General features: G+C 42.7%; 1 protein-coding gene across 1 annotated transcript; it reads left to right on the top strand.

Moving 5' to 3' along the window:
- Positions 1 to 44,237: 44,237 nt before the first annotated feature.
- On the top strand, positions 44,238 to 98,114 carry LOC124613509. Its single transcript, XM_047142218.1, has 3 exons — positions 44,238 to 44,321; positions 73,708 to 73,833; positions 97,896 to 98,114. The coding sequence occupies exons 1-3, from the start codon at positions 44,238 to 44,240 to the stop codon at positions 98,112 to 98,114; spliced, it is 429 nt and encodes a 142-aa protein (XP_046998174.1).
- Positions 98,115 to 144,179: the final 46,065 nt, after the last annotated feature.

The raw sequence follows: 144,179 nt of genomic DNA, 5'->3' as shown, positions 1-144,179 counted from the left end.
ACAGTTCTAAAAGAAAGCCAAATACAAGCAGAAACTTTAATGGTCACTTTCCGCAAAACAGAAATTTCTGTACTTCGGTACATGTAACATCCAAAATAAACATCCTATTACTTTCAAACTTGGTATGCTTATTAAGCACAAATTCATCAACGCCAAGCGCTACAATGTTACATATCTATTAAAATCGAGATAAAAATTGAGATAATTATCTATAAAATTTGAGTTTCTTCTAAACATGAAGTTTAGAATGTAACAGCTCCTTCATTTTTTCATAAAATAAATAAATTCTAGACTTCCATGCACCTCTAAGTATTGTTTGAATTTTCTGCAAAATTCATCGAAGAATCTCTCTTACTTATGAAGAAAAGTGCACCTATAGCAACAAATGCAGCCAGTAATAAGTGAAAAAATGATGAAATTTCACGTGTAAAAGAAAAATTATTTTTTTATATATTTTTGAACCTCCACTGCTATAAGTGTGAATCCTGAATCCTTCCATGTCATGCTGACAAAGTTTTATGAATTTATTTGTAAAAGTATAAACAGTGGAATTAAAAATGTCCTGTGGTGCCTCTCCTGCTCCAAGTCGGCCCGTTTGACGTCCCCCCCCCCCCCCTCCCCATCCTCCCTTAAGCTGCCATGGGATCCCAGCTTCCCTACTTCAAATTGTTCAGTGGAGCACTGTCTACGTCCTGTTACATTTTTGCACGCTCTTACGGAAACATCCTGTATAAACGCTATAAATGTGAGTTTGCCTTTCGTCAGCCTGTCCTCTGAGGTAAGTCACAGGGTCAGTATTTCCTCACGTGGATCGTATTCTTAGAACTGAAGATAACACATCAACAAGAGACCCTTCTGTGTCCTTGGTGTAATAATGTGTACCCTTCCGTATTCAGTGACGTGGATATCTGCAGAACGCTTCACTTCATGGAGGAATTCCCTCGGTGTCGCCTGGGAGCGTGACGACGTGCTACAATGGGCACGCACCCTCTCTCTCGGAGCGCTGCGAGGCCTAAAATAATTCACTGCCTGCCAGAGCTCGTCAGCGGTGCGGATTACGCGGTGTGCGCCAACACTGCGCCTCGGCGATAAGATACGCGCCGCTCCCGACGCCACTGTGCGCACGCGCTCTGCTCGGTAATGATGCCGTCGACGCGTCTGCCGCCGTGAGGCATCCACTTAGCGCCGCCGCCTTTGAGTGCGCGCAATAAACCGCTTACACGCGGGAGACGCGGCCGAGCGCGAGCGAGCTCCTCTGTAATTAAAGCCAAAGCCCACCTGGGCCGTGGGCTGCGCTGTCACAGTGTATGGGGACAGGCGCCCCGGGACACAGCGCGGACACAGGTAGCCAAACAACGGCCTCAGCAAAAGAGCCCTTAAAGCAGCTCTCGCACTAAATCTCTCTTTCGCAGCGCTGGACCCCGCACAACTGAAGATCTAACAAAGTCGGAATAATCCAGTGACACTTTGCGGGGTCGTGTTTCACCTAGGCATTGAGCGACAGGTTCAATAAAACGAGCTTCAGCCAGTTGACTGTAGTGAGAGGGAGACTTTGATGTAAATTAATGGAAAATCCCTGGAGTGATCCTAGCAGGAACAGAAGATGAAAAGGAAATTTAATTCATCTGAAGATAGCGTAGGTGTTGCTGTTCACAGAGAGGACAGGGTGCGGGGGCGATGCCTGAAGAATGGTTCAAATGGATCTGAGCACTATGGGACTTAACACCTGAGGTCATCATTCCCCTAGTACTCAGAACTACTTAAACCTAACTAACCTAAGGACATCACACACATCCATGCCCGAGGTAGAATTCGAACCTGCGACCGTAGCAGCAGCGCGGTTCCAGACTGAAGCGCCTATAACCGCTCGGTCACAGCGGCCGGCGCGTTTTCCGTAATGCGCATTACCGACAGAGGGGTACTTCATGCCTACCCTAAAAAATTGAAAAGTAAAACCAACAAAAATCGACAACTGTTGTTGAACAACGTAGTTTTTAAAGAGGCACTAACGTGTTGCTGGGGTCCAGAACCTGAAAATATCTTTTAGCACACTTACCAATATCAGTACAATGTCAATAACGCGTTTATAACAACTACAAAAAAATTAAAAGTGCAGATTCCATTCACTGTTATTGACTTTTACTCTCAACATATTTTTGAAATAGATAATGATGAGTAAGGCCTTGAATCTGGAAATATTGAATACGACGTCCACTGAGGAAACTGGCATCTACTACTCAAACTTACATTGTTGTTGTTGTTCTGGTCTTCAGTCCTGAGACTGGATTGATGCAGCTCTCCATGCTACTCTATCCTGTGGAAGCTCCTTCATCTCCCAGTACCTACTGCAACCTACATCCTTTTGAATCTGCTTAGTGCATTCATCTCTTGGACTCCCTCTACGATTTTTACCCTCCACGCTGCCCTCCAATGCTAAATTGGCGATCCCTTGATGCCTCAGAACATGTCCTACCAACCGATCCCTTCTTCCAGTCAAGTTGTGCCACAGACTTCTCTTCTCCCCAATCCTATTCAATACCTCCTCATTAGTTACGTGATCTACCCACCTAATCTTCAACATTCTTCTTTCTTTCGAAAGCTTCTATTCTCTTCTTGTCCAAACTATTTATTGTCCATGTTTCACTTCCATACATGGCCACACTCCATACAAATACTTTCAAAAACGACTTCCTGACACTTAAATCTGTACTCGATGTTAACAAATTTCTCTTCTTCAGAAACGCTTTCCTTGCCATTGCCAGTCTACATTTTATATCCTCTCTACTTCGACCATCATCAGTTACTTCGCTCCCCAAATAGCAAAATTCCTTTACTACTTTAAGTGCCTCATTTCCTAATCTAATTCCCTCAGCATCACCCGACTTAATTCGACTACATTCCATCATCCTCGTTTTGCTTTCGCTGATGTTCATCTTATATCCTCCTTTCAAGACACTCTCCATTCCGTTCAACTGCTCTTCCAAGTGCTTTGCTGTCTCTGACAGAATTACAATGTCATCGGCGAACCTCAAAGTTTTTATTTCTTCTCCCTGGACTTTAATTCCTATTCCAAATTTTTCTTTTGTTTCCTTTACTGCTTGTTCAATATACAGATTGAATAACATCGGGGAGAGGCTACAACCCTGTCTCACTCCATTCCCAACCACTGCTTCCCTTCCATGTCCCTCGACTCTTATAACTGCCATCTGGTTTCTGTACAAATTGTAAATAGCCATTCGCTCCCTGTATTTGACAACGGCCACCTTCAGAATTTGAAAGAGAGTATTCCAGTCAACACTGTCAAAAGCTTTCTCTAAGTCTACAAATGCTAGAAATGTAGGTTTGTCTTTCCTTAATCTTTCTTCTAAGATAAGTCGTAAGGTCAGTATTGCCTCACGTGTTCCAACATTTCTACGGAATCCAAACTGATCTTCCCAGAGGTCGGCTTCTACCAGTTTTTCCATTCGTCTGTAAATAATTCGCGTTAGTATTTTGCAGCTGTGACTTATTAAACTGATAGTTCGGTAATTTTCACATCTGTCAACACCTGCTTTCTTTGGGATTGGAATTATTATATTCTTCTTGAAGTCTGGGGGTATTTCGCCTGTCTCGTACATCTTGCTCACCAGATGGTAGAGTTTTGTCAGGACTGGCTCTCCCAAGGCCGTCAGTAGTTCTAATGGAATGTTGTCTACTCCCGGGGCCTTGTTTCGACTCAGGTCTTTCAGTGTTCTGTCAAACTCTTCACGCAATATCGTATCTCCCATTTCACCTTCATCTACATCCTCTTCCATTTCCATAATATTGTCCTCAAGTACATCGCCCTTGTATAGACCCTCTATATACTCCTTTCACCTTTCTGCTTTCCCCTCTTTGCTTAGAACTTGTTTTCCATCTGAGCTCTTGATATTCATACAAGTGGCTCTCTTTTCTCCAAAGGTCTAATTTTCCTGTAGACTTTATCTATCTTACCCCTAGTGAGATGAGCCTCTACATCCTTACATTTGTCCTCTAGCCATTTCTGCTTCGCCATTTTGCACTTCCTGTCAATCTCATTTTATGACGTTTGTATTCCTTTTTCCCTGTTTCATTTACTGCATTTTCATATTTTTTCCGTTCATCAATTAAATTCAATATTTCTTCTGTTACCCAGGGATTTCTACTAGCCCTCGTCTTTTTACCTACTTGATCCTCTGCTGCCTTCACTACTTCATCCCTCAGAGCTACCCATTCTTCTTCTACTGTATTTCTTTCCCCCATTCCTGTCAACTGTTCCCTTATGCTGTCCCTGAAACTCTGTACAACCTCTGGTTTAGTCAGTTTATCCAGGTCCCATTTCCTTAAATTCCCAGCTTTTTGCAATTTCTTCAGTTTTAATCTACAGTTCACAACCAATAGATCGTGGTCAGAGTCCACATCTGCCCTTGGAAATGTCCTACAATTTAAAACCTGGTTCCTAAATCTATGTCTTACCATTATATAATCTATCTGATACCTTTTAGTAACTCCAGGATTCTTCCATGTATACAGCCTTCTTTTATGATTCTTGAACCAAGTGTTAGCTATGATTAAGTTATGCTCTGTGCAAAACTCTACCAGACGGCTTCCTCTTTCATTTCTTAGCCCCAATCCATATTCACCTACTACGTTTCCTTCTCTCCATTCTCCTACTGTCGAATTCCAGTCACCCATGACTATAAAATGTTCGTCTCCCTTCACTACCTGAATAATTTCTGTTATCTCATCATACATTTCTTCAATTTCTTCGTCATCTGCAGAGCTAGTTGGCATATAAACGTGTACTATTGTAGTAGGCATGGGCTTCGTGTCTATCTTGGCCACTATAATACGTTCACTATGCTGTTTGTAGTAGCTTACCCGCACTCCTATTTTTTTATTCATTATTAAACCTACTCCTGCATTACCCCTATTTGATTTTGTATTTATAACCCTGTATTCACCTGACCAGAAGTCTTGTTCCTCCTGCCACCGAACTTCACTAATTCCCACTATATCTAACATTTCCCTTTTTAAATTTTCTAACCTACCTGCCGATTAATGGATCTGACATTCCGCCCTCCGATCCGTAGAATGCCAGTTTTCTTTCTCCTGATAACGACGTCCTCTTGAGTAGTCCCCGTCCGGAGATCCAAATGGGGGACTATTTTACCTCCGGAATATTTTACCCAAGAGGACGCCATCATCATTTAACCATACAGTAAAGCTGCATGCCCTCGGGAAAAATTACGGCTGTAGTTTCCCCTTGCTTTCAGCCATTCGCAGTACCAGCACAGCAATGCCGTTTTGGTTAGTGTTGCAAGGCCAGATCACTCAATCATCCAGACTGTTGCCCCTGCAACTACTGAAAAGGCTGCTGCCCCTCTTCAGGAACCACACGTTTGTCTGGCCTCCCAACAGATAACCCTCCGTTGTGGTTGCACCTACGGTACGGCTATCTGTATTGTTGAGGCACTCAAGCCTCCCCACCAACGGCAAGGTCCATGGTTCATGAGGGGGGAAACTGACATATTTGAGTTAAATTTAAATGAAAAATTTGAAACATATACGGAGTCTGGTAGTACAATATATTAAAAACAATAATATTTTTCGAATCTTTAAAGCCTAAAGTACCTGACTAGAGTACAATATTTTCAGGAAGTCGGGTAAAGTACTCCTCCCCCCACCGCCCCACTCCCCCTACTTTGGTACTGCGATTGTTAACATGTTATTTATTGTTTTAAAAAATGTTTTACAACAATGATAACGCTACAACACAGTAGTCTTAAGCACAACAGAGAGAAGTACCTATCCAGCAATGCGACAGCAGTACACTAGTGGACCTAAAACCATGAAACGCCCAGTCAAAATTGCTGCTATTGAAGAAATGCCTTAAAAACACTAATACCCTTTAGTCGTCGTATTGTGTAACTAAGTGACGTAATGCTTTTATGTTGCGATAGGAAAGCTTATTTATTTAATGGAATATTAAAATTAATTCACTATTTAAAGACAGTTAGGGAATACTAGGCGATTTGCGCGTATTTGAAAAATTTGGTCCATAAGTTCGTAGCGTTTTTTCATAAGAGGCGTTAGTCATCAATAATATAGTCTCCTTAATTTTTGCAACAGTCTGCAACGCTGGGGTAACTTTTCCATTCCTTGGTTGAAGAAATCATGTGTGTTTGAGGCGAATAGCTCTTAGAGCCATGTTCGGAGCGCATTTTCATCTGGAAAGGAAGTTCCTCGAAGATTATTCGATAGAGAGCGAAAAAGGTGCAAATCTGAGGCGCAAGATCACGTAAATAATGTAGATGCGCAATAATTTCCCAAACCAACTCCTGTATAATGTTTTTTGATAGTCTAGCAGAATGTGGGCAGGCGTCATAGCGGAGTGACGTGACTTCATGCAGTCTTCCTGGTCGTTGTCCTTGGACTGCGTCTACAATACGTCTCATTTGTTGACAATAAATGTGAGCAGTGATGGTTACACCTCAGGGAAGCAATTCGTAGTACACCAAACCGTCGCTGTTCCACCAGATGCTAACATTATCTTTTGTGGATGCGTTACCTTTCTAAGGAGAGGTGCTGCTATATTTGGGCTCAACCATTCTTTCCTTTTCCCTATGTTACCATAGAGACACCACTTCTCCTCACGAATAACGATACAGGTTTGGAATGGTCAGTGTTGCTCACGAGCCAATTGATGACGAGCCAGCAGAGATGCACACATGGCCACCAGCTGTACCCATATACCCGATTTTTCAAACTTCCCCAATCCATGTTGCACGATGGTGGAATGATCACAGTTCATCACATTTGCCAGTTCACGAGTACAGCGACGTGGATCATTGTGGATTAATGGGTTTAAATCACTTTCATCAAAGGTCTTCCTAAACGTGGAGAGTCACTAGTGTCAAAACAATCCGCCTCATTAACGAGAAAACCATTTTTTTGCCGTGCTCTGTCAAACTGTTTTATCCCCATACACGGCGCAAATGTTTCTGTCTGCCTCCAAAAAATTATCCTAAGGACAAACACACACACCCATGCCCGAGGGAGGACTCGAACCTCCGCCGGGACCAGCCGCACAGTCCATGACTGTAGCGCCTCAGACCGCTCGGCTAATCCCGCGCGGCTGTCTGCCTACGCTGCTGTCACACTTCTACTGAACTCAAACAGAAGAATGTGTCGGAAATGTTCCGATTCCTCCAGTTGGAACTCCTTTTTATAGCGTCCATAGCTCCATTCACTTTCTCCAAATGACAAAATGACAATATGTAATCTCAAATACAAACAGTGAACTACAGATAAAAAATGAGAATCGATAAATAAACCCATAGCAACCGGGATGCTATAATGCAAAACAAAAATTCTACGAACTTATGCACCAGACTAATAGTTCCGAGCATATTGTGTTTCTCATTGGTAGATTGGCAGTATTGAAGTGCTAAAAATCGGGAATGGTAATTGCTTTGATGATTAATACGCAGTGTCACTCTTATTTGATGTGAAGAAAAATTACGAGAACTGAGCGGAAACTCTATTCGTTGCAACTTACAGAAACTCGTGGGACTCTCAACTTTAGATTTTTACGCAGGGCAGATTTTATTCAACATAAAGTGGGATGTAATTTTCGGCTATTGATAGACAGTTGTGCATACTCATCTATTTGAATATTAGGCCCCTGTTGATGGACGTTTCACCTGGGTCGGAACTCAATTACTCTTTTCGTATTCAGGAGCCAGAGTGTGGAGAATAGTTCAAGGTGGATACGAACCTTTACTGAACAATTTCGAAATAGCGACCTCAATATTTTCTCTGTAACTTCCTCATAACGCCCTCATCGAGCCGTGAGAAGGGATAGATCCAACACTCTGACGTACTGATTCCCACATTCCCAGCAGAACTTCAACGTGGCAGTCTTCCTCGAAAGCGTCGTCGGTACACAATACGCTCAAGCAAAAAAAAATATAAGGCATGAAAATAGAGCAAGAAATCCTGTTAGGTGATCACATGTGAAGTTCTGTAGGCGAGCAGCTGAACATGGCACTAAAGTTGATTAAGTATTTTTTTGAAGTTTGTTCTCCATTTCTTCTGTTAGTTTTCTTTTTCTATGTCTAGCCGTATTTTCTCAGTCGGTCTCGTACTTTAATGTTAATTTCCAGCTAACGTTACGGGAATATGAATAAACAGTTTTTGTTATTATTTTCTAGCTTTATTTCGTTATTAAGTCATATGAGGATGTTGTATCAGATTGTTGAATCATAAAAGTGACATACATACTGATATTAACAACGTAAACAGATGTACTTTGTGTATAGCGTTGAAGTATAGTTATTGTTTATGTGTCAAAGCAATTTGCCTTACAAGTTCCGAATTATCATCAATCATCTGAGACAAAGTAAAACGTTATCCGCTTCAGCTATAGGGGCGTCCCCGCAGCCGGAGGCAAAACGTTGAGGATACGTTTTACGTTTCGACTAGGGCCTGCCAGCTCCGAAGACGTAAGTGAATTGAGATGTAGTAAGTTTTGTGCACTTCTTCGTAAAACATCTGAATACATCGCCCTAAAACTACACAGTGCGTTTTTGCCCAAGTTTTTATAGCAAAACCAAATGGGGTATCGAACTGAGCAGCGTTTATTTTCTCGAAATAATCGGCGTAATTCAGAAAAACATAATTTGTGATTTGAGGGAGAATTTTTGTCAAATTTTCATAGTCAGGCTAAGAATGGCAAATGGATCAGTATAGTAACTAATTTTGGGAAGCCAGATTTAAATAATCAGAGTAATAAAAACACTAAATTAGGGACTTGCAGCAAATCGAAATATATCACGAGAAGCTTCCGCTAGCTATGTAAATTAACTGTCAAAAAGTTCCTCTGGTTCAGGTCTAGCTGTTTTGAGCATAAAATGTGCTATGATGTGACATTTAAGTGTCAAAACGGCTTTCTTCGTATCAAATACTCAAGTCAGGACATTTCTGGAACAAGACACTATCAAAGCAAATTAAACGTCAAAAGGACCATGCTTCCTGAACAAAACTCGAAAATTTTTAAAGAATTGAAAAAAGGCAGTCAAATATTTTGTGGAACGGTTTGTCTAAAAGTAAGAAATAATGTAGACTAGAGAAACATGTGACGGACTCCTCGAATGATGCTCTAAATAATGTACAGCAAACGAGGTGCTGACTGAGAATTTGAAGTTCAGTATTTAACTTAAAACTTGGAATTTTAGAGCGTACTAGAGCGTTGTCTTGTGAATAAAGTAGACCAATCAGTCTGGTCTTGTGTGGCTTTGACAGCTTTCTGTCATGGTAGGTGCAAAAATGTTCCAAACATTTTTTCGACTCAAAAAGTTTTCAGTATAGAATTCTTCAAAAGTGAAGAATGGGCATGTGCATTTTCAACCAGCCTCTCATTTTCTGTGCATGATTCGAGCATCATTCAAAGGAGCGTCAAATGTTTTGCACTTTATTTCTTACTTTTAGACAAACCATTTCACCAAGCTATCTCAAACTTGACAATTTTAGATTCTAGCACTCTCTTTCTACAAATACCCATAATTATAAGTTTATTCCACATGAAAGAGACACTACAATGCTAGACATTAGTTCGACACTACCTATCGTCCCACATTACGCCTCTTATTCCTAGCCGCTAGCCGGCCGAGGTGGCCGAGCGGTTCTAGGCGCTACAGTATGGAGCCGCGCGACCGCTGCGGTCGCAGGTTCGAATCCTGCCTCGGGCATGGATTTGTGTGATGTCCTTAGGTTAGATAGGTTTAAGTAGTTCTAGGTTCTAGGGGACTGATGACCTCAAAAGTTAAGTCCCATAGTGCTCAGAGCCATTTGAATTTTCCTAGCCGCTAACGTTGCTGATTAGAAGCCGGTGCTTTACCCGCCGTACAGCTACACAGGGCCAGGATGAGAGAGGTGAGGTTCATTCGTACTTGAATTAACCTCTTGAGTAAGTTGTACTTGCCCCGTATTTGTATTTCTTCTCGTGAAGTGCCTCGCAGTAGGCAGCGCTCTCGCACTACAAAATTATAATTTCTGCCTTCTGATAGGGTAGAGGGAGTCAGTTATCAATAAATGGGAAATTGGGACCTCATGGGGGGTAATTAAATTGTAAATTATTGTAAATATCCAGAAACACACCGACATTAACAAAAATACGTATCTTGAAAATGAAAATGAGAAGTATTAAGACGATAGCATACATGTACACTACTGTCCATTAAAATTGCTACACCACGAATATGACGTGCTACAGACGCGAAATTTAACCGACAGGAAGAAGATGCTGTGATATGCAAATGATTAGCTTTCCAGAGCATTCACACAAGGTTGGCGCCGGTGGCCACACCAACAACTAGCTGACACGAGGAAAGTTACCAACCGACTTCTCATACACAAACAGCAGTTGACGGGCGTTGCCTGGTGAAACGTTGTAGTTATGCCTTGTGTAAGGAGGAGAAATGCGTACTATCACGTTTCCGACTTTGATAAAGGTCGGATTGTACCCTATCGCGATTGCGGTTTATCGTACCGCGACATGGCTGCTCGCGTTGGTCTAGATCCAATGACTGTTAGCAGAATATGGAATCGGTGGGTTCAGGATGGTAATACGGAACGTCGTGTGGATCCCAACGACCTCGTATCACTAGCAGTCGACATTACAGGCATCTTATCCGCATGGCTGTAACGGATCGTGCAGCCACGTCTCGATCCCTGAGTCAACAGATGGGGACGTTTGCAAGACAACAACCATCTGTACGAACACTTCGACGACGTTTGCAGCAGCATGGACTATCAGCTCGGAGGCCATGGCTGCGGTTACCCTTGACGCTGCATCACAGACAGGAGCGCCTGCGATGGTGCACTCAACGACGAAACTGGGTGCATGAATGGAAAACATTTTTACGGATGAATCCAGGTTCTGTTTACAGTATCATGATGGTGGCATCCTTGTTTGGCGACATTGCTATGAACGCACACTGGAAGCGTGTATTCGTCGTCGCCATACTGGCGCATCACCCGGCGTGATGGTATGGGGTGCCATTGGTTACACTTCTCGGTTACCTCTTGTTCGCATTGACGGCACTTTGAACAGTGGACGTAACATTACAGATGTGTTACGACCCGTGGCTCTACCCTTCATTCGATCCCTGCGAAACCCTACATTTCAGCAGGATAATTCACGACCGCGTGTTGCAGGTCCTGTACGGGCCTTTCTTGATCCAGAAAATGTTCGACTGCTGCCCTGGCCAGCACATTCTCCAGATCTCTCACCAACTGAAAACGTCTGGTCAATGGTGGCCGAGCAACTGGCTCGTCACAATACGCCAGTCACTACTCCTGATGAACTGTGGTAACGCGTTAAAGCTGCATGGGCAGCTGTACCTGTACACGCCATCCAAGCTCTGTTTGACTCAATGTCCAGGCTTATCAAGGCCGTTATTACGGCCAGAGGTGGTTGTTGTGGGTACTGATTTCTCAGGATCTATGCACCCAAATTGCGTGAAAATGTAATCACATGTCAGTTGTAGTACATTTGTCCAGTGAATACCATTTCATCATCTGCATTTCTTCTTAATGTAGCAATTTTAATGGACAGTAGTGTAGATGTTGGATGGATTGTGTGTAAGTACCAAGTGAGTGAGCTGAAGCATAATAAAATCTAGGTTACAAAATTGTAGTGTTTCTTACTTCTTCGTGTATTCTTGGGTTACTCTGTCCTTGTTATCCATTTACCGAAACTCTACAACTGCCAAATTATGGTCACATGCGGACTTCCCCTGACATTTTGTGGTATCAAAAATTAATTACCAGTATTACTGTTTATCATTTAGTTATGAATTTTTATTCCATTTTAAGATGTATGTATCAGCGTACAAGATATCTTCAAACGCAGTGAGCCGTTCCTCATACCACGGACCTCTTACAGGCACCATGTGCCATGGCAAATACTCTGCCCATACTCTCTCAGGCCGGGGGAACAGCCTCCTGCTAGAGTTCTGTACCTCCGCATGCTACTACTCGAGAAAATATTTTAATGCCTGTGCTATATCTCTGTTGTCTGACAGCGAGATCGATACGCTGTGACGTCCGCTATCCGCGACTCCTCCGGCGGTCAGTATGAGTCACTGGCCGCTGGTGTCAAGCCGAGAGATATAACCCTGTTGCAGGGCGGATGTGAGACACTTCGAATCGTGCTGTCCTACAGCCTCTACCCTAGATACTTTTGTGATCGGGCTGCACTGGATTTCAACTGGACTACGTTTTGGATTGTTGATCTACGGATTAATGACGAATTTGCTTGAACCTGGACTTCATGCATTACTCTATCGTTGTGCTCTACTATTTACGAATTGTGGACCATTAAGTTACTGAATGTAAAGTATTTAGTGTTGTTAGGCATCGTCATATTCCTTCTACACGATCGACCGTTTCGACTCCTCAGTTGGGATCTTCTTCCGGGAAACGTTGAACATATAGAAGAAATATGAAGTAGCCTAACAACCCAGAAAGTTTTACTTTCTGTGACAATGGCCACGAAAGGCTGCAGACCTACGTATCAAGTGATGGTTGTGAAGCTGTATATTGTGTGTAATAAAGAATGTGTCGCACAGTAATGGGTGTAATAATCTGAGTTATGCTCGTAGTTAAAATGTCTAATTAAGTGAAAATATGAAGAGACGTCTACAGACGTTAAAGTAACCTCTGGCGTGCCACAGGGGAGTGTTATGGGACCATTGCTTTTCACAATATATATAAATGACTTAGTAGATAGTGTCGGAAGTTCCATGCGGCTTTTCGCGGATGATGCTGTAGTATACAGAGAAGTTGCTGCATTAGAAAATTGTAGCGAAATACAGGAAGATCTGCAGCGGATAGGCACTTGGTGCAGGGAGTGGCAACTGACCCTTAACATAGACAAATGTAATGTATTGCGAATACATAGAAAGAAGGATCCTTTATTGTATGATTATATGATAGCGGAACAAACACTGGTAGCAGTTACTTCTGTAAAATATCTGGGAGTATGCGTACGGAACGATTTGAAGTGGAATGATCATATAAAACTAATTGTTGGTAAGGCGGGTACCAGGTTGAGATTCATTGGGAGAGTGCTTAGAAAATGTAGTCCATCAACAAAGGAGGTGGCTTACAAAACACTCGTTCGACCTATACTTGAGTATTGCTCATCAGTGTGGGATCCGTACCAGGTCGGGTTGACGGAGGAGATAGAGAAGATCCAAAGAAGAGCGGCGCGTTTCGTCACTGGGTTATTTGGTAACCGTGATAGCGTTACGGAGATGTTTAATAAACTCAAGTGGCAGACTCTGCAAGAGAGGTGCTCTGAATCGCGGTGTAGCTTGCTCGCCAGGTTTCGAGAGGGTGCGTTTCTGGATGAGGTATCGAATATATTGCTTCCCCCTACTTATACTTCCCGAGGAGATCACGAATGTAAAATTAGAGAGATTAGAGCGCGCACGGAGGCTTTCAGACAGTCGTTCTTCCCGCGAACCATACGCGACTGGAACAGGAAAGGGAGGTAATAACAGTGGCACGTAAAGTGCCCTCCGCCACACACCGTTGGGTGGCTTGCGGAGTATCAATGTAGATGTAGATGTAGATGTAGACAAGGTACATCACAGTGAAATCCTGTTAAACTGACGACCTAGCGTGAAATCACAGCTTTTGTCTGCCTTACGCTACGATAATGATGCTGGTTAACACTACTACCACACCTGTCAGCTTTCTTGCAATTAATAATGTGATAACTGATGCAGCTGTGGGAATTTAGCAGTATTGTAATCAATAAACATTTAAATGGAGTTGAGACTCAATCACAAACCTTATATTGTTATACACTGGTGTCCAAAATTAAAATAACGAACCACTCATTCCCCGTCTTGTGTCTAATTTACCGTGCAATCATACAAACTGTCAACAGATGTCCGTACGATCGTCTTTTGCACGGAAAATGGGATTCCGGTCAACGGACACCACGTCAATGATGACTTCAGGGCACCTATTAAACGGGGTAATATTTGCTAGGTAGCCCCACATCCACAATCGCTGTGTACACAGTCACAGACGGTGCAGTGTAGCACAAGGAAGACGCCTACCAGAGTCTCTACGGTGGAGGGCCATAGGAAGAATGGAAGCAGGACAGTCACATACTAATGTCATCCGAAGAATTAATGTGAATAGTTCTGCTGTTACTCGGATGTGGCGACCGTTTATAGAGACCGAAACAGTACCCAAAAGACCAGGCAGGGCCGACCACGTTTGATATTAGAAAGAGAGGACCGTTAAGTAGATGTAAGGAGACGATGGTATCGCCTTACCGCTGCGCGGTAATTGGCATCTGACCTCGCAGCATTCATTGGACGCGTTGTATCGAGACAAATGTTGTCCAGAAGGCTTCGCCAGAGTGGCGTTTATTGTTGGAGATCTGCTGTGTGTGTACCTCTGATGCTTCAGAGGAGGGAACGTCGAGAGTGGAGTTGTCAATATTCTACATGGGCGGTCGAACAGTGGGCCAATGTTCTTGTCACGGATGAGTCTCGATGTGGTCTGGAGAGTGATTCTCGACGCATTTGCATCTCGAGGGAACGTGTAACACGATTTCTGGACCCAAAAATTATGGAAACCGGCCGATATCTAGGAGGATCACTTACTTTGTGGACGGGGATTATGTTGACCACAAGAACACTTCTTCATGAAATTTTACGGGTGAATCGACAAGGTTTAACTGCTGTCAGATATCGTGACGAGACCTTGGGATCTTATGCGAGGTGGTGCGGGCCCAGACTTCGAACTGATGGACGACAATGATCGACCTCATACAGCAAAAGCGGTTGATGTTATCTCGGAAACGAGGGTATTGCAAGCAAGCCGTGGCCTGCTCGCTCTCCCGATTTGAAACGCATGGAGCATGTCTTAGTCTGGGGCGCACTAGGAAGACGGGTTGCATCACTTCAGTATCCACCAACCACTCTCCAAGACGTGCGAGCAGCTGTCCAGGAAGAATGGGCACTATTGCCTCAACATGAAATCAACGGTATCATTCACTGCATGCCCCTTCGTTGTCAGGCCTGTATTGCTGCCAGAGGTGGTCACACCCCATACTGAGTACGTTCGCCAGTTGTTTGAATGAGTGTGCAAATCCGTTAACTTGGAAAAAACGAAGAATATTTTTGCCTGTTGTTATGCATACTGCAGTTGCTTACGTTCTGTATTCTTCACATTGTTTCTACTGTTCTATCACATGTTTATACTGTTTCGTGGCAAAATAAACACAACTCTACAAAATTTCCGTTTGTTGCTCTAATTTTGGACACCAGTGTGTATTATTGTAACAATGGTGGTTACAAACCAAAAACGTATCTGTAGAAAAAGGGCCACAAAGTCCGAAAATTATTTAAATTCGAACAACTGACAGAAAATATCCCTCACAAAATCATTGATAATAATATCGGGGACACACAAGCGCATAGGAATCCCTGCAAATCTGGGGAACTGCCATGAAGCCTCTCTGGCGGCATGTTCATTCTTTCAGCAGGGAAAACAGCTTCACAGCTCTGACGTCTACCTCTCATCTTAACAGGAGTATTACTATCAAAATTGTGAAGGATGTTGAAGAACATAATTTACACGGAGTGGGACCAGTACCGAACAATCTAAAGGGTTTCCGAATGAATCGTTAACTATACTGCATATTGTGTGTTGTTTAAAAGCTAACTGGGCACGAACCCGTAACCTTGACTTCAGTAGGAAATATTCTTACCGTCTGAGCTATCCAGTTTTAGGCCCACCAGTACCTTTCTTACTGAGTTCCAGACTTCACAAAAGTTCTCTTGCACAACTTGCGAGACTAGCGCTCCAAGAAGGAAAGAAATGGTGGAGAAATGGCTTAGCCACAAGCTAGAGGAATATTCCCAGAATTAACACTTCAACCTTAAGCGGAGTGTCCTTTATACAGTCATATGCGTCATGTCTGTTTCACCACACATATAACTGTATAGATAAACGTCGACGAGCGTACGACTATGTCAATGTGGATGCATACCATCGTTCGTCCCCTTGTGGGAATACAGTGAAGCTGCGAGCAAAGGGGAAAATGAACTGAGCCAAAAAGATCGGTGATGAGCAGCACTTCAGACTTTCAGAAGCGTGCCCAGATGGCCGAAGTGGTAATCCATAGAGGACGGTGGGCCAGCAGCCAAAAATCAAGTATTTAAATAATGATAACTGAAACCAAAAGCTGTATGTATTTCAACGTTGTTTATTCAAAACGTGCTACCAGTTTCGCCGCAAAACTGTCATCTTCGGAACCCCCTGTATATGGAAACATAAATAGCATGACAGTAAAGCATAACGAGAGTAGCCGGCCGGGGTCCTTGGGTTAGTTAGGTTTAAGTAGTTCTAAGTTCTAGGGGACTGATGACCTCAGAAGTTAAATCCCATAGTGCTCAGAGCCATTTGAACCATAACGAGAGCAGTAATAACAAAAATCACAATTTGTGACTAAAACTGGGATAATTCACATCACAAAATTACATAAGAAAAATATACTATCGGTACACATGCAAAACAAAATTTAACATCTAATTTATACACCCAGTAATTAAATACTCCAAAGGCGTAATGTTCCTATGAAGAGCCCACGCATACAACGCTCTTTTACCTCTGTTATCCAAACTGAATTTCAGCAGTATCTGAATCTCAGATCGACTGAGAATATTACACTAACTTTCCTTCCTCCCTCCCCCTCTCATTATTTCACTCTCTCTGTGACACCCACCCACCCACCCACCCACCCACGCACACACAGACACAGACACAGACACACACACACACACACACACACACACACACACACATACACTTGATTTTAAGAGCTTCTATATAAATAATAAAGGAATGCAGTTAGTAGTTGACCCTTTGAATATGCTAGACATAGTCCATATAATTTTAAGCAGGCGATGATTTGGAACAACAGCTGCATAACACTCTATTAAAACTACTGGTTTTGGCCAAACGATATATATATATATATATATATATATTTTTTTTTTTTTTTTTTTTTATAGGGGGAACTGGTTGCTTTAAGTGACGTGCAGTTTTCGAAAGGTGGCAATGTATTGAAAGCTAACCAACGCTCTCTACAGTTTACGTTAAGTTATCGATGTGTAGCGATGAAATCAGTTAGGATTCGTAGAGTTCTTTCTAGTTACTTCACTGGAAAATGGACTACAAAGGTACAATTAACTAAAACAGAGGGCTAAAAGTGAATAACATAATACGAGAAAACTTCAAAACGTAAATCACACGTGGCACTCCACGCTTAGACCACTGCGCAGCAAGAGCGGCGTGTTGTCAGAAGAGATTATACGATGTATGTTTTGGCTTTCTTGCAGACACAATCCTGATGCGGTATGGATAACAAGTACATCACAGTGTAGGAGTGAAATGGCGTGATACCTGGGAACGTGCTCGAAAGTTGAAGTACTCGGGAGAGCACGGTTCTTGCGGGCAAAACTTCCATATTGCACATAGGTTCACCGAGAATATCTGGTGATGTATGGACCAAATATAATGTCGCCTTCAGCCGTAGTGAAAACGTCCCACAATTTGATCAAGGCATCACAACCGTGGCTGCTGCTGACCGGGAGGAAGTCCATCGACGTAGACCGCAGACGTCAATGTCCAGACAATCGATGAACATTCCGGCAAGCTGAAATAACATCTGGGGAAACGAAATTTTCAAACAGCAACGACGTACACACAGCGATTCTCAAATGGGTCCGTGACTATTGAGCGGGTTTCAGTCATCGAGGAACTGAAGGACTGATAGAACGTTCCAGCCATTATTTACAGAGACTTGTTGCAAAATAATGTGATGATCTGTGTTCAGTCCTACACTGTGATGTTATCTATACAACATCAGGATTGTGTCTGCAAGAAAGCCAAATCCCACTTTCATTTCAGAAAATCATAACTTGTAAACTATTATAGATTGGGAATCGTGGATTCTTTTAAGTGTGTACACGGAGTTTTTGTTTTGCTACAGAATTTCAGTTATCTCACTCGTAGCCTGTAGAACATCAAGGGAGTTTTCGTGTTCTGTCCATGTAAGGGTGGCACTGCTGCATCAACAGTTCTGGCAGCTTCATTGATAGGTGTATCAAAAAAAAATAGCAATCTCACTGACGTGTTTACGCGTGATCCTTGACGTAAACTCACCCACAAAATTCTAGTGGCGTGACACTGGGTGATAGCGGAGGCCATACGATGGGACGAGCAGGACCCATTCACCCCTCAGGAAATATGTCAAATTGGTTCAAATGGCTCTGAGTACTATGCGACTTAACTTCTGAGATCATCAGTTGCCTAGAACTTAGAACTAATTAAACCTAACTAACCTAAGGACATCACACACATCCATGCCCGAGGCAGGATTCGAACCTGCGACCGTAGCGATCGCTCGGCTCCAGACTGTAGCGCTTAGGACCGCACGGCCACTCTGGCCGGCGAAATATGTCATTCAGCGCATACTGCACGTTCTAACTCCAATGTGTGGGGGTGCACCATCATGCTGACCGCGCTTCTGCTACTGTCGCAGGTTCGAATCCTGCCTCGGGCATGGATGTGTGTGATGTCCTTAGGTTAGTTAGGTTTAAGTAGTTCTCAGTCTAGGGGACTGATGACCTTAGATGTTAAGTCTCGTAGTATTTAGAGAAATTTGAACCATCATGCTGGGAGCTCATAGACGGCTGAAGCTCTCCGATTTGTGGGCGCAGAGTCTGTTCGCGTATGTCATGGTAAACAGTTCCCATTACGGTTTTCCCTGCGAAGAAAACTGGGCTTGACACCCTATCGTGCATTAGACTACACCAGATATTAAGATTCCGGCTATCATGGATGTATTCATGTATGTTTGGTGGGTTTTACGGAGCCCGAAATCCTAAGGTGGGGGGTGATTCACATGTCCAGAAAAGTGGATCGATGCTTCATCCAGGAACACGTCCTTTTTCAGGTTACTATTGTCGGCATCTGTGGATGCCAGAATAGAACATGCGATTGATTACCGCAGAGGACGATCGTTTGGCTGCAATGCTTGGACCACTTGCACCTTGTTCGCAAAAATCCGTAACTGATTTCATAGTACTTTATATACAGGTAGTACTTCTTCCTGTAATTTGCGTGATACACGACGACTTGTCTTATGGGAACTGCGTTGAAATGCAGATTGAACTCTGTCAACAGATGCTTGAGATGCTCATTGACGACCTCTTTGAGAATAGCCGTTGAAACTTCCCTCCTCTTTGAAGGTTCTGAACCATCTCATTACGTTGCTGTTTCTTTTTTCGGTGGCTCCTTCGCATATCAGATGAGACACTGCAATTTCTCGTGGTCTGACGCGTTTGTAGCACTCCAACTCAAATCTACAACAAACAGAAAACGAAAACAACTTTGAGAGCAGCTAAACGTTTTATAGCAAATTACGATGCTCTGTCTTTAATAGTTTCCAAGTAATGATTTTTTAAAATGACACAGGGACTTTACAGCCCAGCTCCACAGAGAGCGTCGTTAACGGTTACGAACAGACATGTTCATCTTCAGTTGTTAACGTTCATATTACATTTTTGTTGTTTAAAATAGCTGTTGGAACAAAAAGTCGCCAACGACTAAAGTAAACAACTACAAATGTAATATACAGGGTGTTACAAAAAGGTATGGCCAAACTTTCAGGAAACATTCCTCACACACAAAGAAAGAAAATATGTTATGTGGACATGTGTCCGGAAACGCTTACTTTCCATGTTAGAGCTAATTTTATTACTTCTCTTCAAATCATATTAATCATGGAATGGAAACACACAGTAACAGAACGTACCAGCGTGACTTCAAACACTTTGTTACAGGAAATGTTCAAAATGTCCTCCGTTAGCGAGGATACATGCATTCACGCTCCGTCATATGGAATCCCTGATGCGCTGATGCAGCCCTGGAGAATGGCATATTGTATCACAGCCGTCCACAATACGAGCACGAAGAGTCTCTACATTTGGTACCGGGGTTGCGTAGACAAGAGCTTTCAAATGCCCCATAAACGAAAGTCAAGAGGGTTGAGGTCAGGAGAGCGTGGAGGCCATGGAATTGGTCCGCCTCTACCAATCCATCGGTCACCGAATCTGTTGTTGAGAAGCGTACGAACACTTCGACTGAAATGTGCAGGAGCTCCATCGTGCATGAACCACATGTTGTGTCGTACTTGTAAAGACACATGTTCTGGCAGCACAGGTAGAGTATCCCGTATGAAATCACGATAACGTGCTCCATTGAGCGTAGGTGGACGAAACTAAAATGAGCTCTAACATGGAAATTAGGCGTTTCCGGACACATGTCCACATAACATCTTTTCTTTATCTGTGTGTGAGGAATGTTTCCTGAAAGTTTGGCCGTACCTTTTTGTAACACCCTGTATACGTGGGAATCTGAAAATGAACCTGTCGCTTCGAAATCGTGTTCTTTGAATGGAATAAATAGTATTATAACAAGCTGCTGTTTCCTTCTTTTCAAGAATCTGGTTGCAAAAACTTTCTTATTGTTACATAGAGCCAGTCAGTTTCCTCGTATGGTACTTATAATGTTAATAATGCATTTATTTCCTAATTTTTCTCGTTATTCTGTAGTATTAGTTCTGTGGTATCCGAATAATTTCTCAGTGTTTTGAACACAAATCAGTTATGTACAAAGAGAGATATGTATTTTTTTTTTCATTCTCCTGAGAAATGTGATGATTAGCACTTGGCACTTTACAAGTTCCACTCTTCAGCTGTTCGATGGACGCTCGCAGAACGCCATCGATTAACGGTTCAGCTAACGTAAACAGAACGCAAGGTTGTATAAGTTCACCTTCCCTGACGTCGACGTTCGCTTTTCTCGTTGCAGCAAAGCGTACGTGCTCCAGAGAACAGAGCACGCTCTGCCGAGCGCGAAACACTTTTGCGGGCAACTTTGATGTAGCCGGTGATCGATCCCCGTACCGCGGGTGCGCGCCCTTAGCCAGGACGATACCGCCGTGCTGCACGCTCCGCACAAATAACCCTCACGATCGGCTCGTCAGCGGCCCAGACACTTTTGTAATACATATAAGCTAACTTTGGGACAATGATGATGCTGCCTACCGTTAAAAATTGAAAAATAAAAACCTATTCACGCTACGCGTTAACGACCGTCAGATGACTACATACGTGGGCAGCAGAGGTCTTCTTCTTCCTTCACTTATAACTCTGTGCATCAAGTGACTACTTTTTCGTTTAACATCAGTTATTGGTATTTTCAGATTTTCATTGCCTGTCGCAAGGGAATTCGACACCTTAAATGACAGGAACGACGATATGATTTGCGCCTTTTCTTATTAGATTCCTGCAATTTCGTAAAGCAGAAGCAGTAGTGAAACATCCTGGAATGTGTAGTCTAAAGTTTTTGCTGTTCTTTTATTAGTTTGTAGTAACAAAAAGAAGACAGCAGTGAAGACATTAGTGGTGTAGGAAAGAGTTCCACAAAATGGATCGTAAACATCACACACAGAAAATACAATATTCTTATAATGGCTCTGAGCACTGTAGGACTCAACTTCTGGGGTCATTAGTCCCCTAGTTAAGCCTAACTATCCTAAGGACATCACACACATCTATGCCCGAGCCAGGATTCGAACCTGCGACCGTAGCGGTCTCGCGGTTCCAAACTGCAGCGCCTAGAACCGCACGGCCACTTCGGCCGGCACAATATTCTTATAAAAATGATATGTTGTCAACTCTAATTTATCAACCAATGACACTGTAAATTTAGGACGTAAGAACACATGAAGGATGTCAAATTAAACACCTTTCAGCTGTCTAGTTTCCAGACTTATTTTATTTTTCTACCAGTTTCAGCATTTCACTACGCCATCTTCAGGCCCCTGACCGATGTGTAGGAAGATTCTACCTCGGTTGTGACCAAAACAGTGGCCAGCAATACTGGTATTAGTAGACTTTTGCTATAGCGGTCACTTCAGCCATCATCTGCCGACTGTTAGATAAACGTTCAAACCAACCAGTCAAAGATGAGGTTTTCATCTTTTGCTGGAGAGTCCAATGATGAAGTTGAAGATGAAATTTCTGATGAAGAAATCATTTTTGACTATTTTCTGTTAGGAAATGTAGCACGGCTGCAGCCTGCATCTCATACTAAACTCAGATTGGCTTGTGATCAGATCTTGCAAGTGTCAACGAATTAAATTGCTTGTTAGAACACGCTAGTCCCCTTTCCTGGGCTATCCTCTCATTTGTTACATGCATTGTAAAATTTTACTCAGAAAAAATCATCTCACTCTTTCTTGGACCAATGAAGTGACCCTCATCAGCACAGCCAAACCTCTCTGTCTAACCTTTTGTTTATTCACGTGGGTCAATCCCTGTGGTTCTTATACAAAGTAAGCGCGTAGTTTCTGTTAAGTCAGCACTTCCAGCGGCGTCTGAAGCATCCCCAACTCTCTTGTGGTTCCCTTTTTTAGGTACTCCACGTCGACGTCTGCCCGTAGATACGTATCGTCGGCAGGTTTTCCGGCTTTGCTTCCCGACGTGACAGCGACGTCTCTCTGATGAGGTGCGGGTCTTGTGTTTTGCTATTACTGCGAGTCTTGTAAATATCGCTTTTATTTATTAATTTGCCCGGCTAACACTCTCCCCTTTTATGATTAAGACAGCCTGCGCCACCTTTCGGAGGGAGTGGGGACGTCAAAGAGTCACAAAAGTTCATATTGAGCAGTCCGTAAAACACGTAAACGTTCACTTCAGTTAGCGTGTTAGTTAATGCCTACGCTTTTCGCTAGATGGTGCTGACTTACTGCTGAATAGCTTTGGTCCCGTAAAACCTTCACTGATTAGTAATAGGTAAATGAAATAAGTACAATACTCTTGCATTTCACTTTCACTGTATATTCAAGGATGAAGATGGTGATGGATGAGGGTCTATTTAAAAGGTTCCTAGCCTGAAGGAATCTAAATAGTCCGCAAATCCCGATATACACGCGCTCTACGTCCAGATTCACAACTAAAGGCACTCGACACTTTCAAAAGTCCAGACGTTAATATCTGAATACCGGTACCTCTGAATTCACTCGTATCAGCAGATAATTTGAGTTTCTGTCGTTTATATGTCCGTAAAGTTCCAATCTAGCACTAAAGTCCTAAAATCCCCTTGATACTCCGTTGCTACCAACTGTCAGAGAGCGTACACTACATCACTTTTAATCTCCGTAGTATTCTAACAGTTTATCGTGAATCTTAACACGATAAAGTCCAATCTAATTGTTGTCTCGCTGACTAACACGGGTTCCCCGCCCTTTAACGAAACAATCAAGGAAAAAAGGCGGCAATAATGACTATCAGGCCTTTTTATAGGTTTTTTCATCACAAGAGTTTAACGTCACTGCCTTCTCCATGACGGAGCTTCCGTGGCTTTGCTGTACTTAGACGTTGCTGATATACTATAATTTTGATTTGAAATTACCGAACTCTGATTCTACACTGTTTTCCCCTCTAAAAATTCTACTCTTAATTTTAAATTATTCTTTCTATAGCTTTTATCACTGTAAACTGAACCGAGGTGTTACACGTCCCACACGTTCAGTGACCCAAAACTACGTATCCCCATTCCACTTTCGAGATGTCTACCTGCTGCGCCTAGCGCTTTACAGTGAAAAACTTAGCTTTCTATTTTTATGCACAATAGCATAAATAGCTTAAATGTTTCCCCTCCTCCCACTCTACAGGGCCGTAAACTTTCTGTGACAAGGGGCTCCTGAGCCACCAGAGATCTTACTTGTGTTCCACATCGCTTGGAGACCCTAGTGCGGCAAATACAAAGAGTTGTCCAGTTCGTGGATTGTTGACCAGCGTGTCCCTCGGGTGTCCTTCCACAAAATGGATCGGATCGAGGTGGCCTATTTTTACTTCTCTGGCAGCCTATGTGCTTCTGCCCTTCTTGAATGCTTCCAACGTCATTCCTGTTGTACGCATAAGACATGCAAATTTGCATTAACAGTAATTGAAGGGTAATGTTACATTAGGCAAATGTGGTTAATCACATTCCTCGATGTCGACGAAATGTTCTGCTCAATGAGTTGTTCATTATGAATTTACACACATTATGTGGCTGTTTTCAGAAAAATGGTCACATAACACCTGTATGAGTGGGATCAAGTTATGGCATGTAAAAACACATCGAAAACATCACAGAACCACCTCCGACCTCAACTACACCTTCCATACACTGCAGGTTAAACCAGCACCACTCAAATACCTCATTAAACTCGACGTCTTGCATCATTTGAAAGTGCCAAAATAGCGATTCGACGTCAGTCAGCTACTATCCATTTCTGTATTGCTTGGCCCGTTGTCAGACGTGCAATTGTGCAACTCTGCGTAATCACCTTTTGCGAGGAACTCCACTCGAAATTTCTACTGCGTGCCGTTCTCTTCACAATATTTGCAGGGAAACCGATTGAGATGGACGTGCATTCACTGATTTCTGATTTGAAACCGACTGTTAGTGACGAAGCGTGATGCTCGCCTCCGGTTAGTATCTTTTTACGATCCCGTGTTACATGGTTGCAAGTAGTGTTCCAGTACTTGTAGAAACGTAGGAATGTCAGCGTTGATATGACATTAAACCTGGTAACTTTATTCATGGCGTGTTCTTGGTCACATCCAGATATAAAAGTTCCTTTCTGCTATTCTTTCACGTCTCCGTGTGTATCCACCTTACTGCACAGATTCTACCCAACCGTCTAGCTCATACAGGGCACACGTCCTCACTTCCATGACTTAAGTCAGCGTTGTAGAGTCATTTGCCTCCCTGGTGTGCTGTTTTTAGGGAGAGAGAAACATTTTTGTAGTGACTTTTTATTTAGGAGACGGGGGTTTAAAATCTCCACCCAGATATGTAGATTTAAGGTTCTGTAGGTTTACTGCATATCTTGGAATGAACCTCTTTAGCATGGGTAAGTTCTGCGTCCCTAACCCTGGATGGTTTTTCCTCTTCCCTTCACGTTCTGGAGCTCTTACTTGACTCTCGATACTGCAAGTACTGTATGTAAAATAGGTCCGTTTAACAAAGTTCGAAAATGTTCTTCGTAAGCTCACATGCAACCTGTGGCACTAAACTGTCAAACACTGACTCACTTCATTGACAACATCGCTACCGAAACGCGCAGGAGAAGTAGTAACCCATAGCAGGATGGCCCACACGACCACAGTAATGAGTTACGTCTCAAAGATAAGCCTAATTAATTGATTTTCGTTTCTGAGTAAACCTGGGGAGAGATTTCAGTTCTGGAAACAACAATTTTATTTATGAGTTTTTAGAGTTGACAGGTTTCTTGTTAGAAGTAGCACATCAAGTGTCGCTCAGCAAAGAGTGGAAGTTCGTTGATAGGGTTCGCTTACCGCTTACATCGTGGGGAGAAACCAAGTATGCTGTGCGACTCCGCCAGTTTATTTTATTTTTTTCATCATTTCTTCCGCAATGACAACTTGTTCAGATGAATCTGTTACAAGTGTACTTCGTATTAAGCAGGGAAGAGTGTGTAGGCTATCAGAAAATTGTAGTGTGAATGAGATATCAGCCGTAAATCTTATCCTTTGAAATAGTATTTCCATTTTCTTGTTTTCTTCTTTTAGGAGCAAAGTTAAATTATGATTCCTCCCCTCCCCCCCCCCCCTCTCTCTCTCTCCCCTCTCCCTCTCTCTCTCTCTCTCTGTCTCTCTCCCCTCTCCCTCTGTCTCTATCTATCTCGTACCTTCAGTGTCTCAATGGATCGCTGCAGATATTTCAAAAAGGGCGAAGATTTTATACGCCGATATGGTTGGAATGCCGCCAGTATAAAGTAACGGGGGACCGTCCATACATCTTACGTGGAATATGCGCAGATATCGGCATATTATTCTCGCAACATGGCTAGTACTCACAGCTGTGATGTAAGGAAGGAAAGTGGAAAGCCATCTCAATAAAGGTCTACTGAAGGAAATGCTGTGTTAGTTCAAATAAAAGAGCAACTCTGGAGCAAGAGTTATATTCAAAGGTGCATTGTCTTGTTGCTGCAGGGTACACGGATCAAATTGTTCCTATGGACAAGTTCCTTTAGCGCTAAAATGCTGACCGAGAAGGATCAGACGCGTAAATGCGAATTTGGAAATATGCTTACCTTCTTTAATGCCTCATTATGTAGGCCTCAGATAACGTGCAAGACAAAAGAATCGATACAGTATTTCTCATCATTTGATCAACCGGGTGATGAAAACGAAACTGGTCCGAGAAGGGAGTTTGGTTTTTCATAACAACGAGTTAAACACCAAGCAGACAATGTTGTGTCTACAGCGGTGGCTACTTATGGAGTTTTCTATAAAGTTACAGATCCGTTATTTTAATAATTACACAAACCAGCCGCCACTTGGTTGTATATTTTAAGCTAACAAGCCTTTCTGTCTTTCATCCATATTCAGTTAGCATAATACATATTCGAGTGTTCAGTCTCTACATTACATAAATATACATAGACACATTAAAAATGTTTTGCATCACCTCGGTTCAGAGAGTTCCTGAACCTGTACAGAAAATTAGAATAGACATCAACATAAACATCATTTCCGCCCTTTTTATTGCTCACGAAAACTACATATTGCATGTTGTACCATCATACAGTGAGAACTTCAGAGGTGGTGGTCCAGATTGCTGTACACACCGGTACCTCGAATACTCAGTACACGTCCTCTTGCATTGATGCATGCCTGTATTTGTCGTGGTATACTATCCACAAGTTTATCAAGGCACTGTAGCTCCAGATTGTCCCACTCCTCAACGGCGATTCGGCGTAGATCCCTCAGAGTGGTTGGTGGGTCACGTCATCTATAAACAGCCCTTTTCAATCTGTCCCAGGCATGTTCGGTAGGGTTTATGTCTGGAGAAGATGCTGGCCACTCTAGTCGAGCGATGTAGTTATCCTGAAGGAAGTCATTTACAATATGTGCACGATGGGGGCGCGAATTGTCGTCCACGAAGACGAATGTCTCGCCAGTATGCTGCCGATATGGTTGCACTATCGGTCTGATGGCATTCACGTATCGTACAGCCGTTACGGCGCCTTCCATGACCACTAGCGGCGTACGTCGGCCCCACCTAATGCCACCCCAAAACAGCAGGGAACGTCCACCTTGAAGCACTCGCTGGACAGTGTGTCTAAGGCGTTCAGTCTTAACGGGTAGCCTCAAAACACGTCTCTGAAGATTGTCCGGTTGAAGGCATATGCGACACTCGTCGGTGAAGAGAACGTGATGCTAATCCTGAGCGGTCCATTCGGCATTTTTTTGGGCCCATCTCTTCCGCGCTGCATGGTGTCGTGGTTGCAAAGATGGACCTCGCCGTGGACGTAGGGAGTAAAGTTGCGCATCATGCAAGCTATTGTGAACACTTTGAGTCGTAACACGACGTCCTGTGGCTGCACGAAAGGCATTGTTCAACATGGTGGTGTTGCTGACAGGGTTCCTCTGAGCCATAATCCGTAGATAGAGGTCATCCACTGCAGTAGTAATAGCCTTTCGGCGACCTGAGCGAAGCATGTCATCGACAGTTCCTGACTCTCTGTATCTCCTCCATGTCCGACCAACATCGCTTTGGTTCACCCCGAGACGCCTTCACACTTCCTTTGTTGAGAGCCCTTCCTGGCACAAAGTAACAACGCGGACGCGATCGAACCGCGGTATTGACCGTCGAGGCATGGTTGAACTACAGACAACACGAGCCGTGTACGTCCCTCCTTGTGGAATGAGAGGAACTGATCGCCTGTCGGACCCCCTCCGTCTAATAGGCGCTGCTCATGCGTGGTTGTTTACGTCTTTGGGCGGGTTTAGTGACATCTCTGAACAGTCAAAGGGGCTGTGTCTGTGATATAATATCCACAGTCAACGTCTGTCTTCAGGAGTTCTGGGAACTGGGGTGATGCAAAACTTTTTTGATGTGTGTAAAAAAAATGGCTGGCTGCTGTATTTATTAACATAACATAATCTATGGCTACGGAGCTCAACAGCCACTGAAATAGATGAACTAAAGTTGTAGCTCCATTTTTTATATATCCATGTGTCGTACTTGAGACCAAGTGATGGATGCTATCAATACCGGATACTGAGTTGATTACAACTTTTTTAGGGTTTCTGGCGGTTTTTGACACTGCACCTTCTAATCAAATTGCGTTTTTATCTCAATTGTGAGATCGGATTTACGATTTCCTGTCAGAAAGGGCGCAGTTAGTAGTAATCGAAGGGAAGTCATCTAGTGAAACCTAAATTATATATGAGTTTCCTCATGGAAGCGTTATAGACTCTCTGCTTTTCTTAATCTATATAAAAGATTTAAGTGACCATCTTGAGCGCGCCTCTTAGATTATTTGCAAATGGTAGCGTCGTTTACCGTCTAGTAGAATCAACAGGAATGCAACAGGTGTACTAACAAGGGAACCTCCCCATCGCACCCCCCTCAGATTTAGTTATAAGTTGGCACAGTGGATAGGCCTTGAAAAACTGAACACAGATCAATTGAGAAAACAGGAAGAAGTTATGTGGAACTGAGAAAAAATAAGCAAAATATACAAACTGAGTAGTTCATGGGAAGATAAGTAACATCAAGGAGGCTAGAACAGCAGGAGCTCCGTGGTCTCGTGGTAACGTGAGCAGCTGCGGAACGAAAGGTCCTTGGCTCAAATCTTCAATCGAGTGAAAATTTTAATTTTTTATTTCCAGTTTATGTGACAAACTCTTATGTTTTCATCACTTTTTTGGGAGTAATTATCACATCCACAAGAAAACCTAAATCGGGCAAGGTAGAAGAGTCTTTTTACCCATTCGCCAAGTGTACAAGTTAGGTCGGTCGACAACATATTCCTGTCATGTGACGCACATGCCGTCACCAGTGTCGTATAGAATATATCAGATGTGCTTTCCTGTGGAGGAATCGGTGGACCTATGACCTTGCGATCAAATGTTTTCCGTTCACATTGGAGAGGCACGTCCTTTCGTCTACTAATCGCACGGTTTTGCGATGCGATCGCAAAACACAGACACTGAACTTAATACAGTGAACAGAGACGTCAATGAACGAACGGACAGATAATAACTATGCAAAAATAAAGAAAGTAAAATTTCCACTTGTGGGAAGACTTGAACCAAGGACCTCTGACCTCTTCATCTGCAGCTGCTCACGCTACCACGAGACCACGGCGCTCCTGAACCCACGAACTCCGTAATGTTGCATATGTGACCCATGGACTACACAGTTTGTATATTTTGCTTATTTTTTCACAGTTCCACACAACTTCTTCCTGTTTTCTCAATTGGTCTGTGTTCGGTTTATCAAGGCCTATCCACTGCGCCAAGTTATAACTAAATCTGAGGGGGGTGCGATGGGGAGGTTCCCTTGTGAGTACACTGCATCTCCTTTGCAAGATCAAGGCGTGCCAGAAACGACTCAATGGACAGATGTCGTAGGATGATGAGTCACGATCTCGAATGCCACACTGCATCACAGATACCATCGTCCAGCACATGGATGCTCGCATTACAGATACCGGCCAGATACGGTGGCAGCCATTGCACAACAGCTCGTACTGAGCATTGTAATTGCAATGGACAGGCATTCCTCTTCTTACACTTGTGCCGATGTTCCATAAACTTCGTTCCCTGCACTTATTCTGCAAATGCACTACATCCCTTTGCTGTTCTTATTCACCCTCCATAAATCTGTTTATAGCACGACTACATGCGCTGGGAAGTCTACGTGTGCGCTAGCATGCCCTGTCGTGACGTGAGTAACCGCTCTTGGCCCCCTATCTGCGAGTATGGGGCCTCAGCGCACTTGTAGAGACGGCACCTTTTTTCGTAGGTAATGGCATTACGATCCCTTCCAAAAATTAAAAATACTAAGTAACAAATAAATGCTGATGATTATGTTTGAAGCGGCAACCCGCAGCATGTCAGGTAGTGACACTAACCAGTACGCGATATCATAGCTTGCAGCTTCGCTCTCTCTCTCTCCTGGAGAAACAGCGGACCGCTGTTTTAGAAGTTCTCATCGGAACTGAATACAACACCATGGATACAGATGTGATTGATCCTGTGGATGTGGCACTGGCGGATCCTCATGTCAGTTCATATGGTTGCATTCTTATCATTATGAAGAGCGTCGAAGATAGCACCTCCCGTCGAAATTTAATAACCATCGAGAGGCTCTTTAGTTTCCCTGAACGAGGAGTCTCCAATGTCAATCTGTGACTCAGGACTCTAGTAGGGCTTCATACAGAGGACAAGGACGACGTCTTAGCGCTTTTGTCGTCTCGATGAATGGTCATCCTTTACTCCATATGTGATGTCTGACGAACGATGGATACGATGCGGCCGGAAGTACCACTTTATTGACTTTTCTGACTGTACCACTTTCTACACAGGGGCAAAAATCCATGTCAAGTGTCCTGGGCTGTACCTCATTAGTCGGTGCTTGCCGTTGTACTGCTCTCGGTCTTTCTCCAGATTTTCAAGGATTCGTATGTATATGTGCTTTGCTTCCGCATTTCTGCTGAACATATACACTCCTGGAAATTGAAATAAGAACACCGTGAATTCATTGTCCCAGGAAGGGGAAACTTTATTGACACATTCCTGGGGTCAGATACATCACATGATCACACTGACAGAACCACAGGCACATAGACACAGGCAACAGAGCATGCACAATGTCGGCACTAGTACAGTGTATATCCACCTTTCGCAGCAATGCAGGCTGCTATTCTCCCATGGAGACGATCGTAGAGATGCTGGATGTAGTCCTGTGGAACGGCTTGCCATGCCATTTCCACCTGGCGCCTCAGTTGGACCAGCGTTCGTGCTGGACGTGCAGACCGCGTGAGACGACGCTTCATCCAGTCCCAAACACGCTCAATGGCGGACAGATCCGGAGATCATGCTGGCCAGGGTAGTTGACTTACACCTTCTAGAGCACGTTGGGTGACACGGGATACATGCGGACGTGCATTGTCCTGTTGGAACAGCAAGTTCCCTTGCCGCTCTAGGAATGGTAGAACGATGGGTTCGATGACGGTTTGGATGTACCGTGCACTATTCAGTGTCCCCTCGACGATCACCAGTGGTGTACGGCCGGTGTAGGAGATCGCTCCCCACACCATGATGCCGGGTGTTGGCCCTGTGTGCCTCGGTCGTACGCAGTCCTGATTGTGGCGCTCACCTGCACGGCGCCAAACACGCATACGACTATCATTGGCACCAAGGCAGAAGCGACTCTCATCGCTGAAGACGACACGTCTCCATTCGTCCCTCCATTCACGCCTGTCGCGACACCACTGGAGGCGGGCTGCACGATGTTGGGGCGTGAGCGGAAGACGGCCTAACGGTGTGCGGGACCGTAGCCCAGCTTCATGGAGACGGTTGCGAATGGTCCTCGCCGATACCCCAGGAGCAACAGTGTCCCTAATTTGCTGGGAAGTGGCGGTGCGGTCCCCTACGGCACTGCGTAGGATCCTACGGTCTTGGCGTGCATCCGTGCGTCGCTGCGGTCCGGTCTCAGGTCGACGGGCACGTGCACCTTCCGCCGACCACTGGCGACAACATCGATGTACTGTGGAGACCTCACGCCCCACGTGTTGAGCAATTCGGCGGTACGTCCACCCGGCCTCCCGCATGCCCACTATACGCCCTCGCTCAAAGTCTGTCAACTGCACATACGGTTCACGTCCACACTGTCGCGGCATGCTACCAGTGTTAAAGACTGCGATGGAGCTCCGTATGCCACGGCAAACTGGCTGACACTGACGGCGGCGGTGCACAAATGCTGCGCAGCTAGCGCCATTCGACGGCCAACACCGCGGTTCCTGGTGTGTCCGCTGTGCCGTGCGTGTGATCATTGCTTGTACAGCCCTCTCGCAGTGTCCGGAGCAAGTATGGTGGGTCTGACACACCGGTGTCAATGTGTTCTTTTTTCCATTTCCAGGAGTGTATTTCACGTAGTCATCCTGAGTATCATGTGACTGAAATAGGAACAGTGTACCTATTGCTTTTTCGGCCTCATGCTCATGGAGCACAAACAATGTACAAAGGACGTACAGTCTTGCTTTGCTCGGTTGCATGCGAATGTCACGATGGTCGTTAATGTATCCCAGTTCTCAGTTCGACATCGACGTACATCAAACGCATATCTTCCAATACCTTATTACATCGTTCTGTGAAATCATGTTTCTGTGAATGGTAGGCAGTTGTCATCGTGTGGGTTATGTTGCAATGCGAAATTATATCTGACAATATTTCGTTATCAGGAGAAAGAAAACTTGCGTTCTACAGATCGGAGCCTGAAATGTCAGGTCCCTTAGTCGGGCAGATAAGTTAGGAGATTTAAAAAGGGAAATGGATAGGTTGAAGTAAGATATAGTGGTAATTAGTGTAGTTCGGTGGCAGGAGGAACAAGACTTCTGGTTAGGTGAATACAGGGTTATAAATACAAAAACAAATAGGGGTACTGCAGGAAGAAGTAGGTTTGATAATGGATATAAAAATAGGAGCGCGAATCAGCTACTACAAATAGCTTCGTGAACGCATTATTGTAGCCAGGGTAGACATGAAACCCACGCATACGACAGTAGTACAAGTTTCTTCTTCTTCTTCTTCACGCGATCAGGCCCAGAGGACCGCGCGCCACCACAGTTAGAGCTCTCCATCCGTCTCTGTCTTCTGCTATCTGTCTCCAGCTTTCCGTGACTCCCAGCTGCAACAGGTCTTCTCTCACTCCATCGATCCACCTCTTTCTAGGTCTTCCCACTGGTCTGCTGCCTGACGGAATCCAGTCCATTGTGATTTTGGGCCATCTTGTTGCCTCCATTCTAACAACATGTCCAGCCCATTGCAGTCATTTGCTTCTCATCACTCCCAAGATGTTAGGCTCCTTGTACAGCTCTTCTAATTCAGTGTTATGGCGTATTCTCCATTCTCCAGTAGTCTGATCTCTGACTGGTCCAAATATTTTCCTGAGGGCTTTCCTTTCAAATGTTAGCAGCCGCTTAAGGTCTTGTTTTCGAGTACTCCAGGTTTGAGAACCATAAAGTACTACTGGCATTATTAATGTCTTATACAACCGTAGCTTTAGTTGTTCCGAGACACTTCTACATTTTAATATAGGGTCTAGAAAGTGATAGTATCTGTTTCCCGCCTGCAGTCGTGCTTTTATCTCTGCTTCAGTTGATGTTACTTCTGTAAAAAATGATCCAAGGTATTTGAACTCTTTCAGATGTTTATACCTGGTGTTGTTCAAAATTAAATCTTGAGAGTTCTGGATCTTTCTTCCTATGGTCATATACTCTGTCTTTTCAGAGCTAATTTGTAGACCGATCCTAGCTGCCAATAACTCCAAGGTCTGGATACTTCTCTTCAGATCTTCTTGTGTGCATGCTAATAGTGCAATGTCGTCTGCATAGGCCAGATATGTAATGTGTTCATTACCAATTTGAATGCCCTTGATGTTTTCTTTGTTGAAATCCAGCATTACCTTCTCAAGTGCCAGGTTGAAGAGGACAGGTGATAACCCATCTCCTTGGCGTAATGCTGTTACAACTTGGAAGCTTTCTGTCATTTGATTGCCTACCTTAACTTTAAGTTTTGTGTCATTTAGGCATACCTCTACCAGTCTGACCATCTTCTTTGGTATACCAAACTCTGTCATAGTTCTAATCAGGCTAGGTGTGTGTATACTGTCGTAAGCCTTCTTGAAGTCTACAAACGGGAGATGTATCTCTCGTCTAAATTCGTACATTTTTTCACAGACCTGTTTTAGGACAAATATCTGGTCCGTGGTTGATCGCCCTGCCTGGAAACCTCCTTGGTATTCTCCAATTATGTCTGTTGCTATAGGTTTTATTCGTTCTAATAGGCTGTTGGAGAAGATCTTATAACAGGTGTTGAGTAGCACTATGCCCCTGTAGTTGTCACATACGGATTTGTCTTTCTTTTTATATATGGGGCATATCACAGCTACCTTCCATTCCTCTGGTATTTCATGTTTTACCCAAATTTGCTCGATTAGCTTGTGGATTTTGAAACAGAGGATTTCGTCTCCAGCCTTGAGAAGTTCAGTAGGAATACCGTCCTCACCTGGACTTTTACCATTCTTAAGGTTTTTAATCTGGTTCCTTATCTCTTCAATGTTGGGTGGAGGATATTCTGGGTCTACTGTTACTGGTTCATCAAACTCAAGTAGTTCGGTTGGTTCATCAGAGTTTAGTAATTCTCTGAAGTATTCCATCCATCTTCTTCCAATTTTTTGATCTTCTGTTAACATTCTTCCATTGGCATCTTTTATAAATCTGTGTTGATGGTATGTCCCTCCTTCAAAACTTTTCACTTTTCACTAGTACAAGTTTACATGCCGAATAGCTCCGCAGATGATGAAGAGACTGAAAAAATGTATGATGGGATGAAACAAATGATTCAGATAGTGAAGGGAGACGAAAATTTAATAGTCATGGGGGACTGGAATTCGATAGTAGGAAAAGGAAGAGAAGGAAAAAAGGAATACAAACGTCTCAAAAATGAGATCGACAGGAAGTGCAAATGGCTAAGCAGGGATGGCTACAGGATGTAAGGACGTCGAGGGATATGTCACTAGGGATAAGCTAGATACTACCCACAGGAAAACTGAAGAGACTTTTGGAGAAAAGAGAAACACTTGTATGAATATCAAGTGCTCAGTGGAAAACCAATTATAAGCAAAGAAGGAAACGCAGAAAGGTGGAAGGAGTATACAGAGGCTCTACACAAGGGCGATGTACTTGAAGGCAATATTATGGAAATAGGAGAGGACATAGATGAATATGAAATGGGACATATGATGCTGTGTGAAGAATTTGACAGGGCACTAGGTCGAAACAAGGCCCCAGGAGTAGACAACACTCCATTAGAACTACTGATAGTCTTGAGAGAGTCGGCCCTGACAAAACTATACCATCTGGTGAGCAAGATGTATGAGATAGGGGAAATACCCTCAGACTTCAAGAAGACTGTAATAATTCCAGTCACAAAGAAAGCAGGTGTTGACAGGTGCGAAAATGAACTTAATAAGTCACGGCTGCAAAATATTGACACGAATTCTTTACAGACGAACGGAATAACTGATATAAGCCGACCGTGGGGAACATCAGTTCGGATTCTGCAGAAATGTTAGAATACGTGAGGCAAGACTGACCCTACGACTTACCTTAGAAGACAGATTAAGGAAAGACAAACCCTACGTTTGTAACATTTGTACACTAAGACAAAGCTTTTGACAATGTTGACTGGAATACCCTCTTTCAAATTCTGAAGGTGGCAGGTGTCAAATACAATTTGTACAGAAACCAGATGGCAGTTATAAGTGACGAGGGGCATGAAAGGGAAGCAGTGGTTGGGAAGGTAGTGAGACAGGGTTGTATCCCATCCCTGATGTTATTCAATTTGTATAATGAGCAAGCAGTAAAGAAAACTAAATAAAAATTTGGAGTAGGAATTAAAATCCATGGAGAAGAAATAAAAACTTTGATGTTTGAGAATAAATTGCAATTCTGTCAGAGACAACAAAGGACCTGGAAGAGCATTTGAACGGAATGGACAGTGTCTCGAAAGGAGGAAATAATATGAACATCAACAAAAGCAAAACGAGGATAATGGAATGTAGTCGAATTAAATCAGTTGATGCTGAGGGAATTAGATTAGGATATGAGACACTTAAAGTAGTAGATGAGTTTTGCTATTTGGGGAGCAAAATCGCTGATGATTGTCGAAGTAGAGAGGATATGAAATGTAGACTGGCAATGGCAAGGAAAGCGTTTCTGAAGAAGAGAAATTTGTTAACATCGATTATAGATTTAAGTGTCAAGAAGTCTATTCTAAATGTATTTGTATGGAGTGTAGCAATGTATGGATGTGAAACATGCACAGTAAATAGTTTAGACAAGAAGAAAATAGAAGCTTTCGACATGTGGTGCTACAGAAGAATGCTGAAGATTAGATGGGTAGATCACGTAACTAATGAGGAAGTACTGAATAGAATTGGGGAGATGAAGAATTTGTGGCACAACTTGACTAGAAGAAGGGATCGGTTGGTAGGACATGTTCTGAGGGATTGAGGGATGACAAATTCATTATTGGAGGGTAGCGCGGAGGGTAAAAATTGTAGAGGGAGACCAAGAGATGAATACACTAAGCAGATTTAGAAGGATGTAGGGTGCATTAGTTACTTGGAAATGAAGAAGCTCGCACAGGAGAGAGTATCATGGAGAGCTGCATCAAACCAGTCTCTGAACTGAAGACCACAACAACAACAACTACTATATTTCTGAATAGAAAATTTTTTTGCGATCAGAGCTCGTCATATTTGGTGGTCAGTGCTTCAGAATGATGTCTCCTACAAGGGACTATACAATTTCTGGACCTTCTGCAATCAACGTAACTTTGGTCATAGTGTAACGGGTGAGGTAACGAGTGCAGACTATTATCCATCGATTCCCATTTGTGCATTGCGGGAAGCTTCCCAAAAACTTAATTTTTCGTCCAGTAGAGCGGTGCGATTTGTACCAGATACTCTGGAGGTAACAGTACCTGATACCCTGGAGGTAACAGCAGCACATGCTTCCATTGTTGTCATTCCTTACAGTGTCTCATATAGTGCGTAATGGATTGGCTGAAATATGCCCAATGATAGATGCATATGATTCTGTTTAAAGTCTTCACAAATCCCAGGCGACAAGATGTTGAAGTGTTGAAGAAAAACTTTAGGATAGCTGGGCACAGATAAGCACAGATAAGCTGTGATCATGAGCAACCATTTGCACACCATCTTATACAATGTTCTGTCCTTTAACTGGAATCCTCCTTTCGTCAGTTCCTCCCCCTACAATGCTTTATGGTTTTCAACCATGCTGTACCTGCCCACTATATAGCAGCAAATGTAATTAGCAGCGATACCATGAAAGGCAGTCAGTGTCTTTGTGTTCACTTTTGTATATCAGTGTGAAGCCTGGTGAAATACCTGGCTCGCCCGGTTCTAGGCGCTACAGTCTGGAACCGCGCGATCGCTACGGTCGCAGGTTCGAATCTTGCCTCGGGCATGGATGTGTGTGATGTCCTTAGGTTAGTTAGGTTTAAGTAGTTTTAAGTTCTAGGGTACTGATGACCTCAGAAGTTAAGTCCCATAGTGCTCAGAGCCATTTTTTTGAACCTGGCTCGCCTGTTGACCTAACGGATCCTGCCGTCTATTTAGCTATTAAGCCAGCTTAGGGAATGATGGTCCATCACGAAAGTGAATGGTTAGGCAAATAAGTACAACTGGAACTTGGGCCCAAGCAACTGCACTCTTTCTCTGTTGTAATGTAGCTCATCTTGGAGAGTACCTGGAAGCATAATATGTAGCCATTCCAGCCCATTTCTCAGTTTGTACTAGTATTGCCCCTTTCCCAAAACTGCTAGCATCGGTCTGAAGTTCTGTTTCAGCTTTGATAGAATTGGCACTGACACCATCACCATTGTCCATGTGGCCCACGGTTTTTATGTCTCGGGTGATAAAGTGACACTTTTCGGATTCAGGCAAATACGTGCGGTCTAAAAACACTTCTTTCTATTATCAGGTGTTTAAATCTTTTTCAAATGTCTACAAAATTACGACAATGTCATCTAGGCAGCAAAGACATGTTGTCCATGTAAGGTTTCGAAGCAAGTAGCCTATCATGTGTTCAAGGTGGATGGAATATCACACAGTCCAAATGGCATAACTTAGTGCTCATATAGGCTGTCGGGAGTTATGATGGCAGTCTTTTTCCAATTACCCTCGTCAGTCTCAATTCACCATGTCCTTATCTGAGAAATACTTGGCTCCTTTCAAGCAGTCTGTGGTGTTATCAATGCAGAGTAATGTATGGACATCGTCTGTTGTGACGTTGTTTAGCCATCGGTAGTCGGCATAGGAACGTCATGTGCCGTCCTTCTCTTCCACAAAGACCGCAGGAGAGGACCAAGCACTCTCTGAAGATCTAGTGATGTCTGGTAGCATCTCCTCCACTTCCTCCCTGATTCCTTGATAAGCTGGCAACACACTGTATGAGAGCTGGCAAAATGCTTGACGTTTCTCCGTGCTGATAAGGTGTTTTACCATGGGCCACTTGGTCTGTCTTTTCTCCAGTCCATATCTGATATGCAGATGCAGAATGGCTACCACTCCCCAATGTTGTTCTCCGGTCAGGCTAGGTCCTGTTGGCATTTCTATATCAGTTTCCTCCGCTTCAGTGGCTCTAGTTGTAGTGGAGCAAGACACTACATGCACTGCATATTTTTTCTGCTTCGTAGGCATGAGGCCATCCCTGTTTCAATTAAACGATACGCAAGATGACTACGTGAAATATGTGATCAGCCGAAATGAAGAAGCAAAGCACATCATTCGCATACGAATCCCCGATGCTCCAAAGAAAGACTGAGATCAGTATAATGCCAACCACCAACCAATGAGATACAGCCCAGGACATTTGATACGGATTTCCACTCCTGTGCTGAAAGTGTTACTGCCACAGATGTCAATAAAGTGGTACTTCGAGCCACATCGTGTCTACCATTTGACGGACTTTACATTTTACGTCGAGGATTATGACCATTCACCAGGAAGACAAAACCACTGAGAGGTCGTCCTTGTCCTCTGTATGAAGTCCTCCTAGTGTCCTGAGGCCCCGGGGTTCCTCGTTCAGGAAAACTGAAGAGTTGCTCGACAATCATTAAGTTTCAATGGGAGAGCTATCTTCGACGCTCTTCATTATGAGGATACAACAACATGAACAGAACTTGAGGATCCACCAGGATCAGGATACATAGGATCAATGACATCTGTACACATGGTGTTATAGTCAGCATCAACGAGAACTTCGATGACACTAGTCTGTCCTTTGTGGACTGGTTTAGCTGTTCTAAACCTTTTGGGTGTGAGTTGCAGCTACTCATGACTATTGTGATACAAAATGTTCTTCTTCTACATTTACAGTGCTTATGACCGTCGCAGGCATGTAGGTTTCTTTTGTGGGCCTGAGTAGCTTTTTGCGGTAGACAGAATCTTCACAGTTTATCTCACAATCTCGATTTACAAATGGCACTCATAGATGATGATGGGATAACCATGTCTTTTAATGGCAAACACCGTGTTTCTTGAAACAGCTTCGTCAATATTGAGCAATGATCTTCCACATTCTAGAACCGCCTGTGATACCTACAGGAAGAATAATGTTATGATTACATTGCGTTAAAGCAACCAGTTTGAAGGCCTATGTTCCATCATTATTAGTTATTGATCAATATCTGTTCCTGTTGGCTGTACATATTCCCCATGTGACATTAAGCATAAGCGCTTTCGTATTGCAAAAAAATGGCTCTGAGCACTATGGGACAACATCTGAAGTCATCAGTCCCCTTGAACTTAGAACTACTTAAACCTAACTAACCTACGGACATGACACACATCCATGCCCGAGGCAGGATTCGAACCTGCGACCGTAGTCGTTGCGCGGTTCCAGAATGAAGCGCCTAGAACCGCTCCGCCACCCCGGCCGGCCAGGGTAATGGGCTTCGACCAACAGGGCGACTAAAATCGTCTGCAGGTGACTGGTGGGAATAGGACTATTGGGATGGTTGACATCTTTCGGCGTAACAGTCATATAAACTGTTTTCTTTCCCCGCAATAACGCACTACACGTACAGGGCATCCAGTGAAAACTGACCATTGTGTTGTCCTCTGATCTTTGGTCAGACGTTGGGTTGTCGTGTGAAGGCCGTAGTGTAATTCCCAATTGGCCGAGTCCAGTCATCATCGCACATTCGAATGATGGTCGAGATTGGTGCAAAAAATTGATACACTTCTTCAACATTCTCCATTACCTCTACGGTCGACAGTACTGGCTGCCATAAAATGCGGTATCTCTTCTCTTACAATCTACCGTATGTGAGGATCAAGATCCTGGCGGTATTTCACACCTGCTGTAGGAACCAAATTCGGATGATGATCATACCTCTTTCACCCGACTCTTTTTCTTTTTTTGGGGGGGGGGGTTCTGTTGCTTTTCATCGATGTGCTGGCGCCACGTCTTCTGTTATTGAGACATCCTTTACCAGAAGAGCTCCGACTCCTTTCATAATATGAGATTTTGTCGGCTTCTGTCATATTAGTAGGGTTGCAAAGGCCCAAAACATTCTGTACATATGATTCTATCGTTTCGACATTATGCAGGGTCTTGTTCATGTTTCTCTGCTAAGTGGACTTATTGCTGATTATCACTAAATGTTTTCTTCAGCTTGGCGTGAAAATTTGCCCTTGATATTGAGCTTCCGTTCGTTGTTCTCGAACCATTCCTGGGCTGTGCCGTTGATGAGTGTTTGCCAAGCATATCACGTTACCCCGTCTGTTGTATCTGGCGCCCCAGACGAATCCTTCCAGCCATTTCTTCGGGTGCTGACAGGCGACTCCAGAAAACACTGATGGTTGGCTGATGTGCTGCTGACTTAATAATGTTTTGGAGTCCATCCGTCTTCTGTATGTTGAGATCCTAAGCACGATGTACTGCTTGCATTCCGGTTCCTGCCCGTGAAGGTGATGGCTTTTACGTTGCCTAATTGCCGAAATGTGGATGTAGATGTGTTGAAGTACATGACGTCTCCACCAAACAGTGTCACTTCGAAGCTACAATCAAATCCAAATCAGAAGGCAATGAAATACAACATTTAGCTACTGACATCAGTATACAACCAGAACAGAAGTGACTTCATAGATGGAGAGTACAGCTCTTTATACAAACGTTACAGAATGCTATTAATTATACATACTTCTAAATGCCAGAATATACAGACGTTACAAAAATGAGATGTTTCAAGAACCTTCCAGGAATGATGAGTTCTACGTACCAAATGACAGTTGAGGGTCAGGTTTGAACTGGCGACCCGCAGTACTCCTGGCAGCGACACTAAACACCAAGTTTCACTGCACGCACCACAGATTGTGGCAGTATTAATAACCAGTCAGTGAAGGCTTAATCCTGAATTCATTTTTATTTGCACAGAAGAGTGTGCTAACCGAAACTACAGAACAGCAAAAGTACTGATTAGAGGGGCAAGTAACTTTTATATGCCCTCCTCCTTTGTGCGTGCTCCCTCCACTGTCGCGTCTCGCTCCTCTTCACTCGGTCGAAATCGTCAGAAATCGGAACCCTTCTCCCAAATATCGTGTTTTTTTCAACTCCCACTCGTCGACATTTGAGTTCGTGCAATATCGTAGCGAATTCCACTACTGAAAAAGAGCGGGCTGCGTAGGAGGGAACTGTTTGAAGCAAGAGCACTGTTGCCACAAGTTAACGATAGACGTCTGTTCTTTAGCAGTCGCTTGTTTATGATGTTAGTTGAGCGAAATGACACCATAGAAATGAAAATGTGACAATAGCGTGCGACTGAGTTGGGGTCGGGTCAAGGCTTATTTTCGTGCGCGTTAGAGTACTGATGATGGTCGAAGTAGAGAGGATATAAAATGTAGGCTGGCAATGGCAAGGAAAGAGTTTCTGAAGAAGAGAAATTTGTTAACGTCGAGTATAGATTTAAATGTCAGGAAATCGTTTCTGAAAGTATTTGTATGGAGTGTAGCCATGTATGGAAGTGAAACGTGGACGATAAATGGTTTAGACAAGAAGAGAATAGAAGCTTTCGAAATGTGGTGCTACAGAAGAATGCTGGAGATTAGATGGGTAGATCACATAACTAATGAGGAGGTATTGAATTGGGGAGAAGAGGAGTTTGTGGCGCGTCTTGACTAGAAGAAGGGATCGGTTGGTAGGACTTGTTCTGAGACATCAAAGGATCACAAATTTAGCATTGGAGGGCAGCGTGGAGGGTAAAAATCGTAGAGGGAGACCAAGAGATGAATACACTAAGCAGATTCAGAAGGATGTAGGCTGCAGTAGGTACTGGGAGATGAAGAAGCTTGCACAGGATAGAGTAGCATGGAGAGCTGCATCGAACCAGTCTCAAGACTCAAGACCACAACAACAACAACAAGAGTACTCATGTGCCTCTTCCGGTTAATTCTTAAACCGTTTTTCCTCCTTAGCTTTTTTTTCTTGGTAGTTTTTTCGCCCCTTCCGTGCCTGTGCTCTACAGGGACCTATCTCGCTAGCCCCTCGGTACAACCTTGGTTGCGAGCCACACATGTTCATGAAAAATTTAAAACCACATCGACTGTGTTAAGCAGCCGTAACCGTTTCAGAAATCTGAAAAGATCCTTTAGCGACCGCTATTGTTCAAAGAAACAAGTTTCAAGATACAAACTTAATATTCAGGCTGGAAAACAAACATCTTGGAGCAAATGGAAATATTTATCCATGATGAAAATCGAAAAACGACATTCTAAATGAAATTACTGATTTCAGGCGCTCACATTTCCTTGTCAACTTAAATTCGGTAACGGTAAAACAGAAAATACGAAACGATTAGCAATATGTATGAATGTGTGTTCCGATAGCAAAATCATTATAAATCTTTAAAATAATTTTTATACTCCCGTTTCCAACAACAAATTGTCTCAGTCTCACGTACTGTAATATACTTCGTCGATCAACATCAATGGTGCAATAACAAGACACGGAGAAAACGTTTTTGGGTGCAGATAACACAAGAATAGGCACATCGATCGTCAAGTTGAAATACGCCTATTAATTTGACCGCCTTCTAGTTTTTACTGGACGGTGCACTTTTGATGTGCGCTTTTCATGTTTACGAACAGTGGTTAACAAGATCCAAGGACCCATAGTTTGTAACTGTGTATACCACAAGAAGACAACCATTTCACACGAACAAAAATATTTAAAAGTTTTTATGTAAGGGGCACACGAAGAAACGAAGTGAACGTTTCCTCACATTATGCTTCTCTTTCTCCGCAGGATAACCACAGCTGATGCCAAGACTGAAAAGAACAACTTCAATATTTGTGTGTACTTTTGTTAAATGTTTTTTTGTACTGCCATTGTAGTCTGAAGATGAAAGTCGTACCTTACTTAAGTAAGTCAACACCATTCACTGACTGGTTGTGGTTTCCAAAAATATTTTAATGTGGATGAAATATAGATGAGAATTGAAAATTTAATTTCTTTGCAAAACAAGACAAATAATTACTATCTACTACCTCAAACAATGGAAATTCCATGTTGAGATGTCAACAATATTATGAAAAGGATAGATGGGTATTCACCGTAACGATGTCACGTTGAGTTGCAGACAGGTGCAATGAAAAGACTGTTACACGCTGAGCTTTCGGCCAAAGTATTCTTCAGAAAAGAAGGGAAAAACATACACGCATTCACACAAGAACACAAACTTCACATGATAGCTACCTCCTGCCACTCAGACCCGATAGCTGTCATGAGTGCTTGAGGTCGTCTGCTGGTGTAAATGCGTGCACGTGTTTTCCTTTCTTTTCGGAAGAAGGCTTTGGGCAAAATCTCGGTATGTAACAATCTTTTAGTTGTGCCTGTCCGCAACTCAACGTATCATGTATACGGAGAGTAGCCGTCTACCCGTTTGGTGATATCTACAACATCAACAGCTTTGAACTGCGACCTGCAGAAGACCGACTGAAATTATTAAAAATGTAAGTGGTTACGTTGTTTGTGAAAAGCTAGGTGCTAGCATAAAAAAGTTCTCCGTTTACTTGCCGCGTCAAATTTGGATAAAATCCCAAGCTTCCGATGATTACCTCCGTCATCTTCGTCAGGAGTAAAACTGACTGTCAGTTTTACCCCAGACGAAGATGAGAAGCTTGGGATTTTATCCAAATTTGACGCGGCAAGTAAACGGAGAACTTTTTTATGCAAGGACTCCGTCGTGAAACACTTTGTAGTCAGCTAGGTGCTAGTCAGCTGCTCAGCTTCTGTGTAAAACGCAACGTTCCAGTAACGTCGATCGCTGAAGCGTATACAGCAGTGGCGTTGCTTTGTGTGCGCTTTCTCACGTGTGTGCTGCTGGGGGCACTTGTTGCAGCAGATGGCCCCGCGGGAGCGACGGATCAACTGCAGCGCGACGCGCTCCATGGCCGCCATGTCGCTCGGCTTCATTGTCCTCGTGACGCCCTGGACGCTGCAGGAGGTCGTCGCAGCGTGCACGGGTTCCAAGGTCAGTGGCCTCTCAAAGAGACACAGTACCCATTCACTCCCTCCTTTCTTAATTTTTATGTAAAACAACAGTCAGCGCCGTATATTTTCAATTATGAGCCAAACATTATGACCAACTACTCAACAGCATATTGGTCTACCTTTGCAGCGTAATACAGCATCGATCTTGCGTGGAATGGGTCTATGTACAGGTCACGCGGTTCCCAGACATTACGGACTGGTGGTACGGGAGCGCAGTTGGCTCCCAGCAGCATCCCACATATGTTCCATCACGTTCCAGGTCAAACGAATTTGGTGGCCAAGACATCAACTCGAGTTGACTACCAAGCTGCTCAAACCAGTGTAACAAGATTATAGCCTTGTGATACGGTCAGTTATCCGGCTGTAAGATGCCATCCCCGTCGGGGAAGATATCAAATTTGAGGGACACAGTGGGTCCACAATAATACTCATTAAGTCTACAGCTCTCACGGTGCTTTCAGTTACTAACACATTCCGCAGATGAGTCTCCCAAACAGCATAATAGGCCGTTACCGGCTTGCGTCTGTGGTGCGGCGAACGTATTGAGCAGCCTTTCGCCATGGTGGTGGTGTACATGAGCCTCGACGTATGTTTCTGTTCATCCACTCTCCAGTCTTTATGATCCTGAAACTGTATCTGATAATGTCACTGGGAACACATTGCGGTCGTCTGCTACGGAGCCCAATGTTTAACGATGTATGCTGCACGATGTACGGTCGCAGGTTCGAATCCTGCCTATGGCATGGATGTGTGTGATGGCCTTAGGTCAGTTTGGTTTAAGTAGTTCTAAGTTCTAGGGGACTGATGACCTCAGATGTTAAGTCCCATAGTGCTCAGAGCCATTTTTTTGCTGTAGGGTGTGCTCCGAAACACCAGCGCCTACACCATTACTACACTCTGTCGTTATATTTTCCGCATATAGCCGCTTATCCCACTTCACAAAGAGGGCAAACTTTCAACCGCCATGTTCTGTGGCAAATCGTGCACATACAACAGCTTGTCGCTTAATCGTGGCTGCATTGTCTTTCAACAACTTCCAGCTAAGCCCTTTCCGAGATGCCCGTTCCCAGGGGCCGGGCTATAGCAGCTAGTCCTTTGTCATAGACATTTATGCCGGTGAATCTCCCCACTTGCGTCTCATACCGTCTCTAGAATAATTTCCCATTCGTCAGTCTCGCTGTTGCCGGTGGTCATAATGCTTTGGTTCATATACACTGCCTGACAAAACCGTGAAGAACACAGAAGGGGAGGAGGAAAAGAAATAAAACCTCATGGAATCACAGGATATGCGCAGTTATTTCAGAAGTGTCAAGTTAACAAACTACTTGGTAGTATGAGCCCACTTATCGGTACCACGTTGTACACCGTAAGGTGTGGACACAAGTAACGATTTGGCTGGGAAGAGTGTCGTAAAGCCGTTGTATCCCCTCTCCAAGCTGGCCCACTTCTGTTGTGAGTGGTCCCTGATATTCCCGATGGTGGCGCTGTGACAGGCCTGACATCCGAGCTGGTCACAGTCATGTTTTATGAGGGAAAGATCTGAGAACCTTGCTGGCCACGTGAGTCCCTTAACATCAAGCAGGCAGTTCATAAAGACGTGTGCCATGCATGAACGAGTACTGACCTGTTGAAAAACAGTACCACAATACTGTAGTCTGAGAGACGAGGACAGAGGCTATCAGTGACGTATGAGTGTGGCATCAATTCCATCACAATCGCCTGTCACCTGAAGTCATATCCGATGGTTCCCCACGCCCGCTAAACGCTGCAGGGCAGAACAGGTGATTAAGATTGTCGAAAGGGCCAAATAAGGTGTCAGTCAGGTTCACTCAAAATTGTAATTTATTATAATTTAATAACACCTTTAAACCAAAACGGCACATAGCCGAACCTTTAGAACTACGAGTTTCGAAAAGGTATTTATTTCACGGCTGAGGGTCTCCAAACAAGAAATCTTAAAAGTTATCAAAATAAAATTGCAGTTAAAATAGCAAATAAATTAATTGAAATATATATGGTATCACAGCTAGGCTGGAAATCCTCAAGGTGCAATACAAGCGGCTGAGGGCCACAATTTAATTTGAAAATTTGAAAATATATTACCATAATCTTTTAAGGCAGAAGGCCGCAATGTTTTTGCTTAAGGGGTAATTTCAAGAATAGGGTTTTAGGCGACTTAACGCCCACAATTGATTTTCCAAAATTCAAAAATACATGAAGTCCAGTAAAAACAAGAATCTTTAAATCACTGGCTACGATAGATTAGAGACAGACAAACACCAGTGAGAAGGACAATAAAGAAAACGGCACTCAGAAGCCTCCAGGGAGGTCGGTCTGCCCTTGTTAACTTAGGGTGAGACCGGTGGTGAGCCCAACTACACTTGATCCGTCGGAACCCAACCAGGGGACAGCCACAGATCGACTGACAAAACGACTTGCTTTCCATCAATCGGTGCATGAGAACTCAACCACCAAAAGTTACGAACGTGATTATCCACAATGCAATATGTGTTAGTTGTTAAAACTGCACACCACGTTGGACAGCAACAACGGGTGAGGAAAGGACGCTGCCAGAAATTACGTTAGTGGCCAGGGCAGGTAACCGGCACACTAACGGTCATAAGGTAGAAAATTCCGCTGGTGCACTCGAATTGTATTCAACCAATATATTTAATTGCACCGCATGGCGGCTAAATTTCAGCAATAGAAACACTCGATGTAGCTCACAGGAAAACCTCCCCAATAGCGAACCACCGAAACGAACCACACAACATGAATGGACGTGGCTTGGATAGTTAAAACCCCTACTCAACATTGACGTCCTGGGTTGGTGGACCACGAAGCTCGTAGCGATCGGACAGCTCCACACACGCTCCAACACTGTGCAGGGACCGCCAGCGAACCCAGCCAACTACACCGCGTGGAGATAACTTCCCTGGTCCGCAGTAACCGACCGACTCCTCAGAATGCCGACAACATCTAAAACAGTCGTCAGTGGAAATCACGCCAGCTAGACACACAACCTGACAAACACTTGAACGAAGACCTGAACGATACCCAACAGTAACTAAACACGCATGAAGACAAATCGGGAATCGATGCACACACACGCAGCAGACTCATGAGCGATCGGCTAACCAAAACGCGTCGTCCGGTAGGACAACCGACCGACGAACCACCAAGACCGTGGCCCGGCTCAAGCGATGCGTGGCGGCAATGGTTGGGCGAGCCATGTCGACACTGACCTCACAGCTCCAATCCAACTGCACTAGTGCTGCATTGCAACTCCCGACTGATAGGTCCGGACTGCGCTCCAGACATGTTCCGACTGACTGGCAGCCCGAACTCGTGACCCGAACTCACTTACGACAGACAACCACTGAGAACTAATAGCAGTCCAGCAAAGATACTACGAGAGGGGATATATCAATACGCGCTGTTAACACCAGTCACGGTCAGGCAAAGCAGCAACTCAGTGACAGTAGTAATTTAAATTAACGTAGTGAGGTGGAAGTACGTTAAAAACAGGGTGTAAAATACATGATGGCGGGCACACGAGCCACGCACGGCTCAATGTCGCCAGGACTAACTTGGCTGTGCCTCTCCAAAACACTGGAAAAATCAATTTGTCCCCATCATGTCGTCCTACGCGCCGTCGATGGTCGTCAAGAGTACTGCAGAACTGTGGCTAGCTGAATACAATGGGACGACATTCATCAGCAGTCTGTGCTTTCCCATCACGGTACCACTTCAGACGCCGCCGTTTGTTTTATGGTGCTAACGGCAGCTCAAGCGTGAGCTGGTAATTCCCTAACCCGGGTGCTGCTAGTCTCTGACCAATGGTGCAGCATGACAAAGAAGTGGATCCACGACTTGTTCTCGGATGCCAGGCGCAGATTTGAAGATATTACGTTGTGCATTGCGTACTATTAGGGATCCTCCATTTTGATGGAGAGACGAGGTCGACTGGAAAATCTACGTCTTTACCTACCCTCAGATACCCATGCAGTTGAACATTACAGACTGTCACATCGGAATAGACCACAAATCGGTGTATTGTACGATTCAACCAGCCAGCCAAATAGAGACGCACAAAGAAGCCACTTTCAAACTATGCCACGTTCTGGTAATATTGTGTACAAGAATACGCCACTTAAATACTCTACTAGTCCGGGTGACAACATTAATCACGAACAACAGTAATGCACTCTTGTGGCCGATCACCTGCCACAGAGAATTGTTATTCTAACCGCTTACTACCCGATGACGGAGTGTTCTTGTATGTTACACTGACGTCTGACCATGCCCTCTGGCCGCTTCACTATTTCGTCAGGCAGTGTATATACACTCAACTTCCTCGATTATTTAACATACTTCAAAATTTCATAGGTTGAAGCTCAGCAGGCAGTTAAGTTGAAGAAGAATTTACATCTCTCAAGAGAGCAAAGAAAACCGTCGGTACAACGACGTAAATGCGAAGAAACCTTGGATAAGATAAGAAATACTTCAGTTGATTGACGAAAGAATGAAGTACAAAAGCGTTCAGCGAAATTCTAGAACACAGAAATACGAGAGCTGGAACTTAAATAGTGGCAACTATTTACTCACAACCGATACAAAAGAGTTACATGTTTGCACCTGGTACTGTCCGTCAGAGCAGTCACCAGCGTTGTGCAGAACCCATTACCAGCTATGTGGAAGGCGTAGTATAACGTTAGCAGAGCCTGTTCTGTTGATGGTGCGAATAGAGCGGTCTAAAGTTATGGTGATTCTTTTGTACGACAATGATGGTGTGATCCTAACGCATTACGTTCCTCCACGGCAGACCCTCAATGCCCAGTATTACTGTTCGTTTTTGAAGCATCACCTACAACCGACTTTGCGAAAGAAGTGGCGACACTTTCTGAGCAGCCCATCTATCATTTTGTACCATAAGGGGAGGGAGCATACAGCGCAAGCTGTGGCTGTTCTGTTCGGTCGATGGGACTGGGAAGTACCGTACCATCCACCATACTCCCCAAACTTAAGTCCTTGTGACTTTGATTCGATTCCGAAGATGAAGGAACCATTTCGTGGCATATGCTTCAGAACTGTTCCAGAGATTCGACAGGCAGTAGACCGCTCCATTCGCACCATCAACAGAACAGGCTCTGCTAACGGTATACTACGTCTTCCACATCGCTGGCAACTGGTTCTACACAGTCCTGGCGACTAAAGGACAGTGATAGATGCAAACATGTAACTCTTTTTGCATCGGTTGTGAGTCAATAGTTGCCAGTATTTACGTTCCAACCCTCGTACAAATCACTTACAAATGAAATAAACATGAAGTGCAGGGAAGCTAAGGCAAAATTGCTGTAGCAAAAATGTGAAGAAATAGGAAAAGAAATGTTCGTCGGAAGAACGGACTCAGCGTACATAAAATTCAAAATAACCTTCGGAGAAATTAAAAGCTAGGGTGGTAACGCTAAGAGTGCAAAGGGAATTCCACCGTTTGCTGCCTCTGGATCACGGGGTCCCGGTTCGATTCCCGGCCGGTTTGGGGATTTTCTCTGCCCGGGGACTGGGTGTTTCTGTTGTCTTCATCATCATCATCATCATTCATGACAGTGGCTCGGTTGGGCTATGTAAAAAATTGGACTGTGTAAAAATTGGGACTTTGTACGTGCGCTGATGACCGCGCAGTTAAGCGCCCCACAAACCCAACATAATCGTCATCATCACCGTTAAACTCAGAGGAGAGAGCTGGTAGGTGGAAAGAATACACTGAAGGCCTCTGGAAGAGGCAAGGCCTGTCGGATGACGGCATAGAAGAAGAAATAGGAATCGAAGGGCAACACATGGGGGATCCAGTATCAGAATCAGAACGTAGAAGAGCTTTGGAAGACTTAAAATAGAATAAATGAGAAGGGATGGATAACATGCTGTCGGAATTTCTAAAATCATTGGAGGAAATCGCAACAAAACGACTGTTCACGTTAGTGTGTACAATGTATAACGTTGGCAGTATACTGTCAGACTTTCGTAAAATCATCATCCACATAATTTCTAAGACAGCAAGAGCCGGCAAATGCGAGAATCATCACACATCAGTTTAACAGCACATTCATTCAAGTTGCTGACGAGATTAATAGACAGAATAACTGAAAAGCAAAATGAGAATCTGTCTATGACGATCAGCTTGGCTTTAGTAAAGGTAAAAGCTCTAGAGAGGCAGGTAAGACGCTGCGGTTGATAATGTTGACCAGGAAAAAGCGTTCGCAATATGTTCTAAATTCGTAGAAAAGTAGGGGTAAGATATAGGGAAAGACGAGTAATATTCAATAGGTATAAGAACCAAGAGGGAACAATAAGAGTGCGAGACCAAGAACGATATATTCGGATTAAAAAGGTTGTAAGGCAGGGATGTAGTCTTTCGCCCCAACTGTTATGTCTACACATCGAAGAAGCAATGGGGGAAATAAAAGAAGGGTTCAAGAGTGCGATTAAAATTCGGGGTGAATGGATATCAATGATAAGATTTGCTGATGAGGTTGCTATCCAGAGTGAAAGTGGAGAATAAGTACAGGATATGCTGAACGGAATGAACCGTCTAATGAGTACAGAATATTGATTGAGAGTGAATCGAAGAAAGACGAAAGTAATGATAAGTAGGAGAAATGAGAACAGCGGGAAACTTAACATCAGAATAGGAGGTCACGAAGTAGACGAAGTTAAGGAACCCAGCTACCAAGGCAGCGAAATAACCCATGGCGGACACAGCAAGGAGGACATAAAAAGCAGACCAGCACAAGCAATAAAGGCTTTCCTGGCCAATAGAAGTCTGCTAATGTCAAATATAGGCCTTAATTTGAGGAAGAAATTTCTGTGAGTGTACGTTTGGAGCACATCATTGCGTGATAGCGAGACATGGACTGTGGAAAAACCGGAACAGAAGAGAATCAAAGCCTTTGAGACGTGGTGCTACAGAATAATGTTGAAAACAAGGTGGACTGATGAGATAAGAAATAAGGAGATTCTCCACAGAATCTGCGAGGAAAAGAATATTACTGACAAGAACAAGGAACAGGATGATTGGATATGTGTTATGAGATCAGGGAATAACTTCCATAATACTAGATGAAGCAGTAGAGGGTAAAAACTGTAGATTAAGACAGAGATTGGAATATATCCAGCAAATAACTGACGTAGGCTGCAGTTGCTATTCTGCTCCGGTCGCAGTGGCTGAGCGGTTCTAGGCGCTTCAGTCTGGAACCGCGCTACTGCTACGGTCGCAGGTTCGAATCCTGCCTCGGGCATGGATGTGTGTGATGTCCTTAGGTTAGTTAGGTTTAAGTAGTTTTAAGTTCTAGGGGACTGATGACCTCAGACGTTAAGTCCCATAGTGCTCAGAGCTATTTGAACTATTCTGCGATGAAAAGGGTGATACAGGAGAAGAATTCGTGGCGGGACACATCATACCAGTCTGAAGAGTGATAACTCGAAAAAAAATGGGTGAATGCTTCCACAGCTAGGATCTCTTTTTGTTAACATAAAATAATTTATCAATGTTTCGTCTCCACCTGCGGGAGATACCCTTATAAATACAACTGACAACATCAGAAGCACAAGGGGCCCCCAACATACAAGAGCATTTTGAGCTCCGTAGAGCGCATCAAGATTTGTCACGTGATGCAGAATGCGTGGTTACCTTTGACTAATTACCTCATTCTCCATTAAAAGTTATCGACTTTTAGAATCACCTTCTTGTTTCCCTGTCTCTTAAAATTTTCACAGTGTGTATATTATGATCCTGATGATTCTCCTGAGAGCTTGATACTGTGTTATTTTTGTGTAATATCTCTCTCAAAATGCAAACTAAATGTTAGTAAAGAATGTTATACATCAGCCGCAGCCTCTCAGCCCCAAACTTTTAACGTATCTAATTTAATACTTGTTTCCCCCATGCAGGTGTTGCCTGAACTGCAGATTCTAGCGCCAGGCTGACTGTTCCTGTCCATTATTCTAGCGTTTCCATAAACTTCTTTTCTTGCCCTTTCTTTCTGGTACTTCGCTTTGTGTGCGATACGGCCGGCCGCTGGTGGCCGAGCGGTTCTGCCGCTACAGTCTGGAAACGCGCGACCGCTACGGTCGCAGGTTCGAATCCTGCCTCGGGCGTGTATTTGTGTGTTGTCCTTAGGTTAGTTTGGTTTAAGTAGTTCTAAGTTCTAGGGGACTTATGACCTCAGCAGTTGAGTCCCATAGTGCTCAGAGCCATTTGAACCATTTGTGCGATACGTTTATCGGGTGTATTCCTAACTTGCAGAATTGTCGGTTGTCCGCCTGGATCGCGTAGCATCCAGGCGGACTCTCGAGAACTGCAGAACTTCGTTTCGTAGTTTTCGTAGTTTACCAAGCAATTTCGTTCCTGACACCCTTTATACCATCACATTTCCAAAGTTTGTGTTATCCACGTGGTCAACCATTCAATCACATACAATGCCAATATCTGAATAAACCCATTTTGGGGATTAGGCCGCGTCATTATAAACTCCAAAACAAATAAAATGCCAACGAGCTGACCGCCTGCAGTAAGTCGCCCTGAAGAGGACTGCTGCAAAGTCGGTCGAAACGCGGCGTTTCAGTTGTTTTAGTGTTTCATAATGGCGCAGCCTAATACCCAAAATGATTTTATTCAGATTGTCACTGGCCGTTAAAACCTAAGAACATAAATTAATGCCAGTATTCAGCCCGCATCTCGTGGTCGTGCGGTAGCGTTCTCGCTTCCCACGCCCGGGTTCCCGGGTTCGATTCCCGGCGGGGTCAGGGATTTTCTCTGCCTCGTGATGGCTGGGTGTTGTGTGCTGTCCTTAGGTTAGTTAGGTTTAAGTAGTTCTAAGTTCTAGGGGACTGATGACCATAGATGTTAAGTCCCATAGTGCTTAGAGCCAATGCCAGTATTCCTCCATGGTGTACTCGTGTCTACGACACGGAGCGATAGTTATCTAGAACTTATTTTGCTACGCTGCAAGCATGCGACCGCACTGACTTATCCGGTAAGCTCGATGAATGATTCATAGGCGGTTTTCAAAATTTTGTCATTTGCTGCAATACTCTCGAGGTTTCTGCGGGTGTCATGGTCACTGTCGTCAGGAATACTTTAGTTTGTGTTCAAAGAACATTCTGGCAGTTCTCAAAATCTCAGAAATGGACGAAAGCTTTTAATCAGTCACTCGTGTACGTTCTGGTGCGGAAACGGAAAACTGCAAAAAGTAAAGCCGATGCCTTAAAACAGGCATTTAAAAAATTATTCACACAGAAATATCGAACAGAATTACCATTATTTGACCACTGCACAAAGTTCCACATGAATGACGTAAGAATAAGGATTCCTCCTGCTGAATAAATTGTAAATAATTTCAGAAAGAATAAGGGACTAATGGAATTACGATTCGATGTAAAACAGAGAGTACTCCGCAGCACTGGTTCTTCTCTTAGCCCGCATTTATCATGAATCTCTCGCAGCGAACAGTCGGAAGCGAGTGGAAAAAAAGCCCGACTACTCCCGTATATATGAATCGAAAAAAGAACAGGTGCGCTAAATTAGAGACCAATATCCTTAACTTTGATTTCCTGCAGGATCCTTGACCATATTCCAAGCTCGTTTCTGATTAATTTCCCAGGGAGAGAGAGAGAGAGAGAGAGAGAGAGAGAGAGAGAGAGAGAGAGAGAGAAATTTTCTGTCATAAAAGAGAACGATTGAGCCGCTTGTGCAAAGTACAACTCACTTTCTTTCTCTCTCTCTCTCTCTCTCTCTCTCTCTCTCTCTCTGTCTGTTTGTCTGTCAACAGACTTGTGCCTGATTTGATGCGGCCCGTTATGAATTCTTCTTTTGTGCCAACCTCTTCATCTCAGAGTGGCGGCATTTACGCCCGAGGTCCCTAGATGTTTGTTTGTTAGTTTTTGCATATTCCTGTTTATGTCTAACACTTCTTGCTATCCAATGATACAGGCTATATTCAATTACTTATGGAAGACTTTCAACACTGTATTACTCTTCAGACTGTTAACTGCCTCGAATACTTCTTGAGAGACAGAATACCTGGACGGAGAGCATTCATCAGAGAGAAGGGTAAAGTGCCCATATTTCGAGTGGTTGCCTAATTCCTGGTGGCTGAATATCTCCCATGCTTGGTGCTGTGCTGCGAAGCTCGCTGCAACAAACAGTAGCGATGGACATTCTGATACGCCTTTGTGAGTTTGGCACCGGAGCTGTTAACGTTTCGTTCTCCACAGCCATTTTCACAGTGCGGTCAAGATAAATATTTTCTGCAGAGTTCCGTCGGAAGTCCTTCTTCAAGCCAGGTAAGACGCCCCTTCTAAGTGTTTCTTGTTTGATCCTGCCCACTCGTCTCTTTTAGGTTGCATAGGAATCCGTTTTCTCGGATAACTAGACAACATATAAGCATCGCATATTAATGGAGTTTATTACAGTAATTGAAATGACAATACTTAACTTTTGTTTCTACATGATGAGTCGCAAGCAATTGGCGACACGCAAAAAATCAATGTCCTTTGATAGATACAAATTCCACGCGAACTAATCACACAAGTTCAAAAGTCACTGTTATCGTTTATATCACAGCGGCTTTTCTAGTGCGCTTCTTCTACTGCCCGGGTCTACTAGTGTGCCCGCGGCTAGGCGGCGCGTCGCTTTTATTCCTTTGGTGTATAAGCCGCTCCAGTCGTGGTGACGGATAACTTCAAATGGTTCAAATGGCTCTGAGCACTATGGGACTTAAAATCTGTGGTCATCAGTCCCCTAGAACTTAGAACTACTTAAACCTAACTAACCTAAGGACATCACACACATCCATGCCCGAGGCAGGATTCGAACCTGCGACCGTAGCGGTCACGCGGTTCCAGACTGAAGCGCCTAGAACCGCACGGCCACACCGGCCGGCGACGGATAACTACTCTCCGACTGCGGGAGGTATCTTCGGAGATGCAGACGTCTTTTTAACTTTAAAGATGTTTCTCGCAGTCGGAGACGAAACGTCAGGGAATAGTTTTGTATAACAGCCACGGCCTCTCAACCCAGAAGCTGTAACTAAATTTGTTAGCTAGAGTTAGCAGTAATAGAGGGTCGATTTCATGGGCGAACATCCGTTGGACGAAAACGAGAAAGAATCTAATTGACTGGTTTCTGTTTTTTTCCGTAACTCAAATCTGGACAAAATCGTTCACGATCAAAAACGATTAAACAATAGCAACATTTCTCTGTTTCAAAACTAGAATAATTTCATGGAAAATGTCACGAAGACGACCATCACCTTAATGCGAGTTAGGTCGAAAAAAACAGTTGTGCACTTCACGAAATTACTGTTATTATTTTTACTGTTTCAAAGCATTATATGCTTACCGGTAAATGTCCATGAGAATGGAAGGAAAAACTCGTTTTTCCTACCCTTGTTTTCTAGTTTGAACGAATTTTTCCTTTTCTAGATACTCGAATCGAAGAAATGCAGTGATTTCACTGGTGATGATGTGCTATATACCACTCTTTAAGTGTCAGTGGTCTCTCTCTCTCTCTCTCTCTCTCTCTCTCTCTCTCTCTCTCACACACACACACACACACACACACACACACACACACACACAAAAATCAGTGCCACTCTGTAACCAGAAGTCATAGTGAATGTCTGGTAATCCTGCTCAAACTTCTTCTCTCTATTTAAACGACACATCCTACGAAAATCACTAACTTTATACAGAATTATTTTCGTTGCTCACGTAACTAAAAACGTAGCAACTGTAACTTTAAGATTTTAAATAACTTTATAGAATAGACTCTATACGTTAGAATAACACATATTCTGAAGATCATGAGACTCACAGGGCACCAAGACTTTCCTATAGTGCAGTAGCGGACAAAGATGTCTAACGTTGCATCGATTTTGACTGAGCAACCTATGCTGCTTCAAAAATTTAAAATTCATTCTCTCCGCTTTCTTACTGGTATAGAGATATTTTTTTTTTTAGTTTCACATTTTTTGAAAGATCACAGTTAAAAAAATGATTATTAATTTCAGAAGGTCTGTTCAGCGGTTGCAGCTTACTACGGCACTGGTGTGAAACAAGTTTTATTTCGAAAATGGAGATCACGGTGACTGATAACCAGCCTCGCAGACTCTTGGCTTGCTTTACTGGATAGTAATGCGGCGGTCCTGAGTTCGATTCGTGATGCTAATCTCGAATATTTGTGTGCTGGAAAGATCCGGAATGGAGTTCAGTCCATCTCGTGAGAAGCTGGTCGAGAAAATGCCAGAGGATTTCACACGCAGAGAGCGGAACTAGTGTTAAATCAAAAGTCACAATCAAAAATCTAAAGGCGATTTCCCCTCAAACTTTGATCAGTGTGTCTGAAGTAACTGTTAGAACAAGTACTTCAAATCTGTTTATTAAGTTGGATAGATGGCTGGTAGCGGAGGTACGTATAATCCTTTAAGAACCCGCCAAAACGTAAAACACGCATGACGTCAGATCGGTTGAACTTAGAAACCATGATATGTCAGATCGGTTGAACTTAGAAACCACGCGAAGCGACTTCTGTCATCCAGCCTCCTACGGCCAATCCAGCGATCGGGTACAATGTCGTTTAGCAAAATGCGTACTGATTTATTATGCCAGTGATGTGGCGCACCTTCTTGACGCCAAATAAAGTTCTGTAGTTCAACTTCTTCCAGTTGTGGGAAGAGCCATAGTTCCAGAGCGATAAACTTCCCGCCTTGGTACGTCACAAAAAATATTCAATTTAGGGGAGTCTCGTTGCAACTGTACCATCTCGTGAGGATTTGCTGACCCCAAGATCCGCACATTCTGTGTTCACATTTGCACTTAGGTGAAATGGCGATACATCACTGAAGACGATCTTCATCGTCATGCATTTACATTTCGTTTGCAAAGTTGGCATGTAAACCCTTACTCTGTAGGATTTGAGATTGTAATAACTGAAAACGACAAGAACGTAGTTGTAAGCGTCTCCTTAAAAGTATCCACACAGACGTCACCGTAATTCCTATTTAACGAGTAGCCTTCAGAACTGATTTCTTGGGCTACACGTGAAACACTCTCTCACTCGTCCAACACGTTCTTCAGTCACTCTTGGTCGTCTCGTACTCTTGCCGTTGCAATGACAGCCTGTGTCTTCAAAGAGTTGATACCATCTACTGATGTTATTATCACTTGGAGAATCACAGTGGAACTTAATGCGGAACCCAATTTGCACTGTAACAACACAATCATTCTTTGCAGACTGTAAGATTAAAAAAACTTTCTGTTCACTAGTCGCCATATTTGCTACTAGCGCTTTATAACACAGGAAACAGTGCATGTGCCCAAGTACACAGACTACCTTTGCCGCTGCTCTTTCATTTGATGTATTATTTACAATTTTTAGTTGAATTTAATAAATGATACAAAGCCTTAAACGCCAATATTGATTTTGAAACACACGGCATAAAGATACACAAGGTCAATCTCGGAAAACATGTACCGCAAACATTGCGGAAATGGAAAGTATGTGGTTTTCACAGAATGGATTGGTAGTCAGAGGCTCGTATTTTTAGCCAATAAGTAGATTGTAATAATATTTAGAAAGTTTATTTTTTGTGCAAACATTCTATTTTAAATGTAACATTGCCTTTTGACATACACAAACTAAAAGTAGGGTCAATTATAATATCAGTGGCATTTGTTGTAGGATTCTACTTCGATTTCTCAAACACAAAAGAACAAGTGCATCACTAGTTACGTGGATTCTGAACAGTAATGAGACAACTGAGCATCACAGATTGTATTCAAAATTACCGCCAGCAGAGGCAATATATGCTTCCAGTTTGGTGTGGAGCGATTGCTACACACGTCTAGCATTTCAGCGAAAATGTCCGAGTAGGCTGCTGTAATACGTCCTTGCATATCATCGGGTGTTGTTGATAAGCCCCTGTAACCAGCGTCTTTCCCCTTTCCCCACAGAAAAAAGTCTATAGGCGTGAAATCTGGGAACGGGCCGACCAAGGCACACGTCATCTACGTTCAACCCAAAGTTTTGGAAACGATTCGTGAAGACATGCTGTAGTACTTAGTACAATGTGGGCTGTGGATAGCAATCATTTTTGTGCCACAGGTTCCTCTTAGTCTGCAGGGGAACATCTTCTGGTCTGTTAGGAGGCTGTGGTAGTTGTGCGCGTTCATTGTCCCAACTATGAAAAATGGGCCTATGAGTGGATTGTTCACTACACCACACCGCACGTTTACACTCTATAGACGCTGACATTCCACCTGACGAAGGCAGCGGGGATGGTAAACAGACTAGTAGTGCATTTCCGGTGGTTTACCTGGCCATGACTGGAAAATGTGGCTTCATTACTGAATAAAATACGAGTACATGATACACCTGTAGTATGCTGTTTCAATGCCCGTGTGCAGAAGTTAACACCATTCTCATAACTGTTCCTATGTAGCTCTTCATGGAGAGAGATGTGATAGGGATGCAACCTATGTCGATGGAGAAAGCGTAGCACACTTCCCTGACTCGCGCCTCTTCCTCGTGCAATTGCATGGGAGCTAACGGGCGGATCAACTACAACAACAGCAAGAACGTTGATTTCCTCTCTAGTGTTTCCTTCTGTTACGTTGTCTTGATGTTACACTAACATTTTCACATAACTGGTTGAAGAGGTTGACAAATAATTGCAGCAATGGTTGACGTCTATTGGGATATCTTGCAGCATACACTGCACAAGAACGACTTGCATTTTTCCTACACTCTTCACACTCAATGGGCATTTCGTCTTTTCATGCCCTGAATAATCCCATCGTCCACTGACGACCTACTCCTTGGACTGTCACACTCTGACTGACTAGCAAGCTGTGGTGCAATCAAGGAACCCACATGCACACTGTAAGCAAACATAACAACATCGTAGATAGCAACTGCGCAGATTGAATGGCTCAAACAAGTGTCAGCATGTAAACTTTGCACAATACGATATCTCGTAAACGATTCGCACTAAACTCCTACAATGAAAACCACTGACAATCTAATTTACCCTGTTTTTAGTCTGTTAATGTCAACAGCCAATGTTCCATTTCAGAAAGTGCATGTTTGCACAAAAAGTATACTTAGTAAGTTTTGTTACAATCTGTTTATTGGCTAATACGAGCCCCTGACTACCAATCCATTCTGTGAAAACAGTACATCCTTAGCACTTTCTATTTTCGACAAATTTGCAATGCAAGTTTTGGGTGATTCGCCCTGTATAGTGACTGATTAGTATAGCAACCGGACACATTAAATAACGTGGTTTTACCATTATTCCCCCCCCCCCCCCCCCCCCCCCCCGCATGAACCATAGACCTTGCCTTGGTGGGGAGGCTTGCGTGTCTCAGCGATACAGATAACCGTACCGTAGATGCAACCACGACGGAGGGGTATCTGTTGAGAGGGCAGACAAACGTATGGTTCCTGAAGAGGGGCAGCAGCCTTTTCAATAGTTGCAGGGGAAACAGTCTGGATGACTGACTGATCTGGTCTTGTAACACTAACCAAAACGGCCTTGCTGTGCTGGTACTGCGAACGGCTCAAAGCAAGGGGAAACTACGGCCGTAATTTTTCCCGAGGGCATGCAGCTTTACTGTATGGATAAATGATGATGGCGTCCTCTTGGGTAAAATATTCTGGAGGTAAAATAGTCCCCCATTCGGATCTCCGAGCGGGGACTACTCAAGAGGACGTCGCATCAGGAGAAAGAAAACTGGCGTTCTACGGATCGGAGGGTGGAATGTCAGAGCCCTTAATCGGGCAGGAAGATTAGAAAATTTAAAAAGGGAAATGGATAGGTTTAAGTTAGATATAGTGGGAACTAGCGAAGTTCGGTGGCAGGAGGAACAAGACTTTTGTTCAGGTGAATACAGGGTTATAAATACAAAATCAAATTGGGGTAACGCAGGAGTAGGTTTAATAATGAATAAAAAAATAGGATTTCAGGTAAGCTAATACAAACAACATAGTGAAGGCATTATTGTGGCCAAGATAAACACGAAGCCCACGCCTACCACACTAGTACACGTCTATATGCCAACTAGATCTGCAGATGACAACGAAATTGAAGAAATGTATGATGAGATAAAAGAAATTAATCATGTAGTGAAGGGAGACGAAAATTTAATAGTCATGGGTGACTGCAGTTCGATAGTAGCAAAGGGAAAGAAGGAAACGTAGTAGGTGAATCTGGATTGGGGGGAAGAAATGAAAGAGGAAACCGCCTGGTAGAATTTTGCACAGAGCATAACTTAATCATAGCTAACACTTGGTTCAAGAATCATGAAAGAAGGTTGTACTAATGGAAGAAGCCTGGAGGTACTGACAGGTTTCAGATAGATTATATAATGGTAAGACAGAGATTTAGGAACCAGGTTTTAAATTGTAGGACATTTCCAGGGGCAGATGTGGACTCTGACCACAATCTGTTGGTTATGAACTGTAGATTAAAACTGAAGAAACTGCAAAAAGGTGGGAATTTAAGGAGATGGGACCTGGATAAACTGAAAGAACCAGAGGTTGTACAGGGTTTCAGGGCGAGCATAAGGGAACAATTGACAGGAATGGGGGAAGGAAATACAGTAGAAGAAGAATGGGTAGCTTTGAGGGATGAAATAGTGAAGGCAGCAGAGGATCAAATAGGTAAAGAGACGAGGGCTAGTAGAAACCCTTGGTTAACAGAAGAAATATTGAATTTAATTAATGAAAGGAGAAAATACGAAAATGCACTAAATGAAGCAGGCAAAAAGGAATACAAACGTCTCAAAAATGAGATCGACAGGAAGTGCAAAATGGCTAAGCAGGGATGGCTAGAGGACAAATGTAAGGATGTAGAGGCTTATCTCACTAGGGGTAAGATAGATACTGGTGGTGGTGGTGGTTAGTGTGTAACGTCCCGTCGACAACGAGGTCATTAGAGACGGAGAGCAAGCTCGGGTTAGGGAAGGATTGGGAAGGAAATCGGCCGTGCCCTTTCAAAGGAACCATCCCGGCATTTGCCTGAAACGATTTAGGGAAATCACGGAAAACCTAAATCAGGATGGCCGGAGACGGGATTGAACCGTCGTCCTCCCGAATGCGAGTCCAGTGTGCTAACCACTGCGCCACCTCGCTCGGTAGATACTGCCTACAGGAAAATTAAAGAGACCCTTGGAGAAAGGAGAACTACTTGCATGAACATCAAGAGCTTTGATGGGAACCCACTTCTAAGCAAAGAAGGGAAAGCAGAAAGGTGGAGGGAGTATATAGAGAGTCTATACAAGACAATATTATGGAAATGGAAGAGGATGTAGATGAAGATGAAATGGGGGGTATGATACTGCGTGAAGAGTTTGACAGAGCACTGAAAGACCTGAGTCGAAACAAGGCCCACGGAGTAGACAACATTCCATTAGAACTACTGACTGCCTTGGGAGAGCCAGTCCTGACATAACTCTACCATCTGGTGAGCAAGATGTATGAGACAGGCTAAAAAACCTCAGACTTCAAGAAGAATATAACAATTCCAATCCCAAAGAAAGCTGGTGTTGACAGATGTGAAAATTACCGAACTATCAGTTTAATAAGTCACAGCTGCTAAATACTAACGTGAATTCTTTACAGACTGGTAGAAGCCGACCTCGGGGTAGATCAGTTTGGATTCCGTAGAGTTGTTGGAACACGTGAGGCAATACTGACCCTACGACTTATCTTAGAAAATAGATTAAGGAAAGGCAAACCTACGTTTCTAGCATTTGTAGACTTAGAGAAAGCTTTTGACAATGTTGATTGGAATACTCTCTTTCAACTTCTGAAGGTGGCAGAGGTAAAATACAGGGAGTGAAATGCTATTTACAATTTGTACAGAAACCAGATGGCAGTTATAAGGGTCGATGAGTATGAAAGGGAAGCAGTGGTTGGGAAGGGAGTGAGACAGGGTTGTAGCCTCTCCCCGGTGTTATTCAATCTGTATATTGAGCAAGCAGTAAAGGAAACAAAAGCAAAATTCGGAGTAGGTATTAAAATCCATGGAGAAGAAATAAAAACTTTGAGGTTCGCCGATGACATTGTAATTCTGTGAGAGACAGCAAAGGACTAGGAAGAATAGTTGGACGGAATGGACAGTGTCTTGAAAGAAGGATATAAGATGAACATCAACATAAGCAAAACGAGGTTAATGGAATGTAGTCGAATTAAATCGGGTGATGCTGAGGGAATTAGATTAGGAAATGAGACACTTAAAGTAGTAAAGGAGTTTTGCTATTTGGGAAGCAAAATAACTGATGATGGTCGAAGTAGAGAGGATATAAAATGTAGACTGGCAATGGCAAGGAAAGCGTTTCTGAAGAAGAGAAATTTGTTAACATCGAGTATAGATTTAAGTGTCAGGAATTCGTTTCTGAAAGTATTCGTATGGAGTGTAGCCATGTATGGAAGTGAAATATGGACGATAAACAGTTTCGACAAGAAGAGAATAGAAGCTTTAGAAATGTGTTGCTACAGAACAATGCTGAAGATTAGATGGGTAGATCATATAACTAATGAGGAGGTATTGAATAGGATTGGGGAGAATAGTAGTTTGTGGCACAACTTGACTGGAAGAAGGGATCGGTTGGTAGGACATGTTCTGAGGCGTGAAGGGATCACCAATTTAGTATTGGAGGGCAGCATGGAGGGTAAAAATCGTAGAGGGAGACCAAGAGATGAATACACTAAGCAAATTCAGAAGGATGTAGGCTGCAGTACGTACTGAGAGATGAAGAAGCTTGCACAGGATAGAGTAGCATGGAGATCTGCATCAAACCAGTCTCAGGACTGAAGACCACAACAACAACAACAACAACAACAACCATTATTTTAGCCTTATTAAATAGATCTCAAATAATAACTGATCGATACATTCAAAAGGAAAAAATACAAATCAATAATGAAATCATTGGACCGGTTGATGAGTTTTTCTTTTTTGTACGGTTGAAGACAAGAACTGATGAACAGCAAAACAAATGCACATTAAAACAAAAATTGCCTGTATTACATCTAGTAAAGTAAACAAAGCTTACTTAACAACTATTCCAACGAATGTGGAAAGAGATCCTAAAATCTGTTTTATGTTACAGCGGTGATAAATGGATTTCACTATTCGAAAGACATTGAAGCGCTGAGAATTGCTGAATGAGAACCATGGGGAGATCCTCATTGGAATTTACTAGAAAAAGTAAACAAATGTTCCATGGAACATACAGGAGTGGAAGACATAACTCTCTTGCCAGATGTCTGCGAATTATGTAGTGACTAGTTTCATATTCAATTGCTTTGTCTAGCACGGTCTCGAGGAAACAGAAAAAAGAATAAAACCAAATAACTGTTTTAGACAACGGTGGAGATAAGAGTACACCTTAACATTATAAACGAGCCACCCGGAAATTCATATGAAAATGTTTAAGGACTGAAAACGCAGCCGAGGACGTCTGGATGCGGACTTATAGACTTATAGTTCAACTTTCTTCAAAGTATGTTAAATGTTTTAATCACTGCCGCATCGTGTAGTTTGTGGACCGACAGGTATCGCCAATTACACCCGTATATCTACCGAAACAATTTACCACTGCAAATAGAAACGGTAGAATGAGTTAGGGATAGAACACTTGGATGATACTCACTTGGGGACGGTGTATATTATTCACTACTTTTTGTTATTTCTCCGCAAATGTTTTGGTTGTTTACCTTTTGTTAAAGGCAGGCTAAACAACTCGTGTTTCGTTATTTCACTAGAATAACGCATGTAATATACGGTGACATTTGCATTCAAAGTGGCCCATAACTACGGGAATGCATATTAAGTACACGTGCATATCAGCAGCCGAACACTGAACCGGACAAACTGGAAATATTCAGAGCAAAGGAAACAAGAGATATCAAATGTTTCAGTCAATCAGTTAGCGAATATAATATTTTTCGACTTGTTTTTAGAATACTGCAAGTGTTTTAAACAAGTAATAGAAAGGGACGTCTTTTTTAACACATTCATGGTCCTTTCGTTTTCTTTGAAAGTTAGCTCCATTTTCTCTTATCCAATAATAGTTTTTCGACGCGTAAGACCAACGAGAAACAACATTCTTGATAGTCTGTTTTACATACGCAAAAGTTTTGTCTAGGTATAGAATTTTCTGTATTATTTCTTTGTGATGATTTTCTCTCTATACCGTTACTATTTTGCCCGGTATTTCGAACCAAATAGCAGAATCTTGTGCAAAACATAAGGACTGCCAAGTAACATTGCTCGATGAATCTGGGACCACACACAGAACAAACTGCTACAGTATAGTACAGTACAGTACGGTACAAAAGGTAACTGAAAGAAAAACGGATTGAAATGAACAGAAATATCACTGTTATTTAAGGCCAACAATTAAATGAATTCACAGCTATCCACGATGGTCCACTGAACGTTACGAACGGCGGGACATGGTCGTTAACAGGGTGTGTGGTCACACATGGACGGTAGTGCATGTTCTGCGCCAAGCTCGCGTGCTCCCCACAAGGTTGGCAAGGGGTTTTCGTGGCAGGGCGTTACATTTCTCTACCATCTCTGTTGACAACTGCTGACTGCTGAATGGCCTTTGGGGCATATAGACGTGCTGAAATAAACCTCCCAAACACAGCCTACACGTGTTCGGTGGGATTTTTGCGAGGGGAGCCGGCAGGTCAGTCCATTCGCCGAATATCTTCTCGGTCCAACACCTCCTCCTCCTGATGACTTCGATGCTGTCGCAGTTTGCCATCCACAAAATGAAGTAAGATCCGAATCCACCTTTGAAAAGAACTTGGATGTCAGTAGGCTCATGCATGTGTTCAGAGATATGGAGGTCAGTGCGCTCATGTAACATTATGACACCCACAAAGTAGCACCTGTGCCACTAACACGATCGCGCTCAACAAAAGTGGACATAACCTCTTGTGGCAAGAGATGGGAACACGTAATGCACACAGGAACATTGACGAACGTGATCGTTTTTGTGTTCAAAGTGTTGTAGTGTGGGGAGGCGTGATGTTTTATGTGTGTACTAACCTCCGGATCTTTGAACATGATACACTCATTGGTCAACGTTGTTGTGACACTGTACTCCTGCAACACGTGCGTCTTTTCAGGGGTGTATTCAGACTGACTTCATTTTTATAGATGGCAATACGTGATCGCATCGAAAAGCGCAGGTGGAGGATCTCTTGGAACGAGGTTATTCGGCGGGTTTACTGTGTGTCCGTTCCCCTATCTTCAATCCAATCGACAGTATATAGGATGTCTTGCGGAGATGCACTGCTGCATGTCCTGATGCTCCAATGATCACCCAGCAGTTTTCAACAACCCTGAAGGAGGAATGGAAAGACCTACCGCAATAACGTTTTGCCAGCCTTGTGGCCAACATGAGAGCGCGATGAAGGAAGTTTATTTACGTCCGTAATGATCACTTACCCTACTGAAAATGGTGTCTTTCTGTTTGTATTTTCCCGGGGACGCATCAAGAAAAAAATTCATTTCTGTTGATCTCATTGCGTATTTCTTTCAGTTACCTTCTGTGCTATATTGTAGCAGTTCTTTCTCGAAGATAGGATCAAGGTCACGTCAGAACAGGTTCACACAGCTCTTCGACTCTGAATCGTATTTGTTTCATGCCAAGTTTCTAGACTCCTTTTGTGGCACAGACAAGAAGTCCGTTTCATTCATCGTGGTGGCTCTAATGGTGTGGTTATTCTGGCGAACGCGCAGGTGGCATATACGAATGTTAGGGTGTTTCACCTTCCACCCAATGTTGACGACAGTTTCTTCAAGACCGTCCTTCTCCCGGTTGGGGACATACGTAATATACTACGGGAATCCCCGTCCGCTCAACATCGTTTAAAAGTTTATAGTGTAGATCGATCATTTTGGTCAAACGAAATATTCCCTCATTTGAAGGAGTGTGGATACCAGGTACATATAACTTACACAGGACGAGAAGGAAACTGTTTTAAATGTAATGAGCACAAAGTGGTGGCGCGGTATGTTTCTTGCGCTAGAGGGCAGTTACAGCACCTTCTCGCGCACGCGTTGTGGGCCTTCTGTGGCCTATATAGGGGCCGCCGCTTGCGCTGAGAAGTCAGTTCCGGCGAGATCGTGTACCAGCAGATGGCGTCCAGTTGGACCGCGGAAATATTGTGTCAAGATGACGTTATTATCCGGCTGCACACCCGAGACGAATATTACCAATTATTACGCCAGAAAAGCCTTCGTAATCACACAGCCATTGTTCCTAACAAAATTTCTGAGGGGCAACACTTCTCAGACTTTCTAGCTTCCCTACCGCGTTTAAACTTCTGACAGTCCACGCCCCGACTCGTAGAACGTTAACCTCTCGCTGATTTATCCATCTTTATTCATGGTCTCCTCCCCCTTCGCAGTCTCCTCCCGGGGATCTGAAAGGAGAACTATTGCGGAATATTTTGCCCATGGAGAGATCATCAAGACATTTTTTTTATTCCATTACAGGACACATGTCCTATGGATACACATGATGTATCTTTATTGCAGTGGTTTCCGTTGCCTTGTGCATCCTAATGCCGTAGCTCTCCCTCTCTGTGAAATAGCGCAGTATCAATAGATAGTACAGGAGCCAATTTAAAGAAAGTAGAAAAGTCTGGACGAGAAATATGGTCAAATAACACTTCTTGCAAAAATATCACTTCTGCACTTGAATAGTAAATCCTCGTAAATTGTTGCAGTGCCACAAGTCTAAGCTCGGAACTAGTTCCGTTCACGTTCAAGATGAGAGCGGTATAGGGCTGCATCTATTTATTGCCAAAACTGTGCAGTTGACTCCTTGCAAGTGGTCTTTAAAGCCACGTGTCACAGTCTATGGCAGAGTCAACGGATGAATCTGATTGTAGAGAGGCGGATCCCTCACTTTCACACTTTTTCTCTTTTTTTTTTATTTTTTCACGATGCCGCGCGTTCAGGTTGAAAACGCTGTTGGTTATGGCTGTGTGCGAAGCCGTCTGTCGTATGGGGCAATGAGGGATTGTGGGTGGGGCGGGGTAGGGGGACCGGAGGGGCGGGGGTTATCTGGTACAGAGGATACACGCCACTCTTCTAGAGCTGGTCGGTGCAGCTCCTGGGAATCAACGGAACCTTAATCTGACGGGACGTCTACTATCGTCACCACGTGTTCCACTGGCACACGTGTGCCGATATGGTCCTTATCACTAGCGGCCTGTGGCATGCTTTCCCCATACTGGGGCGCGGAGGAAGGGTGGGAATACGTTACGGACTCTGGGATGTCTGGCAAGTCCGTCGATATAGTATGGAGCTCCGGTACAGGTCACTCCTCATGTGATTCCGACGAAGCGGTCTCGGTTTCGGGAGTCACATCGGAGGGGATGCTGGACGCTTTCGAATCTTAAACAGCAGCCGATGTGTTATTATACGGTCTGACTCCGGGAGGGGAGAGGCCTCCTCCAACGGAATATTATTTTTTCAGAAGGGCAGAGTCTAGATATAGTAAAGATCCGTGAAGTGAAATGGAAATCAGACAATAATTCTGGTCATATGAGTACAGGGTAATATTAACAACAGCAGAAAATGGGATACCGACAGAAGGATTCGTTGTCAATAGAGAGAGAGAGAGAGAGAGAGTTACAGTGAACAGTTTAGTAATACGGCTGTTCTCAACAGAATCTACAGCAAACAAACGCCGACAACGATAGTTCAGGTATACATGCCGACGTGGCAAAACGAAGACGAAAAGGTAGAGAAAGTGTACGAGGATATTGAACGAGGATTTCAGTACTAAAGGGAGATGAAAATCTGGTAGTCATGGTCGATTGGAATGCGGCTGCAGGGCAAGGAGAGGAAGAAGGGGTTACGGGAGAATATTGGCTTGATACTAGCAGTGAGAGTGGAGAAAAATCAAATGTGTTCTGCAACAAATTTCAGCTAGTAACAGCGAATACTCTGTTCAAAAATCGCAAGAGAAGGAGATATACTTGGAAAATGTCGAGAGATACAGCAAGATTTCAGTTAGTTTACATGATAGTCAGGCAAAAATTCCGAAATCTGATACTGGTTTATAAGGCGTACCAAGAAGCATATATACACTCAGATCACAATTTGGTAGTGATGAAGAGTAGGCTGACGTTTAAGAGAGTAATGAGTAAAAATCAATGAGCAAAGAAGTGTTATACGAAAGTACTAAGGAATGAAGAGGTGCTATTCAAGTTCTCACAGGCTATAGATAATGCGATAAGTAATAGCTCACTAGCCTTTACACTTGAAGAGGAATGAACATTTCTAAAGAGGGCAATCACAGTAGTTGTAAGAAACACCGTTGGTAGAAAGAAGGTAACTACGAAGAAACTATGGGTAACAGAAGAAATACTCCACTTGATTGATGAAAGAAGGACGTACCAAAATGTTGAGGGAAATTCACGAATACACAAATAGAAATCGTTAGAAATGAAATAAATAGGAAGTGCGTGAAAGGCGAATTGTCTGCATGAAAAACAGAAAGAAATCGAAAAAGTAAGTGAACCTAAATGCAAGGCCGGTAACATTAAGAGAGCAATTATGGAATTCCACGAGTAAATGTAAAGGAAAGAGCGGATATGTAGAAAGAGGACAATGAAGGCCTCTGTTAGGGATAAGACTTGCCTGATGAAGTGATAGGAGAAGAAAAGGAGTCGTTATGGAAGAGATAGGGGATCCAGTATTAGAATCAGAATTTAAAAGAGCTCTGCAAGAATTGAAATCAAATAACGCAGAAGGGATAGATAACATTTATCAGAATTATAAAATAATTGGGACGGGGTAGTAACAACGACTATTCACGTTGGTGTGTGCAATGTATGGGTCTGGCAATATATCAACTCACTTTCCGAAACCCATCATCCACACAATTCCGAAGATTGCAGGAGCCGACAAGTGCGAGAACTATCGCACAATCGGCTTAACAGCTCATGCATCGAATTTGATTACAAGAATAATATACAGAAGAATGAGAAAAAACTGAGGATGTGTTAGATGACGATCAGATTGGCTCTAGGAAAGGTTGAGGAACCAGAGAGGAACTTGTGACATCGCGGTTGATAACGGAGGCAAGACTAAAGAAATATCAAGACAAATCATCGGATCCGTCGATCCGAAAAAAGCGTTCGACAATGTAAAATGGTGCAAGATGTTCGAAATTCTGAGAAAATTAGGACTACAGGAAAAGACGGGTAATACACAATATGCACAAGAACCAAAAGGTAACAGTAAGATTGAAAGACCAAGAACGAAGTGCTCGGATTAAAAAGTGTGTAAGACAGAAATGTTGTCTTTATCCCCTACTATACATAGAAGAAGTAACAACAGAAATAAAAGAATAATTCAAGACTGGAATTAAGATTCAAGGTGAAAGTATGTCAATGATAAGATACGCTCATGATATTGCTACCCTTAGCGAAAGTGCGGAAGATTCACAGGATCCGCTGAATGGAATGAACAATCTAATTAATACAAAATATGGAATGAGAGTAAATCTAAGAAAGACAAATGTAATGAGAACTAGTAGAAATGAGAACAACGTGAAATGTAACATTAGGATTGGTGATCACAAGGTAGATGAAGTTAAGGAATTTTTCTACCTAGGCAGCAAAATAACTCGAGACGGACGGAACAAAGAGGATATAAAAAGCAGACTAAAATTGACAAAAAGAGAATTCCTGAATAAGAGAAGTCTACTAGTACGAAACATAGGCCTTAAACTGAGGAAGAAATTTCTGAAAATGTGCGTCTGGAACACAGAATTGTATCATAGTGAAACGTGGACTGTGGGAAAATCAGAAAAGAAGAGAATCGAAGCTCTTGAGAAGTGGGGCTGTAGACGAATGTTGAAAATTAGGAGGACTGATAAGGTAAGGGATGGGGAAGTTCTCTACAGAATCGGGGAGGAAAGGAACATATACAAAACACTAGTAAGACGAAAGGAGAGGGTAGTAGGACATCTGTTAAGAAATCAGGGATTAACTTACGTGGTACTAGAGGGAGCTGTAGAGGGTAAAAAAATACAGAGGAAGACAGAGATTGGAATACATCGAGCAAACAGTTGCGGACGTAGATTGGAAGTGCTACTCTGAGATGAAGGGTTTGCCACAGAGAGGAATTTGTGGTAGGCCGCTCATCAGTCTTTTGAAGTATTACTCCAATTATGTTTCGAAGGTCACCTCTGCCTTTATCCACATCTGGAATGGGTATGATTACTCTGTCTCCAATGTCAGCTAGTGAATGGGATTTGTCAGAGGAAGCATCCGTTCTTTTAGCTTGCTTTTTTAAATTTTCTGTCGCAATTTTTCTGGAATTTTCAGTGTCGTTTGTGTCAATTTTCACAATGTTATCATCATCACTGTACTGTTCAGTATTGCTGTCATCTTTGATTGCCTACTTTAGGTCACCTTCATTTATTATTTCTTGAGGCAACGAGGAAGTGGAAAGTCCTACTCCAGGTTCGATTCCGAATAATGCTTATGCCGCAGTGGTAAGCTCGATTTTTCATGAATTGGACATACCTTAATCCTTCCGACCACTTCGTGGAATTGTTGTCCTTTAACCAAGAACTTATCATACTTTCAATGTCTTGGTTGGCACGTTCAACAGAACCCTGACTCTGGCTGTGCCTTGGTTTCCTATGGACAATTTTCAATTCTGACCCAAGATCTGCGAGTTCACATATAACATTATTGACGAATTCTCTGCCATTATCAGATTGAAGAATGCACGGTGCCCCTACAGTTAGGAATATGTCATTCAACTTATGTAGCCCTCTTTGATGTTAACGCACGAAGGAGAACAAACTTTTTTAGATGGTCTTGGTAAACTAGAATGAAATTTAAATTCCCGTCTGGTTGTGTTTGGAAATCAATGAAATCAACTTGGCATCTACTATTCATTTCCGAATGGAGAACTGACTTTGAAACTAGCGCTCTTTTCTTTTTGTCCTCTTTTGTTGACAAATATCACACATTGATAAATAGAGCCATATCATTTCCTTTGTGATATTGACATATTTTTATCACGTCTCTGCTAACATCCTATTGCGACCACCATGACCCACAGCTACATGAGCTGCGTCAATCACATCATAAAGTCTGTCAGCTGGAACAAAGTATTTTATATTCCCATCACACCGTGCAATGAGTTTTTTCACATCACCAATATTCAAAACAACAAATCATTTCAGTCTTCTTTTCTGTAATGATAACACAGTATAATGAGAAGACTTTTTGGTTTCACTCTGCAAAATTTCCCCCAGTAACTTTTCTCTCCACAGTTTTTCATTGGCTTGTCTACTACACAAAGGCTCATCCATGATGAAACACCTCACAATAATTATACTAGGATTATAATAAAATCTTTTAAACGCTACCAGCAACTTAACACGCGCACTCGTCGGTGCAAAATACCGTTCAAAACAAAGAACGGTGCGAGCGAAGGGCGGTTGAGAGGAGCGAGGGAGAGCCAGAGATGATTCGGGGATTCCCCATTCGTACAGGCAACGACATGCGTTCTGGCTAGGCAAAATTATTTCAGGCTAGGACGTACCAGTTTATCCTAAAACATGTAAATTGTAACTAGGATAAACCGATTCGACATAGGGCAAACTGTTTTATCCTATCGGTAACAGGATGAACGAGTTTGACCTACAGTCAGATTTGGCCGGTAACATATGCATCTGGTATCGCAGTTCTGGAGCCGCAATGAGGAACATATTCTGCATCGTCCGGAGGCGACAGTTGTGCTACCAGAGAAATTTCTCCGTACAGCAGCCGTGTATTCCAACAGTGTTCGTATGAGACATTTGTAGATGTTCCCAATATGAAGAGACAGTGTAGTCTGAAGGCTGAACAACGTGTATAGATCCCTCCGTCCGCACAGTACTGTGAACCCGAACTCCAAATGTACTCGAAAAGAAGGTGCAAGTACTTGGACTTACCGTGTTGCGTTTGTAATGAACTATTTGCTTCAGACATCTAAGAAGTGACTTGTCATTGCAGACTGCTGACCATTAAGACTGTGAGACCATGAAGATCGCATGCAGCAAAGATATAATTGGCATCTGTGTACTACACGCTCAGCATTTAGGCACAATCGCGCAAAACAGGAGTAACGCCATCTACATTATATATGCGGAGTAGTCAGAAATCTGGAAAGCTTAAGAGGCCGTTGCAGGGGAGATTGTGCTAAGAAATAATCGTTAAGAAAAAGATTCGACACATTGCGTCGTTTCCGAGTTGAAGTTAGCCAAACAGGAAGCTGCGTGTGCAAAATCAAGCACTCGTAAGCGCTGAAACGCGGTAATGCACAGACATCTGTGGGCCCCTGTACTACCACTTGTTAAAATGCTCATAACACGTTAAAATGTGGCTCTTTCGAAAGTGAGAAAAGGAAGGTAGGTATGCAAAAGCGGCGTTTGTTCGGTTTGAGGAAACGAAACGAAGAACCTTTTTCGTGGCATCGCCTCTGGCATGCTACTTGACTTGGCGCGCACGTCTACCTGATTGGCTGACATATATCAGCTCAATCATTCCTGCAATACCCTTAAATGTTTTTCAGACTGTTTCTGAGCATCCTGCGTAAGGAAAGATTACGTTGGGGGTTTCTCATTGAAAAATCTTATTTGTCGTTTGTTTGCGGGGAGATCGTATTACGACGCGTGCTAGAAGGAAAACGCCTGATTTGTTGAGACCGGTGGCTGTGCCAATGTCTTTGGGTTCTCCATGATGTTAACTAGATAATGACAAACCGCTTATTGTCCCTGTGCTGTCGCGGCTTACCTCGATCCAGAGAAACTTTGACTGTACCCTTAGTGAGCACACGGCCCACATGTTTCACCCACTGGAAACATCTGACCATGAATTGCCGAGAAGTGTGGCACGCCCCTGCTCGGCATCAATCCTTTTTATGATCTTTGGCAAACAGCTCAAGCAGCGTGGAATGTCACATACATATCTGTCACCTGAGATCGGTTCGACTCCGTGCCGAACCGGGCTAAGTTTTGTACTCTGTATACGTCCAACCCACCTACAACTTTAACCACTTAGCTGTTCTTACTGTACTGTACACACACAAATAGTAACATTTCACTATCCACCGGCCTTCCTGGTGTTGCAGTTTCAGTGGCTAGCAGTGTACATGAAATAAATAGGCAGACTTAGGCTGGTCGAGCTCTACCGTGTGAGAGGAGGCCAGCGCGATCGGCTGCTACACAGAGTGTTTGGCACGTGGCTGCGCGTGTTGCAGGCGCCGCCGTTCCTGGACTTCCTGGCGACGTGGCTGGCGCTGAGCCACAGCTTCTGGAGCCCGTTCCTCTTCTGGCTGCTCGACGGCCACTTCCGGCGCGTCTGCCGCACCCTGCTGCTCACCAAGGTCAGTTCCAGCGGGCCCTCCGCCTGACGTATGGGGTCGCCCCAGTTTGCAGCCGCGCTGCTCCGGCGTCAACATGCCCCACTGGGCCAGCGCATTCCTTCCGAACCAGATGCTCCGCCATCTTTTCTCTCCGGTTTCTTCCCAGTCGTCTACCTTTTGTCGAGGTACTCGTGAGAAGAAACGTAGCTCATCATGACACAGCGCGTCTCAGACTTCCTACATCGACCGTATTTGAAAATTCCATCTAAAAGGACACATCCTGCAGGGAGATTTAAAAGTGATGTCTGCGCAATTTAGGTATCTAATGCGCGGTAGAGTGGTAGCGCATCACTTGGTGGTAACTGGTTAAATTTCTCGTGGTGGACGAAAATTTTATTACCTACGTTTGAACGAGTAAGAGCGCATGTTTCTTGACCCTATATTATGATAAATTTGCTGGATTAAATTTGCAACTTCCTTGAAGTACCATACAGAGTGACGGCTACAAGTCTGCGTAGGTAAGGGAAACGCTGTCCGCTTCTGCACCGAAATCGCAAGGGCCTCATAGTCTATGTATCCACATTCTCAATTCTTCTATCCTCATTCACAGATATTCACATTTTAAGTCTCTTAAATCCGCTGGCAACGCCAGAAGCCTGGCGGTACGCTCGCACTGGTTCTAAATTATTTTCACTTAAACACTGACCTAGTGATTTGCACTTGATCGACTAAGAACGCAGAGGCAGTTTCTTTTGTCTTCTGTGAACGTTTCGCACAATATTTGGTCGTCAAATGACTTCGTTACACATTGTTGTCGCACATTTCACACTCTTTTATGCAACGTGTATCAGTAAATACACTGATCAGTGAGAACTTTATGACCACCTACCTAACAGGCGGCATGTCCACCTTTTGTTCGGGTAACAGCGGCGATGCGTCGTGGCATGGAAGCAATGACGACTTGGAAGGTCGCCAGAGGGAACTGACACCACATCGGCATACACAAGTCACCCAAATCCCGTAAATTCCTGAGAGGAAGCGATGAGCTCTGGCACCACGTTCAATTACACCCCAGATGTGTTGGATCGGACTCAGATCTGGTGAGTTGGGGCGCCAGCACGTCGATTGGAACTCGCCACTGTTCAAACGGCTCTGAGAACTATGGGACTTAACTTCTGAGGTCATCAGTCCCCTAGAACTTAGAACAACTTAAACCTAACTAACCTAAGGACATCACACACATCCATGGCCGAGGAAGGATTCGAACCTGCGACCGTAGCGGTCGCGCAGTCCCAGACATAAGCGCCTAGAACCACTGTGTTCCTTCGTACCATTCCATCATATTCCTGACCTTGGGACATGGGACATTATCTTGCTGAAAAATGCCATTGCTGACCAGAAACATGGTCGTCATGAAGGGGTGTACGTGGTCTGCAACCAGTGTACAATATTCCTTGGCCTTGCACGAGCTCCATTGGACGCATAGATGCCCACGTTCCCTAGAGCGTAATAAAGCCGCCTCTAGCTTGTCTCAGACCCTCAGCACAGGAGTCAAGAAGCTGTTCTCCTGGAAGACGACGGCATGATGAAGAAGGTATGGGATCCATCAGATCATGCAACGCTCTGCCACTGCCCCAGCGTCCAGTGCCAATTGTCACGTGCTCATTTCAGTCGTAGTTGCCGATGTTGTGGTGTTAACGTAGATACATGCATGGATCGTCGGCTGCGGAGCCCCATAGTTAGGAGTATTCCTTGTACTGTATGTTCAGATACACTTGTAGTGTGTCCAGCATTGACGTGTGACGTCAGTTCCGCCACACTTTGCTGCCTTTCCCGTTTTGCCAATCTTCGCGACGTCCGACATCTTTAATGAGGGTTGGCTGTCCAAATATACGGCGTCTGGAGGTTGTTTCACGTTGGTTTTGCTACGTGTCGAGAAACCTCATCACAGTTCTCTTCAAACATCCAACAAGTCGTGCAGTTTCGGAAACGATCGTGCCGAGCCTCCGGGCCATCACAATCTACTATCGATCAAATTCAGATGGACCGCGCTTCTTTACCATTCTACACACGGACAGAAGACTCACTGATACGGCATGCACCGTGCGAGTCTCTGTCTATCAGTTATTCCTTGCCAGGTGACGCTGCTATCGCCCGGACGGGTTTATATAGTCATAAAGTTCTGGCTGATCAGTGTATATTTATGGAAAATGTTAGGAGATATACTGATTTTATGCTGACGGTTATCTATGCCGTCTGTGAAATATAAACAAGAGCCAGAACATGGAGCGAAGACTCGAAATGATTTGGTGTTCCAGATAAGCCTTCATGTTACTTTGTGCAACTTCCGGTAATTACGTAAGTTACAGCGTTTAACACAAACGAACCAGAAATGACTGGGAAAGAAGACAGCTGCTGGTAGGACGCAAGTAGGATGTAAATGCAATTGTGCTTAAAACCAGTATGAAGGGCATGTCGATACATTAAACCTTTCCAAATCTCAACCCCTTCCAGGACACTGTCGTAGTGCAACCGACATATTGTCACCAGTCATAAATGGACAGTAATAAGGAATTAAACAATAAGTGCTGTGATTATCGATCGTATGTAACCAAAATAGCTAAAAATACTATCATTAGCACTAATCTTTTTTAACTAAATAATTATTATTACTACGAATATTCACAGACATACTGACGGATATCCATATCAGCATCGGCTTCTATCCGCAAAGTAGTTATTAGTCCTGGGACCCGCATCAACGCAAATTTCTAGGTACGGCACATGTCACTGTTAATGATGACACATCCGTCGGATGGAAATGTCAGGAGCTGCTGGCTTGCCTGCTGCCATTAGAGAAAATTGCTCTGTGTGCCGGCACATCGTTTCATGTACACACGTACAAGGGAGGCCAGAAATATGAAAACAAACAAAAACACGACACAGTACTATGTATACTACTGTGTGGAAAACCATTGGCATTGGGACCTAGTCATCTCGGAATGGACAAATACAGCACCAATATATTTTTCAAGGGAATCTCAAACCGATCTTCCAGCAAAGTAGTGGCATATTGAGGTAGTAATGTTGTAGGTTTATAGCGATCACGCATTCTTCTCTCCGTAGTAGACCACAAAGGCTCGATAATATTCAGATCTGGTGACTTTGGTGGTCAAGAAAGATGAGGAAGTTGATCGTACGCTCCCAAAATAGTCTTGGACGATGCGATAAGTGTGATAAGTGACCCAGTCGTCTTGGATCACAGCATCACCATTGGGGTAGAAACATGGGTACCATGGGATGGACCTGATCAGCCAAAATGGTCACTTAATCCTTGGCAATAGTGCGACCTTGCACAGCAACCATGTGGACCTCCGCAACGCTACACTCTTAAAACGTAAACTAGGCTACAATTTGTACAATGGGCGAAACAAGACTTATACGATCAAATGCCTTTCTTCAATTGCTCCACAGTCCAGGTGTTTTGGCTTCGACGCGACGTTTTGCTGTTACGGGCATTTGCATCACTGATACGTGGTTCTGGAATTTCGGCTTGCGCTACAATGCCCTGCTTATGAAGCTCTCTTCGTGTTGTTTTTGGTACTAATACGTTTCAGGTGTGCAACCTTCAGTTCTGCATTGACTTTAGCAGCTGTCCACCTCTTATTTTTCGTCAGAATCCTCTTCTTTAAGCACCTGTCACAATCACTCAGTACACACTGACTCCCGTCCTGTGACTTAGGGGATGACGTGTTTCCGCTTTCCCTGCATGCCGCATACATCTTCGATATGGAGCCTCTTGATATCCCTAACACTTCGACTTCATTGGCTACGGGAGCACCAACCAGTTGTCCACAGGGGAATGCAGTTAGCTCAGACGTGCTGCACTCACAGCTACACAAAATCTGTTCTGAGCACTACTCATATCGGATATCGGTGATACGCCATCCGCACTACAGCCCCGACCTATCTGTCTCGCACTTTCTCTTTTTGGGCCATGAAAGGATGACATTCGTAGAAAACTTTGTAAGGACAGCGAGGAAGTGACTAGTGCAGTGAGAAAATAGCTTCGTCACCAGGGCGAGGTACCGGTAGGGCATTCTCGCCCTTGTGTCTCGCTGAAGAAACGCCATGGAACTGGAAGAAGATTACGTGGAAAAAATACGATTTGCACAAAAAAAATGTTTCACATGTGTAATTTTCATCTTTTGGAATAAATAATTGATGAACAAAGATAATAGGGACAGTTATTTTCTGAATGAACCTCACATATTTCATTTTGCCCAGGCCCTGCTATGGCAATCCTCTACAAGTGACTTCAACCATGCATCTGACAGTGCATCTGTGTTGGCCTTCAGTCACCGAAAACTAGGAGACCATTTCCCTAATCCAATACAAACGGGAGATTATTTTTTTGGCAGCATTTATTCGTTATTCGTTAAGCTTTACAACAAACATGATGCCCGGGTGCAGCCGCGCTATCAGCAACAGCCCAAGTGCAGGCACGGGAGGGGGTTTTGCCTGAGCTGGCCATGTTTCATTTTCGGTATTAAATCCTCATCGTTACCGCTTTAAAGGCTTTCAAGCGTGTGGAGAGTTATCTCCAACATTCTCGATTCCATTTTACACGTTATTAATGGAGGGCATTAGGGAAGCATCGACTATGACCATTCGCCGATGCATTTCCATTCAACTGCTCATTGAACAACACCGTTCACCTCTGCTGGCGTTTGTCCCGTTAGCACTGCCCATAGTTTCCTCGACCAAAAACGGCCGCTCAAAATTTATATGTACGACGTTGCCCAAAGCAGAGTTTAATGATCGAATCAGTGGACATTACTTGAGAAATATCCGCTGCCAAATTTCGAAGCTTACAACAGCTTTGGTGGCTCTTGTGACCTCGGATTCCACAGAATTTACCACGGTGAATATTGTTTTCACTGTTTAAATGTATGTTCTGCGGGGCAATAAAGCGCGTGCGGTCAGTTTCTGTAAACAGATTTACTTTATAGGATTACCTTTCCCATCGGCGGATGGTAACTTCATACTGGGTGCTTTCTGCTACAAAGTATTTTTTTTCTTTTTCTCTGAGTTTCTACTAAAGGCAGTTACATAACATAAAATTATGGTTGGTGAAGCATTACAACTCTGTAGTCTGCAAAGCGACAACAAGCATTTTCAGATGTTCATTACAATATCAGGAGCTTCACCTGCACTTCCTTTGTCGTGTGCTGAATATGCAAGGGATATTTCCTTTCGCAATATTTTGTGGGTGAGATAATTAACCCTCGTTATTATCAAGTTTTGCAAACCAAGGTCCGTCGCTGTATCATAATATATATTGACCAACTTTGATGTTAGAATCTTTTTTCCATTCTCTCTCCTGTCATAATTTTTCCAAAACACTTACGATGTGACGTAGGCATCTCGCATGAAAATGTTGAAAAAGTCGTTTTCCAATATGAAGTTTTGTCACTTTTACGATCATACTGTTTAGTGGTGCTCTCATAACATTGCTGTTGGCTTTAATATAGATAATCCTATCAAATTATTTGGGTAACCTACAACGTTCCTTAACCAAGTGTCCAGTCATAATGTGTGATGTCCCCCATGGGTTAAAATTTGTTTCTCTAGTTTTTGCGTTCAGAAGCCGTTAGCCTGTGTTCTTCTGAAAGTCCACGTTTCTTATACGTTAGTTAATATTAACAGAATTAAAGCGAAATAAGTAATTAGAATAATGCTCACAAAGATTTAAACTCATTTCGCTTGGTACAAAAAGTATTCATTGTTAAGGAAAACATTTTCAGTGACTTGTCAACATCCTTTTTTTTTTGTCATCAGTCTTCTGACTGGTTTGATGAGGCCCACCACTAATTCCTGTCCTCAGTTACTTGCTGGATGTATTCCAATCTCTGTCTTCCTCTACAGTTTTTAACCTCTACTACCATGGCAGTTATTCCCTGATGTCTTAACTGGTTTCCTGCGATACAGTACCTTCTTCTTGTCAGAGTTTTTCCACATTTTCCTTCCCTCACGGATTCTGCGGAGAACCTCCTCATTCCTTAGCTTACCAGTCCCCCTAACTGTCATCATTCTTCTGTAACACCACATCTCAAACGCTTCGATTCTTTTCCTTTCTGATTTTCCCTTAGTCCATGTTTTACTACCATACGATGTGTGCTCTTACTCAAATTAAGGCTTATGTTTGATACTAGTAGACTTCGCTTGTTCAGGAATGCACATTTTGCCAGCGGTAGTCTGCTTTTTATGCCCTCCTTGCTATGATCTTCATGGGTTATTTTGCTGCCTAGGTAGCAGAATTTCTTAACATCGTCTACTTTGTAATCTCAGTCCGGGCGGTCTAAGGCGCTGCAGTTATGGACCGTGCAGCTGGTCCCGGCGAAGCTTCGAGTCCTCCCTCGGGCATGGGTCTGTGTTTTTGTCCTTTCGATAATTTAGATTAAGTAGTGTGTACGCTTAGGGACTGATGACCTTAGCAGTTAAGTCCCATAAGATTTCACACACATTTGACTTTTTTTTTGTAATCTCAGTGTTGATGTTAAGTTTCGCACTGGTCTCATTTATGTTACTTCTCATTACTTTCGTCTTTCGTCGATTTATTCTCAATCCATGTTCTGTAATCATTAGACTGTTCCTTCCAATCAGCAGGTCCTGTAATTCTTCTTCTCTTTCACTCAGGACAGCAATCTCATCAGCGAATCGCCTCATTGATATCATTTCACCTTGAATATTTATTCCGCACTTGAACCATTCTTCATTTTCGTAATTGCTTCCCCGATGTATAGAGGAAGGACGAAAGACTACATCCCTGTCTTAGACGCTTTTTAATCCGAGCACTTCGTTCTTCGTCTCCCACTCTTATTATTCCCACCTGCTTCTTGTACATATTGTGTATTACCCGCCTTTCCTTATAGTTTACCTCTATTTTTCTCAGAATTTCGAATACTTGCACCATTTTACATTGTCGAACGCTTTTTCCAGGTTGGCAAAACCCCACGAACGTGTCTTGAATTTTCTTCAGTCTTGCTTCCATTACCAACTACAACGTAAGAATTGCCTCTGTGGTCCCTTTACCTTCCCTAAAGCCAAACTGATCGTCATCCAAAAGAGCTTCAGTTTTCTTTTGCAGTTTTCTGTTTATTGTTCTTGTCAGCAACTTGGATGCATGAACTGTTAAGCTCATTGTGCATTTATTCTCGTACTTATCGACTGTTGCAATCTTCCGAATTGTGTGGATGGTGTTTTTCCGAAAGTTAGATGGTATATCGCCAGTCGCATACATTCGACATACATTCTGCACACGTGTGTGAGTAATTGTCCTGTTGCCAATTCCCCAATGATTTTTGAAAATCTGATGGAATGTTATCAATCCCAAGTGCCTTAAATGATCTAAAGTCTTCCAAATCTCTTTTAAATTCTAACACCGGATCCCGTATCTCTTCCATATCGACTCCTTTTGCTCTTCCTATCTCATCAGAAATATTTTTTCCCTCATAAAGGCGTTCAGTATACTCTTCACATTTATCTGCTCTCTCCTCTGCATTTAATAGTGGAATTCCCATTGCGCTCCTAATGCTACCACCCTTGTTTTTAATTTCACCAAATGTTGTTTTGACTTTCCTATATGCTGAGTCAGTCCTGTCGACAATCATTTCTTTTCGATTTCCTCACTTTTTCATGTAGCCATTTCACCGTAATTTCGCTGCATTTCTATTTATTTATTTCTAAGCGACTTGTATCTCTGTATTCCTAAATTTTCCTGGACATATTTCTGTTTCCTTTTTTCATCGATCAGCTGGAGTATTTCTTGTGTTACCCGAGGTTTTTAGTAGTTATCGTCTTTCTATCTATGTTTTCTTTCCAGATTCTGTGCTTACCTTTCTAAGAGACGTGCATTCCTCTTCAGCTGAACTACCTACTGAGCTTCTCTTTATTGGCGTATCTATAGCCTAAGAGAACTTCAAGATGATCTCTTGATTTGTTAGTAGGCCTTCTTTCGTATACCACTTCTTTGCGCATTGATTCTTCCTGACTAGTCTCTTAAACTTCAGCCCACCCTAAAAAATGGCTCTGAGCACTATGGGACTTAACGCCTAAGGTCATCAGTCCCCTAGAACTTAGAACTACTTACACCTAACTAACCTAAGGACATCACACACGTCCATGCCCGAGGCAGGATTCGAACCTGCGACCGTAGCGGTCGCGCGGTTCCAGACTGCAGCGCCTTTAACCGCTTGGCCACCCCGGCCGGCTGCCCACCCTACGTCACTACTAAATTGTGATCTGAGTCTATATCTGCTACTGGGTACGCTTTACAATCCAGTATCTGATTTCGGAATCTCTGTCTGGCCATGATGTAATCCAGCTAATATCTTCCTGCACCACCGGGCCTCCTGTGATTCTTGAAAATAGAATTAGTCAATACTAGCTGAAATTTTATTGCAGAACTCAGTTTTTCTCCTCCCTCATTCCTAATACCAATCCCATATTCTCCCGTAATTCTTTCTTCTTCTCCTTCCTGTACATCCACATTCCAATCACCTATGACTATTAGACTTTGAGTATTGAATTACCCGTTCCGCATCCTCATAAACTTTCTGTATCTCTTCACCCTCTGCTTGCGACGTCGGCCTGTGTACCTGAACTATCGTGTCGGTGTTAGTTTTCTGTCATTTCTAACGAGAACAACCCTGTCACTGAACTGTTCAAAAAAACTTACTCTCTGCACTGCCTCCCTACTCATAACGAATCCTACTCCCTTTATAAGATTTTCTGCTCCTGTTGATATTAACCTATACTCATCTGACCAGAAATTCTTGTCTTCTTTCCATTTTACTTCACTGATTCCCAATATATCTAGATTGAGCCTTAGCAATTCCCTTTTCAGTTTTTCTACTTTCCCTACCACGCTCAAACTTCTGACACTCCACCACTCGACTAGTAGAACGTTACTCTTTCACTGGTTATTCCATCTTTTCCTCATAGTCATCTCTCCCTTGGCAGTCCCCTCCCCGAGATGTGAATGGTGGTCTAGTCCGGAATCTTTGGCTAATGGCAATTTTTCAATTACAGACCATAGGTCCTGTGGATGCGCATTATGTTTCCTTAATACAGTGGTTACCGTTGCGTTCTGTATTGTCATGTTGTTGATCATTGCTGATTCTTCCGCTTTTAAGGCCAGTTCCCCATCCCAAGGGTATGAGATTATTTTGACTGTTCATCTATGGTGTGAACTATTTAAAATTACGAGACATATGTACAACATTACACAAAAATATGACGCCACACTGTATGAAACATCTAAAATCGAAGTGAAATCGATATTTTAGAATTTCACGTGAAATATAACGAGAAAAGTCACAAGATATAGTCCCACCAGATATACGCCAGGACAACGTAGACGTACTTCAAAATGGAAATCTTCCGAAACAGCTGTGATAACAGTCAATTAATGTTTTAAGTCGTGGTACTGGAACATTACCTGCAGTGTCTTTCAAGACACATATTTCACTGCAGGCTCAGTCATCAAGGAACACTTAAATTTATTGTTGTATACCTGCTAACAGTAAATTCGTCACAGTCTATTAGTTACACTCACTAATACACTTCCTCTATAGTTTTAACTGTTTATTGTGTCCTACTTTTGTGTATAACATATGTAGAACCTGATAATATTGTGGAGGCTGATTCTCACAAATGCCCGTGTTTCTGCCATCACCTCTACTGTTTTTATATCTCTTTTCCCATACGATTACTTCAAATTCTAATAAACTGGATCAGGGTAATGCAAGACGACAGACCCTCTGGCTTCGTCATACATTTATTGAGGGTCATTAAACCAGCCTGTCTTGCATTGTTTTAAATCTTAATTTACATACTCGCAAATTAATGTCTTCTTGCTACCACATTACACTGTCATTCAAGGAAGTAATTGATACTATCTACAGGCCTGTACATGATCGGGAGTAGGATGCATGCATATCGTAATTCTGTTCATTTCACGTAGGAGACGAGCAGGAACGTTTGGGCTGTGAGGAGGCGAACCGCTCACAACAGTACGAGTAGGAGGAGAGGGGACATTCGTTCACTGGGAATTGCGGACTGAGCCCTGACCGTTTGCTGGCGGATTTCTCTTTTGAAGTTGGGTCTCAGAGTCAAAGACAACAGGCGCTCGTTATTTTTACAGTAGTGGGGGACAGTTTCTTCGCGGAAACCTCATATGCTGTGCAGGAACTAGTCGCGGCTCGGGGCCACAGCTGTGGACGTTTCGGAGAAATGGTCACTGACATCCACGGCATAGCCGACCGAACGGCGCCTCACGGAAGACCCCAGTTATATTCCGTTGGCACCCGTCTACCGCAAAACTTCCCGCGCAAAATCCTGGCTGGGGCTATGATGGGTGCTCGACTTTTATGCCAGCATACGTCTGCAGTCACCGGCGGGATTTGGTGCGAAAGACTGCTATTGACACCTAGGTTGATGGAGTATGGTAGTGGAAGTCCAGGCGAATTTGTTGTAAGGACATAATTGGCGAAAGATTTGTTTATCAGCGACTATTAGGCGAGCTCTGGCACATACGGAGCTGTCGCTCGCTGGGCGTAGGACGGAAGAGAATTGAGAGGGGGACTTGGTTCCTCACCGCCGCAGGAATCGGAAGCGTACTTTGCCGCCCTTGCTGCACTCAAATTCGCTTTTCCGGCCACCCGGACGAACACTTTTTTCGCGCTCTCACTTCGATCGCTCTCCAAGGGGGAGCCCCCACCTCCATGCAGCGCAGCCGACCACGCGTAGCAGCCATCAGCACGCCCCCTTGCGCTATGATGTCAGATACACGCAGCTCCGACCTATTATAGGCTTTCAGCTGAATTCTTAGCCGCTCAAAATTCAAATTGCGTTTTCTCAGCGGTGTCATCCATAGAATCGCTTTGCCTTCTTAGGTGACATCGTGGTACTGCATCCGAATTCCCACCTGTTTATTGATGTTATACATTTCACCTGTTCTCGTTGCTCCCTCTTCTCGCAGTAGAGAAGCGCACTTGATTCCTCGTGGTGTCGTTTTTACTAGGTTCTGTCCAACACCTCTGTCACATGAGTACTGCTTACATGTTTCGTTTACAATAAAATATATGATTGTTCCTAGTACAAATTATTGGTCACTTTTGTGTTCCATGTAAAGCAAATAAATGTGATTGTAAACTTTTAGGCGGCATTTCTCTGTTAAACAGTCACATCCACCAGAATCTTTCCCACTGTAACCTCCCCACAAAATATATTCCTTAACCTACTAATAATACAATGTGACTAATCTCTTAATAAAAAATTGTCGCTCACTTATAACCTTTCAATAATGACTGTGAATTTAACCTGGTAAATTTTGGACGTCAGCAGTGCAGCGTCATGGCCCCGAAAGATCATTCTGAATACATAGAAAATTCTTACCTCAATTAGGTCGCCGGATAACGCATATATATCTGCTCCTATAAGAAATTTTTCTGGCACAGCCGAGTGCAATGCTGGCCGATAGATTTGTCATGTATAAAAAGAAACAACTGATTTTTCTTTTCAATAATCGGGATGACCATGGATTGGAGAAATTAGTAAATTCTTTAAACTGAGATGACTGATTGTCAAAAGTTACTTTTTTATAAGAAAGATTATTATTAAGAGATTCTTTAGACACATTTACATGGGACTTGATATAACAATACTACATATGCGCGAGGCTGCTTTTACCTTACACTACAACGCCCAGGTTCCGCGATCGCTCCCCACGACCGGCCCAGCCAACTCCATACACACGACTGCTCGCTAGCAACTACTTACTGCTACTAACACACAGTTCCTACTGCCGTCAACACTGCTCTTTGGTCTGAGATTCTCTTATAGCTTACATATCGCAGGCAGCGCGTGAGCAATCCATCGAAATTACATCTGCTCCAATGCGCTAACAACAAATTTCTTAATCATGGACCTCTTACACCATCATCACTTTTGGAGGGAAACTTTGATTTATATTGTAATGAATAAATTATATGAGAAGCTACCATCCCACGTAGGATTTATATCTGGGCCATTATAAGAATTAGTTACATACCTTGTGCAGATTCAACACAAACCCACTTGAGTGTGATTTTCAAAACAGCGTGGTTCTGCCCCCTAACTTGCATATCAGTTAAGAGTCCCACGATAGCAAACACCCAGCTAGTTTCCACAATCAAATCACCAGCTATTCGTCATTTTATTCGTGTTAATTACCTACTGCCGAACCATTCAGTAACATGCTGAAATGTTCTTTCTCTTTCCTAGCAGGTTTACTTCTGCCTGTTAGCAAAGTGACATCCGTGTCGACTATGAGCATCTCTACGTTTTCTGTTCCTTGTTTCAAACGTATTGCTGTTCGAAAAATCTTCCATAATCTGTAGTGTCGTGATTTTCAGCGTAGTTTAATTTGTACCTGATGCTTTTTCTCTTTCGTTTTAAACAGCTTCCCCATAAGTTCCTTCCTTTCTCCAAAAGCAAGTTAATATTCTGCTGTCGGCTTTTTCACAAAAAAGGCAATTATCCATTCATATTACCATTTTCATAAGATTTTTAAATGAATCACAATATTAACGTATTCAGAAACTAAATGTATGCAGGAGATTTCTATCCGTGTAAGGACTGATGAACCGTAAAAAAACATTAAAACAGGTATTTTAAGAACAGGGTTATTTATAAATGAAACATGTGATGAGGATTTTACGCTTGACATCATGAATGGAATTTTTCGGAATTTTTGTTTGTGTTAATGTTTCTTAAATTTTGAAATGTAAATACATGTCTCGAAATTAATCTCATTGTATTATTTTTGTTCATGCTAAAATTATTTAACTATCTTCAGATCTGAACACCCTCTTTGTAAGAACTTTGAATGTGTGACGTTCACCCTCGTTTCATCGATAGCCTTCCTTATCCATGGGTCCATTTCTGTTGCGAATATCTTGAGCGATGTCATTTTCCTGTATAAGCCGTTTTTAGTTTGGAAATAAACACCTCATTGCATGCTTTTCCTATTAGCTAATTTCGTCCCCTTGCGCATTTTTCAAGCCATCTAACAGAAATAAAATGTCAAAAAGTTGAAGTAGCTCAAAGAACAGAAAAAATAATAAGAACAAAGATACATGTAAGTGAAAAGGCATAGTCACATGATATCCCATATTTCACAAATCTGTACGGAGGGAGCTCCATCTAATGATGTCCTTAGTAAAGTTTTGTTAGATAATGGTGGTAACGGACACACCCAGCATATACATCACTATTCAGCATAGTTCATATCGAAAACATACAGATACTAATTTCATTTGTTGTTATTGTTTAGTGACATTACAGTTTACGATCACACACGTGAATTTCCTAAGGAAGAATAGCAGACTGCGACCCTTATACTGGTTTTGTCACTGCGCCAGCGTACAACACACTAAAATATTTTAATTTCCACATTTCAAATAAAACTACACATGGCGGCGTGGTCAACATCTTAAAATCAAATGGCATACATGATCCATTTCCTTTCCTCCACTCCTTTCCGGGTTCTTCACTCCTTTTACCACACAGTGTATTTCGTGCGTTAATATAAGACTGTGCATAATGGTGACGTGTGGCTACTGTGGTAACGACAATACTGGATGGGCAGCTAAGACAAGGCACCAGAAATATACCCAAAATTAATAATTATATCGGGGTGCGAATTTTACCAAGTTATAGTGCACAATATAGCGAATTTTCTGACGTTCGCAACCAATTTTTGTTGTTTATAGTTATCGAATTACGAGACCGACGGTGTTTACATTCCCTCTAATGGAACTATATGCTTTTTTCTGTAGAATTCGAAAGAAGCATCTAAGAGAATTTCAACGACATAATACGAACGGGACTTAATCAAATAGTATCAAAATATCAGCGCCGCAAACCACTGTCCCGCCTCAAGAGAAGAGGTTCACAAACGTCTGCCCTCTGACACCAAATGAAAGCAAACATGTAACTCAGGTATGGTTCGTGTGTTTATTATGGGATGTCCTCCAAAAACTGTGGCAGCGGCATATCTTAGGAACTCGAGATCCTTGAGTGTATTTGGATTCCCATCAATAAAACTCAGCAAACGTTGACAGGCCAAGAACGATGTTTTTATCCACTTCTTTCAGTTTTCTTGATTTTCAGTTAACAATTACTGTATGTTGGGGAGATTGAGTTGCTTATGCTTTGTAAACGATGTTTATTCCTTAAATAAAATTTAGCATATATATGAAGCATTGCTTTAAAACTTCGTGGGTAACATTCGGGAACTGTAAGCAATTTTGGAAGTCATTGCCAGATGTCGTAGATGCAGTGACATATGAAGGGGATGAAATACGATGAAATGTAATGTTCGTAAAACACTCGTCTGGTTGACCCGCTCTCCTAATTCCGAAATGCCTCTTAGTGACATTTGCATCATGTGCTACTGCTGCTAAAATGCTAGTTGCATTTCTTTTGTCAGTTGCTGTTCTTTCTCTTGGCGCATTTTATTTTAGAAGATTTTTATAACATTTGCAAAGACAGATCTTGAGTAATTAGCACCATGGAGATACTAACAGCATACGACCGTATCGCTGCTCTAATATTAGGGTGGTGCATCAGACCGTAGTGTTTTTATTTTAATTGTTCGTATTTCGGTTGTTATGGGTTTATTAATCGCTTGCCATTTCTTATTTGCAGTTCACTGATCTTGTTTGAGTTTGCATACTGTCATTTTGTCATTTGGAGATAAAAAGTGCAACTGTAGATGCTTGAAAATAGAGTTGCAAGAGGAGAAAACGGGACCTGACCAACGTATTCTTCCGTCTAACTTCAACAGAGAGCTGGCAGTAGCAGAAGCAGCCAGAAACATTTGCACCGTGTATGGGGATAGTAGGTTTGCCTTTCATTAATCTAGCTTCTAAGATAAGTCGTAGGGTCAGCATTGCCTCACGTCTTCCGATATTATTACGGAATCCACACCGATCTTCCCCGAGGTCGGCTTCTACTAGTTTTTAAATTCGTCTGTAAAGAATTCACATTAGTATTTTGCACCCGTAACTTATTAAACTGATAGTCCGGTATTTTCACATCTGTCAACACCTGCTTTCTTTGGGATTGGAATTATTCTATTCTTCTGGAAGTCTGAGGGTATTTCGCCTGTCTCATACATCTTGCACTCCAGATGGTAGAGTTTTGTCGGGACTGGCTCTCCCAAGGCTGTCAGTAGTTCTGATGGAATGTTGTCTACTCCCGGGGCCTTGCTTCGACTTAGGTCTTTCAGTGCTCTGTCAAACTCTTCACGCAGTATCATACCTCCCCTTTCACCTTCATCTACATCTTCTTCCATTTCCATAATATTGTCCTCAAGTACATCGCCCTTGTATAGACCCTCTATATACTCCTTCCACCTTTCTGCCTTCCCTTCTTTGCTTAGAACTGGGTTGCCATTTGAGCTCCTGACATTCATACAAGTGGTTCTCTTTTCTCCAAAGGTCTCTTTAATTTTCCTGTAGGCAGTATCTATCTTACCCCTAGTGAGATAAGCCTCTATATCCTTACATTTGTCCTCTAGCCATTTTGCACTTCCTCTCGATCTCATTTTTGAGACGTTTGTATTCCTTTTTGCCTGCTTCATTTACTGCATTTTTATAATTTCTCCTTTCATCAATTAAATTCAGTATTTCTTCTGTTATCCAAGGATTTCTACTAGCCCTCGTCTCTTTACCTAATTGATCCTCTGCTGCCTTCACTACTTCATCTCTCAAAGTTACCCATTCTTCTTCTACTGTATTTCTTTCCCCCATTCCTGTCAATTGATCCCTTATGTTCACCTTGAAACTCTGTACAACCTCTGGTTTAGTCAGTTTATCCAGGTCCCATCTCCTTAAATTCCCACCTTTTCGCAGTTTCTTCAGTTTTAATCTACAGTTCATAACCAATAGATTGTAGTCAGAGTCCACATCTGCCCCTGGAAATGTCTTATAATTTAAAACCTGGTTCCTAAATCTCTGTCTTACCATTATATAATCTATCTGAAACCTGTCAGTATCTCCAGGCTTCTTCCATGTATACAACCTTCTTTCATGATTCTTAAACCAAGTGTTAGTTATGATTAAGTTGTGCTCTGTGCAAAATTCTACCAGGTGGCTTCCTCTTTCATTTCATATTCCCAATCCATATTCACCTACTATGTTTAAGTCTCTCCCTTTTCCTACTGCCGAATTCCAGTCACCCATGACTATTAAATTTCCGTCTCCCTTCACTATCTGAATAATTTGTTTTACCTCATCATACATTTCTTCAATTTCTTCGTCATCTGCAGAGCTAGTAGGCATATAAACTTGCTACTGTAGTAGGCGTAGGATTCGTGTCTATCTTGGCCATAATAATGCGTTCGCTATGCTGTTTGTAGTAGCTTGCCCGCACTCCTATTTTTTTATTCATTATTAAACCGACTCCTGCATTACCCCTATTTGATTTTGTTTTTATAACCCTGTATTGGCCTGACCAAAAGTCTTGTTCCTCCTACCACCGAACTTCACTAATTCCCACTATATATAACTTTAACCTATCCATTTCCCTTTTTAAATTTTCTAACCTATCTGCCCGATTAAGAGATCTGACATTCCACGCTCCGATCCGTGAATGCCAGTTTTCTTTTTCCTTATAACGACATCCTCTTGAGTAGTCTCCGCTCAGAGATCCGAATGGGGGACTATTTTACCTCCGGAATATTTTACCCAAGAGGACGCCATCATCATTTAACCATACAGTAAAGCTGCATGCCCTCGGGACTACGACTTATCTTAGAAGCTAGATTAAGGAAAGGTAAAGCTACGTTTCTAGCATTTGTATGCTTAGAGAAAGCTTTTGACAATGTTGACTGGAATACTCTCTTTCAAATTCTAAAGGTGGCTGGGGTAAAATACAGGGAGCGAAAGGCTATTTCCAATTTGTACAGAAACCAGATGGCAGTTATAAGAGTCGAGGGGCCTGAAAGAGAAGCAGTGATTGGGAAGGGAGTGAGACAGGGTATAGCCTCTCCCCAATGTTATTCAATCTGTATATTGAGCAAGCAGTGAAGGAAACAAAAGAAAAATTCGGAGTAGGTATTAAAATCCATGGAAAAGAAATAAAAACTTTGAGGTTCGCCGACGACATTGTAATTCTGTCAGAGACAGAAAAGGACTTGGAAGAGCAGTTGAACGGAATGGATACTGTCTTGAAAGGAGGATATAAGATGAACATCAACAATAGCAAAACGAGGATAATGGAATGTAGTCGAATTGAATAGGGTGATGCTGAGGGAATTAGATTAGGAAATGAGACACTTAAAGTAGTAAAGGAGTTTTGCTATTTGGAGACCAAAATAACTGACCATGGTCGAAGTAGAGAGGATATAAAATGTAGACTAGCAATCGAAAGGAAAGCGTTTGTCAAGAAGAGAAATTTGTTAACGTCGACTATAGATTTAAGTGTCAGGAAGTCTTTTCTGAACGTATTTGTATGGAGTGCAGCCATGTATGGAAGTGAAATATTTACGATAAGTAGTTTGAAGAGAATAGAAGCTTTCGAAATGTGGTGCTATAGAAGAATGCTGAAGATTAGATGGGTAGATCACATAACTAATGAGGAGGTATTGAATAGAATTGAGGAAAATAGGAGTTTGTGGCACAACTTGACTAGAAGAAGGGATCGGTTGGTAGGACATGTTCTGAGGCATCAGGGGATCACCAATTTAGTATTCGAGGGAAGCGTGGAGAGTAAAAATCGTAGAGGGAGACCAAGCGATGAATGCACTAAGCAGATTCAGAAGGATGTAGGTTGCAGTAGGTACTGGGAGATGAAGAAGCTAGCACAGGATAGAGTAGCATGGAGAGCTGCATCAAACCAGTCTCAGGACTGAAGACCACAACAACATGGGGATAGTGCCACTGGACTGAGCACGGCATGGAAATGGTTTTCTAGTTTTAAGGAAGGTCGTTTTGACATTAGTGGTAATCTACGTTCAGGGAAACCTTGAGGGTTTGAAGAAGAACGTTTAAACGCATTAATCTACTATAATCCACGTCAGTGTTCTCGAGAACAAGCGGATTTGATGAACTGCGACCATTCCACCATTGTGTGACATTTGGATGTAACGGAGAAGGTTACAAAATCTGTGTTGTGGGTACCTCGTGCACTAAGCCAAAATCAAAAAATTTGCGGGTGGACAGATGTGCATCGCTGCTTGCTCGTCTTCAATTGGCTCGTGAACAACACCAACCATTCCTAACCTATATCACTACCAGTGAAGAGAAATGGTGTATTTATACTAACGTAAGGAAACGAAAGGAACGGCTGAGCTCAATCAAAGCAACAACTCCCCTACCAAAACCTGTGTGCATCCACAAAAGATAATGTTATGCATCTGGTGGAACAGCTATGGTGTGCTATACTACGTATTGCTTTCTGCTCCTGACATTTATTGTCGACAACTGACACGTCATGCAGAAGTAATCCAAGAATAACGAGAAGGAAGACTGCGTGAAATGATGCTACTCCACGCCAACGCTCGCTCACATTCTGCTAGACTGACGAAAAACGCCACACGGTCGTTGGCTTGCGAAGTCATTCCGAGTCCACCTTATTCCGCTCTCTGTCGAACAGCCTTCAAGGAAACTCCATTCCGGATGAAAATGCCCTCCGAACATGCCTCGAAGAGTTCTTCACCTCAAAGCCACGTGATTTCTACAGTCGCGGAATCGAAAAGTTATCCCAGCGTTGGCAGACTGTTGTAAACAGTGAAGGAGAATTTATTGTTGATGATTTGTCCCTGTTACCTGTATCTGTTGAAATTATTAAGCTTATGGAAAATCGTTAGGAACGTATGCACCAAATCAGTAGTTTGGCAACATTTACCTTAAACGACACTAACTTTTTTGACTGTCATATACATTGTGAATTTCTAAATAGCCTCACAAGCAACAATTATCTGATTGCTACTACAGCATAAAACAGACCGATGGGCGTGAGACGCACAGGTAAACAATCGAACCGTACCTGAGGCAACGTGTTTGCTTACGCCTGGTGTAATAGAGCAGACTTTTGTAGAACCTCTTCTCTTGACGGTGGGACAGTGCTTTGCGGTGCTGTCACCTAGATACTATTTGATCAAGTCCCATACTTATTACGTCGTTGAAGTTCTCTTAGAAATTTCTTTCAAATGCCACAGAAACTATACAGTTTCTTTGTAAAAATACGTGTTGTAATTCGGTGACTATAAACGACAAAATTTACGTCCTAACGTTAGGAAATTCTCCTTATCGTCCGCTACAGCCTGGGGAAAAGCGATCTTTGATAAAACCGCTCTTTGATATACACTGACGGAAAAAAATCGCCACACCAAAAATTAAATAATATACAGTGATGAAATTTCGAGAATACATTTATCTATGTAACATATTTAAGTAATTAACACTGCAAAATCACAGAATCATGTGAGCGCGAGATAAGCCCTTGCAGATGTAAAATACTGTTACATGAATGTTGAATGTAAGTATGCAAACGGACATGCATTGTTTCGTACAGGTTTCTGGTTGTCAGTTTGTGGGATGGAGTTCCATGTCTGTTGCACTTGGTCGGTCAATACAGGGACGGTTAACGCTGATTCTGGTTGGCGCTGGGGTTGTCGTCCGATGATGTCCGATATGTGCTCGACTGAGACAGATCTGATGATCGAGCAGGCTAACAGACAAATGGTTCAAATGGCTCTGAGCACTATGGGACTTAACATCTGCGGTCATCAGTCCCCTAGACTTAGAACTACTTAAACCTAACTAACCTAAGGGTATCACACACATCCCTGCCCGAGGCAGGATTCGAACCTGCGGCCGCAGCAGCAGCGCGGTTCCGGACTGAAGCGCCTAGAACTGCTCTGTCACAGCGGCAGGCGCTAAGAGACTAGTCGACACTCTATAGAGCATGTTGGATTACAACAGTAGCATGTTGGGGAACGGTATCCTGTTGTAAGACACCCCCTGGAATGCTGTTCGTGACTGGCAGTGCAACAGGTCCAAGCACCTGAGTGACGCAGAGATTTGCAGTCAGGGTGTGTGGGATAACCACCAGAGTGCTCCTGCTGCCACACCAAATCACACCCCAGGTCATAACTCCAGGTGTAGTCCAGTGTGTCTCTGACGCCGCCAGGCTGGCTGTAGGCCCTCAACTGGCCTCCTTCTAACCAACACTGGCACCGAGGCAGGACAACCTTTCATCAGAAAACACAACAAGCTTCCACCCTGCTCTCCAATGAGCTCTGCCTTGACACCAATGAAGTTACAAATAGCGGTGGTTTGGGGTGAGTGAATATACACTGCAGGGCGTGGGACTCGGAGCTGTCATTGAAATAACCGATTTGTAACTGTTCGTTATGTCACTGTGGTGCCAGCCCTACGCCAAACACTACGGTATTCCCTCGCGGTAGTGCCACGCGGCCGTCCGGAGCCCCGTCTTCTTGCTATCGTAAATGTTGCCAGCAATCATGTATAGTAGCTGCATCTCTGCTAGCTTCTCGTAGCCGTATCATACTACCACGTTTAAACTCAGTGAGGTGTTGATTTTGGCGTCTTTTTCGCCACGTCCAATCTCAAAGGCAATTTTCTAAGTCGTTTCACTTCACAGCTAGCTAAAGACCGACAGTCCGCTTTCGTGTCTCCACCAGCACTGTCCCTCTCCCCGTCCTCCGTCCCCCGTTATAGCGTGTAGTGAAAACAAAACCCGTTTGAATCCTCATAGTGGCGCTACCAGCGAGTAGCGACTGATGCGAATTATGAACAGAAACCATCTTTCAAATGTAGAAAGACGCCTATCAACTTCCGTTTACGTCGCGGAACTCCTTCCTGGCATGGAAAGTTTTCTTCTGCCATAGAACGGAGCGTAGTACGTCGTCGACGTACCGCCGTACATTGAGGGTGCCGCTGACGCCAACCCCAGGTGTCTTACTATGAAAAGAAGCGAAACCCCAGGCCACCACATCTGGATGTCGAGCCGTATAGCGACAGTCAGACTGGTATCCCACTGCTGCCTGGGGCGTCCCAAACACGTCTTCGATGGTAATTCGAAGCGGGACTCATAACTGAAGATAATATGATTCCAGGCGAGAAACGAGTCTGTGGATGCTCGAGACAGCAACGGTATACCTACTTACAATATGGCCCGACAAATAAAACTCATGGTCTGGGATCCCATTTCTTTTCATATCAGGATCTCTCTGGTTGTCAACCGCGGCATCCCTACAGTACGGCGCTACGTCGACATTATTCTACGCCCAGTTCTGTTGCCCTTCATGGCAAGCCATCCTGGGCTGTCATTACAGCAAGATAATGCCCGCTCACATAAGGCGAAAGGTTCTACTGCAAGTCTTCGTGCTTTCGAAACCCTACCTTGGCCAGTAGGGTCGCTGGATCTCTCCCCAATTGAAAACGAATGGACCACTAAGGGCAGGACCCTCCCAGCAGCCGGCCGTGGTGGCCAAGCAGTTCTAGGCGCTACAGTCTGGAACCGCGCGACCGCTACGGTCGCAGGTTCGAATCCTGCCTCGGGCATGGATGTGTGTGATACCCTTAGGTTAGTTAGGTTTAAGTAGTTCTAAGTTCTAGGGGACTGATGACCACAGAAGTTAAGTCCTATAATGCTCAGAGCCATTTGAACCAACCCTCCCAGTATCTCGGTATTCTGACGATGTAACGCACCAATTAGAATTAGGCACGATATTGTCCAGGAGACCGTCCATCAGCTCTATTAATCAATGCCAAGCCTATTAATTGCTTGCATAAGTAGCAGAGGTGGACCAACGCATTATTGATTTGCATAATTAGTGTTCTCGTGCATAAATCATCCAATATTTTTGAAATAGTAATATATGTTTGTCTGTACATGCACGTCACATGTTCTGACTTCCGTCCCATTGGGATAATTCCTTCTTGCTGATTCGGCTTTTTAATTTTTTTATTCTTTTTTATCTTCGACTGTGTTTTTGGTGCCCTGTCTTACCTGCCTCACCTGTGTAGTATACTGCAAACATTTTATTCTGTCTGCTATTGTAACCTTCTAAACTTTCCTAATTACTTTCCTATTGTTATGATTAGGCACGAAGATGACCGTACGATTAAAATCAGTCACCTTATATAAAGAAAATGTAGCGATCAAGAGATGAAAATAAAAAGTTAGCTCAATTGGTTTCTGCAGGCACGATCCTCTCCCAGTGTGAACATAGGAAGGACAGAAGAACTCTCTGTTAGATATCCACATGGTGTGCAAATTGGCAGTTGATCCCAAATAAAGAAAAGTGTGAGGTCATCCACATGAGTGCTAAAAGGACTCCGTTAAACTTCTGTTACACGATAAATCAGTCAAATATAAAGACCATAAATTCAATTAAATACCTAGGAATTCCAATTACTAACAACTTAAATTGGAAGAAACACAAAAAAAATGTTGTGGGGAAGGCTAACCAAAGACTGCGTTTTATTGGCAGGACACTTACAAAATGTAACAGATCTACTAAGGAGACTGCCTACACTATGCTTGTCCGTCCTCTTTTAGAATAACGCTGCGCGTTGTGGGATCCTCACCAGATAGAACTGACGGAGCACATCGAAAAAGTTCAAAGAAGGGCAGCACGTTTTGTATTATCGCGAAATGTGGGAGAGAGTATCACAGAAATGATACAGGATCGTTGAAAGAAAGGCGTTTTTCGTTGCGACGGAATCTTTTCACGAAATTCCAATCATCAACTTCCTCCTTTAAATGTGAAAATATTTTGTTGACACCGACTTACATAGGGAGAAACGATCATCACGATAAAATAAGGGAAATCAGAGTTCGTACGGAAAGATATAGGTGTTCGTTCTTTCCGCGCGCTACACGAGATTGGAATAACAGAGAATGGTGTTGGTGGTTCGATGAACCCTCTTCCAGGCACTTAAATGTGATTTGCAGAGTATCCACGTGGATGTAGATGTAGGTGTAGGTGTCCTGGTAAAATGGATTTCTGCAGAAAGCCTATGACAGACCGTTTTCTTTTCTTCCAAGAAGTGGCAGCTGTTCAAAAATCGGCCAACTAGATAAACAACAGCCATGTGTCGCCAAATGCCCGCGATGCTTTCCCTCGTCGTTTCCCTCTCGATTTTCATTACTATTCTAAGAGTGCAATACCGTCTTATTAGCACATATCTGGCTGTGCGGTAACGAATCAAAATATGTCTCATGTTAGGTGCCATGTAAATTAAATTCAAGTCTTCCTACTGAAGGAAAGGTTCGTGAACTGACCGAACAATGTATGTTGTAGTACAGTGATATCCTCAATGTATCTTCAGCGCTTGTCTCAACGTACATGGCCGGCCGCTATGGCCAAGAGGTTCTAGGCGCTGCAGTCTGGAACCGAGCGACCGCTACGGTCGCAGGTTCGAATCCTGCCTCGGGCATGGATGTGTGTGATGTCCTTAGGTTAGTTAGGTTTAATTAGTTCTAAGTTCTAGGCGACTGATAACTTCAGAATTTAAGTCGCATAGTGCTCAGAGCCATTTGACCCAATCAACGCACATGTAATCACTTTCGCTGACTGCCACCGTCATTACTGAAGGCACAGTGATAACAGCTTACATCTTAAGTAACATTATTTTCCATTTAAGCTTTCAGAATGATCATGTTGCCTGTCCCGTCGGCATGACGTAAAAACCTCGTCTAACAGGATCAAAAATGTGTGTGATATCTTACGGGACTTAACTGCTAATGTCATCAGTCCCTAAGCTTACACACTACTTAACCTAAATTATCCTAAGGACAAACACACACACCCATGCCCGAGGGAATACTCGAACCTCCGCCGGGATCAGCCGTTCAGTCCATGACTGCAGCGCCTCAGACCGCTCGGCTAATCCCGCGCGGCTAACAGGATCAAACACACCCCTCAAATGTGGACTCTCAGTCTTGGTGCCGGCACCGTACACTTTGATGCAGGACCAGGCTGTGTGTGTGTGCCGCAGATCTGGTGCCGGCGGCGCAGCAAGGCGCGCTGCCCCGGCTCGCCGCGGGACCTGGAGTGCCTGAGCGAGCAGCGCTGGGGCGAGATCCTGGAGCGCGCCGTCTCCTCCAGCAGCCTGCAGGCGCTGCAGAGGCTGTACGGGCCGCCGGAGCTGCCGCCCCCGGCGCCGCCCCCGCGAGCGCTGCCCGAGCCGCCGCCCCCCGCCGGTTCGCACATGTGAGGCCTGGAGAGCCGGCCCCGCGAGCTGCCGGACGTCCTCGAGGGCACGCTCTCCTGAGGCCGTCGCCTCTCACCAGGAGTAGCAGCTGCCGGATGTCGCTGATGGTGAAAGTTGGCCGAGGCCGTCGTCAATCGTCAGGAGTAGCAGCTGTTGGGCGCCACCGTTAGCCACGCCCGTCTGATGTGATCGTTATGTAAGGACGCCACCATCACCACGAGTAGCAACGACAGATGCTGAAGTCCAGGCTCATCTGTGGCAGTTGCCATGACGGTAGTAGCATCTGTCAGACGCTGATGATAGCCGCATTTGTCTGTGCTGTCGCCATTCACCAGAAATAGCATCCCCCACGCGTCACAGACAGCCACACTTACCTACGGGCCTCAGGATAACAGCTGCCGTACACCAACAATGGACACTCTTCTGGAACGATCGTCCCTCACAAGGAACCAAAGGTCGTAGAAGATTGTACCCACGTAAGGTCGTCGCTATTCGCCAGTAGCAGCAGCTGCCAGACTTCGTCCGTCTGAGGCCATCTTTAACCAATGGAGCAGCCACTTAAAACATCTATAGCACGAATGTTTTCTTCCTTCAAGTCAAGCAGGGAGAACAGTGTCGATTGATGCTTCATGCACACAGAATTTTAGCTTTCCAGGTATCTTCGAAAGCTTATCTGAGATATTTAGTCCGATAATTATAGAAACGGCTAGACATCATCGATGGCACTGCTTTTATGGCGCTGCCGTCATTCGGCAGGAGTATCAGCTCCTTGGGATAATTGCCGGCACGAAAGCCGAGACTGACATTTTCCTGTCATACTACAGGATGCCATAAACCTTCTAGGCCACACGTTCTAGTACGCAGTCATCACCAAGCGTGGGTAGCAACTGTAAGAAGTTAACAGTGCCTTGAATGTCTCAACCATCTTTGTCCAGCAAAAAAAGAAGTTGGTTCTAATGTGTTTCGTGGACTACGAATGCAACTCACTTGTGATGTTCAAGCGGTTTTTGGAGGCAGTACATGGCTTACCTTGGCAGTTGTATGCGGCAACCACGCAGACTATGGTGGCCTTGAAGCTTTTCCAGACGCTAACATCTTGGGTTCGAAGACGTGGAGTGTAGCAGAGAGCACAGGACTCCTTGCTAAGGTTCCTTATGGGACTTTGGTGCCAGAAAAGCCGTTTACTCTGTCTACAAGAAGGAGGAAGAAGCTCAATGCAGACGAGTATCTGTTCATATGGGCCAAAGTACGCAATAATAATTGTAAAATAAAGATCACTGGCGACTATATGTTCTATTATAGAACTGCCAGATAACGACGAGCAGGCTGCTTTCACCCATCAAATGAAGCAACTATCGCTCGTCAGGGGTTGAAAGTTGGTCCTGTAGGCGTCTCCAGCCTGACAGAGATTGTACGAGTGCACATCTCCCTACAGCCCTGTGGGCTTTATTCTGGAAAGAGTAGAAGGGTCTTAACTGAACAACATAGGTATTACTTTCCCGGAGCTTCCAGGAAAACATTTATTGGGAGCGCTATCGTGCAGCACCAATAACAGCTCCCTACAACTATTACTTACAACTGTATTTCAGAGAAGTATTACCAGGAATACATTGGACATTAATCTTAATTCTTCTGCCTACTGTAAGTGGAAAGTTTATTTTGTTCTCTACCTCGCTGCCCATAATTTACCGAAGGAAGGACACCCAAACATCTGCATAGTACAAAAACTCTTTCCCGGTCCTATGTCATTACGTGAGTACTTAGCCCAAAGGAATATCTAATTTCCAAAACAAAAACAACTCACCTACTGTACAGTCACCTCTTTGTTGTCAGATACTACATATTAATTACATGAGATCCGTTATTCCATAATGTCTTCGAGTAAAGTTTTTATTTACTGTCGTAATGTGGTTTCAGGATATCGTAGATAAGTACTAACAGCCAATCCGCCACTAAAACTAAAAACTGAGCCACTGAACACGAATATTTCAGTTTGATACAATCTAGAGGGAGGTGTAGATCAATCAGAAACATTTCCCATTCCCATAATTCAAATTTTATGTACGAGGGCTATCCACAAAGTACATTACGTTTTGGAATTAAAAATAAATAAAGTATTGGAAATTTTTTTTATTATATACAGATGAAAGCCACACATAAATACCAGTTTTCTACATAGTTGCCATTTAAATTAATGCACTTATCGTAGCGATGGACGAGCTTGAAAATTCCTTCGTAGTAAAATTCGGCCGCCTGCGCCTTCAACCACGTGGTTACCTCTTCTTGAAGCTGTGCGTCGTCATCAAAACGCTGCATAGCCAACCACTTCTTCATTGTTGGGAATAAGTGGAAGTCACTCGGTGCCAGATGGGAACTGTACGGCGGATGAGGAAACAACTCCCACTTAAAAGATTCGAGAACTTCACAAGTGGCATTTGCCGTGTGGGCCCGGGCGTTGTCGTGAATCAGCAAGATCTTTGAGCCCAACTTTCCGCTGCGCTTATTTTGTATTGCTCTTCTGAGGTTGTGCAGAGTTTGGCAATACCTTTGAGAGTTTATTGTAGTGCCTCTTTCCAGGAAATCCACAAAAATCACACCTTTTCTGTCCCAAAAGACAGTCGCCATCACCTTCGTTGCCGACATTCTCTGCACGCATTTCTTGGGTTTTTGGGGGGAATTTGTGTGCCCCGACTGCATTGACTGCAATTTTGTCTCGCAGTTCACATGCTTAACCCATGTTTCGTCACCAGTAACGATGCGATCGAGTAATGAGTCGCCATCTTTCTCGTAAGCGTCCAAAAACGTTAACGCTGCAGCCATTCGCTGATTTTTGTGAATCTCTGTCAAGATTTTTGGTATCCATCTTGCAAAAAACTTGTGGTAACCAAGCTTTTCGCTAATGATTTCGTGCAACAAACTTCGTGAAATTTGTGGAAAACTCATAGAGAGTTCCGTTATTGTGAAATTGCGGTTTTCACGGACCGCGGCATCGACGTTTTCGACAAGTTCGGCAGTCAGTATGCTAGGTCTTCCACTTCGCTCTTCGTCGTGAACGTTAGTTCGGGCATTTTTAAATTTTATGACCCATTGACGCACTCCACCTTCAGTGATTATGTTGTTCCCATGCACTTCACAAAGCTGCCGATAGATTTCTATCGGTGTACAGTTTTTTGCAGTCAGAAACCTTATTACAGCACGCATTTTCAATTAACGCTGACATTTCAACGGAGTACAGAACGAACCTCTCACTAGCACGGCAGGATTCCGACTGAGCGGCTGAATGCCATGACACCAAGACGGCCGCGCTAGCCCCGCCCCTAACGGACACAAATGAAAACGTAATGTACTTTGTGGATAGCCCTCGTAAATATAAACAGGCTCATCTGACACGAGTAATGAAATCAAAACCCTTTCTCTTGACACATACGGTGGATAAGTACTACCTTTTTCTTATCATACCATTTTTACATAGTACATTATTGCCGTTTGAATTTTACATTTCAGCCAGCTACAAGGCTAATGGAAAGAACATCAGCATTTCTCTCGTTTTTAACAGTTTGGTAAATCTAGAACTGGTATTAACCAGAACGGTCAATGACTAAATATAAAAAGAATTAAGTTATTGTTCATGTAATACTGCTGAAATCCATTTGACGTGATATGCAAAGACAAAGGAAAAGCTAATCTAGATAAGAAACGTGTGCATCCGTTGCATTATGGGATTCCACGTTGCCGTTTCGGTCATCAGTCCCATTTTCTCAATTCCTGTCGCCAACTATCTGCCTCATTACGACTGCTGCATCTTACGTTGACAACAATGTGCTTCATACAGTCATATCTAGATATGAGCCTATGTTTCTTTCCTTCCAGTTTTCCTTCAATTCTTCTTCTTCTTCTTCTGCCAATCCTGCATCAGGCCTTATGGCCTGTTCGGGCCTCACCATCTCCCTCAGTTTTCCCGCACTCCTTTTCCAAATGCGCTGTATTCCACCGTTTGTCAAGGGATTCTCTGAGATGTCGTACGCAGTACCTGCTCTTTCCAACCCTGCTTTCGTTGGATTACTTTTTCTCGTAATAACTGTACCCACAATTCTTTCCTTATTCCTTCATTTCTTATTCTGTTTTCTCTTGCGCAGCCTTTCATTGAGCCAAGTAATATCATTTCTGATGTTTCAAGTTGTCTTAAATCTTTTGATCTTAATGTATAACTGACCCCTATAGTACTGCGGGCAGTGCCATGACTTTCTAAAATTTCATTTAGGTTTCTCTTCTCGTTTTACTCTTCAGTGTTCTTATCGGGCAACAAGATGTTGGTAGGTGTCTTACGTATGTACTGCTGTTCTTCAAAAGTTATATTACATCCTAGGTACTGGAAAGGACATTTGGTCTATTAGTATATCGTTGGTGATTATCTTAGTCCTTATGGGATATTTTCCTAAAAGACCATTTTTTGTTTATATCTTTAGATTATAATTAGCCCTTAAATTGTTTAATCTTTTCGTAATGTATCTTCACTGTCCTCTATGATTATCTGGTCGTCGGCAGAAAGAGTCGTAGTTAAAAATTTGCCTGGACTAGTTCTTATACCTTCAAGTATTCTGGCGTTCATCCATTCCCTGACCAAGTCGTCGATATAGATATTAAATTGTGTTGGTGACAAACTACAGCTTTGCCTTACTCCCTGGTTTATATCCATTTCTAGGTTCAGCTCTTTGCCAGTATCTATTCTTATTTTGGTGTTTTTGTATTAACCTGGGCGTACTTTTATCAGATGTCTGAAGAAACCTCTTTCCTCCATTACTCACCAGAGTTTTCTGTGGGTGAGATCCAATACAATCTCAATATCGATAAATGCTATGTGTGTCTCCGAACTGAATTCTCGTCTTTTTTTGTATAATTTATTTCAAAGTTAAAACACCGTCAACACAAGGGCTTCCTTTACGAAATCCTGCTTGCCGTTCTAATAAAATTAAATCAGAGATGCTTTGAAGCCCTTCACTGAATATTTTGCTTAAATTTTTTAAGAAACATTCGGAAGACTGATTCCCCTGTAAGTTACAACTGTCTCCTTTTTTAAACGCTGCTATAATTTTAGCGCATCTTCATTCTTCTGGTATTTCAGCTGCATGCTAACACATGTTACATTTGCGGAACATTATGAATTCTAGAAATGTGCCCCCATGTATTTTCAGTTATGCAGTAATTCTGTTAATGCAGGTGATTTTCTGTTTTTAGCTTCCATGAATGCCTGTTTTAATTTTGTCAAATCTATAAAATCTGTCCCTTCCTCTGCGTTCTCTTCCGTTGGCTCTTCTGCATTCGGATTATTCCATATTTCGTATAGGGATTTACCTAGTCTTCTGAAATAATAATATTAATATTTGCAGTATCTTTGTCTGTTCTTTTTAGCTGTCTGATCAGTTTATATGCTGTTTCCTGTCGGCCGTGTATGTCATGTTCAACTCTACTTGTAAATGCAGCCCATAAAGATCTATGTGTTTGTCTTACTGTCCTTTTGGTTTAATGTCTGATGCCATTAAATTTTTCTCTAGCTTCCTCAATCTGCTACTGCAAGAACTCCCCATATGCTTTGTTTTCTTTTTGTATGGCTTCTTCTATCTCTTCGTTCCAAATCTTAAGCCCTCCTGTATTCGGCAACATTTATTAACACATGCCCACTCATTCTGATTCTCTTATTCATTACGTTATGTTCTTTATTAGCTAAGTTTTTTCGTTTACTTTCTGCAGAACGTCTTCATTCTTTACTCTATCAGTCCATGTGATCTTCGACATTCTCCTGCAACATCACATTTAAAAGGCTTCTAATTGTTTCATTTCCAATGTAATCCACTGTCCACCTCCCGCGTCCTACAAAGAGATAGAGTCCAAACGCAGACTATCATGATTTTTTTTTCTGATTGCGAGAAATTCCATATCACATGTGTTCCTCTGTGTTAGTTATTGAGGGGTTCACTTCCCAGCCATAGGGCTACATTCATATCTGCAGTTTCCAGACAGTACAAGGTTCTGTCGCTAAATATCCAAAAAACTTTTGATAGTAATATGTACTTCAGAAATTGTACACGTGTTGTTAGAATCATGAGTAGGTACGGTTGTTTGACCTGACTACCAATGTTTCGGCACCTACATTTCTAAGATATTCACAGTCGTTGCAATATTACCGTAACATGATGTCGATTGTAAAGCTCACGAAACCCTCTACTCTGATGTAACGTAGACCTTCGCGATACTATATTCATGTGTTTCCAGTTAACAGCTCTTTCAATTGAGAGATCAGAGTGAAGTGCGATCTTCGTTTCCCCGTCCGTGCTAGCTTATGTTTCCACGGTTTCCCGAAAGATTTCAGGGGATTTGTGGGAAGAACGAAGTTGATTCTTTCCCATGTTAGATTATCGAATGCGACCACTCTGGTTATGTCGACGTTAACACTACACACTCCTTCATTCCTTTTGCTGAACGGTAAAGTAGCTTACGTTCTTTTCTAGCCTTTGCTTATGATCACCATAATTCATGTACTATAACTTGTTCTTTTCGCACTAAAGTCAGTGTTTTTCCAATATTATCATTTTCAACAATTTCAGAACAAACTAACTGCATTCCAGGCCTACAAGCCCTAGGTGTCTGAGATACACTCGGAATGGTTGGTTGCTTAACTTTAAATAGTAGCATGTCTTAGGTAAATTTCTCCCACGTAATGTGTAGGTCTTGCTGTCATTGTAGCCTTCAATGTGATGACTGATTTTACGCAGTTCTCCATCTTTAGTCTACGTTTTTCAAATATTTTCACATAAGCTACATCCATTTCATTGTATAGTCAAATTTTGGTCAATCTTTCCAAAATTACCCTCGCATTTACCCCAAGACGTGTCCTATCAACCTGTAATCAAGCTATTAAGCTGTGCTTTGAAGTTCCCATCTCTCCCTACCTCCCCCCCCCCCCCATTTCGCTTCACGATCTGTTCACTAGTTAATCGATCTATCAATCTAATCTTCAACATTCTTCCATAGCATGGCATTTGAAAATCTTCTATTCTCTTGTTGTCTGTAGTGTTTATTACCAACGTTTCACTTCCATTTATTTGTTTATTCTTTCAGTAATCCTCTTCCAGTCGAATATGATTTATCACTGTAGTATAATGAAAATAAATAGCTCAAAAAATGCACACACACACACACACACACACACACACACACACACACACACACACGCACGCACACGCGCGCACACACACACACACACACACACACACACACACACACACACACATAGAATATAACAGTATGCTTTTATGAGGATTGGACACGTGATCGACTGCAGCCCTAATGACGGAATTATCCCTGCTCTTGCCTGAAATGAAGTAGGAAAATCATGAAAAGTACAAATCAGTCAAGCCAGACATATGAAATCTATTTTTCTGACTATGAAGCTACAGTCCAAGCAAATAATTTCAGAGAAAGACGTCTTACGCGTGCTACACACATGATGGAATCTGATTACTATGTTGCGTCGATGCCTTCCTAACATCTGTAACATTATGAAAATGGACCACCAGTGCCTGCTATCTTTCATTCACAACGAAGACTTTTACTCCCTTTTATTTAATTTCACTTAAGTGAACCCACAAATAATCATTGGAGGAACGTTTGGATAATGTTCATTATTTGACCATTAACTGAGTTGTAGAAAGCATATGTCATTATTTAAGCAGGACTGCATTACTTTTAATTATACCGGGTGATCAAAAAGTCAGTATAAATTTGAAAACTGAGTAAATCACGGACTAATGTAGATAGAGAGGTACAAATTGACACACATGCTTGGAATGACATGGGGTTTTATTAGAACCAAAAAAAAGTACAAAAGTTCAGAAAATGTCCGACAGATGGCGCTTCATCTGATCGGAATAGCAATAATTAGCACAACAAAGTAAGACAAAGCAGAGATGATGTTCTTTACAGGAAATGCTCAATATGTCCACCATCATTCCTCAACAATAGCTGTAGTCGAGGAATAATGTTGTGAACAGCACTGTAAAGCACGTTCGGAGTTATGGTGAGGCATTGGCGTCGGATGTTGTCTTTCAGCATCCCTAGGGATGTCGGTCGATCACGATACACTTGCGGCTTCAGGTAACCCCAAAGCCAATAGTCGCACAGACTGAGGTCTGGGGGGGACCTGGGAGGCCAAGCATGACGAAAGTGGCGGCTGAGCACACGATCATCACCAAACGACGTGCGCAAAAGATCTTTCACGCGTCTAGCAATATGGGTGATTCTAATAAAACCCCATGTCATTCCAAGCATGTGTGTCAATTTTTACCTCTCTATCTACATTATTCCGTGGTTTATTAACTTTTCAAATTTATACTGACTTTTTGATCACCCGGTATATGAGCCATAGTTCACTGACATATACTTTCGCTGTCATTTTTCTACACGATAATTCATAGAAGTCGTCCATGTGCGGCGATTTGTCATGTGAACCGACATGTTCTCTAACATTGTGGACTATACAACGCAGACGCTAAAATTTCCTACAAAATAAAACAAAGAACGACGTTCCCATTGACTCTGACACTAAATTTTCGTGAAGGCCGTCAAAATGAATTTATCACTTCCCACGCATTTTTCACCATGTTCCTTCTAATTGATAGAGTCTCATTTCAATTATAATGCTTTATGCACATAAACTGATGTGTTTGACATATCACTGGACCTGTTTTCTGTTGTCACTCACAGCGATAAAATACACAGTCAACTGGCAACAGCGCTGTCTGCCCTTTATATGCTTTCCTTGCACAGTCCATAAATCTAATTATTCGGATGACACTCACAAATCACTTATTTATCTGTTTATTCAGTTGACATAGAATAATGTACAGTTAATCATTTATTGACAAATGAGGCCAGAGATTTGCTATCCTCTCGTTCCATTATTTGTTACCATACACATTTTCTGATTTCAAGAATAATCCATTTAAGCAAAAGTGCAGTTACAATGTGACTAGAATTATGGTTCTCAAAAGACAAGAAATACTGGAAATAGCGAACGCGGTCCAATAGATAACCAAAAACCTACCACTTGCCATACCAGATGCCATTCTTATAATCCGTTACGAACTTCTTCTGTGGAAGAACACTTACGTTCTTTGTAGGATACATCATGCGCGAATGAAAACAACTGTATTGCTAATACTGTCTTTCTTCTATTATCGAATTTCATTCGGTTTTCCAGGCAGTTATGCACCATGTATTTTGAGCCAGCTAAGTGTGTTATTGGAGGAACTTGAAGAGACAACCAGCGAAGCCATTTTTTGTGGTGGAACCAACAATTATCCACTAGTTATGACCAAAAATTAAATACTCAAATGCATATATTCCGTCGCTACTCCGGTGTGATTAGAGACATGAGTGATTAAGGTTTTAGCAAAGAGAAGGACTTTGTATGGTGGCAATATCAGATAGTGTTTGCGAAATTAGTGACAGAAAGACACTGAAATAAATAGTCAGGACATATCTGCATCCTTATTTACAGTGTGACATAATACTCCTGATTCCATTCATACGACATTACGTGGCACAATTGAGTGCGCTCTTAATGTTCACTGAAACAGTGTAATAATTAATACCCGTGATATATCGTCTGTGTAGTGCTTGGATTTTTAAAGGCCGTGTGACTAACCATTTATCTAACTTTTATCACAGTGGTGAAAAATAATACTACCCATATTCTAGAAAATTTTACTGAAAGACCTGGTGTCACTCGCGACATGAAAGAATAAATCGAGGTTGTAGTTAGCTCCTTAATGCTCAAGTTGTATGGAATGTGACTGATATGCATCGGATGTCCTGCATAGTGACGAGATAACTATAAAATTAATTTGTCCAAGTATGAAATTGAATATATACAGATTTGGTAATTCTTGTGATGCACTTCGCACAGAAGACTATCTGGTCAGAAAAAAAGTTACTAACGGATTTTAATACTGTTGATCGTCTATTATAGTTATAGAGTCGATTGTTAATATTTACATTGAACATTTTTGTAAGCTAAAATCTTAACATTAAAAATCTGAAGAATTCTTGTGAAAACTGTTTCCATATTGTCCCTTGAATTTCCTGCACATTACCAACATGTATCGAAAAACTGTTCTGTGTGAAATTTTGACAAGGATAATGTGTTCCGCAATTTTGTTTCGTCATACGCGTACATCCTCACTAGTCTGCGACGTCATGTATTGCACTATATTAGTGAAATCCTCGTTCTTCTTTCAGAAGGAATAGAATATTCTTGTAAGCTATCTTCATTAATTTAGCAAGAGACGTCTCGACAAACATTAACACACAGGTATTTTCAGTTAAAGGCTATGCTAAAAATGTTTCCAAACTCTAACAATGCACTGCCTTGCAGTAGAAAAATGGATTCCTATTGAGATTAAACGAAGATTCGTCGTACCAACAGAAAACGATGCGGGAATATTACACAGATCAAGTTTCACGGGAACGTTTCCTGCTAGAGCGCCACCGACAATGGAAGATTAGTACTGTACTCCCACCTAGTGAGCACTATAACAAACTTCATGGCACCAGTTGAGTGAACGTCTTAGCACGAGAACATATTCATGTTTTTGCCCAAGGTAAGTAAATTCTGTTGCTCAGATATCAAAGCTACTTCTAGAAATGACAATAGATAGATGTATGTCTGTTCACAAGAAATTATTCGACTTTACAAGATACGTTTATATATGACGTGTGTGAGAAGAGAAACGCGACCAAAACTGGGGCGATCTGACAAAGTTGTGCCGTTCTACTTGTGTAGACCGGCGTGTTCATGCACTCCAGATGCTCAGTTCAAGATTCAGTTCCGCACAGCCATCACCTGATTTTTTTAGGGCACCATCAGCGATTTGTGTGTGTGTGTGTGCGTGTGTGTGTGTGTGTGTGTGTGTGTGTGTGCGGGCGCGCGCGCGCATGTGTCTTACAAAAATGGAACAAAGGAATAGAGGGCAACGTTATTGTCATTAAGTTTTGTGTTAAACTTGGGCAAACCGCGAGTGTGCCCCATGAAAAATTGAAACAGAACATTCCTTACCAAGAGCACAAGTTTTTCGCTGGCACAAATAATTTTTGGCAGGTCGAGAACGCGTTAAACATGAACCTCGCTCCAGGAGATCTTCGATTTCAAAAACGAAACGAAAAAGACGAACATGTGCGTGCTCTTGTGAGACCAGACCGACGTTTAACAATACGTGTGATGAGTGACCTGATAAGCTGAAACACTTTCTCCGTACATGAAATTTTCACCGCCGTTTTGCGTATGCGAAAGGTTTTGTGTCTTAGTAATGCCGAAAACCTTCACAGTTGAGTAGGACATTTTTGACAGCAGGGGTGTCGTGCTCAAAGAATTTGTTCCTCTAGTACAAAATGTGAACGAACTGTTTTAGAAAGATATCCTTGAAAGATTGAGGAAAAGGATGAATCGGACATTGCAGAAAAGTGAATGCTGCATCAACACAACGTCCAATGTCACACGGCCACTTTCATCATGAAATTTTGACCTCAAAAGACATTTATGTTATTCCACTGCCTCCCTATTCACATAATCGGATTCCTTGTGACATTTTTCTTTCCCCGAAATTCAAAAAAAATGGCTCTGAGCACTATGGGACTTAACGTCTGAGGTCATCAGTCCCCTAGAACTCAGAACTACTTAAACCTAACTAACCTAAGGACATCACACACATCCATGTCCGAGGCAGGATTCGAATCCCCGAAATTGAGTAATGTCTTAAAAGGACGTCATTCTGTGGCTCTGGAGGAAATTCAGGAGAATGTGACTGACATGTTTAAGGATTAACCAGTTGACGCCTGCTGGCAAGACTGGAAACAACGACTCCGCCAGAGAACAGCTGCCGAAGGGAACGACTTTGAGGGGGCAATAGTGTTCTTAAAGAAAATGAAAAAATTTTTAGATAAAAGCTCTCGTTACTTTTCTCACACACCTCGTAATTTGAAATCCTGAATGTTACTACTGCATCTTGGAAACTAATGCAAACAAGGCGGTGGGGCATGTTTTCGCTGTTCTCTTGGGGCACTTTTATCTAGTACTTTGCATTGACATCCGAACTGATACACCAGCATGGTAACTTTAAGACGACGTCGGTTAAAAATGCAGTCTAAGGAAAATGAAGGCACGGAAGATAAAGAATAGGAATTGCTAAAAACATTATTTGAATGTAGCGACTCTGAAGCAGAAAGAATTAATTCTATGATAGCAAGAGCTGATAAGGGCAAGCAGTTGCTTAAAGCAAGAACTAGGTAAAATGTGGATAGGCCCAATGATGATGTTATCATTAGTGTTCTATGCAAAGGCTTTTCACATGGTAACTCCACATGTTGTTTTGTCTTCTGCCATCTTCGCCAGATCCGGATAAGTTCCGCTTCCCTTTATGTCGTCTATCATTTATCTCCTCTTTCCTCTCAATCTCCTCTCCCAAACAGTTCTTCCATACCGTCTGCTAGCACGCCCTCCCACCTCAACGAATGTCCTATAAAGGCGCTCTTCCCTTCTTCAGTGGTCTCGTGAAGAGAATGAAAATTGCCTTTGTATGTACTATCTGAAACGACACGATCGATCAAACAAAAAAAAGAATGGGTCCATTGCCTTAGCAGCAAAAGGTGGGCTATCACTATTGTGGCACAGGAAAGACTACTTTTGTGTGCATAAATTGCAAACTCGGACAGTGGGGATGAAAAGGCCTTGAATTAACAATTGAACTTCTTTCGAAGCCGTATCATGGTAACAGGTGTAAGTTCGCCAAAAACATTTTTTTATTTTATCAGGTTATTTGTTGTAAATAGAGCTGTAATTTTGTTTTCTTCCAGTAACACATATTTAGAAAATTTTGGTAGTGTGTTTTGTTTACTCGTTATTGTGTTCTATGACATGCATAAACGTTTCCCATAGCCGCGTAGACTTGCCCCAGCTGCGTAAACTTGCCACGGTTACGCTAGCGTCTTCAGCCTATTTAAAATTATTTTGCCCTGTTAAATGTAATGATGAGTTAGCAGTGTATCTACCAAATTATACTTTAAGAACCATGTTATAAGACTAAACAATTTTAAAGGCAATAAATCTAACCAAAACAATTCAAGAAATTCAGAAAAGAAATCCGTTTAAATGCTCCCATGTTTCCCCTATGTTACTGAATCAGGCAGTAAAAAATTCGTCGCCCTCAAGACACATCCCGCTAATACCGTGTAAAGACGCCTCTTGCTATCGTAATGATCTCAGGTCAAAGAAAATCAGAGTCAACATTGTTTTACGTATGCTAAATTTTGTTGAAGCCACTCATTGATTATATCCAATAGAGCTATCAAATTGAAGGGGGGAGGGGGAGGGATGTTGGTTGCTACGTTTCACTTGCTTTTGCAAAAAGTCGCATATATTTTCTCTGGGATTAGTACTGGGTACAGTTGCGCTCAACCAAAACTGCGGGTCGGTGGTTTTGGTACAGTACCTAAGTGACGTAGTGAATGAGAGGACTCCCGGTAGTTCTGGTAGGAAAAGAAACATAATTGCATTTGTGAGACGACTTGGGAGTCGACAACTTCTAACTGTTTTTTGTTTGTTAGTACCGCACATCGTTCAGTGTTCATTCTTTGTCTACTTTATATCATTACAAAATATTAGCTGCGTTTTATTAGTAGTTGACCACCTAACTTCCGGGCTTCATGTTTTATACAAGCTCGGCGAAGTATTAAAGCAATGATTAATATGTTTTTATTCGCGTTTTTTTTTAGATTTTATCCCTTTTTTTAAGAAATCGAGTTTTTGAGCGCTATGTAATATCTGATTTTTTTCTTTTTCTGGAACCTCCCTCCGTTTCGAGTTACAAATCAATAATTTCCGAATAAAAACTGAACTAAATATTGACAGTTTCAATTTTGCTATAAATACTGTATATTTTCAGGCAAAAGACAGGAGGATAATTATGTTGAACAAAAAAGTTCCATTGATTACTCGGCACATTACATATCCTCACTCAGTTTCTAGACAGTTCAACGCGTTCAGTTTCTAGAGGAATTTACTGAGACACGAACAGCAAACGCAAACCAGTGGCGGGTTTACTTATAGGCCCACTAGCCACGGACCTAGGGGTGGCATCTTAAGGGAGGCGGCATTTTTTGCTCTGTACTCATTTTAACCTTTTACGTTTTAAAATAAGTGCGCTTGCAAACGACAAAATTTTTTAATATTGTTGAACAACCTACTAGTTTAAATAAGCGTTAAGAACGAAATTCGACAATACGAGTTTGGAAATATAAATAGTTTACTTGCTGACTGAATGGAAATTTAACATTGGGTTTCTGTCTGGTATCATCTTCATGATTGTTCAAAATATTTTGAAGTAGGTTGTCAGGAAGGCAATCTGCAATACAATGTTTGAAACGTTATTATTCCGAGAATGTCGTCGGCTTCTACTTTACCCTACCATATTTTCCCCATGAAAATACTGGGACCCCTGAAAAGCTGTGATAAACTAATCAGCAGTTTCTTAAATACTGTAACATATGTGGGCCTTAGTATGTAAAATCAGACTCTACTTCAACTACTTGTAGAAATTACTGGGAAGTATCAAGTCAGCCGTCCATTACTGCAGTTAATGTAAATTAATGTGGTCTTCAGTATCTGAGCTTTGATTTAATGATATCCGTTTAACAAAACATGTTGATACAGGGAATGTTTAAGATTTTTAAACGCATGTTTAGACAAAAAGAAATAACCACGGTAGTGATGATCATGCAGAATGATTTGTCAATGAATCAACAATCGACATTCTCTTACAACGCGGCATTAATCAAAATTTTAACCGTGATTTTTGTAATTCAAGAAGATTAATAGGAGATAAAACCAGTTATTTGAACAAAAATGTATTTTACCATAACTTTTAAATGGTGAACCAACTTTGCGTGATTTTCTAGTATACTCCTGTAGCACCGGTTCTGTTTTTTGTGCACCATGTAAATTGTTCGGAGGTAAGGCCGCGATTGCTACTAATGGTATTGCAGATTGGAAAAATATTTATAATATTTTATCTCATGATGAAAATTCGCTTGAACACATAAATTCTGAGTTAACAAAAAAAAAGTTACTTGGAACAATAGATAACCATTTCGAGTCATATTTTGAGACAGAAAAAATGTACTGGCGCAGTGTGTTGAAAAGGGTGTTTGCAGTAGTTAAGAAGCTAACAAGTCGTGGACTTCCCCAACGTGGACATGTTGAAAGATTCCATTCATTACGTAATAGTCAGTTTAAGATGTCTCTTGAACTTATTCCCGAGTTTGGTCCTTTTCTCGTAGAGCACACTGAACGATATGGAAATCCAGGGCAGGGACATACAAGTTATCTTTCTTCAACAATCTCTAATGAAATAATAGAGCTTCTCTCTGAAGGAATAAAAAGAATTATGATACGTGAAATAAAAAGAGGCCAAATATTTCTCTATAATAGTAGATTCTAATGCAGACATTTCACATATTGATCAATTATCTTTCATATTAAGATATGTCAATGAGAATGGTGAACTTGTTGAACATTTCCTTCTGTTTTTACCAGACCCGGGACACAAGTCCGAAAACTTAGCCGAGGCAGTACTAAAAGTCCTGTCTACAAATTCCATTGATATTACTGACTGTAGAGGGCAGTCATAAGACAACGCAAGCAATATGTCAGGAACCTACACTGGTTTTCAGGCACGCATTAAAGAACGAAATCCGAAAGCGCATTATGTGCCTTGTGCAGCACATTCTTTGAAATTAGTCGGCACTAGTGCTGCAAGCTATTGTCGGGAAGCATGTTCATTTTTCAATGTAGAGCAAAACCTTCTTAACTTTCTCTCTGCTTCTACACAGCGCTAGGATAAACTTCTTTCTTTCATAAAACCAGGAAGCAAAACGGTAAAAAGTTTATCAAAAACACGTTCGTCAACAAGAGAGGAAGCGTGTGTAAGTCTGTATGAAAACTGTGAGGGCGTTATCACTGCCCTCACGCATATTGCTTATAACACGTTTGAAAAACCACTTGCGCGAAATCAGGCTTCAGCTTTACTGAATCAACTCAGCAGACTATAAACAGTATTCATGATGAGAGTTTGGACGGACGTACTCCAGAGATTTAATAGCGTAGATCTGAAATTGCAAAGTGTAAATATTGATGCTAAAACAGTGCATGAATTATATGAGTCACTTGTGGGATTTATTGCATCTATTCGTGGTATGTTCGACTATAATGAAAATGACTATGAATGAACCTATAAAAGATCATGAAAATGTAAACTTCATGATGATGAAGAAGCGGACTCTGAAGACGTTTTTCTGACTGGAAGGGAAAAATTGAGATTCGAAACATTTCTCCCAGCGCTCGACAACTTGTACGCCGAATTAGTGAGGAGGAAGGATAGCTATAGAACACTGTTGAACTCCTTCACAGTTTTCGGTAACCTTAGGAGCAGTTCAACTGACGATATTACAGAACGTGCAGCAAAACTCCAAGCGCCATATGACACAGTTTTAGAGCCTTCCTTCCCTAGTGAATAGGTACATTTCGCGAAACCGTTGAGATTAGTGATATACCAGTCGAAATGAGCAAATTTTTACGAAAAGAGGGGATACAGACCGTGTTTCCGAATGTTGTCATTGCTCTTAGAATGTTTCTATGCATGACACTTATAAATTGTTTAGCAGAACGTTCGTTTTCGGCTCGTAAAAGATTGAAATCGTACCTATGTTCTACGTTGGCTGAGGAGAGATTGAACGCCTTGTTCATTCTTCACGTCGAAGCCGATCTCCTAACTGACAACCGCCTGAACTATGAAGATACGATCAAAGAGTTTTCTGCCGTCAAAGCCAGATGCAAACTTTGCTGACTGGTGAGTTTGTTTTTTATTGACACTAGTTTTAAAAATTTAAGATTATAATGTGATTTTTATTATAAGATACTTATTACCTGTTTATTATACAATTGCTGTTGGCAGAACGCGGAACTAAACCTCGTTTACGTGGAGACTTGACCGAAGGCGCCTGACAATACTAAACAATACCCGACTGACTAGGCCGCTCGGCGCTGTACAGTCAAGTCATACTGATAATGTAGTATATTACAACTGATGCGCATTCTTGGCGTCTGCTGAAATATATAGATATCGCGAAAATATACGTTATCGGAGAGCACGCTCAGATGAAAAAGTGCTAATAAATAACAGAGTTCAGTTCTGTCAATAAATACGTAAAAGCTCTGCTAATATCGTTAGAGAGAGCTACTGTGAAAGCAGTAGCTGCAGTACAAAATTGTTCAGCCCTTACATGGATTAAAGGAATTCTGTACCCTTATTATGCAGCATCTAGCTACACAGACCCTAATGCTTTCCACGTTAACTATTAGATTATAAAACAAATTTGATTTTTCCACACTAGTCTGTAAAATTATGTAATAGCAAATCCAGTTTTGTGTTTGTTCGTTTGTATTTAGTTACACTTTCCTATAGATTCACGTATTAATGCCGAACGTGTTCTTTCATCTGCTACACATTCAAGCTATTAGATCGTAAAACGACAGCTTAATTTTAATTTTGAACGCATCTCTGTTAAAGTACATATTAATTTTTAATGTGTGACACGTTCGCTTCAATTTTTAGATCGTAACACAACTATTTTATTTTCATTTTCAACGGTTTCATGTAAAAGAACATATCAAGTGATTGTATAACAAAATTCCGTTGTCTCCTAGACGCTCTGCTGAATTTTTAGGCCATAAAAGAAAAGTTATTTTTCTTGTGTTCGCTTCTGTTGTCTTTCGACAGAAGAATGTTTAACACAATACAGTTTTAAGTTCGTTTTATCAGCTGCCGTACACCAAGTGCAGTTCAGCAACCATATTAAAATTTGATTGAGCGTGACTAGACCTCTGACGCTTCCTTCAGCACAACGAATAGCAGAGTACGGAAACAGCTGACAGCGCTCCCACCCAAAATGGCAATTGTGAAGTGATCGGGTAATAGTTATTATTTAAAAAATGTTTTTTTGTGGGGGGCGCATATAACATGGTGTGCCTTGGGGTACAAATTTTTTAAATCCGCCACAGACGCAATCAAAGCTAACGAAATGAGTAACGCCCGATAGGTAGGCAACACACCTAAGGTATAGGTTATGCTGTTACGATCTTAACTGATAAAGGTTGCTAGGAAAACTACTATAGTCGATACGTACTTATGATAGCCTACGGTAGTTTTGCAGCTGTAATATCTGGTGGTTTAGCGGGCCATTCCAGCTGCTATATAGTGCAGGAACGTATATATGCAGCCCTGCAAATACGTCTGTTGTCATCTTGGGAGACAGGAGTGTCCACAGAAAAGTCATAGCGAAACGATGGAAGAAAGGGCACCACTAGGTGCCCATGCATGTTGAAATGCGTGTGCTGGTTCATGTTCACGTAAACCTGAACGAGTGGGTCGATACAAAAGCGCCTCAGGTCTAGCCTACACCCTCCACACTCTGCTAGTTACGTGCCGCACTGGTTCGCCAGTGCACAGAACCCGTGGCATCAGTCGAAAAGAGGTTGTTAAATCACGTTTCGTCGGATAACACTATACGCTGTTCAGTTCCTGTGTTGTTTGGCACTGTGAAGACCTGCAGCATTTTGTACCGCTGTATGCAATGGTCTTTTGCAAGGTATCCGCCTCCAAATGTCCATTGTATGCAGTCGCCTTCACAATGCTTGCTCGGAAGATGGTTAATATGGACACGCATCCACTGACACCAACAATACCTGTCGGGTCTGCGCCCGATTGGTATTGTTACGATATGAAACTCGTCGGTGGTCCCTTTCGGTTAGTATATTTTTGTAACCACGCTTCTTACGCCATGTTACACGGATGTGAGTGGTCTGGCGTTCCTTTCAGACAGGTTGGCCAGTCCACGTTGATATACTAGATGGTTATAATTAAAGTGCAGGTACTCACGGAGATCCAGTGTGACGTGTAATTATCGTGTGGGAGCGAAACTTGGTATACATGCTAATGCGTTAATGCGGAACCGATTTACTCTCGAAAAAAATTTGTTTCAGTTTTGGCCAATAGGTGCAAATATGGCGCTGTATGTCGTTTGTACGACAGTATGTCATCCACGCTAGCATTTGAAAATCCATAACGTGAGTGAACTGTATGGCTATCGAGAGGAAAGAACGTGCGCTGGTAGTGAAGCTCATTCATGTGAACGGCAGCAATTAGAGATCAGAATTGAAAGAGTATCGCCGACTGAATGGTCTCTGTAGACGCCCGATGCCATTAAATGGATTAAAGAAGATGATAAGTGAGCTTGGTGTGGCTCCTGGAAGAGGATGGCGTACTATCACGGTGGAAGTCACTGACGGGCTTGCTGTTACTGGAAAGACCATGCAGCACGTGCCCCGGATGGTGCTGTGTCACAAGATTCGTCCATCCCACGGTCAACAGTACTACATTACACTGTCACTGATACAAGATCCAGACCGCGCGGCAACTGAAACCTCATGGCCCGCAGCAACATTCTGAATTTGCTCTTTAGTTTCCGACACGGATCGAAGTTGATCACATGTGGCTGGGCAAGTGACGAGGCACATTTTACACTACAGGTTGCAATGAATCCACAGAACCACCGAATCGGTAGTACTGTTAAACCGCATGCTGTGCACAAAGAACCACAGCGCGCGCCGTATGTGACCGTGTCGTGTTGATTCATAAGAAGCTTTATTGTCGGTTCGTTCTTCTTTGAAGATCATGCGCCCACAGAGCCTGTCAGTTGTACCGTGACATCTGTGTGTTATCGACGCCTCCTTCTACAGCATGTGATTCCTGCTTTGGAAGAGAGAAACAGCGTGGCAACCACTGTTTTGATGCAAGGTGAGGCAACACCTCATGTCGCCCGTTCACTGAAAGATTTGCTTAATGCAGCCTTCCACGAACGTATTATTTCTAGAGTTTTCCCAGGTGCATGGCATGCAAGGTCACCTGATCTGACTCCATTGGCCTTCTGGCTCTGGGGATTTCAAAAAGAAGTTGTTTACCAGGGACACATTCGGTCTCTACCTGATCTCAAATTTCAAAGCCAATATACAGAAACAGAGGGAAACCACAGATGTCAATTACCGGCCAGTCTCCTTGCTTACAGCATTTCAAAAATCTTTGAGAAAAAAATGTACTCAAGAGTGGTTAGCCATCTCAACAGTAATGGGATAAATCACAGTTCGGATTTCAGAAATGCTGTCCCACTGAGACAGCAATATACAATTTCACTGTCCACATAATAGAATCTTTAAATAATAAAATGTCACCACTAGGTGTATTCTGTGACTTATCCAAAGCATTTGATTGTGTGAACCATGACATTAAGTTAGAGAAATTACAATTCTATAGTATAAATGGAAAAGCATATGAGTGGTTTAAGTCATAGCTATAGAACAGGAAGCAAAAAGTCTCTTTACATGCTTCAAGTGATTCAAATTAGTTTGCCACTTCATTTAACTGGGGTGAAATTACATTAGGTGTTCCACAAGGTTCGATCATGGGTCCCCTCCTGCTCTTGATATATGTGAATGACCTCCCTTCTTATGCGAAACAAGATGATGAACTGACAATGTCTGCTGATGATAAAAGCGTAATTATTAATCCAGTAAAAGAAATTCCGATAGAAAATGATACAAATAAGGTCTTTGGAAAAGTCATTAATTGGTTTTCTGCGAATGGGCTTCCTCTGAACTTTGAAAATACACAGTACATCCAATTTTATGCTGCAAAAAGTATAATTCCTTCAATAAACATAACACATCAAAAGAAGTCAGTAGGCAGGGTAGAGCATACTAAGTTTTTGGGTGTATATACAGATGAGAATCTTAATTGGAAATTTCATATTTTGGATCTCCTAAAGCGACTAGGTTCAGTAACTTTTGCAATCAGAATAATTGCCAATTTTGAGGATATAGAAATTAGCTAACATACCTTGCATACTTCCACTCTCTGATGTCATACGGAATAATATTCTGAGGCAACTCAACACTTGGGCAAAAGGTATTCAGTGCTCAAAAGAAAGTAGTTAGGATAATGTGTGGGGTTCATAGTCGCTCATGTTGTAGGCATCTGTTTAAGAGGTTAGGAATTCTTACAACTGCTTCACAGTACATTTATTCAGTAATGAAATTTTTTCTCTACAACATGGACCAGTTTAAAATAAACAGCGACATTCATGATTACAATACCAGAAAAAAAGAAAGACCTACACTATCTTCTACTTAACCTATCTTTGGCACAGAAAGGGGTAAAATATGCTGCTATAAAACGTTTTGATAAATTACCAGGTGAAATAAAATGTCTGACAGACAGCAGTAATATTTTCAAAAAGAAATAGAAATCATACCTCCTTGTCAACTCCTTCTATACCATAGATGAATTCTTGAATATGAGTAAATAAATCTGGAGATATAATACATGAATTTTCTGCCATTTAAGGGAATGGGATAGATAACAGAAATATTTAGGTATAACACTATAATGTAAACAAAAAAAAGAAAACAAAAAAAAACTTGTTTCCTGTGCGCATTTCTTGTGCATTTGACAAATTCCACATCATAACGGTTTTCCGTGTTTCTGATCAATGGAACACGTAACTAACAAACTAACTAACTAACACTTTTCTCATATTCCACCGAAACTGTGCAAACAACTGTTGATCAAGTCATTTTACGGATGCAGCATATCGTTGATGACTCCGGTGTTTAGACCGAACAAACTGTGTAATCGACGCATTAATAATGAAGTCAACATCATGCCTTACTCATTTGTTTCAACTTTACTGCCCACGTTACATATGGAAATATTTCTGTACAACTTTCTTCCATACACAGCGCCAGATTCGCACCTGGTGGCGAAAATTGGAACAATTCTTTTCCGGCCCAAATCGGTTTCACATTAACGCATTAGCATCTTTACCAAGTTTCGCTGCCATACTACAGTCAGCGCCCACACTAGACCTGTGTGAGAAGCTCCACTTCAATTTTAACCATCCGGTACCAACATCAGGCACCTCCATGGTTATGGCTACGTTCAAACACGACAGCGCCTGCCTCCAATTCTGTCGCATCTCCGTGTGGAGCCATGTTATTCCGCTAATTTCACACGTCTTCACGGCAATGTCTTACATCAGCAGTAGAGGGCCATACGACAGCCTAATACCGGTTCTACAGCGACCAGTGTGCTCACTAGAAGCGCTGATTAATATTTCTTCCGAAGATCTTGGTAAAGCGGTACTATTTTCTCACTTATGGATACATGTCAGTTCTACAACCCATCAAGGTCAGTTATTGTAAAACGCTGCATTTCTTTAGATTCAGTGCTTGAACATTAACGAGTCTAGACTAGAGAAAATACACTGAGGTGAAAAAAGTCATGGGATGCCTCCTAATATCTTGTCGCACCTCCTTTTACGAGGCGTACTGCAGCAACTCGACGTGGCATGGACTAAACAAGTCGCTCGCTGTCCCCTGTAGAAATATTAAGCTATGCCCCCTCTATAGCCGTCCACCATTGCGAAAGTGTTGTCGTGCAGAATTTTGTGTACTAACGGACCTTTCGATTATATCCCATAAATATTCGATGGAAATCATGCCGGGGAATCTGGGTGGCCAACTAATTCACTAGAATCGTCCAGAATGTTCTTCAAACCAGTGCGGACGACTGTCGCCCAGTGACACGACACACTGTCATCCATCAAAGTTCCATCGTCGTTTAGGAATATGAAGTCCAGGAATGGCAGCAAGTAGCCGAATATAGCCATTTCCAGACAGTGATCGGTTCAGTTGGACCAAAGGCCCCAGTCCATTGCATGAAAACGCAGCCCACACCATTATGGAGTCACCACCAGCTTGCACAAAGCCTTGTTAATAACTCGGGTCCGCATCAACGAACTCTACCACCGGCTGTTACCAATTGAAATCGCGACTCATCTGACTAGGTCGCAGTTTTCAAGTCGTCTATGGTCCAAACGATATGATCACAGCCGGCCGCGGTGGTCTCGCGGTTAAGGCGCTCAGTCCGGAACCGCGAGACTGCTACGGTCGCAGGTTCGAATCCTGCCTCGGGCATGGATGTGTGTGATGTCCTTAGGTTAGTTAGGTTTAAGTAGTTCTAAGTTCTAGGGGACTGATGACCACAGAAGTTAAGTCCCATAGTGCTCAGAGCCATTTGAACCAGCCATATGATCACAAGCTCGGGAGAGGTACTGCAAGCTATTACAAAGCTTTTACCAAAGGCACTCGCGTCGCTCGTCTGCTGCCATAGGCCATTAAAGCCAAATTTCACCGCACAGTCCTAACGGATACGTTAGTCGAACGTCCCACATTAATTTCTGCGGTTATTTCACGCAGTGTTGTTTGTCTGTTAGCACTTACAATTTTGCGAAACGGCCGCTGTTCTCGGTTGTCGGCCACTGCGTTGTCGGTGGTCAGGTGTAATGCCGGAAATCTGGTATTCTCAGCACACTCTTGCCACCGTGGATCCCGGACTATTGAATTCCCTACAGATTTCCGATATGGAATGTCCCATGCATCTAGCTCGAACTATCATTCGGCTTTCAAAGTCTGTTAATTCCCCTCGAGCGGCCATAATCACGTCGTAAACCTTTTCACATGAATCACCTGTCTACAAATGACGGTTCCGCCAATGCACTGCTGTTTTATACCTCGAGTGCGTGATAATACCGCTATCCCATGGCTATTCTCAGCTAAGTGTACAGTCTAATAGGCAAATACGAGTACCAGGTTCAAAAAAGTTGTAAACGAGGTATTGTTTGAGAAAGCTAAAAATTTGATTAAAACGTTACGTGTTAATACACTCCTGGAAATTGAAATAAGAACACCGTGAATTCATTGTCCCAGGAAGGGGAAACTTTATTGACACATTCCTGGGGTCAGATACATCACATGATCACACTGACAGAACCACAGGCACATAGACACAGGCAACAGAGCATGCACAATGTCGGCACTAGTACAGTGTATATCCACCTTTCGCAGCAATGCAGGCTGCTATTCTCCCATGGAGACGATCGTAGAGATGCTGGATGTAGTCCTGTGGAACGGCTTGCCATGCCATTTCCACCTGGCGCCTCAGTTGGACCAGCGTTCGTGCTGGACGTGCAGACCGCGTGAGACGACGCTTCATCCAGTCCCAAAACATGCTCAATGGGGGACAGATCCGGAGATCTTGCTGGCCAGGGTAGTTGACTTACACCTTCTAGAGCACGTTGGGTGGCACGGGATACATGCGGACGTGCATTGTCCTGTTGGAACAGCAAGTTCCCTTGCCGGTCTAGGAATGGTAGAACGATGGGTTCGATGACGGTTTGGACGTACCGTGCACTATTCAGTGTCCCCTCGACGATCACCAGTGGTGTACGGCCAGTGTAGTAGATTGCTCCCCACACCATGATGCCAGGTGTTGGCCCTGTGTGCCTCGGTCGTATGCAGCCCTGATTGTGGCGCTCACCTGCACGGCGCCAAACACGCATACGACCATCATTGGCACCAAGGCAGAAGCGACTCTCATCGCTGAAGACGACACGTCTCCATTCGTCCCTCCATTCACGCCTGTCGCGACACCACTGGAGGCGGGCTGCACGATGTTGGGGCGTGAGCGGAAGACGCCCTAACGGTGTGCGGGACCGTAGCCCAGCTTCATGGAGACGGTTGCGAATGGTCCTCGCCGATACCCCAGGAGCAACAGTGTCCCTGATTTGCTGGGAAGTGGCGGTGCGGTCCCCTACGGCACTGCGTAGGATCCTACGGTCTTGGCGTGCATCCGTGCGTCGCTGCGGTCCGGTCCCAGGTCGACGGGCACGTGCACCTTCCGCCGACCACTGGCGACAACATCGATGTACTGTGGAGACCTCACGCCCCACGTGTTGAGCAATTCGGCGGTACGTCCACCCGGCCTCCCGCATGCCCACTATACGCCCTCGCTCAAAGTCCGTCAACTGCACATACGGTTCACGTCCACGCTGTCGCGGCATGCTACCAGTGTTAAAGACTGCGATGGAGCTCCGTATGCCACGGCAAACTGGCTGACACTGACGGAGGCGGTGCACAAATGCTGCGCAGGTAGCGCCATTCGACGGCCAACACCGCGGTTCCTGGTGTGTCCGCTGTGCCGTGCGTGTGATCATTGCTTGTACAGCCCTCTCGCAGTGTCCGGAGCAAGTATGGTGGGTCTGACACACCGGTGTCAATGTGTTCTTTTTTCCATTTCCAGGAGTGTATATTCAGTACTTGAAGAGTCGTATTTCCCAAAATATTTTCGTTTTCGTGTTGCAAATGTGCAGTTTAGATTAAGTGATTACAGCGGAAAATAGCAGTATTTACACTTAGCATAGATAACGTATGGACATACAATATCATTTTCGGTTTAACCGTCTGCATTGGTGCAGTAACAAAAGTGCTCACATATTCCAGATCGTTGCCAAATGGTTCAATTGGCTCTGAGCACTATGGGACGTAACATCTGAGGTCATCAATCCCCTAGAACGTAGAACTACTTAAACCTAAGTAACCTAGGAACATCACACACATCCATGCCCGAGGCTGGATTTGAACCTGCGACTTTAGCGGTCGCGCGGTTCCAGACTGAAGCGCCTAGAACCGCTCGGCCACACAGATTATTGCCACAAGATGTTTTTGTTTGACTGTTATTTAACTCTTTTTTTGAGGAAGTAAGTAGGACGACTACCGCTTTAGCGGTCTGGATTGTCTGCCACAGCAACATTTCCGATTTTCATTACTGTTCTATGAGTACATTTTCAAAGAAGTGCAATACCGTTTTATTAGCACATATCTGGCTGTGCGGTAACGAATCAAAATATTTGTCTCATGTTACGTGCCATGTAAATTAAATTCAAGTCTTCCTACTGAAGGAAAGGTTCGTGAACTGTCCGAACAATGTATGTTGCAGTACAGTGGTATCCTCAATGTATCTTCAGTGCTTGTCTAAACGTACATGGCCGGCCGCTATGGCCAAGAGGTTCTAGGCGCTTAAGTCCGGAACCGCGCTACTGCTACGGGCGCAAGTTCGAATACTGCCTCGGGCAATGATGTATGTGATGTCCTTAGGTTAGTTAGGTTTAAGTGGTTCTAAGTCTAGGGGACTGATGACCTCAGATGTTAAGTCCAATAGCGCTCAGAGCTATTTGAACCATTTGAACAGATACAGACGAAAACGAATTACAGGTTGTGGACAAAAATATGGAGATATCAAGAACACAACACGGTACAGAAAACCCGCTAGAATTCAAAACAGCTTCCAGCCGTCTGGTAATGGATAAGTGTAACTTCTGTATGGGCATCAAGGAAATATTAACCAATTCTTCTTGCAAAAATGGTAGCAGTTTCAGCTAACAAAGATGGAGATGGATAGAAATCACGCACCCTTTTTTCTAAAGTGGACTGCAGAGGCTCAATAATACTGAGGTGTGGTGAATATGGTGGCCAAGGGGAAAGGCGACAGTTCATCCTCGTGCTAACGGAAGGAGTCCTGGACGATGTGGGCTGTATGAACAGGGGCATAGTCAAAATGGTCATATAATCTTTAGCAGTAATGCGACCTTGCTGAGTAACCATCAAGAGCATAGTATACCACGATATGGCTGCCCACATTATCCCTGAATCTCGTCCATGTTGTACGCTTGGGACGTAAAATCGGCCAGAAGTTGGAAACAATGTGAAACAAGACTCATCCACCCGAGTGAAATTGCTCCATTGCTCCAAAGTCCAGGTTTTGCGGTGCTAGCACCACGTTTCCTGTTACGGGTACTTACGTCTCTGCTGTATGGGGTCTTGAATCTCGCCCTGCAGTTTCCTGCTTCTGGAGCTCCCTCGGAGCTGACGAGGTTCTCGAATGCGACATTCACGTCTGCAGTGACTTTTGCAGATGTCGTTCCCCGTCATTTTCCGTCACAATCCTCTTCATTGATGGTCACTCAGAATCACACAGCACACATTTTTGTCCACGATGTTACTTGGCGGGTAACATGTGTGCGATATAAATTTTCGACCGGTGCCTCTTGAAACACCAAACAGTTCTGCTACCTTCGTTACGGAAGCTCCCATCATACGACAAGCATTAATTTGCTCATCTTCTATTTCAGTTAGCTCCGACATAATGCACTCACAACTACACAGAACACTGTTTTGACCGCAACTGGCACTTTCAACATATTGAGAACACCACACAGGTGCGCAACAGCGCCCTTTGCTGGCTTCTTCAGCATCAGCGTTTATGTTCGAGTAGGCCTATGCCTTCCTATCGGTGTTACCATATTTTTGTCCAGGACTCGTATCTCACGTTACTCCACTTTATCAGTGGACTCAGAATCTTGTGTTGGCTCCTCTAGCGGCCTGCTCCGCTATTGTGGTGCAAGAATTTCAGTGTGTACCAAAACGATAGTTATGTACCAACAAATAAACAAAAAATTAGTTACGTAAAAATGTAATGATATATAAAAATCTGAGTATTGAAGTAATTATTGAACTAGAAGTTTTTTCAGTTGACAATTTTATTAATTCCTTTATTTAGCGACAAATGCGCGGGGTATTCAATAAGTAATGCATTACATTTTTTCTCAGCCGGTTTCTGTTGAAAAAGTACAGAACACGTTGTGGGACGTAGCGGAATATTCCTACTTCTTCAGCCGTTATAGTTCCTATAGGTGGTGGCACTACACATAGCCTTCAAAATGGCGTCTGTAACGGAGATCCGTTCGAAGCACAGAACTGTCATTGAGTTTTTTTTTTGGAGGAAAGCCAGAGCAGACCCGTCCGATCTCCTGCATGCCGTCGGCCTCCTGCAGTGTCCCCCATTGTACAACGATCTACTCGGAAGTGCATTGTGATACCCTCAGCAAACTGAAGAAATCACTTCAGCATGTTCGTAGCCACAAAAATGCTAACAAGTCTGAGTATCCGAGAGGAACTCACAAAACTTCATTGGAGTGGACCTGCAGCCCAGACGTCGCACCTTCCGACCTCCATCCGTTTGGCCCAATGAATGGTGCGCTCCACAGGAAGCAGTACGTGGATGAATGGTAACTGAAGCAAACTTCATAACTCTTTATTGGATGATCAGCTTTGATAGAGCTTCGCTGTAATCATAGGCTTTTATGGTTTTGAATATGGGGAAGTTATTGATGCAGGAAGACGCTGGCTCCAAAGTAGACCAGTAGTGGTGCCTTGTGTCCACACAGAACCTCCCAGTAAGATGTCATAAGGCCGTCGCATTGGACGGAAATTATGTTGAAAATAGGTTTTGCAGCCAAAACAGTGGGGGAATAATACATGGTATATTGCAATAAAACCAATCTTGTTTCAGAAAAAAAGGCGTTGTATTACTTCTTGTACATCCCTCGTATATCAGTACACAGAGCTCTTGCAAGAGGACCATCAGACCCCTTAATCACGGATTTCGACGAGTCTTAGGTATGATGTAGAGGGACCTGTGTTGAGCACCTGACTAGTGGCTTTTCATACGTCGACTCCTAGTTTCCGAAGAAAAGGACATTGAAGCTGTATGCATACATACTATTCCCGTAACGTTAGTCACATTTCGACGAAGCGAGCATACTGGTGCGGCTAAGGTTCAAGCTGCAACGCTGGCGGTATGAATATTTTTCGTGATAATGTTAACCTGCCTTGTAAAAATAAACATCTCAGGTATGGCAAACCGGAGCACATTTGGATCGGATTCTTTTTACTGTAAAGGTTTTTGTTTTTCTTTCATCTACAAGGATTTGATTCCAAAGTGCCTGATCAGTCTGCCCGTGAATCAATAATATAAGCAAAAGTACACGAGCAGGATCTGAACCGCTACCGCCATCATGGTAGCCTTGGACCTTAACCGCTACGCTATGCTCACCTGGTTGAATTACGACTAACATTACGGGTAAAGAAGCTGCGTATGAAACTACAACATCGATCTCATCAGAAACAAAGAGCTGATGCAAGAAAAGCTGTTAGCCAGGTACTCGGGACAGGTCCCTACAAAACATCCTTAAGACTCGTCTAAATCTGTATTAACGGGTCTGATGATCCTCTTGTTACCAATGGACAAGAGTCAAGCTCAGATATTTTTTCTGAACAATGTCGAAATGAGTATTGTCCATTAGAGGTAGAGTGCTGTATGATGAAAAATATTTCAATGAATCTATCATTTTGTTTCATGGGACCCAATTAGATACTAGGCAAATCACTTTATACATGCATACCAGGCACACTGAAATACATTTTATTTTGGAAAAGCAAAAAATCGTCTTCCTGTCTACTATGATTTAAACATTTCGAAATTCGCTGGTATTATTCAATGTCTCTGGGAAACCGACACGCACCGACACTGTAATCCACTTGAAATCCCATCATCACATAAGATGCAAGGACCCCTGGCCCCTTCCAATCAGTGCTGTGCAGAATGTCACGTCTGCCGTTATCGCAGGGTGAGAAATTCCAATGTATTGCTAGAACAAATTGGTACATTGAACAGCCAGAACATTATAACCATCGACTTGCTATCGATATAAACCGTCCAGGCCATAGCAGTTTTACCTGGGGAGGAATGACTGCTAATGAGACACACGTACGGTGCATGTAGTATCAGTGATCGTGTTGACCGTGGGCAGATTGTGAAGGCACGCAGTTTTTTCGAAAACTGCACGACCTGTCGGGTGTTCGAGGAGTGCTGTGGTGCGTGTCTCCAACACGTGGCGAACCAAGTTGAAACTACTGCTGCGGAATAATTCATTTTTATTAATTATCGTATTTTACTAATTTTGTATTTTAGCCGTTGTTGTGTTCATACTATTACTTTAAGGGGAGTCGCGACCCCCCTATCAAGACAGTGTTAAATTTTGTCATTTGGCTTCCCAGTAATCCAGAAACCACTGAAGCAACTGACATAAACCTTTTGTAGCACATCATAAGTTATTTTCTGAGTCTATTGAACTATAATCGTTCCATTTCAGTCACTGCTTCGGGAAAAAACAATTTTTTAATCACACGGTGAAAATATTTTCTAATTTTTGTACTTTCTCCTAACGAATTTTAATGATAATTAACAATATGTTTTCCTTTTGCACTGGTGTCCAACAAACGGAAAGTTGCGTTGATTTTGTCACAAAAGTAAAGTAGAAACAATATAAAGAATACAGAACTGCGACACGCATAAAGGTTGACAAAAATGTTCTTCGTTTTTTCCTACTTAACGGGTTTCCACACACTTTATGACAACTGGTTAATATGTTCAATATGGTAAGTGACTACTTCTGGCAGTAATGAAGGCCTGACAACGACGGGGCATGCTGTGAATGATGTCATCAATCTAGTATTGAGCAGTAACGCCATTCTCTCTGAGAACCGCTCGCAAGCCTTGGAGAGTGGTTGGTGGATGCTGAGGTGGAACAAGTCGTTTCCCTAATGTATCTCAGACATACACTATGGGATTCATATCGGGAGAACGAGCAGGCCACGACATGCATGCAACGTCTTCCGTTTACAAGAAAACATCAACCACCCGTAATCCAAGAGATCGAGCATTATCGTCCATCAGTACGTAGATTGGGCCCAAAGTACCTCCCAACAACCGCGCTTGATCTCTCACGATAGCTGACAGCAGGTAAACCTTGTTAGTTAGTTAGTTGGTTGCGTGTTCCATTAATCAATCGCATGGTGAGATAGCCGTTATGATTTGTAACGTGTCAAGTGCACAAGAAAGGCACATATGAAACATGATTTTATGTATATATATATATATATATATATTGCAGTACAGTGTTAAAGATTAATATTTCTATTATTTACCCCATTACCTTAAGTGGTACGACATGCATATACTATATGTATAGATTTATTTATTCCTATTCAAGAATTCGTCTATGGTATAGAAGGAGTTGTCAAGGAGATATGATTTCAATTTATTTTTGAACCTAATACTGCTGTCTGTCAGAAATTTTATTTCGTCTGGTAATTTGTCAAAAAATTTTATAGCAGTATATTTTACCCCTTTCTGTGCCGAAGATAGGTTGACTAAAGGATAGTGTAAATCTTTCTTTTTTCTGGAATTATAATCATGAATGTCACTCTGTTTTTAAACTGGTCCATGTTGTTGAGAACAAATTTCATTAGTGAGTAAATATGCTATGAGGCTGTTATAAGAATTTCCAGTCTTTTAAAAAGATACCTACGAAATGTGGGCTGTGGACCCCACACGTTATTCGACCACTTTCTTTTGAGCAGAGACTAATTTTTGTCTTAGTGTTGAGTTACCCCAAAATATTATTCCGTATGACATCACAGCGTGAAAGTATGCAAAGTGAGTTAGCTTACTAATTTATATATCCTCAAAATTGGTAATTATTCTGATTACAAAAGTTGCTGAACCTAGTCGCTTTAGAAGATCAAAAATATGAATTTTCCAATTAAGATTCTCGTCTATATATACACCCAAAAACTTAGTATGCTCTACACTGTCTACTGACTTATGTTGATTTTTTTTTTTTTTGAAGGAACTGTACTTTTTGCAGCAGTTTAAAGCAAGCCCATTTTCAGATAACAATTAATGACTTTTCCAAAGACCTTATTTGTATCATTTTCAATTGGAGTTACTGACGCTTGTATCATCAGCAAACAGTGTCAGTTCAGCTTCTTGTTTCAGATAAGAAGAGAGGTCGTTCACATGTATCAAGAACAGAAGGGGCCCCATGATTGAACACTGTGAAACACCTAATGTAATTTCACCCCAGTTGAATGAAGTGGCAAACTTATTTAAATCACTTGACCCATATAAAAGAACTTTTTGTTTTCTGTTCTGTAGGTATGACTTAAACCATTCATATGCTATTCCGTTTATACCATAGAACTGTAATTTCTGTAACATAATGTCATGGTTCACACAATCAAATGCTTTGGACAAGTCACAGAAAATTCCTATTGGTGACATTTTACTGTTTAAAGACTCTATTATGTGAACAGTGATATTGTATATTGCTGTCTTAGTGGAACAGCAGTTTTGAAATCCGAACCGTGATTTTCTAAGTATCTCATTACTTCTGAGATGGCTAACCACTGTTGAGTACATCACTTTCTCGAAGATTTTTTAAAATGCTGTTAGAAAGGATACTGGCCGATAATTATTGACATCTGTGGTGTCCCTGTTTTTGTAGAGAGGCATATTTTAATCGGTCTGAGTCAGTGATGCATTACATATGTGACTTAGAACATCAGCTGTAATTGCTCCACATTGTTTTAATACATACAACTTCGTGAAGAGGTGTTCGAGTGGTCAGTATAATCCCTGCCCACACTACTAGGGTTCCTCCTTGGTAACTGTCCGCAATGATTCTGCCCTGAAATCGTGTTCCACATTCCCTCCAGATGCGAACTCGTCGAGAATCACATCCCAGACCCAATTGGGATTCATCTGTGAAAAGAAAATTTGTTCACTGTGAAGACGCATCAGAGGTACACACACAGCAAGTCTCCTACAATAAAGGCCACTGGCCTTCTGTTCACCGTTTGCCTCGATACAACACGTCCAGTGGACGCTGCGAATTGCCGTGGGGTACTAAGGCGGTACTGTCATGCCATTACAGTCAAATAACGGTCCTCTCATTCGGATTTCACACGTGGTCGGCCATACCCTCGTCTTCTAGATACAGTTTCGGTTTCATAAATTGTGACCACATCCTAGAAACAACAGAACGATTCACATTACGTCATCGAGTCATATCACTTTGCGACTGTCCTGCTTCCATTCTTCCTATGGCCCTTACCGCAGAGTGTCTGCTAGGCGTATTCTCTGTGCCATACTCTGCTGTCTATGACAGTGTATGCAGCGACTGTGGATGTCGAGCTACCAGCCAAACACTACCCCGTTTGATAGGTGTCCTGACGTCATCGCTGGTGTTGTTGTCCGTTGACCACAATGTCATCTTCCGTGCAGCAAACGATCGTTGACAGTTTGTGTAATTATATCGCTAATTACAGAAAGGGAGGCGAAATAACGGATTGTTACTTTAATTTTGGACACCTGCGTAGTTCAATAGACTCAGGATATGTATGTTGCTACTCCGCGAAAATCTGAATACTCCAAGTGGTTTCTGCGGTTTAGGGAAAAATGCAACAGAAAATGTAAATTTTCAGCAACGGCTTTTAAAGTTTCGAAAGACTAAAACTTACATAATAAATATTTTTTGTTTTTACTCACTCAGAAACACCATGCAACATACTGTGTTTCCAGTTGATCCTCATATGCTATAACACTTCCACCCTACCAATGTTGCCATAATTAAAAGCAATAACAGCCTCAATGACCCTTCCAGTTTAGTGTCTTCATTCCAACAAAAACTTTTTTGGTAAGTGAGTCCCTGTGAGATTACTGAAAGACTCTATAGGATTTCAAGTCTGATCATGCAGACACTTCTTCAGTAATTCAGGATTTGGCAGACCTCTATAACATGTTTTATGACATCCGTGAAGGCTGCTGGGATGGAATGTGTATATTTGAAGGGGCTGTCTCGAGCCGCGCAGAGTGGCCGCACGGTTTGAGGCGCCATGTCACGGACTGCGCAGCCCCTCACGCCGGAGGTTCGAGTCCTCCCTCCGGCATGGGTGTATGTGTTGTTCTTAGCATTAGGTAGTTTAGGTTAAAGTAGTTTGTAAGACTAGGGACCGATGACCTCAACAGTTTGGACCCTTACGAATTCACAAATATTTTTTTTTAACTGTCTGAGTACTGGGAATTGTGATAATTGCACCATGAATCTGGTCTGGGACGGCAAAGGTTGTGTATTGGGTTTTCATCTGTTGACAATCTGTGAAAGAAGGGAGCCCACATTGCCTGCTCAAAATGGCTCAAATGGCTCTAAGCACTATGGGACTTAACATCTAAGGTCACCAGTCCCCCAGACTTAGAACTATTTAAACCTAAATAACCTAAGGACATCACACACATCCATGCCCGATGGAGGATTCGAACCTGCGACCATAGCAGCAGCGTGGTCCCGGGCTGAAGCGCCTAGAACCGCTCGGCCACTGCAGCCGGCTTATTGCCTGCTCCATTTTCAACAAATCACCAGTATTACTTCTAATGACCATCCCATAATGTTGCTGTAGTTCATTAAAAATTTTGTCTGTCAGCGTGACTCTTATGGTATTACCATTAAAAAGTTTCTTGTCTCTCGGACTTTGTTTCAACTTCCTCACGTGGTGTCCATCCTCTTCCAGACATGACCAACACATTCCGGTTTTGTGATAATCTTATCATCATATGAGACATAAGAGACAGCTCATTCAAAGGCTGGGCAGCTACTACACCTACGAACGTAGTGATAGTCACCCCTTTCATTCATAAATCATCTAAAAATGTCAATACCTGCAGAGGCCTCCATACCACAAATTGTTTCTTCATAATTTTTGTTACAGGTATATTCTTCTTCATTCCCTGAGTTACTTTTATAACAATGTTTTGTTACAATCTGGAAGTCTATTACCTTTCCAGTATCTATACTGGCCACCATAGCAACAGGATTATTAGAACTGTAGCTGCAGTTCTGCCAACTGCCATCAAAAGTTGCTGGTATGTTAATCATACCATCATTAAATTCAACAGCTTCGTTTGCAGCACCCTTCATGGACTCACATGCAACAGATTCCACAGCAGCTCCAATCTTGTATACTTGTTGATTTTACAAGGTTGACATGGCATATTCATCACAGCACACATGCTGCAAAATGTCCTTTGCCAATATCTCTCAACCCATAAAACCACCAAAAATTATCTGTACGCTTATCTGGATTACAAAATGAATGAATATATTTACAATTAGCACAATCAATGGTAAGTTTCCTGGCTAGTCCATTTGATACCTCACTATCTTCACCTAAACTAACTGGCCCTCCACATAGTTCGCAACCCACACATTCACTTAATACCTTTGTTAGGATGTTTAAATCTATCTGAATGTAACCTAACCTACCTTTTACATCACATTTGGTTTCATGAAACTATGTTTCACAACGTTTTATTTTAATCTTCGAAGCACTAACGGGTGTTTCTCTAGATACTGACGATCTGGAATGTGTTTTGCTGTCTGTAACTTCACATGCTACATGTTGAACACATTGATTTCCTTTCTTCGAAAATTTATTACCATGAAACCCACGTTTCTTAAAACCATTACTTTTCGGCGTTACACTTTACTTTTTGAGAGATGTTCGTGTTTATTCGCCACTTTTCCTCGGAAAAAGGTTAGCACTTCCACTTACAAGTAGTGTTTATGATATGAAACGATACGATACTGTTTTCGACAGTGCTACCAATACAAATAACGTAATTTCACGTTTACAGCACTGTAATCCACTGCCTTCTATATAAAAAGTTACTGATAGTATTAGATCTTGTAGTAATGCATGTAAGAATTATAAAATTTTAAACCGGTGTAAACGACATTTTAAAAAATATATATGTAAAATACTTACCGCGTAAGTTTATAAGTGACATATATACAATTTTATTCAGAAAACCGCAGATTTTATAATGAGATAAAAATCCGAAAAAGTGAAACCATTTTTTTCCGTTCTAACTCCCCTTAAAATTTGAACTGATCATAAAGGTGACTTTTTAGTTATCTCAGGAGGCTGAAACACGCCCATATTTTCTCGTGGCACACAGCATAACTTTTTACGTTCATTCATATTTGTGAATCATAGCTACGCTGACAAGCTACGCTTTGCGGAACAGGTAGAGTTTAATTCGGATTTTATTTTCATAGTGCATCTTGTTTGTAGGAAGTTCAATAAGTAAAGCACCACATTGTGTTTCTGAAAGCAGGTTGGTTTTATTCAGGATTCAAATACACACATTCTTCTGACTACAAATCCGTATTTTCCAACAATCTCTGTTCAATACGATGTCCTTACGACACCTTTCTTGGAGGGCCCGTCGCCTGCATTGTCCCACACTACTGGTCGTCTTGGTGGATAAATAACCTCCCCATCATCCACGTGCTGCTTCTCGCAGAGTGCATCCTTCATTGGGTCAAAGATATGGAGGTCGAGAGGTTCGAGACCAGAGCTGTAGGGAAAATTTGGAAAGTTGTGGTAAGTTCCTATGGGACCAAACTGCTAAGGTCACCGGTCCCTAAACTTACACACTACTTACTCTAACTTAAACTGACTTACACTAACGACAACACACACACCCATGTCCCAAGGAGGACTCGAACCTCCGACGGTGGGAGCCGCTCGAACCGTGGCAAGACGCCCTTAGACCACACGGCTACCCCGCGCGGCAGAGCTGTAGGGTGGATGAGGAATAACAGTCCAATGATGTTTTGTGAGCTCCTCTCGGGTGCACAGCCTTGTGTGAGGCTTTGCGTTTTTATGGAGAAGAAGAAGTTCGTTTGCATCTATGTAGCGACGAAGACGCTGAAGTCATTACTCCTATTTTCTGAGAGTAGCACATTACTGTACAGAGTTGATCGTTGCACCACGAGGGAGGAGATCCAACAGAATGGGTCAGGTCTGCGCGACCTTGTTGCGATAATGACAGACGCGTCGCACAACGACTCACCCAGCTTTTGTTTACAGCCATGTCTATGTAAACATTATGCAAGCGGCTATGAACATCTGCGTTGTTCTGGGTTTTCGCCAAAAGGGAGTCAATGACAGCTCTCTCCTGGGGACGCATCTTGGGTACAGACACTATTTTGAAAGCTATCTATAGCGCCGCCTTATGAAATTACAAGGGCTTGTGCAGGAATATTCCACCATGTTCCACGACAAATTCCGCATTTTCTTACCCAAAGGCGTCCGAAAAAAAAATTTGATGCGTAAATTACTGAACTACCATCGTATCTTATCAGTGTCACGCTGCTATCAGTTTTGTAAGACCCTCCCTTTTTTCCTCTTTCATCAGTTAAGTGGATCAGAAAATGACCAGTATTACAAGTCCAAACCGGCAGTCCAAATAAAGTACTGAAAGGGAGTCTCGTACTGTATATTTACATGGATGATAATATTTATGTTCACTGCCCAATGGTACGATCGACACTAGAGCTGTACGCCTGGGGCAGTAACCCACAATTTAACAAGAAAAGGTGGTGGAGAATGACGTCAGAAGCATGGAGACTGGGCACGGGCTACATTCAGAAGCAGTATATCGTTCCATTACTGCCCTGAGACGGAGTGATAGCGGTATCGACGAGATTCCACTCCCTGCCCGAAAGATATTATCCCTGTCTTTATAACAGCTGCCGGCTCCGGAAGTCGCAGAGCAGCGCCAGGTAGCAGGAACCCAGGCAGCGGCTTAGTGATACTACGAAAGTGCGCAGATACTGAACCACTGATTCCCTTCCCCGTATTTCCAAACTCGAGCTTCTGATCCTCTATAATAACCTCATCGTCGATGGGACGTTAGCTCACAATCTTGCTTCCTTTTTCCGGAAACTTACCGAATTAATCTGCTTAGAACTGATGTTGCGTTGCGTACAGAACACAACGATGTTAATTTCTCTCTTCATATTTGTAGTATAACTTTTTACTGACAAAATAATTTTGTGTAGCACGCCGAGATGTGGCCTACCTATCCAAAATCCATCTTTTGCCCTAGGTTGACAATGACGAGAGGTTCCATATAAGACCAGCAACCGCCGATGGTATTCACAAGTTCATTGATAATTTGTTGTCATACGTGATGACAGATAAATAATAATATAAACATTGGAGACTATTGTTTAATGACGAGAAACTTGCCATTGAGCACTTTTGTGAATAACTTAGTTATTTAAGCAACAAATGAAAACTGTGCCACATTTATGTACGGGGTAGTCAGAAATATCGTGAAATACTTGTGAGAGTGTTGCAGGTTAGGCTGGCTGAAAAATAAATTTTAAGAAAAAAATTCGAGACGTTCCACAGTTTTGGAGTTAATCTGCATTGAAGTTAGCCAATAAGGTTGTTGGGGGCGCAGATTCAAGCAGTTCGCCATATACATTTAGTGTCCGTTGGTCTCACAGCGTAGTATAGATGATATAGTACGAGACTGCTCAGCTTTTGGTTCGTGTATGATCCTTACTACCGCCCCACGTTCGCTATACTGTACTCATGTTCGGTTTTAGGAAACCAGTGAAGCACACCTTTGCTGACACCGTCTCTGGCGGAACGCTTGAATTCGCGCACACAACGACCTGGTTGGCTAACTTAAATCTAATTAACACAGAAATGGCGCAACATTCTTACCAACTATTTCTAAGCAAACCTCTACATGCAACGCTCTTACAAGATTTTCAGACTGTTTCTGATAATATTGTGTATTAACTTGTCTAACACTTAGGCCTGTTTTTTAACCACGTTTTTAACTTGTAGTTGCGAAATATGTTAAAGTGCGAGACCTATCACAATTTTAAGCTGGTATCCCTATAAGGAAAACTATTTCAGTGAGCATAGTAGAGACTTTCACGCTATGTTTATTAACGTTTTTTCATTGCCCTGCATGGCAGGACAAGCTAAGAGAACAAAGTGCCAATATGGCCAACATTGAGCATTTTTGTGAATCTTCCAGGCGAAGATGTACAATTTGAAAGAAACATACATTGAATTTTCTATACTGTACCCCCCCTCCCCCCACTCCTTCACCCCCAATCCCCCCGCCCTTCCCAGAGAAAAATGAAGCCATCATGCGGCCCAAAATTTCTCCTGGTTACGCTACAACCGTTACATTACGATGGTTGTGGAAGACGAAATATTGCATGGGCTTTAAAACATCACCTTCACAAGCAGCAAAATTTGAACACCCTGGAAATGAGAGACAAGAATAACTAATCGATTTCTCCAATAGATATCAGTTAGTAACACCGAATAGTTTGTTCAAGATTCACAAGAGGAGGAGGAATACTTGGAAAAGGCCGGGAGGTAAGCGAGGGATTTCAGTTCGATTACATCCTAGTATGGTAGAGATTCCGAAATCAGATACTGAATTGTAAGGCATATAGATTCAGATCTCAAATTATTAATGATGAAGAGAACTCTGAAGTCAAGAATCAATGCACGAAGCAATGAAGACATTCGCTTGAAGTTCTCTGAGGCTATAGATACTGCGATAATCAATAGCTCAGTAGGCATTTAAGTTGAAGACGAATGGACATCTCTAAAAAGAAAGGGTAATCGCAGATGTTGGAAAGAACACCGTAGATGTAAGGAAGGCAATTCCAAAGAGACCATAGAGACCATGGATAACAGAAGAAAGTTGGTCGACGAAAGAAGTAAGTGCAAAAATATTCAGGGCAATTCAGGAATACACTTAGGAATGAAATAAACAGAAAGTGCAGGGAAGCTAAAACGAAATGGCTACAGAAGAAATGTGAAGAAATAGGGAAAAAATATTGTCGGAAGTACTGACTCAGCATATAGAAGACTCAAAACAACATTCGATGAAAGTAAAAGCAATAGCATTAGTATAACGAGTGCAATGGGGTTTTCACTGTTAAACACAGACGTGAGAGCGGATAGGTGGGAAGAATACATTGAAGGCCTCTATGATCGGGAGGACATATCTGATGACGTGATAGAAGAACAAACACGATCAACAAGGAAGAGATTTGGATCAAGTATTAGATTCAGAATTTTGTAGAGCTTTGGACGACTTGCGATCAAATGAGGCAGAGTGGATAGATAACTTTCTGTAGGAATTACTAATATCATTTAGCGATGTTGCAACAAAAAGACTATTCACTTTGGTGTGTAGAAAGTATGAGTCTGGCAACATAACCGTCTGACTTTCGGAAAAATATCATCCACAGAATTCCGAAGACTACAAGAGTTAATAAGTGCGAGAACTGTCCCATAATCAGCTTAACAGCTCATGATCCAAGCTGCTGATAAGAATAATATACAGCAGAATTGGAAAATTGAGGATATGTTAGACAACGATCAGTTTGGCTTTAGGAAAGAGAGACAATTCTGACGTTGCGGTTTATAATTGAAGCAAGACACGATCACAGGATTTGTTGACCTGGAAAAGCGTTCGACAATGTAAAATGGTACAAGGTGTTCCGAATTTTTTAGAACAATAGGGGTACGTTATAGGAAGAGACAGGTATTGTACAACAACCAAAAAGGAGCAATAATACTGTATGACCAAGAACAAAGTGCTCGGATTAAAAAGGATGTATGACAGGGTAAATCCCTGTCATACACTATGTGATCAAAAGTATCCGGACACCCCGCGGAAAATGACTCACAAGTTCGTGGCGTCCTCCATCGGTAATGCTGGAATTCAGTATGATGTTGGTCCACCCTTACCCTTGATGACAGCTTCCACTCTTGCAAGCATACGTTCAATCAGGTGCTGGAAGGTTTCTTGGGGAGTGGCAGCCCATTCTTCACTGAGTGTTGCACTGAGGAGAGGTATCGATGTCGATCGGTGAGGCCTGGCACGAAGTCGGCGTTCCAAAACATCTCAAAGGTCTTATATAGGATTCAGGTCAGGACTCTTGTGCAGGGCAGTCCACTACAGGGATGTTATTGTCGTGTAACCACTCCGCCACAGGCTGTGAATTATGAACAGGTGCCCGATCGTGTTGAAAGATGCATCGCCATCCCCGAATTGGTGTTCCACAGTGGAACCAAGTAGACGCTTAAAATATCAATGTTAGCCTGTGCTGTGATAGTGCCACGCAAAACAGCAAGGGTTGCAAGGCCACTCCATGAAAGACACGACCACACCACAACACCACCGCCTACGAATTTTACGGTTTGCGTTACACACGCTAGCAGATGAGGTTCACCGGGTATTCGCTATACCCACACCACGTCATCGGATCGCCAGATTGTGTACCGTGATTCACCACTCCACACAACGATTTTTCACTGTTCAATCGTCCAATATTTACGCTCCTTACACCGAGCGAGTGGTCGTTTGGCATTTACCGGCGTGATGTGTGGCTTATGCGCAGCCACTCGACCACGAAAACCAAGTTTTCTCACCTCCCGCCTAACTGTCATAGTACTTGCAATAGATCCTGATGCAGTTGGAATTCCTGTGTGACGGTCTGTATACATGTCTGTCTATTAAGCATTACAACCCTCTTCAACTGTCGGCGGTCCCTGTCAGTCAACAGAAGAGGTCGGCCTGTACGCTTTTGTGCTGTACATGTCCCTTCACGTTTCCACTTCACAATCACATCGGAAACAGTGGACCTACGGATGTTTAGGAGTGTGGAAATCTCGCGCATAGACATATGACACAAGTGATACCCAGTCACCTGACCACGTCCGAAGTCCGTGAGTTCCGCGGAGCGCCCCATTCTGCTCTCTCACGATGTCTAATGACCACTGAGGTCGCTGATAAGGAGTACCTGGCAGTAGGTGGCAGCAAAATACACCTAATATGAAAAACGTATGTTTTTAGGAATGTCTGGATACTCTTCATCACGCAGTGTACATCCGTTTTAATCCGAGCAATTTGTTCTTTTGCGCTATCGTTGAATCTATACATCGAAGTATCAGATATGGAAATACGAGTAAAAATAAGCTTCAAGAGTGGGATTAAAATTCAAGGTGAAACGATAGCAGTGATAAGATTTGCTCATGACATTTCTACCATGAGTGAAAGTGAACAAGAACAGACCGAATATTTAATGACTATAGATTGAGAGTAAATCGAAGAACGGCGCCGCACCCGGGTTCCCGGGTTCGATTCCCGGCGGGGTCAGGGATTTTCTCTGCCTCGTGATGACTGGGTGTTGTGTGATGTCCTTAGGTTAGTTAGGTTTAAGTAGTTCTAAGTTCTAGGGGCCTGATGACCATAGATGTTAAGTCCCATAGTGCTCAGAGCCATTTGAACCATTTGAAGAACGGCGAATTTAATGGGGATTAGCAGAAATGAGAACAGCAAGAAGCTTAACGTCAGAATTCGAGACACGAGGTAGACTAAGTTAAGAAATTCTGATTTCTGGGCACTAAATAACCGATGGCGGATGGAACAAGGAGGATATAAAAACCAGACAAGTACGGGCAAAATGGGCACTTCTGGCCAAGAGAAGTCTACTAGTATCAATCATAGGCCATAATTTGAGGAATAAATTTTTAAGAATGAGGGTTGGAGCACAGCATTTGTAACACCCCACCCGTCACATATCTGGTTTTGATGTGTGTTCACCCCAGGTAATTGACTAACAGATCAACAGAGAGTGCAAAACTACCGCAATGTCGGATAATGCAAAGAAAGTAATAAGGCCCTGTGACTCCTGATTGAACTGCGGTGGCAGTGTTGACATTAATTGATTCAGAATTGATCCCTTTTAACTAAAACGGGGTGCACATTGATGTTATATTCAGCTATTGAACACCAGATGCATATGTTGAACATAAAATTAATTAAGATTGACTTGGGATTTCAACTGCTTGATTGAAAACAGATGTAGTCGATTAGTACACATTTATTTTAACTCACGACCTTCAATCATCACATTACATGACTCTCCTAACAGGCAGTGGTAATAAATTGCGTTTACGTGGAGTAAAGCGCGATAAAACAAAAGTAATTCCTACTGACTGTCCCAGGTGTAATGCGAAGCACGAGAAGAATTCTACAATACAAGGCCCATGAACCCCTCGTAGACACTTTGCCGATGTGATCCAACAAATTAAGCAGTGGCCGGAGCAGGCACCATATCACTGAATTCAGCGTGGCGGAGCGTCGTCGTTGTGTGGACGTCGGCCGACTTCATGGTGCTGCAAGGCTGCGCTCGTCTATTCACTCCTAGCTATCTTGCTCAGTACATAGCTGAACCAAAACGTCCTATCTCCAAGCTCAATCGTTTCCTTTGCTAAGTCCTAAACTGCAGAGATGCTCACTCTTTCTCAGGCAAGCTGAGTAAAGAACGCCACGTCCGCACTCTAGGCAAGCTGGGAACGGAAGACCTCTACTGAGACTTCTCACAGTCTGCTCTTCGCCTCGGTTTCCCCTCCAACAAAATCACTTATGCCAATTGCAGTGCAAGTTGCGTTAATTATGCGTCGCTTCCTAGCACCGACCAATGCCTGCCTTGGGAAGTGAACAAATTCCCACAAAATTTCCCTTCCTCTCAACTTCTATTTTGCTCCTCCCAGGCCACCCATCAAGGTTAGCGTCTGCACAAACACCAAGTTTTCCAGAATTCTGACTCCCAGGAGAGTACTTCAAATTCCTTGGTCCTACTTTCCCATCAGAGGCCGGCGTATTTCATTCTGTCGCTCTTCACCTGATTTGCTTCAGACTCTGCAGACCGTGAATTCAGTGTGAAGTTGCTATAGTCACGAACACGCATATTTTGACCTCTGTTGACCGCTCCACCGTAGCTTTGTGCGGCTTTCTCTCATGTTTCACAGAAAACGGGACGACGGACATTTATCTACAGGCGTACAAGTTCTCCGTCTGGTTCCCGGTACACCAGCATGGAGTTGGGGTCAACCACCCACTCACTGTCACTCATCTTAAGGCGGCTGGAGGCCGTGCACCACTACCGCTTTCTCAGAGCTCGAGCCACCCTAAGCTGCCTATTGTCGCTTCCCTTAGCCGCTCCCCCGGCGGCCACGCTAAATTCTGAGTACTTCCCTGGGGTAAACTAGCCTCCAGTAAATTGACGTGTTTCCACAAAGTTTTCATGTAATGTGAATTACTTTAAAACCATCACCTGACATTAATTATTCCAATACATCCATACTACACTCTCTATAAGCTGCATTGTGCCTTGTCAGTCATTTTTGTTCAGCCCTACTGTTCGCTCAACGTGAGTCAGGTGATCTTTAATGACTTCATGTAAGGGGCAGAGTTCTTGCTATCTTACACATTGTACAGCAGAGGAACGCAGACTGTGGGAAAATCGGAACAGAAGAAAATTGAAGCATTTGACATGTGACGCTACAGAAGAATGTTGAAAGTCAAGTGGACTGATAAGGTAAGGAATGAAGTCTTCCGAAGAATTGGCGAGGAAAGGAATATATGGAGAACTCTGACAAGAAGATGGAACAGGATGATTGGGAATAACTTCCATGATACTAAAAGGAGCTGTGGGGTTAGAAAAAAATTGCAATAAATCGAGCAAATAATTGAGGTCATAAGTTGCAAACGCAGGGGAGAGGAATTCCTGGCGGACCACGTTAAACCAGTCATAAGACTGATGACTTGGAAAAAAAAGTTCAGAATTACAGAACACAAAGTAATCTGAACGTGAGAAAGTGCCAGGAAGGATCGAGGCTATCTTATATTCAACACAGGCAGAGGGAGGGCGGACCTGAGGTGGACGAATGGTGCTCTCAAGTCATGTCTCTGCTGATTGCTGTCCCATGGGAGACATTGTCTGCATGAGGGAAAATTGTATTTGAAGGACCACATAGTTCGCTCACTGGCTCAGTACTGTTCTCGCTTTATGTTAACGATTTGCCATTTTATTTTATTCAGGAGACAGAATTAGTCCTGTTTGCAGCTGATACAAGCATGGTTGTGAAACTGACAAGAAGCGGTAAGAGAGGAAATAGTAAACGGTGTTTTCCTGAAGCTTAATCTGTGGTTTTGCACAAACGGTCTAGCTTCCAAATTTTGAAAGATCTCAGTTCATCAAGTGTTATTCTGTCGGAAGTAGCCCAACCCCTGTGAACAAGAAATAATAAGCATGTTAGAAAATTGTAAATTCTTAGGTGTGCAGACTGATGAAAACTTCAACTAGAAAAACCATATAACTGGCCTTCTAAATCATTTATATTTGCCTTCTTTTGCCTTAAGAATAATTGACAACTTTGGGGACATAAAGGTTAGTAACTCATTTTCAGTATTTTCGTTCACTTATGTCTTAGGGGTTAATATTCTGCGGTCAACTCTTGCTTAGGTAAAAAGTGTTCATCGCAGAAAAGAAAGTAATTACGTTACGTGAAGAGTTCACACAGGTACGTCCTGCAAATATCTCTTTAAGGTACTGTAAATAGTAACCGTGGACTCACAGTACATTTATTCACTTATGAAATGTGTAATTATAGTTCGTCAGCATTTGAGAGTAGCAGAGGTATTCATAACACTAGAAGGAAAAATGATCTGTATTATCTTTCGATGAAAATAACTTCGGCGCAGCAATTGGTGAAGTATGTAGCTTTAAAGCTCTTTGACAGTCTACCCATGGAAATCAAATATCTAACAGATTACAGAAGTGTTTTCAAACTTAGACTAAATATGTTTATCCTTAACAACCCTTTCTTGTTTTGCTGAATTACAGACATTTTATGTTTTTGATTAAACGATTAAACATTTTTGTTTGTGGATATTAAACTCCTTTCAGAACTAGTGACAGCTTTTATAATAGCTTATAAAGGTAAGAGACTGCCAAAAGGGAGGTAACCATAAAAAAAAGACTGACTAACCATTCAAAGGATAACGTTCTACGAGTCGTGGCGTGGGATGTCAGAAGACTGGACGTTGAAGGGTAGCTAGAAAATCTGAAATGGGAAATGCAAAGGCTCAATCTAGATATAGTAGGGGCCTGTGAAGTGAAATGAAAAAGAATACAATGATTTCTGGCCAGATTAGTATTATGATAAGATCAACAGCAATAGAGAATGATACAACAGGAGTAGGATTTGTTACGAATAGCAAGGTAAATTAGAGAGTGTGTTGCCGTGAACAGTTCAGTAATAGGGTTGTTCTTATCAGAATCGTCAGCAACCAACACCGACAACGATAGTTCAGGTACACACGCCGACGTCGCAAGCTGAAGATGAGAGGCACAGAAAGTATATGAGGATACTGAAAGAATAACACAGTAGGTAAAGGGATATTGAAAACTATTAGTCATGGAGGACTGGACTGCAGTTGTAGGGAAAGGAGCAGAAGAAAAGGTCACGAAGTAAGTGCAGTTAAGGAATTCTGCAACTTAGGCAGAAAAATAACCAAAATTAGC

The sequence above is a fragment of the Schistocerca americana genome, chromosome 4 (genome assembly GCF_021461395.2).
Source record: "Schistocerca americana isolate TAMUIC-IGC-003095 chromosome 4, iqSchAmer2.1, whole genome shotgun sequence".
NCBI classification, from domain to species: domain Eukaryota; kingdom Metazoa; phylum Arthropoda; class Insecta; order Orthoptera; family Acrididae; genus Schistocerca; species Schistocerca americana.
Note: the sequence above shows the minus strand (reverse complement) of the source record. Positions and strands in the feature narration are given on the sequence as shown.

Excerpts from the sequence above, each read along its gene's own strand:
- LOC124613509 (XM_047142218.1), top strand. The coding sequence starts at position 44,238 with ATGGCCGCCATGTCGCTCGGCTTCATTGTCCTCGTGACGCCCTGGACG. Across the intron at positions 44,322-73,707 it reads CAGCGTGCACGGGTTCCAAG|GCGCCGCCGTTCCTGGACTT; the intron begins GTCAGTGGCCTC and ends CGCGTGTTGCAG. Across the intron at positions 73,834-97,895 it reads GCACCCTGCTGCTCACCAAG|ATCTGGTGCCGGCGGCGCAG; the intron begins GTCAGTTCCAGC and ends TGTGTGCCGCAG.